General features: G+C 38.5%; 5 protein-coding genes, 1 long non-coding RNA gene and 2 pseudogenes across 8 annotated transcripts in view; 6 read left to right on the top strand and 2 right to left on the bottom strand.

Annotated features, from left to right (window-relative positions):
• Positions 1-8225: 8225 nt before the first annotated feature.
• Positions 8226-10685, top strand: LOC114827154 (uncharacterized). Its single transcript, XM_070826793.1, has 2 exons — positions 8226-9692; positions 9735-10685. The coding sequence occupies exons 1-2, from the start codon at positions 8226-8228 to the stop codon at positions 10683-10685; spliced, it is 2418 nt and encodes an 805-aa protein (XP_070682894.1).
• A 21622-nt stretch (positions 10686-32307) lies between these two features.
• Positions 32308-32777, top strand: LOC139198298 (uncharacterized mitochondrial protein AtMg00820-like). The gene is made up of 2 exons (XM_070826792.1): positions 32308-32640; positions 32757-32777. Exons 1-2 carry the CDS (start codon positions 32308-32310, stop codon positions 32775-32777), a joined length of 354 nt encoding a protein of 117 aa, XP_070682893.1.
• A 1335-nt stretch (positions 32778-34112) lies between these two features.
• On the bottom strand, positions 34113-47398 carry LOC103413412 (glutamate receptor 2.2-like; annotated as a pseudogene).
• A 5311-nt stretch (positions 47399-52709) lies between these two features.
• LOC139198228 (uncharacterized) lies at positions 52710-53938 on the bottom strand. The gene is made up of 3 exons (XR_011583540.1): positions 53816-53938; positions 53523-53592; positions 52710-53374 (listed from the first exon to the last, which is right to left on the bottom strand). It is a non-coding gene; the product is annotated as an uncharacterized lncRNA (long non-coding RNA).
• A 1351-nt stretch (positions 53939-55289) lies between these two features.
• LOC103423143 (glutamate receptor 2.8-like) lies at positions 55290-63100 on the top strand. 2 transcript variants are annotated; one of them, XM_070826637.1, is made up of 6 exons: positions 55542-55656; positions 55858-56031; positions 59807-61146; positions 61239-61551; positions 61650-62059; positions 62298-63100. In XM_070826637.1, exons 1-6 carry the CDS (start codon positions 55653-55655, stop codon positions 62886-62888), a joined length of 2832 nt encoding a protein of 943 aa, XP_070682738.1. In that variant the 5' UTR covers positions 55542-55652; the 3' UTR covers positions 62889-63100. The 2 variants fall into 2 exon arrangements, with proteins under 2 accessions (XP_028962555.2, XP_070682738.1); XM_029106722.2 differs by having other exon boundaries at positions 55290-56031.
• Positions 63101-71267: 8167 nt separating this feature from the next.
• On the top strand, positions 71268-84680 carry LOC103413415 (glutamate receptor 2.2-like). The gene is made up of 5 exons (XM_029106721.2): positions 71268-71736; positions 81111-82489; positions 82583-82895; positions 82991-83400; positions 83670-84680. The coding sequence occupies exons 1-5, from the start codon at positions 71361-71363 to the stop codon at positions 84273-84275; spliced, it is 3084 nt and encodes a 1027-aa protein (XP_028962554.2). The 5' UTR covers positions 71268-71360; the 3' UTR covers positions 84276-84680.
• Positions 84681-99903: 15223 nt separating this feature from the next.
• On the top strand, positions 99904-106841 carry LOC103413413 (glutamate receptor 2.7-like; annotated as a pseudogene).
• Positions 106842-119862: 13021 nt separating this feature from the next.
• LOC108174489 (glutamate receptor 2.8-like) overlaps positions 119863-122865 on the top strand; it is a 23047-nt gene continuing 20044 nt past the window's right edge. For both annotated transcript variants that reach the window (XM_029106718.2, XM_029106717.2), the window contains exons 1-5: positions 119863-120058; positions 120368-120458; positions 120651-120721; positions 120980-121078; positions 121216-121292. The gene's annotated coding sequence lies outside the window, so the exon portion shown is untranslated. The remainder of the gene's footprint in view (positions 120059-120367; positions 120459-120650; positions 120722-120979; positions 121079-121215; positions 121293-122865) is intronic.

Raw genomic sequence — 122865 nt, 5'->3', positions numbered from 1 at the left:
GTGCCCACATTTTTCGTGATTTCCTACGTGAGGAAGAAAAAAAAGTGAATAGTGTCGTGCTACAGTACAACGCTTTGCTACAGTGTGTGAACAATGGTCGTCTACAATGCCGTGAACAGTGATTGCTACAATGCCGTAACTAGTCTCTGCTACAGTGCCATGAACAGTGATTGGTACAGTGTTCTGGTAAGTTGTTTTCATTCCGCTGCGTATCTTTTGTGCCTTTATTGTTCGTGTTTTTGTTCAATGGCTCAATATAATCATAGTGTTGTTATGCATCTTGGTGGAACAAATAAATGGATAATTGATACTGAGACCACTGATCATGTGACTAGTGACCCTAGAGTGTTTAATGAGTTATGTGACTATGTTCGTGATCCGTATATTACTAGTGCAAATGGAGCACTTTCTCCTATGAAAGGTGAATGCACTATCTCTCTGACTCCAACCTTATCACTGGTCCATGCTTTACTTGTTCCTGATGTTAAGTGCAACCTTTTGTTGGAAGGAAAACTTCTTGATACCTTATATTGTTCTGCTCATTTCTACCCTACGTATTGTTATTTTCAAGACATTCAAACTCAGAAGATAATTGGTCATGGTAAAAGAATAGGAGGTTTGTACATCTTGACTATGGAGGATACTGTTGTTTCCAGTTCAAATAATCATTAAGTTTTAAGTGCTAAAATGGATGACAGACATCAAATTTGGTTGTGGCATCAACGATTGGGACATCCATCATTCAGTTATATGAAGCATCTATTTCCTTCTTTGTTTCGCACTTACAGTGATTCAGAGTTTAAGTGTGAAACATGTGTCAAGGCTAAGAGTCATCGTGCTTCCTTTCCCGTAAGTGATTCTAAAGCTACTTTGCCATTTGATTTGATACATTTTGATGTGTGGGATCCGGCCAAAGTTACTTTTAATGGATTCCGTTGGTTTGTTACTTTTATTGATGATTGTACTCGGTTAACTTGGGTGTTCTTGATGAAGAATAAGAGTGATGTTCCGTTACTTCTTCAAGAATTTTGTACAATGGTGTCTACTCAGTTTCAGACCAAAGTTAAGGTCTTCAGGTTTGATAACGGAGGAGAATATGTAAATCACACTTTGGCATGTTTTTTTTGTGATCATGGTATTATTCACCAGACGACTACTCTGTTTACACCCTAACAAAATGATGTGTCCAAACAGAAGAATCGTCAAATAATGGAGGTTGCTCACTCCTTGATGTTGGATAAATATGTTCCTAATCATTTGTGGGGTCATGCTGTTTTGGCTGTTGTGTATTTGATCAATCGTGTTCCAAGTAGGTTCTTGATTTTCAAACACCGTTTGATGTGCTACAAAAACATGTTTCTCTTGTTTCTGTATCAAAGCTTCCTCCGAAAGTGTTTGAGTGTATTGCGTATGTGCATGTCTACTCTCATTAGCGGAGTAAACTTGATGCATGTGCTCTCATGTGTGTCTTTATTGGGTATGCTAACAATAAAAAAGGCTATAAGTGTTATCATCCTCCGACTCAAAAAATTTATATTACCATGGATGTCACCTTCCATGAGGAAGTTTCGTATTTTGTGAAGCTCTTTTCCGACTCTCCACTTCAGGGGGAGAGGGGGAGTGAAGTGCATATTTGAAGAGATGGTATGGATGATGTGTTACAAGCAGAGTTGGGAACATAACCTATTATGTTGCGTGATACTAATCAATCAGCTACAGATAGTGATCGGTCACCTGTCATTCCTGAAACTATTTATACTGACGACAGATCAGATGTGCCCAGCGAATTGCCTGTTAGTATGTCTAACGAATTACCTTTTAATGATCGGTTGCCTGCTGATGATATGTCTAATGAGTTGCTTGATGATGGTTCGTCCAGTGATGATTCTTCTAACAGTTTGGTACAAGATGGTGGCATACATAAGGTAAATTCTGACGATTCTTCTACTTATCATTTGCCTCCACGAGATAATCATGGAAAACCTAAAGTACAATATGAGCCTGATATGCATGCCAAAGCCAAATATCCTATCAACAATTATGTGTCTACTCACCGTTTGTCCAAACCATATGCATCTTACATATGTCAGCTATCTAGTGTATCAATTCCAACAAAATTGTAAGATGCTTTGTCTGACCCTAAGTGGGTTAATGCCATGAAAATTGAGATGGAAGCTTTGGAAAAAAATTCTACTTGGGATTTGGTTCCTTTACCAAACGGGAAGAAAGTCGTTGGATGTAGATGGGTGTTTACTATTAAGCACAAAGTAGATGGTTCTATTGACCGGTATAAAGTCAGATTAGTTGCTAAGGATTATACTCAAACTTATGGGGTGGACTATCAGGAGACCTTTACTCCTGTTGCCAAACTTAATATTGTGCGCGTTCGTCTGTCCTTAGCAGCAAACCAGGATTGGCCTCTGTTGCAGTTTGATGTTAAGAATGTTTTCCTTCATGGTGATCTTAAGGAGGAAGTGTATATGGATCTCCCACCTGGTATTGGAACATCTCCCGGAAAAGGTGTTGTATGCAGGTTACGAAAGGTCTTGTATGGTTTGAAACAATCTCCTAGAGCGTGGTTTGGGAGGTTTACAAGTTCAATGAAGAAGTTTGGGTATATCCAGAGTCATTCAGATCATACTTTGTTTCTAAAGTGACAAAATGGTATGCTAACTACATTGATTATTTATGTTGATGACATGATAGTGACTAGTGATGATCAGAAGGAGATACAACGCCTTCAAATGTACCTAGCTACTGAGTTTGAGATGAAAGAATTGGGTGAATTGAAGTATTTTCTTGGAATCGAGGTTGCATGATCCAAGAATAATATTTTTCTGTCTCAACGGAAGTATGTTCTTGATTTGTTAGCTAAAACATGTATGTTAGATTGCAAACTTGTTGATACTCCGATTGAGCAGAATTATCGTATGGGTTATTTCCAGATCAAGTTCCTACTCATAAGGAACGGTATCAGAGGCTTGTTGGGAGATTAATTTATTTGTCTCACACTCGCCCTGACATTGCTTATGCAGTTAGTGTGGTAAGTCAGTTTATGCACTTACCTAGTGAAGCTCATATGGATGCAGTAACCTGTATTTTGAGGTACTTGAAGATGACTCCTGGCGGAGACATGTTTTTCTCCAAGAATGGTTATTTGAATGTCGAAGGGTATACAAATGCAGATTGGGCAGGTTCTATCACTGATCGGCGATCTACATCTGGATACTTTACGTTTGTGGGTGGTAATTTAGTTACTTGGAGAAGCAAGAAACAAAAAGTGGTGGCTAGGTCAAGTGCAGAAGCTGAGTTTCGTGGTATGTCTCATGGTGTATGTGAGTTGTTGTGGTTGAAAAAATTGTTAAGAGATCTTGGGTTTAAACCCAAAGGTGTTATGAAACTTCATTGTGATAATAAGGATGCTATTGAGATTGCTTATAATCCAGTGCAACATAATCGAACAAAACATATGGAGATTGATCGACATTTCATTAAGGAAAAATTGGATGCTGGAATTATTATGTTTCCGTTTGTGGGATCTGAAGATCAACTTGCTGATGCTCTTACTAAGGTTGTGTCTAATAGTGTGTTTTCCAACTCGCTTGACAAGTTGAGCATGCGTAACATTTTTGCACCAACTTGAGGGGGAGTGTTGTGAGTTATATATTAGTTGTTGATGTACAAAATCAGTGAGGACTTTGGTACAACAGAAAGTGTTAAGTTGTAACCTTCGCTAGATTGCTCCGGTCACTAGTGTGGATAAGTATGTAAATTGATAGAGACAGGGAAGCAAACACAAGATGTACGTGGTTCACCCAGATTGGCTACGTCTACAGAGTAAAGGAGTTCTCATTAATTGTGAAGGGTTTACACAAGTACATATGTTCAAGCTCTCATTTAATGAGTACTAGTGAATGATTTAGTACAAATGACATTAGAAAATATTGTGGGAGAATGATCTCCTTTTATAGAAGAGAGTTTCTAGCTTTGTTCTGACATTGACACGTGTCGTGTTGTGATTGGCTTTTGGTGTTGACACGTGTCGCGCTATGATTGGCTTCTGATGTCGACAGGTGTTGCACTGTGATTGGTCTCCTGGTTGGAGGGAAACTCTTCTGGGTCCTTGACGGTATAACGTTGACCGATGCTCAGTAGTTTCGGGATTCGTCAAGTATGGTACAAACAGTGCTCCCCTAAGTTCCCGAGTTAGGGAATCTCCTCGTTTGGGGACTTACAAGATCCAAGCTGATGAGTAATCACGAAACTTCTAAGTACCGAAGTGTGGTATCGTTTTCACTTGCCTTAACTGTCTCATAGGTAGATGTAGCATCTTCTCTGGAAGTACTTTTCCTCCATCCAAGGGTGGTATCTTTAACCGGTAGAGATGTACAAGGTAATGTATCAATTTCACTTGAAGCTTACTTGTAGTTTCAGGCTTGGTCAAGCGCGATACAAACCATGTAGTAGAAGTCCCCCAAGTCACCGAGCTAAGAGATTTACTGAAAGAGGTGACATACAAGGTAAGCAATCAGAGCTTCCAGCAATCAGTCCCAGATCAGAAGTTTGATTTCGACTTCCGGTTGATTGTTCTCATTTTCCCTATCTTGTAGGCAGCAAGAAGGATAAAGAGAAGAAAAAGGAGAAGAGATGATATGAGATATTTTTGCTTTTGAAGAATTAACTTTCCACAGGCTTATTCTTGAACTGGGCTGGAGGGTTTTCTGGTTTCCTCTAGAGTATAAGGTCGACTCAAGAATTTGAAGGTCAAAACAAGTCCATCAAATCAAGAGTGCGTTCAACCTTGATGATATGGGATAATTTTGCTGTTAACAAAGTAATAGATGAATCGGCACGTATTCTGTTGCGCTTGTCTCCACATGCTTCCTTGTATCCTTTTCACTTGCCCTATCTGTTCCCCAGGCAGATGTGGTATCTTTTCTGGAAGCATAAGATGTTGAAGATGAGTACTCAAGAGCAATGCCAGGTAAGTAATCAGGCAAGGAGTTCCAGGCAGTCAGTTCCTGACTGGAAGCTTGATTCCAAGTGCTAACTGATTGCCCTCTTTTTCCTTATCTTGCAGGTAAAAACAATGGCAAAGGAAAAGACAGGGAAAAAACATGATATGGGATACTCTTGCTTTTAACCCTGATGATATGAGATACTCTTGCTCTGGTGTGGCTTGTTTGCAAAGGTATTATCTGGGGGAAAAGAAGATGAGTATTTCGAGAGACTCTGCTGAGAGTGCCTTCTCGGATGTGAAGAAAAGTTGAGCTTTTTTTTTATTTGCAAGTCTGCCTGGCTGTGGAGGATGAATGTCGACATATATAGGAATTGTCCCAACAGCAAGTAATAACGCTGTTCCTTTACCCTTCTCGGTCATAGCAATGTAGTGGGAGCTGCAAGCTTCACGTGTTTTAACTTTGTCAGAGCACTTTGAAAAAGTGGTCTGTGGTATCTGGAAAGCTGATGTTGCGTGTGAAGATTGCAGACAATCTTTATCCAAGGAAATATGGCTCTCAAAGTTCGGAGAGCGGTGCCTCTTCGATTTTCGAACAACCAATCCTGTCGGGGATCTGGCTCTTGAGATTTTTGAGAATGGTGCCTCTTCGATTTTTGAGAAAGCAATCCTGTTGGAAGTCTGACTTTCGAGATTCGGAGAACGGTGGCTCTTCAATTTTTTGAGAAAGTAATCCAGTTAGAAGTCTGACTTTCGAGATTTGGAGAGCGGTGCCTCTTCGATTTTTGAGAAAGCAATCTTGTTGGGAGTCTGGCTTTCGAGATTCGGATAGCAGTGTCTCTTCGATTTTTGAGAAAGCAATCCTATTGGAAGTCTGGCTTTCGAGATTCGGAGAGCGGTGCCTCTTCGATTTTTGAGCAAGCAATCTTGTTGTAAGTGTTTTCTTGAATGTGAGTAAAGGTTGGGCATTTTTACCAGTCTGCCTTGCCACGGAGCACAGAGGTTGACACACATAAGGACTTTCCAATTATCAAGCAGTGGTGCTGTTCCTTTACCCTTGTGGGTAATGGTAAGGTAGCTGGACTTTCAAAATTTATGTGTCTAAACTTTGTCAGAGATCTTTGGCAAAGTTATCTGTGGTACCTGAAGAGCTGATGTTGCGTGTGGAGATTGTTGACATATTTTACTCAGGAAAATCCGTTTCTTGAAATTCGGAGAGTGGTGCCTCTTCGATTTTTGAACCAACGGCTCTGTTGCCCTTTCTTTTATAGAGGCACCAATTGTGTGCAAGAAGTACATTTAGAGAGTTAGTGCTTGTAGGAATTTTCCCCTTATTTTTGTACTTCAGAGATTTATTGGACCTCATTTCTCCGTTATCATTTCTGAAAATGTCTGGCCCATTCAACCGTCATTTTGACTTTTGGTGAAGAGGCAGCTATGTCTCCTCAAGACAATATATGGCGCCCATCCTTCTTATCCTCTACTAGTCCTTTTACCGTTGGGGACTCTGTGATGAAAAATGATATGACCGCTGCGGTGGTGGCCAGGAACCTTCTCACTCCCAAAGATAACAGACTAATTTCCAAATGGTCTGATGAGTTGGCTGTTAAGGATTCTCTAGCTTTCAGTGTTCAGTGTGCATGTTCTGTGTCTAATATGGCCCAACGCCTATTTGCTCGAACCCGCCAAGTTGAATCATTGGCGGCTGAAGTGATAAGTCTTAAACAGGAGATTAAAGGGCTCAAGCATGAGAATAAACAATTGCACAGGCTCACACATGACTATGCTACAAACATGAAGATGAAGCTTGACCAGCTGTAGAAATCTGATGGTTAGATTTTACTTGATCATCAGAGGTTTGTGGGTTCGTTCCAAAGGCATTTATTGCCTTCATCTTTTGGGGCTGTACCGCATAATGAAACTTCAAATGATTAACCTTCGGTGCCTCCTCCTTCTAGGGTTCTGCTCAGTACTGAGGCTCCGAATGATCACCCTCCAGTGCCTACTCTTTTTGGGGCTCTGCCGACTGCTGAGACTTCTCCTAAGCAACCTTTGTGAAGGCTCCCTCTTGTTTGTTTATTTTGATACATGTATATGTACATATTTGTAACTTATCGGAGATATCAATAAATAAGCTTTGCTTCATTTCAACGTATTGTGTTAAATACACCAAAGCCTTCTGTGGGAGGATAAAATCTGGATTTCGACTCATGGGCCAATCCAAGTCACCTAAGGATGATGTTATGCAAGGTAAATCGTAAGGAAAGCCCATGAGGAACAAGCAGGCGCACGTGTCCACGTAACCGCCTCCATTACGGAGGATCACCGAGGAAGTGGGAAAGGAAAGTATGACGTGGTGTTTGTTCCCGAAGCATGCAATCATATTACGGAGGACCACTAAGGAAGTGGGAAGGAGAGAGAGATCGTGGTACTTGTTCTCCAGGTATGCAATCTTATAAAGATGAAGTGGAGCCAAAGAACAAGGTACGTGAGGAGAACCCGAGATAATCCAAAGAATAGAAATCAATTGACTAACTTGAGCGTTGAAGGATCTTTTGTAGGTACCCGCTCGCCAAACTGCGGAGGAAGATTATTTTGGGACATCTCAAAGAAGGATTCGGCGAACGTGAGGATTGCGGTCAACAAATCTGTGGAGGTATTTCTTTTTGTAGGAAATCTCACTCCAACAGTTGGCGCCGTTTGTGGGATATCAAAATCAAACTACAAACATGACTGGATCCGCACAAGAAGTTCTGAATCCCTCTGAAGGCGTAGGGACTCGATCGGTACATGCTAGGTCTCAATCACAAAATAGTGAACCCAGTCTTGCCATGGAACAATTTAGAAGGTTAACAAGGGAATTGCGTGAAACAAAAAAGACAGCAGATGAGGCATTGAAGAAGGCTGAAGCGAGAAATGTCGTAGAAGATGTAACAGGCACCAAGAGACAACGTGCAGAAGAGGAGGATAAGGAAGGTAGCTTTAGTAGCGTGCCATCTAGTAACCGTGTTGAAGTGACAAAAAATCAGGGCGAAGGGGGTTACAGGGGAAAAGGATCAAAAAAGGTAAAAGATGTTGATTTGTGAAGGGATACAAGCCACAAACCCCAGTGGAGCTTGCCTTAGAAGCGGCCAGAGGAATTCACAAATCGTCGTTCACAGAGGACATCCTGAAAGCTAAAAAACCTGCCAAGTTCACCCAACCAAAGTTTAGGCTATTTGAAGGCACGACTGATCCTGTCGAACGCATTTACCACTTTCAATAGCAGATGGCACTTGAAGGAGACGATGAGGCCCTCATGTACAAGTTGTTCTCCTCAAGTCTTTCGCGATCATCTTTAACGTGGTTTAGACAACTGAAATCGAGATCTATCGAAAGTTTCACAGATCTCTGTGAAGCGTTCATATCTCAATATGTCTGTAATCGGAGGTCAAGAAAAGATGTTACGATCTTGTTCAGCACCAAACAAAATGTTGGCGAGAGCCTCAAGAGCTACATGACTAGGTTCACGGAAGAGATGTCTACCCTAGAAGAGTGTGACTCTCACACCGCCGCTTTGGCATTCCGAGAAGGGGTGTTACCTGGAACGAAGATGCGTAGGTCGTTAATCGAGACACCACCACTGGACATGAGGGAGGTGATGGCCCGAGCTGATGGAATCATCAGATTAGAGGAAAAGGAACTTATCCAATCAAAGCGGGCCACCGCGACTATTGCTGCATCTCTAGCGGACACTACCGCACTTACCTTAAAACCCACGGCTCAACCGAGGCAAGAAAGATCTAGACTTGATCGCCCAAACACTAAGCTGACAGTGAGCATGGGTAAAAATTTTTACGAGAACAAAGGAAAAGGAATCTTTCGTGCACAGATCCCAATTCGAACGCCACTAGAGAAGCAAGACAGGAACAAGATGTGCGCTCATCACAACGACTTTGGTCATACCACTAATGATTGTCAAAGCCTAAGAAACCAAGTGGAAGCTATACTGAAGAAGGGGATGTTGTCACAGTACCACATAGAATCAAGAGACGAACACAAGAACGATGGAAGACTTCAAGCAGTAACAGGAAACATTGGAACGGATAAGAGGTTGTTGGATATCAACATCATACATGGTGGGCCCGAACCCTCTGAGGGACGTGAAGTGCGCTATCGGTCACAAAGACGAGAGGCCGAGAAGTCCAGACACGTACACAACATAACATCAGCCCCTGAAACGTCTAAAGCGTTGGATAATTTCAGAGTCATCTCCTTTAGCCAAAAAGACCTCGAAGGAATTCAATTCCCTCACAATGATGCGTTGGTCGTAATGCTATGTGTTGCCAATTCAAGAGTGAAAAGGGTAATGATAGATGGGGGAAGCAGCACATACGTTCTATTTTGGAGCACATTTAGAAGAATGAAATTAGACGAGAAAGAGATAAGGCCAAACCCAACTCATATCTATGCATTTGAAGGAACTAAGGCCCGGCCCATTGGAGACGTGACCCTTCTTGTCACAGCAGCAGGTAAGACTCTTTTCATCACTTTTGTCATCATCGATGCACCAAGTGCATATAATGCCATTATGGGAAGGGATTGGATCCATCGAATGGATGGGGAAGCGTCAACCAGATGCCAAGTAATGAGGTGTTTGTCGACGGATGGTCAAACGACCATCGATATCAAAGGGGATCAGCTGGAGGCCAGAAAATGCTACAGCATGGCAACAGACATCAAGACAAACAAGGAAGTACAACAGAGCACGGACCTTCATGAGAATAAACCATTATAGCAATTAACGGAGGACCCACCACAACAGGATCAGGAAAACGGCGATCAAGAACCCCCAACTATAGAACCATTGAGGGAAGAGGTTTTGGATCCAACCGATCCTGAGAAACGAATATGGGTGGGCTCCCTCTTATCTGATGCGGAAGTCGAAGAGTTGATGAAATTTCTAAGGAGCAACGTTGATGTTTTTGCATGGTATCATAGGGACATGCTAGGAATTGATCCGGAAGTGGCATGCCATCAGTTAAATGTTGATCTGAGTTATCCTCCACACAGACAAAAGCAAAGGAGATTTGCGCCAGAACGATATCAGAGTATCAGTAAAGAAGTCGATAGGCTCATCGAAGTTGGGTTCATTCGTGATGTCTGGTGCCCAACTTGGGTTTCGAATGTCGTGGTGGTGGGCAAGAAAGAAAAAGGAAAATGGCGTGTGTGTGTGGATTATACCAACCTGAACAGAGCATGTCGGAAAGATTGTTTTCCTATTCCAAAGATTGACCAGACGGTGGATGCTACGGCTGGGTATGCACTATTGTCTTTCTTAGATGCTTATTCTGGTTATAACCAAATTCCTATGGCTGTTGAAGATCAAGAGAAGACTGCTTTTATCACTGAGCGTGGATTGTATTGTTACACCGTTATGCCTTTCGGACTTAAGAATGCCGGCTCGACTTATCAAAGGTTAGTGAACAAGATGTTTAAAAATCAAATCGGAAATACAATGGAGGTTTACATTGATGATATGGTCGTCAAAAGCCGAGAAAGGTGCCAACACATTGATCATCTACGCAACACCTTTGACATATTGAGAAGATATCACATGCGGCTAAACCTGGCAAAATGCGCATTCGGTGTATCATCTGGGCAGTTCTTAGGGCACATAGTGAACAAACGAGGTATCGAACCGAACCCAGCAAAGTTGAAGCCTTGTGTAACATGCCAGATTCGGTAACACCCAGAGACATTCAAGTGTTAACCGGGCGAATCGCTGCCCTTAGTCGTTTCATCTCACGATCATCCGATCGATGCAAACCTTTTTTTCAAGCCATACGAAACCAGAAAGGAGATGTGTAGGGGCATGAGCAAAGGGGAGCTTTCGAACAACTGAAGATATATATATATATATATATATATATGTGGAGAGAGAGAAAAGCATGCAAGAATCTAGACAGGACGTGATGTCCATATGGGTACATATATATATATATATATATATATATAGGCGAATATACATATAGAAAGGCATGCGAAAGCATGCAAAAATCTGGTCGGGACATGATGTCCACAAAAGTACATATAGGGAAACGTGCAAAAGTCTGGCAAGAATGTGAGGTCCTCAAAAGTATGCATATATATATATATGTATGTATGTATAAAGGTAAGACGGAACAGGACAATGAGTTATATAATAGATACGCATAAGTGTGACATGTCAGACTGCACAGTTAAATTTCGTCAGTCCTCTTTCGCCATGTCAGTCCACTTTCGTAATGTCAGTCCTCTTCCGTAATGTTAGTCCACGTTCGTAATGTCAGTCATCTTTCGTCATCCATTTTCGCCATGTCAGTCTACTTTCGTAATGTCAGTCCTCTTCCGTTAGTCCACGTTCGTAATGTCAGTCATCTTTTGTCATCCACTTTCGTAATGTCAGTCCTCTTCCGTAATGTCAGTCCACTGTTGTAATGTCAGTCTCTTCCATTGTGTCATTCCACTTTCCTAATGTCAGTCATTCGTAATGTCAGTCCTCAATCCACCTTCGTAAGGTCCTCGTAAATCCTTGTTCGTAAATCCTCGTTTGTAAATGTCAGTATGCTTTCGTGGAAGGTGTCAGCCCATATTTTATGTGAAAGTGTGACATGACTTTCGTAAAGTAAGCAAAGCAGCCTGTTTGGCTTTCGAGAGTCAAGAACACGAAACAATGACTTTGATAAACTTACTGAAGGTAGGTTTACCTGTAGAAAAAGCAACTCCCACAAATGTTGGTCTTAGTAAGAAATGCTAAAAGTTTAGCTAGGTTCAAAAAGCATAGTTTCAAGGCCACGTGTGATCGAAAAACTTAGTTTTCCCCTATTTTACATACGTAAAAAAGGGAAAAATGGGGCATTGTGGGAGGATAAAATCCGGGTTTCGACTCATGGGCCAATCCAAGTCACCTAAGGATGGTGTTATGCAAGGTAAACTGTAAGGAAAGCCCACGAGGAACAAGCAGGCGCTCGTGTCCAGGTAACCGCCTCCATTACGGAGGATCACCGAGGAAGTGGGAAAGGAAAGTATGACGTGGTGCTTGTTCCCGAAGCATGTAGTCATATTACGGAGGACCACTAAGGAAGTGGGAATGAGAGAGAGATCGTGGTACTTGTTCTCCAGGCATGCAATCCTATAAAGATGGAGTGGAGCCAAAGAACAAGGTACGTGAGGAGAACCCGAGAGAATCCAAAGAATAGAAATCAATCGACTAACTTGAGTGTCGGAGGATCTTTTGCAGGTACCCGCTCGCCAAACTGCGGAGGAAGATTATTTTGAGACATCTTGAAGAAAGATTCGGCGAACGTGAGGATTACGGTCAACAAATCTGTGGAGGTATTTCTTCTTGTAGGAAATCTCACTCCAACACCTTTTTCACTAAGTTCTTTGAATTTTTTCTTTTGTTGAAGCTTGTATGTTGAAGCTTTGTGAGTGAAGCATGTATGTTGAGGTAGTGCTCCCTTAATTTCCTGCGTGAGGAAAACTTCTCGGTTGGAGACTTGAAAAATCCAAGTCATTGAGTGGTCGTGAGACTTCCGAGTATCAAGGTGCAGTAGCATATTGTAGGAGTCCATCAAGTCTCCGGTCGAGGGAGTTGACGAAGGAGGTGTCATGCTAGTAGCCAAGTTTTCAAAGTAACAAAACTTCACCATTTTCCTTTCTAAGTGGTAGCCCAAAACTCCTCATTCATATATATTTGTTATGAAAGTTGTTAGGCCCACAGAAGATGAGGCCTAGGCAATTTTTTTTCTTCGAATTTTTGAAAAAAAAAAATATATATATATATATATTTTAAGCTTTGGTGTTGAAGCTTTGTTGGGAACCATAAATTGATTTTGCTTCACACTATCTTGATCAAGAGTGTGTGAAGCTTTTGTGGGTGACACTTTTGTAGGTGAAGCTTTTATGGGTTAAGCTTTTATGGGTTAAGCTTTGTAAGTAAAACTTTGGAGTTGAAGCTTTGTAGGTGAAGCTTTGGAGTTGAAGATTTTGTAGGTGAAGCTTTGGAGTTGAAGCTTTGTAGGTGAAGCTTCGGAGTTGAAGCTTTTGTAGGTGAAGCTTTGGAGTTGAAGCTTTTGTAGGTGAAGCTTTGGAGTTGAAGCTTTTGTAGGTGAAGTTTTGGAGTTAAAGCTTTGTAGGTGAAGCTTTGGAGTTGAAGTTTTGTAGATGAAGCTTTTGTATTGAAGCTTTGTAGGTGAAGCTTTTGTGTTGAAGCTTTGTAGGTGAAGCTTTGGAGTTGAAGCTTTTGTAGGTGAAGCTTTTGTGTTGAAGTTTTGTAGATGAAACTTTTGTGTTGAAGCTTTGTAGGTGAAGCTTTTGTTGGCACCATAAATTGGTTTTACTTCACACTGTCTTGATCAAGAGTGTGTGAAGCTTTTAAGAATTGTAGTTACCCTCTATTGATGAAGCTTTTGTTGGCACCATAAATTGGTATTGCTTCACACTGTCTTGATCAAGAGTGTGAAGCTTTTGAGAATTGTGGTTGAACTCCTTTGATGAGGCTTTTGTTGGCACCATAAATTGATTTTGCTTCACACTGTCTTGATCAAGAGTGTGTGAAGCTTTTAAGAATTGTAGTTACCCTCCATTGATGAAGCTTTTGTTGGCACTATAAATTAGTTTTGCTTCACACTGTCTTGATCAAAAGTGTGTGAAGCTTTTGAGAATTGTAGTTGCCCTCCATTGATGAAGCTTTTGTTGGCATTATAAATTGGTTTTGCTTCACACTGTCTTGATCAAGAGTATGTGAAGCTTTTGAGAATTGTGGTTGCCCTCCATTGATGAAGCTCTTGTTGGCACTATAAATTGGTTTTGCTTCACACTGTCTTGATCAAGAATGTGTGAAGCTTTTGAGAATTGTGGTTGCCCTCCATTGATGAAGCTCTTGTTGGCACCATAAATTGGTTTTGCTTCACACTGTCTTGATCAAGAGTGTGTGAAGCTTTTGAGAATTGTAGTTGCTCTCCATTGATGAAGCTCTTGTTGGCACCATAAATTGGTTTTGCTTCACACTGTCTTGATCAAGAGTGTGTGAAGCTTTTGAGAATTGTAGTTGCTCTCCATTGATGAAGCTCTTGTTGGCACCATAAATTTGTTTTTGCTTCACATTGTCTTGATCAAGAGTGTGTGAAACTTTTGAGAATTGTGGTTGAACTATTTTGATGAAGCTAATGTGTTCATCTCCTCTTTTTTTTTTCTTTTTTCTTTTTGAACGGGAGAGGGGGCGCTGTAAGTTTGAAATTTGAAAACTCCCTAGCTTGTGTGGAAGTTTAAAGACTTTCCATGTAGGGTTTTCTCATGGTTTGAATTTTGAATTTTGAATTTCTTTGGCCATGTTGAACCCTGGGAAAGAGAACACCTTCATAAAATTCCTAATAGGGGACAAGGTTCCGGGACAAGTGGTGGTGCACAAATGAGACGGGGAGGCAGTCTTAGAGAATCACAACCAACACCACCAATAGCCCCAAGTTTATATAAGTCATCCAACGCACGTCAAAAGAGTGTTTGGAGTTATTTCAAGGGAGGTAATGTGAAGGAGGGAATTGGGCGTCTAATTAGCAAGTTCTTTATCTATGAAAATGTCCCTGCTGCGAAGGCATCATCACATCATTTCAAAAATATGGTAGTGGGATGTCAACAGGCCGGTGTTGGAGTACAACCTCCCACTCCCTATGAGATAAGAAACAAATATTTGGATATGGAGTATAAAGACATTGGCGAGTATGTTAACAAGTTGAGGTCAAAGTGGGAAACTAATGGTTGCACAATCATGTGTGACGGATGGACCGGCCCGACCAGATTATCTATCATCAACTTCATGGTATACTCCAAGGGAAAGACAATTTTTTTGAAGTCTATTGATGCTTCTGACCATATAAAGAATTACAAGTATATTTACAAATTATTGAGGGATGTAATCATGGAGGTGGGAGAGCATAATGTTGTCCAAGTCGTGACCGACAACGGTTCTGCATTTGTCAAAGCTAGAAAAAAGTTAATGAAGCATCATAATGTGTTTTGGACATCATGTGCAGCACATTGTATTGATCTCATGTTTGAGGCAATGGGGAAGAGAGAGAATGTTGCTACTGTGGTCAAAAGAGCTAGAACGATCACAAATTATATTTACAATCACGGTTGGTTGTTGGCAAAGATGCGTGAATTTTGCAAAGGAGAAATTATTCGTCCAGCTACCACTCGATTCGCCACCAACTATATTGCATTAAACAGCCTACTCAAGAAGAAAGTAGGGTTGAAGCAACTATTCACTAGTGACGATTGGGCCAACCACAATTTCAGCCGCTCAAATATAGGTCGTATGGTGGAAAGTATAGTGCTTGATCATGCTTTTTGGACTCAAACAGAACATGTGTGTCAAGTGTTTGAACCTCTTTACAAAGTTTTACGGATCGTTGACACAGAAGTGTATCCTACTATGGGGGCAGTATATGAGTTGATGTGTGTAGTGAATGATGAATTGGAAAGAAAACATGGTGCAAGGTGGGTCATAAAAATAATTGAAGACCGATGGTATAAAACATTATACCACGATTTGCATGCAGCAGGTATAAATTATGTCATAATTTGCAATTCATTTCTTTAGTTGCATAAGTATTATTTCTCTTATTAGAGTATGTGTTTCTTTGAACAGCATATTATTTGAATCCCCGATACCAATATAGACCCGGTGTTGGAGATGATGGTGACCTTATACGTGTTGTACATAATGTATACTCTAAGTTAGACCCTGCATCACCAGCAGTTGGCCAATTTGGAAATGAGGTACACAATTACTTAAATTATAATAATTACTTTGTTGGATTAAACTAACACAATTTATTGTATTCAGCTAACATGGTTTAAAGATGCAAGAAGAACATTTGGAGAACCAACATCAGTTGCTGCTTGAACAAATATGTCTCCTAGTGAGTATAAACATATTTCATTATAAGTTTATAATAGAATTTGTTGGAGTTATTAGGCTTATCAACATTATTTTTCATTGTAGCTGAATGGTGGATCATGTATAGGACCGATGCACCAACTGTGAGAAAGTTAGCAATAAAAGTATTATCACAAACAGCTTCCTCATCTGCTTGTGAAAGAAATTGGAGCACATTTGCACTCATACACACAAAGCAAAGAAATAAGTTGGCTCATAGTAGCTTGGAAAAATTAGTTTATTGCTACTACAACATGAAGCTTCAAATTCGAGATAAGGAAGCAGAAATCGATCATGTCGACCGTGGTGACCCACTAGATGTGTTTGATATTGTTGGTGAAGATGATAATACGGAGGGTAACCAACTTTTTCAATGGATTAGACCTCTTCATTTAGATGATGATGAAGGCAACCCAGCTCCCAGAGTTGCTGAAGAAGCACGTAATGAAGGGATAAATGTAGAAAGAGTATTAGAGGAGGAGGTGAGATCTAGCAGCTCTGACTCTTTCAAAGAACTTTTACACCCAAGACCAAGAAACACTGGAATTCCACCTTCTTCCAATCCTACACAACCACAACATCGTGCTGATACTAATGATAGCTCTAGTACAAGATCAGGAGACTCACCTACCACCGGAGGTGGGAATGATGAAGGACATAGTGGAGCTGGAGGTAGTGGAGTTGGAGGTAGTGGTGGTGGATATGGAAACTATTATGGACCACCACCTCCCGGATATATGAGCCCCTTCACTGGTGAGGCAAACTTCACGCATGCAACACAGGATGATGACCATGGCAGTAGGCAGGCAGGACCAGGAATTGGTGCCATAGGGAAGGACTATACTCGCAGAGAAAGAGGCAAGGGGATTTTGTCAAGTCAAGAAGATGACTCGTTATCTAGAACTTCAGACTCTGTTGGATTGGGAAGTAGTAACTATGGTTATACTCATAACCAACCATTTCCCTATCCTTCATATCCCATTCCTGTTGGGATGGAATCGAGCGACTCATGGAAACAATCCCAGCCTCAATCTTCAAATGATTTTTCTTATGGACAACCTCAACCAATCTCGGATCCATATGGGTGGCATATTAACAATTACATGCAAAACTATTTTGGGGATTTATCATTTGATAACTACTCTTCACAATACACTCATTCTACACATAGAGATGATGAAGATAGTGAAAAATTTGAACCTCATAGGAACTCTATGTGGTACTAAAGTGTAAAATATTGTACTAATTCATTATATATAAATGATTATGGTGTGTTTAGACTTCTTTCATTAATTATTACATATTTTCTACACTCACAATATTTGTCAGATCGCTATATAATCAACTTGATAATGTTAAATCCATCATGCAATGCATTTCCTTCCAATTTTTTGTGATAAACTAATAGATAATTGACTAAATAAACATCCTACAAAGTTTCAATAAAAATTTCCAAGTTTTTCTTACAATTTCCGTGGTTTCCATGTAATTTTTATCGATATCGATATTTTACCGATATTTCCATCGATATTTCCGTGTTTTCGGACTACCGATATTTCCGATATTACCGATATTTTCTTCCTTGGTCTCAACAAAATACCACACAACAGGCATGAGGAACATTCGACTAAGCACAACATAAATCTCTATCCATATTGGTCAATGAGTCTAATCATAATGACAACAAACACAACCAACATCATTCCACAATCACATTAATCAATAACACATATTATACACTGAAATGCAGGGTTAGAGCGACATAGTTCGGTCAAAGCCTACATCTCTGAAGAACGGGATTTCGGACCACTCAACGAAATCTATTAACATCAGGTTTCAGACCACTCAACGGAACCAAAACACCAAGTGGGATTCCAGACCACTTAACAAAATCCAAACCATGATACGATTATGAACCACTCAACGGAATCGCGGAGTAGAAGGGATTCCGAACCTCTCAACAGAATCCGAGTGGATATGATTCTGGACCACTCAATGGAATCGCAGAGTATAATGCAAATCGAACCACTCAATGAAATCCAAGCTGGATACGATTCCGGACCACTCAACAGAATCGTGGATCATAAGGGATTCCGAACCATTCAACGGAACCCCAGCAAAAACCCAGTTCCGGATCACTTAACAGAACTGAGCAGAAGTCCAAGGAACATAGCAACGCTGGAAGAATAAGACATGAAACAAGTACTAAAATACAAAAGCTCAATGAAACAAGAAATGGAACAAAGCACAAGGTACACAATTAGAATGGCTCAACGAAACGAGAAATGAAATAATGATACGATATGTGAAACAAGTCTCGAAGCAACAAACCCCATAACAATGGGTTCATGGTCCACTACTAACCCTCACATTTCATCACATCAGGCAAAACATACAAATCAAACACACTCCACAACAAGTTCAATACACAAGTCAAATCACATAAAATAAACAAGCATAACCCAATGTGATGCCATTAGTACGTAAATCGAGGTGCACGTCAATCGAGGAAGACACATCATAATGCTATGCTCAATAAGCTCCATGGAATCTCAACAACACTCTAAAATCAGCAACATGGTAGAAGAATTTGGGCTAGTTGACTAAAAGCTAACCGTCGATCAAGGTTGAGAGTACCACAACCCTAGAAATCTAAACCGGAAGATCCGCCTATCAGATTTCTGATCCGTAACTTTCCAAAGTCCACATTATGCTTCTAAAACTTCATTACGATTCATCGGTTGGATCTCCGCCAATTGTTAAGATTAAGTGGCGGTCAACGTTTGATTTTACAAACTTATAAATTCAATTCGAGAAGATTCGTACATCGGATTCCCAATTTGTAAGTTTCTATTGTCTTAAAATATTTTGTGCTATAACACATTAAAGTTTGGTGACGATCAAATAGTCGGATCGTCATTCTCTACAATAGTCAGGTGGCGGACCCTAATGAAATGAGTTACAAACAATCAAATCACATCAAACAGATATGAAATCTGAAATTAGGATATCGAATTTGACTTAAAAAGGCATCGTGAGCTGATAGGAGCGTATTTATGCGACTTAGTTAGCTTGTTTCTTGGCATTTATGTTGTTAGTTCGTAGTTATTTTAGTATTTTAAGCTATTTTCGTGTGTTTGTAGGTCCAAAGGGTTAATGTGGCAAAGAAGTGCATTTTGGAGCATTTTTTGGCATGGAATGGATAGCATATGCTTGGAGCAAAAGGAATGGACAAAATTTGAAGTTTGTGCATCATCCTCTCCCTATAAATAACCATTTTAGCACACTTATTTCACCCAACACATACACCTACCACTACATCCACTCATTTCCTAAACATTCACCCACTACACCCATTACATCCACTCATTACCACAACATTCACCCACTACACCCATTACATCCACTCATTACCTAAACATTCATCCACTACATTCATTACATCCACTCATTACCACAACATTCACCCACTACACCCATTACATCCACTCATTATCACAACATTCATCCACTACACCTATTACATCCACTCATTACCACAACATTCACTCAATACACCTATTACATCCACTCATTACCACAACATCCATCCACTCATTACCACAACATAGACCACTACCACCTTAATTAGATGGTGGTCCTCTCCCTAGCCTATAAATACATCCACCCTTCACCATAACGAGGGAGATCCATCCAAAGACCTTACATTCATCCATATATTCCCACATCCAAAAAATACATACAATTCCATTCCCTTGCCGTGGCACTCATCCAACTAAAAATCAAACACAATTCTATACATTCCCTTCCCCTTGCCATGGCATTAAATTTTTGGCGCCGTTCCCGGGGATTAGCAATTTTGCTAATCCCTTGTTATTTCTTTTTGTTTATTTTCATGTGTTTTTGTTCCTAGTTGATGACTTTACTTGTTTTCTTGTTTTAGGTGTTTTATGTCTCGAAGTTCTCAACCTGTTCATAAGCACATCCTTGACTTTGACGACGATTTTGAAATTTTGAGACGAGCAAGGAATCAACAGAACCCCAACGACCTCAACCGGCTCAGATTTTTTAAGAAGTACAAGACATGGCAACAGACAATGGAACAATCAAGGAGCTTTCTGCTTCGGGATTAGACAATGCCGCACCACTTTGCATCCAATACCCCATGGCTACCTTAGGGAAGACGGACGAGTTCGAATTGAAATCAAGTTTGTTGCATCACATTCCTAAGTTCCACGGGATGTCCATGGAAGATCCTAATAAACACTTGAAGGAGTTTGAGGTTGTTTGTTCGAGTATGACTCCCGTGAATGTTGATGGGACCATTTTGAAGATGAAGGCCTTTCCCTTGTCTCTTAGAAAAGGCTAAAGATTGGTTGTATGAGCTAGCCCCTGGAATTGTCACATCATGTGAGAGTATGAAATGGGCTTTTTTGGAGAAGTTTTTCCTAACTTCTCGAGTCATTCTACTACGCAAAAGGATTAGTGGCATTCAGGAAAACCAAGGTGAATCCTTTCCCACTTACAATGAGCGTTTTAAAACCCTTGTTGCTTCATGTCCACAGCACCAGATGAAAGAGGAGCTTCTTCTTCAATATTTCTACGAAGGGCTCTACCAATTGAACGCCAAATGCTAGACACCTTAGCGAGAGGAGCTTTGGTGGACAAAACACCCATGGCTGCCAATACCTTAATTGCTAACCGAGCATTGAATGCTCAACAATATGAAGGCGTTGGTCAAAGGGACACCCCACGGCAGCAAGTGAATGAGGTAAGTTTCACATCCGACATTCAATCGCAATTAGCTAATCTTACTTCCATTGTGTCTCAGATGGCCGAAGGAATGAGGATGAAAGAACCAAGTGTATGTGGTGTGTGTTCTATCCAAGGACATGCCTCTGAAAAGTGCCCTCAATTGATTGAAAATGGTGGATGGGAAAACGCCAATGCAATTGGATTTCAAGGCCAAAACCAGCCAAGGAACAATCCATATTCTAATACGTACAATCCAAGTTGGAGAGACCATCCAAATTTCAGGTGGAAGGAGCCCCAATAACCCCAACAACAAGGAGGCTTTAGGCAGCAACCTCTGGGCTTCTATACCAAGCAATACGCACCAACACAAGCCCTACAACAACCTGCCCAAAACACCTCAGGTATATCTTTAGATAATGAGACACTTCTTAAGTTACTCACCAATTTATCTCAGGGGTAAGAAAATCAAGCCAAAACAATGCAAAACCAAGACAAAAGGGTGGACCAAATGGAGAAGCAAATTGGGCAGATTGCGGAGTTTGTAGGACAATTCAAATAGCAAGGTAAGTTGCCTAGTTCAACCATTGTCAACCCAAAGGGAGGATTCGAATCTACCAAAGCCATGAGTTTGCGAAGTGGAAAACAAGTTAGATCTGATCCCCAACCTTCCAAATCACGTTCTAATAAGGTTGAAGAGTTGATAATTGAAGAAAAGGAACAAAGCACCCCCACGAAAAGGGTGGAAACACCTTTGTCGCAGGCCCCAAATGCTCCTAAACCATCCAATTGGGCCAACAAAGGTAAGGAAGTTCCAATTTTGGTTAATACTAACCATATTCCACCCAATGTACCCTTTCCTAACAGATTTTTGCAAGCCAAGAATGAAGAGGAGGAAAAAGATGTTCTGGAGACGTTTAGAAATGTGCATGTCAATATCCCACTCCTTGATGCTATAAAGCAAATCCCGAAGTATGCCAAGTTTTTTAAGAAGCTTTGTACAACAAGGAAACGTATTCGGGAGAAAGAAGTGGTACATGTAAGCGAGAATGTCTCTGCAATGTTACAAAGAAAGTTGCCACCCAAATGCAAAGATCCGGGTAGTTTCACAATTCCTTGTGTAATTGGTAATACAAGGTTTGAACATGCTATGCTAGATCTAGGTGCATCAATTAATGTCATGCCATATTCTGTTTATGCATCTATGAATCAAGGAGAGCTTAAACATGATGGTGTTGTTATTCAACTAGCCAATAGATCTAATGCCTACCCGAAAGGAGTTTTGGAAGATGTGTTGGTGCAGATAGACCACTTAATTTTTCCTGCAGATTTCTATGTACTTGACAAGGAGGATGCAACCCACTCTCCACCATCATCAATCTTGCTTGGATGACCTTTCATGAAAACAGCTCAAACCAAGATTGATGTGGCTAAGGGAGCATTGACAATGGCATTTGGTGGTGATATGATTCACTTTAAAATTCCTGAATCTAATGTGAATCTTACTGATGTTCGTTCTTGTTTTGCTATTGATGTAATTAAAGATATAGGGCAAGAACCTTCAGCACCAACCAAGAAGGATGAATTTCCAACCACCAACGAAGAGGGAATTGGAGTGGAGCACAAAGAACACACCACTAACCTCCAAATGCATAATTTGGCCGAAAGCACATTTGGAAAATCTGTTGATAGTGCTGCCACTTCATTGTAACACATTGGTAAGCCACCTATTCCAATTTTGATTCCCATTTCAACTAATAGGTTGTTACCTTGTATGTTGCAGGTCCCCAATCGAATCCAAGCTGGTGGGAATGAATACATTGACTTTAGGATGCTCAACGCCCCAATCAGGAAGGATTACTATTCCCTTCTATTCAGAGAGCCAATGTATAAGTATTTTGAGGAGCATGTCGTGGAGGACATATCCCTGCATGCCGTAGGCTCCAATGGGGAGTGAATGTGTTCTTCGTTCGGCTGGAAGACGTTAAAGCAAGCGCTTCTTGGGAGGCAACCCATGTATTCAAATAAGGAAGATTTTTTAATTGCTCCACGATTGGTTTTGCGTTCCTAAAAACCTTCCCTTTTCTGCAGTTTTATTTTGCCATGTTTGTCATGTTTATTTGTTGCTTGTTTAATTGTTTTTTGGTGTGGGTTTATGTTTGAAACTTTGACAAGTAAACAAAGTATTTTTACATTAATTTTTGTGGAAGAGGAACATTAGGTAGAAAGGTAGAAAAGTACAAGAAAGTGCAAATAAACAGTAAGGAGTCTTCATTGGTCAGGAGGTGCCTCAACATTCGACGGAGCTCCAGAAAGACAAAGCACCAGAGATTGATTATCCGAAGCCTCAACACTTGGTGAAGCGCCAGAGGACGAAGGCAGAAGTTGCCGCTGGAGTATTGCAACAAACCTCTGATGATCACTCTGAATCCGAACTTCGGATTCCTACAGCTGGTCAAGCTTCTTCTTCATGCTTGTTGAGTAATTAGTTGCGAGCATGTGCAACTCTTTATTCTCGTACCTAAGCACTCTGACCTCTTGCCGAAGACTGGCCACCTCAACCATCAACGACTCAACCTGACGAGATTAGCAAGAAGGTGTTGGCCCATGTTTGAAACTAAGCCTGCACATCGGACGCTGTAGGCCAGAGAGTCCTGAACAGCCAGCTCGTCGGACCGCCTGGAAAGCATCCTAGTGTCTCTAGGAGTGAGAAGATTTTTGGCCACCACCGAAGCGATTGTATCGTTCATCATCATAGAATCCCCAACTGTAAGAGGATCATTGGGAGATACGAAGGACGGCTGCCAAATGTTGTTTGGAGAAGATATGTCACTATCTTCCTCGACATTCAAGTTAAGGTGACAATTAGAAGGGCAAGACATATTCGAATGTGTGAAGAAAAAAAAAGAGGTCGGACAAATCAAGATTTTAGAAGTACAAGAATGGAGCTTCTACAGGCATAAATTCAAGTGTGCTTTGGAATGTGATGCGTGCCTTTCTATAAAAATCAGCACTCGACGGAGCTTTAGAAATCAAAGAGGCGAGCTCATAAATCGAAGAGACGTTTGCTTTCTCAAAAGCTGGGCTGCTCAGAAACCAAGCGCCAATCTCAGAAATCGAAGAGGCACTTACTTTTTCAGACGTGTCATCACCTGTCACATGCACACTCAGCTTTGTGAAAATCACGGTCAATTTGTCGAAGCGTCGATCTAAGATATTGAAGAGGCGCCAGTCTTTTTCAGCCTCGTCAACACCTGTCACACACAAATTCAGCTTTGCGGAAATCACGGTCAATTTGTCGATGCGCCGATCTCAGATATCTAAGAGGCGCCAGTTTTTTTCAGCCTCGTCAGCACTTGTCACATGCACACTCACCTTTGCAGGAATTACGGGCAATTTGTCGAAGATTTCTGATGAAGAAGAAAACACGTGAAGCCATACTGTTTAATCATCCAACGATTGCCCACACGAATAAAAGAACAGTGTCGCTACCAGTTATGAAGAAATCCATATAAATGTCAACCTTCACAGCAAGTCAGACATACTCAACCTTTCTTCATCTTCGAAAATGCATTCCCAACGAAGCCTCTCGAGTCACTCAATGTTCCTCATCCCTTGGGGTACCTCTGCAAACAAGTTATCAAAAGCAAAAGTATTTCATATCATGAAGGTTGAAAGCAAGAGTATCTCATATCATGTTTTCTCCCTGTCCTTTTCCTTGTCCTTGTGACAAGGAGAAAGGGGGCAATCAGCCAGCACTTGGTGTCAATCTTCTGATCTAAGAACTGACTACCTGGAACTCCTTCCTGATTGCTTACCTAACATTGCTCTCGAGTGATCATCTTCAACTGCTGATGTACTTCTGAAGAAGATGCCACATCTGCTTGGAGAACAGATAAGGCAAGTGAAAATGATACCTTAAAGCATGTGGAGATAACGTGCTAATTCATCTTCAAGATCAAGTCTCATTTTCCTTGCTAAGAAGTTCCCCAGCCCAGTTCAAGAATAAATCTGTGGAAAGATACTTCTTCAAAAGCAAAAGTATCTCATATCATCATAGTCGCAGGCAAAGATATCTCATGGCATGTTTCCTTTACCCTTGCTCTTACCTGCGGGACAAGGAGAAAGAAAGCAATCGGTCAGCACTTGGACAGATTGAACAAAGAAACATACCATTACCTCTACCTCGTGCCTACCTGCCGTGCAGAAGAAACAAGCAGAGAAGAATGCAGCCTGCATACTCAATCAACCCAGCAGAAGGAGTCCGAGTTGAAACCAAGAGCTTGAGAAGCTTCAACAACATATGGACACATCAATTGCCAAAGAGCAAAGCCTCGCCGTATAAGGCCATCAAATCACCACCACCAATCAAGTCTCATTTTCCTTTCTAAGAAGTTCCCTAGCCCAATTCGAGATCAAAGCTGTGGAAAGTCAACAAGATCATCTCTTCATAACCAGATTTGCGTTCTTAAACTCTACTATATCTGGTTTTTACTTTGCCATACTTGTCATGTTTATTCGCTGTTTGTTTGTTTGCTTGTTTTTGTGTGAGTTTATGCCTAAAACATTGAGGACAATGTTTGATTTAAGTATGGGGGTAACCAAGTTGTTTTGCATGAAATTCGTGGGAGTTTACCACCCATTACTGCTAGTGTTGTTCCTTGCTGTTTTTAAGTGTTTTTATGTTGTTTTGGAGTGTTTTCGTGTGTTTTGACATAAAAATCCGAAAATCTCATAAAAATTTGAAAAATTGTTTTGAAAAACCCAAGAAGAGCTGTTTTTGTGTGTTTGTTTGTGTCTTAGGGTACCTTCTAACACAATGATGAGGATTTGGTTTTTAATTACATGAATGTTAAAGAGAATTATAAACATGGATGGAAGTTTGATTTACTCTTTGGTTTATGCTTGGTTATGGTTATAATTTATGAATTCACATGCAATCATAAAGGAAAAATCAGTTTTTGTAACATGCTTGAAGAAAGGAACTCAAAGTAACGCTATAACCTTGTGAGACTTGAGCCTAAAACGTTTATTTGGAGAGATAATAATCTATGCATTGTTGTTTTCTAAAGTCGTTGCATGATCTCATTATTCTTTACTTGGTTGCTACTTAGAAGGCGTTTCATCATTTAGTTCAAAATGCTAGAACTCATGCGTACTTTATTCAAAGCATGTTATTGATTTGCATAACACATATTCAAGATGAAGTTGTTTAGTGAGCCAAGAGCCAAAAAGCCTATCCCATTCATTATGAGTTTAAGTTTAACCCCGTTGAGCCTTGTGTAGCCTATGTTCTTTGTTACCCACACTATCCTCACCTAGCCTAGTTTTAGGACCATCCATACCTTTGTTCTTGAAGCATAGTAAAACATGACTTAAAATGAACTCCTTTTTTATCAATGTATTACATAAAGCAAGTGTGGGGGAAGTAATTCTTGTGTGTGTGTGTGTGCCAAAATCCGTAATAAGGCACGGATAAAAAAAAATAAAAAAATAAAAAAAGTTGTGAAAAGAGTGAAAAAGAGTTGAAAAATATATGAGAAAGAGCTCTAAAGTGTTGATTGTTGAAGAAATGGTCCAAAGCATTGAATTCGACCATAAGTGTTGCATGAATCTTCTCTTTGTGTTTAAAAGTTGATTTTTGCATTCTAAAGTGAATTCCAAGTGTCGATTTCATTACTTTGCTTGCTATCACTTGAAGAACGTTTGTTATCCCTATCCTTTCTTTGTTAGCTATTACCCCCAAGCCCCATTACAACCCTTAACTTCATATTGAGTGTTATGTGTTTTAATATGTGGAGTTTGGAATTGGTATGAGTATATGGTGTCACTGATTCTCGCATCTAAGTAGTAGCGTTCCATTCATGAGATCATATCTAAACATGTTGAATAACTCCAGAAAATTGCCTTCTTCATTATACATATATGTGAGTGTTCGTTTTCATGTTTACATCAATCTTCTCACATATAAGTAGTGTAGGGTGTGTAGTCAGAAAATGTGTATGAAAATAGAGAGTATCTTGTAAGGCATGTTACTACTTTCAAAACATCGTTTTAATTGGTTAAATGTGAACCATTTAAGTGGTAACTATAATTAAGTACTCAAATGTAAGGATGACCAAAATCTATGGGAATGATGATTTTTAACATGTCATGTTTCATTAAAAATCCCTGAGGCAATTGTTGAAAGGTCTAGGTTGTGTTTTGTTTTGTTTGTTTTGTTTTGCTCGAGGACTAGCAAAAGCTAAGTGTGGGGGAATTTGATAGAAGCGTATTTATGTGACTTAGTTAGCTTGTTTCTTGACATTTATGTTGTTAGTTCGTAGTTATTTTAGTATTTTAAGCTATTTTCGTGTGTTTTTAGGTCCAAAGGGTTAATGTGGCAAAGAAGTGCATTTTGGAGCATTTTTTGGCATGGAATTGATAGCATATGCTTGGAGCAAAAGGAATGGACGAAATTTGAAGTTTGTGCATCATCTTCTCCCTATAAATAACCATTTTAGCACACTCATTTCACCCAACACATTCACCTACCATTACATCCACTCATTTCCTAAACACTCACCCACTACACCCATTACATCCACTCATTACCACAACACTCACCCACTACACCCATTACATCCACTCATTACCTAAACATCCATCCACTACACTCATTACATCCACTCATTACCATAACATTCACCCACTACACCCATTACATCCACTCATTACCACAACATTCATCCACTACACCCATTACATCCACTCATTACCACAACATAAACAACTACCACCTTAATTAGATGGTGGTCCTCTCCCTATCCTATAAATACATCCACCCTTCACCAAAACGAGGGGGATCCATCCAAAGACCTTACATTCATCCATATATTCCCACATCCCAAAAACACATACAATTCCATTCCCTTACCGTGGCACTCATCCAACCAAAAATCAAACACAATTCTATACATTCCCTTCCCCTTGCCGTGGCATCCATCCAACCTAAATACATTCATAACCTTTCAATATATCCATACACATCCTTAGATACTTGTGCTGCAACAAGGTGGTGAAAAAGAAGGTACTTGGCGTTTCAAGCTTGAAACTTTGGAGCGTTTTAGGTGTACTTCATTCTTTCTTTCAATGTCTACTTTGTTATTTTCTTATTTTGTTGCATTTATGAGTAGCTAAACCCCTATTTAGTTAGGGGGAATTCAAATCCATAAACATACTTACAATATGAATTGATTACCTTCAGTTGTGATTTCATAAGTTGTGAATTCAATTTGTTTAACTGCTTGATTGGTAACTTATTCATGTATGTTTATTAAGAGTGCACACTTAGTTTGCATGCATGAATATGATGCTAGAGTATAAGGGAGTTTCACCTAATAGTTACAAACTTATATTCACAAGTAGTGGAGGTCGCTTATAAACGATTGCGTTAAATGAATTTTTGGCAGGAGTTTCATGCTCATTATAGTAACGAATGCCTCGTCAATACTTATAGTTTTCATGATGCTTAAAGATCTTTGATTGTATCTTTATTGTGTTGTTCACATAAAGGACTTTTGAAGAATGCTTTGAATTGTTGTATGCGCTTTCCCATCCAATTCAATAACTTAAGGAGAACTTGAAGGTTAATTTAAGCGAACCTAATTAATCTGGGGTGTTGAGTTTCATGATTTATCGAAAGAACAACTGAAAATTGGTTTATGTGCAAGTGTGTCATGTGTGGAGAAGAACCCTCTAGCTAGCCCATCATCCATAGTTTACCCAAATTCGTCCAAAATCTGTTTTAGTTTACAATCTGTTTGTTTTGTTTTCAAATTCGTCAAAATCAAATCCCCATTTACTTTAAAGTGTTTTATTAGTCAAAATATGTTTTGATTTGTGTTTTTAAGTGTCTTGAGTCAAGTTAGAACCTAATTTCGTTCAAAACCATCCCTAGAGTCAATTTAGAGTCTAATTCATTGTTTTAAGCTGTTTTGAGTCTTTTTAGTTTGTATTGCATCTTTTGAGTCTAGTTTGGTGTTTTAAACTTAATTTTACATTTTTAAGTCAGTTTCAAGTGTTTTAACAATCCCTCCTAATCCCCGGCCTAGAGCGATCCCTTCTTACATTCTTTACTACAATTGACAACAAGAGGGTTTAACTTGTGTGTTAAGTTAATTTTCGCATCAAATTAATGGAATCCAAACCACCAAGTGGGATTCCAGACCACTTAACGGAATCCAAACCATGATACGATTATGAACCACTCAACGGAATCGCGGAGTAGAAGGGATTCCGAAACTCTCAACAGAATTCGAGTGGATATGATTCTGGACCACTCAATGGAATCGCAGAGTATAATGCATATCGAACCACTCAATGAAATCCAAGCTGGATACGATTCCGGACCACTCAACGGAATCGTGGATCATAAGGGATTCCGAACCATTCAACGGAACCCCAGCGAAAACCTAGTTTCGGATCACTTAACAGAACTGAGCGGAAGTCCAAGGAATATAGCAACGCTGGAAGAATAAGACATGAAACAAGTACTCAAATACAAAAGCTCAATGAAACAAGAAATGGAACAAAGCACAAGGTACACAATTAGAATGGCTCAACGAAACGAGAAATGAAATAATGATACGATATGTGAAACAAGTCTCGAAGCAACAAACCCCATAACAATGGGTTCATGGTCCACTACTAACCTTCACATTTCATCACATCAGGCCAAACATACAAATCAACCACACTCCACAACAAGTTCAATACACAAGTCAAATCACATAAAATAAACAAGCATAACCCAATGTGATGCCATTAGTACGTAAATCGAGGTGCACGTCAATCGAGGAAGACACATCATCATGCTATGCTCAGTAAGCTCCATGGAATCTTAACAACACTCTAAGATCAGCAACATGCTAGAAGAACTTGGGCTAGTTAACTAAAAGCTAACCGTCGATCAAGGTTGAGAGTACCACAACCCTAGAAATCTAAATTGGAAGATCCGCCTATCAGATTTCTGATCCGTAACTTTCCAAAGTCCACATTATGCTTCTAAAACTTCATTACGATTCATCGGTTGGATCTCCGCCAATTGCTAAGATTAAGTAGCGGTCAACGTTTGATTTTACAAACTTAGAAATTCAATTCGGGAAGATCCGTACATCGGATTCCCGATCTGTAAGTTTCTATTGTCCTAAAATATTATGTGCTATAACACATTAAAGTTTGGTGACGATCAAACAGTCGGATCGTCGTTCTCTACAATAGTTAGGTGGCAGACCCTAATGAAACGAGGTACAAACAATCAAATCACATCAAACAGATATGAAATCTGAAATTAGGATATCGAATTTGACTTAAAAAGGCATCGTCGGCCCACTGGCCACAACGGCGGCCAGCCACCACGACTCACCGAAAAATTCACCTAACTCCAAAAATTACCAAATTTTGTATGAATGTAAAGCACAACAAGGGGAAGAACTTTAATACCTAGGCCGAAGTCCAATTCGGCTGGGAAACATCTGAAAACACCATTGATCCACTAGAAACCCTTGAAATGAGTGTGCTCGATTCGACCTCAAAACGAGCTCCAACACCTCCACCACTGCTTGGACTTTGTTCTTGAGGTTGAAGGGAGCATTTTGGTGGTGGTTGTTGATGGAGTTACCTTCGGATTTGAAGGATCGCCGCACCGAAGCCCGTCGCACCCACCGGTGCAATTCTCCACAATCCCAAACTCAATCTTCTCGAATTTGGTGTGGAAATGGTAGAGGAAGGGTCGAGATGATGATTGAGAGTGGTAGATCCACCCAATTTGTGGGAAAAAATGTTGAATTTCATTGGAGAAACTCACCAGTCATAACTGGGTCACGGGTCGAAGGGGGAACCGGTTAGGTTCCCCTCATTTCCCTACTTTTTGATTGGTCAGTCCCCCATCCATTCCCTCATTTCTCATTTCTCTCTTCCGTCCAATTCTCATTACCCACCATCCTGGCCACACACGTGGCACCATCGCACTGCTCCAACAAAATCTGGAGCCTTCCAGATTTGTGGTCAAATGACCATTTTTCCCTCAAATTCATTTATTAATAACTCTTTCGTTATACCCCCAAATTACAATCCGTTTGCGCTCACGAGTTCGTATCGACAAGTACTATCCAAATATATAAAGAAATCTATAAAATTATGAAAGGATCAAATATGTCCACGAAGGATCTCGTTTAATATAATAGAGGCAATTTCGTCATTTTAACATATCGAAAAAAAACTATACAACGTAATATAAACGCGTCGAAACTACAAATATGAATACGAAATACGAGATATGTAATTTTAAATAATGAACTCTGGGGACAGAATTTCACATCACATACTTCATCATATACTTACTCAAGCATATAAAGCATCTCACTCATTCAAACAACAATTTTTTTCTTGGTCATCAAGTTAATACAAGTCTGTGGCACAACAAGTTGGGGCACCCTTCCAATGCTGTTGTTTCAACAATATTGCACCAATCACATATACCATTCTCTGTTGATTAATCCAAGCATGTGTGTGTCTCTTGTCTAGAAGGCAAATTTACTAAGTTTTCATTTCCTTTTCCTGCAAATAAGACTGTCAACCATTAGTGGTTTTACATAGTGATGTGTAGGGACCATCACCAGTTGTATCAGTTGAAGGCTATAAATTTTAATGGATGTACCAGGTTTAACTGGATATTTCCTTTAATGAATAAAAGTGAGGTGTTTCAAACATTTGTGCATTTTCATGCTTTTCTGTCAACCCGGTTTTCTACAACTGTTAAAATCCTTCAAAATAATGGTGGTGGTGAATATTGTAGTACTAAATTTCAACAGTTTTTGCTAGAGAAAGGTATTTTACATCAAAGATCATGTCCCCATACACCTGAACAAAATGATATTGCTGAAAGAAAACACAGGCACATTGTTGAAACTTCATTAACTCTACTAAGTAGTGCACAATTGCCTTCTCAATTCTGGTTTCACGCATGTGCAAGCTCTGTGTACTTGATGAATAGAATGCCTTGTCACACGTTGTCTATGAAATCTCTATACACTTGTCTATTTGATAAGCCTCATGTTTTGATACATTTAAAAGTGTTTGGTTGTAGCTATTATCCATTGTTAAAGCCTTACAATACCAATAAACTTCAGTCCAAAACAGTTTAATGTGTCTTTTTAGGGTATGCATGTCAATACAAAGGTTATATTTGTTTCAAACCAATTTCAGGTAGGTTTTATGTCTCAAGACATGTTATTTTTTATGAAACTCATTTTCCTTATAAAGTCTTAGTTTCAAAATCTACATAATCTTTTACTTCTGCATCTGTCACATCACCATTTGTTTCACCACTAGTCACAAATAAAAAATGCCATTGTTTTCTCATGTCACACCTGCATCTCATGCATCTTTTATATACACTCAACCCACTAGAGCTTCAAAGTCTTTTTCTGAACCAACTGGTGCCTCAGAGTTTTTGGATTCACCAATTCGAGCCTTATAGTTATCTCATTCCATTTCCCATATCCCAGACCCTATATCTAGTGCCTCAGAGTCTTTGAGTTCATCACATAACAATATCTTCAGTTCTTTAGAACCTACAGAGTCTACAGTCCCTATGGATTCTGATTTTCAACTAGAAAATCTCATAGTTGTTCTTCCAGTACCATCTGTGAGTTTACATCCAATGCAAACAAGATCCAAAAGTGGCATTATCAAGAAGAAAACTTTTGCATCTTTTATTTCAATTTCTGAGAATTCAATTGGAGAACCTACATCATTCAAAGCTGCTAGTAGGGTTGCAGAATGGCAAGCAACTATGCAAGATGAAATTGATGCTTTACATACTCAACACATTTGGGATTCGGCTCCTCTTCCACCTGATAAGAACTTGATTGGTTGTAAGTGGGTTTATAGGATCAAGAAGCATCTAGATGGCTCTATAGCAAAGGTATAAAGCTAGGCTTGTTGCCAAAGGGTATAGTCAAGAGGAAGGAATTGATTACAGTGAAACATTCAGTCCAGTTGTAAAGCCAACTACTGTTAAACTTATCTTAGTCCTTGCAGCTCAATTCAATTGGTCCTTAAGGCAACTTGATGCTAAAAATGCCTTCTTGCATGGTGATTTGACTAAGGAAGTCTATATGTCACAGCCACTTGGTTTTGTCAGTTCTCACCATCCTTCTCACTTTGTCTGCAAGCTTAATAAGTCTTTGTATGGCCTTAAACAGGCTCCAAGAGACTAGAATGAAAAATTTACCAGTTTTCTACCAGGTTTAGGGTTTCAGGCATCACTTGCAGATCAATCTTTGTTTGTCAAACACACCTCTCTTGGAATTGTAGTTCTGTTGCTCTATGTTGTTGATATTATTCTTACTGGGAATATCTTCTAATATTGTTGCAATCATTTTGGAGTTGACCAAAGCATTTGACATGAAGGATTTGGGCCAGTTAAATTATTTTTTGGGATTACAGATTTCATATCATTACAATGGCTTATTTGTTTCTTAGCAAAAGTATATCAGAGATTTGTTAGCTAAAGTGGACATGAGCAACTCCAAACCCTGTGCTACACCTTGCCTTCCATATCACACACTGTTTAAGGAAGATGGAGCACCATATCACAGTCCAGATCAATATAGGAGCATAGCTGGCGCCTTGCAATATTTGACCTTCACAAGGCCTGATATTGCATTTGTAGTCAATCAGTGCTTATGCATCACCCTATGAACTCTCATGTTGTAGCTGTTAAGAGAATTCTTAGATATCTAAGTGGCACACTTCATTATGGTATTCATTTTCAACCTGGAAAACTATCTCTGCAAGCTTATAGTGATGCAGATTGGGCAGGATATCCCAATGGTTACATTGTTTATCTTAGCTCTTGTCTTATCTCTTGGGCTTCCAAGAAGCAACATACAGTCTCTCGTTCCTCCACTGAGGCTGAATATCGAGCTTTAGCTATAGCAGCTGCAGAATGTCATAGATCAGACAACTGCTATGTGATCTTCATGTGCCTCTTTATACTCCTCTATTGATGTTTTGTGATTATATCAGTGCAAAGGCTTTGTCATCCAATCCAGTGTTCCATTCTAGAATTAAACATATTGAAATAGATTATCATTTTGTTCGAGAGAGGGTGATTCGAGGTGATTTGGTTGTGCATCATGTGTCCTCCAAAGAACAATTTGCTAATATACTCACCAAAGGCTTGTCTATTTAGTTGTTTCAATAACATTGTTCCAATCTCATGCTCAGTTCCAACAAGCATGAGATTGAGGAGGGGTGTAAGGATGACAATGATCAAGCTTCAACCAAGGATCAAGATGCTGCCATGTGTTAGTAGATTAGGCAGTGTAGCTGTTAAGTTAGTTGTGTTTGTTGTGAAATAGGTTGCTTAGGGAGTAAGGAACATAACTAGTATAAAAGGAAAGATTACTCTTGTATTCATAACTGTGAAGAAATATATCAAAGCATTATCTCATTTCTACTCTCTCTCTCTCTCTCTCTCTCTCTCTAAACCTCTCTCTACTTCTTCGATCATACTGTCACCATTGATGACCTTGGAGCTTAGATCTCTGCATTTCTACATACGCATGACTAATAGTAGTACATGGAGATTGTTGCCCTTCGTAGAATCCGAAATCCTCATCTGTGTGGTTGAAGTAGTTGAATGGTCTGCCAGGCCAGTTGCTATTAGGTGAGGCCTTAACTTCATCTCGAACACCAGCACTTCCATCTCGTTGTTGATTGCTTTTAAAATTATAGGAGCTGAGATCCTTGTCATTGAAAATTTCAAACATGGCTCGAACCCTTCCCCATTTCGAAGCTCGTGAATGTTCAGCATGCCTTAAGATATGCCTATTATTGTAAAGAAATGAAACTGCAAATATGACGAGAGCAAGAATGGAAGCGGCCCCCGCGATGAGGAATAGACCCCAAAAGCTTTCAAGCCCAAGACTGTTGTTTGAGACATTTGGATTATCTTCACAATGGCTTTTTTGACCAAACCATTCGCTTTCAATTTCAATGATGTCATACCAAAGAAGTCATTTTCTTGCCTGCATGCGCGTGCTGTTTATTTATGTACAAAAGGAGAGAAAGATCTTACAAAACCAAAGCCATCCGTCTTGAAGATTGGACCAATCATCGTATATTTGGAACAATACTTTGCAACAAAAAGCTTCATGTTGGGGGTTTCATCAATAACAGCAGCAATACCACCCTTTCCACTCCCTTTAGAAAGAGCTTCATCAGATTCTTCCATGGAATTAACAGCCTTAAGCTTTGACTCTTCAAAACCGATTTCTTTCAGGAGTTCGTAAACAAAAGAACCATTCATGTAACCAACATGAACCCCTTTTTTTACAAGATCCTTTACGTCGGTGACCGTTGGTTGGAGCTGTTGGACTGTTAATAATGATGCTAAATTAGCTGTGTAACTTTGTGTGCGTACTAGCACAACAAATACCCATATAATCATCAAGAATCTGGCCAAGTTGCTCACAACTTTCTTCCCTGAAAAAAGTAACAAAATTAAGTGTCGACCTAGGCATAGGTTGATGGAAGAAATTTTAACGGTCGAAATCTTTGGAATTCATAAACTGAAACTAGGAAGTGGTGATGGAGAATTCCTATGTGAAAAAAACCATGGTGGAGAAGGAGAACCAGAAGCTTGTGCCAATTTGATGCGAGGGAGGGCCACGAAAATCTTCATTAATTCGATGTTCAAGCACCCAAATGACAAAACCAATGAAGATGAAGAAACAAAGAGTTGTAAGCCATAGTTCCCATGTCAAAGGTTTCAAGAAAACCCATGCCTTTTTACTCGTGTCTCTGGTTGGCACAACCATCACTACACCAGATTCTGTGTATGGCATTGTGAAGTCTACATACAAGGATCTACTGGCTCTAATTGTTGTATCTCCCACCACCGCATCAAAGTTCTGTCCAGCAAACGATAGATGATCAAATCGGGAAACAAATACCCAACAATGCAATCAGGTATAGTTGAGCTAAAGAAAGAATTTTAAATTAAGGAACAGTATATAATGCATGAAATCTTAACTGAAATTATAATGCCAACTGAATTTACCTTGAGATGTACTTGAGAGAGCAAATCGTTGTAACTGCCAGCGCTGGTCCCATCAGGGTTTTCATAGGGAATGAATTCATAAGGAAGATCATATGGCAATACACCCAATACAGCCTTGAAGACATCAATACTGAACCCAGTGATTTCCGTTGTGTCAGTGCGAGAATTCTTGGTTACCTGAACAAACTCAGTATAACCAGCCTTCTTAGGAACTCCAATTCTCAACTTCTTACCATTTGTTAGGATCTCACATCCCTTGGGAACAGAGAGAGAATCTCCCGGCCATATTGTTAAAAATACAACACCAGCCCAATAATTAAGGGCCAGCACATTTGGAATTATGAATGAAAGCATGATTTTGCTAGAAAGTTCTAGCAAGCATGTCGGTGGGCATGCATTATAAGCTAGATAATTCTAGCAAGTTGTAATATTATAATTCTAGCAAGTTGTAATATTATATGGCTATTAGCCATATGTCGGTGGGTGTGTGTGTGCATAAGTAGTTGCTAGAATAATCTAGCAAATGTCCAAGTCGGCAACCATTGCCTATAAATATGTATGCATGTGTGTATTGCTATGTAAACAAACAACCAACAAGAAAGTAGCCAAGTAGGCAACCAAGTGAGAGTGAGAAGTAAGAGTAGTCTTGTGAGGAGTGTGAGTGATCTAGAGTTTGTCTCTAGAAAGTAAGTGAGTGTCATTGCTTCTAAAGTGTCTTTGAGTGTTTTGAGTGTTGTAATATTTTGTGTGTGTAATACAAGTAATTTGTTTACTTGTGTTGTCTCTCCAACACTTGTGTTAGAGTTGTGTACTCTAAGTTTTTCCCCAACACATATAACCGGTCTAAGATTGTAATTCATGGAAGTTGAATTCATGTTTCCTGAATTTAATGTATCTACCATACCAGTTTCCGGTGTCCAAAATGCAATTCTTCTTACTCCATCACCATTTACATTGACTATCTTAAAAGTTGATGATTGAAGATGCCCATCAACAAGACTAAAGTCTCCAGCTATGCCTTTGAATCTAGTAGTTGATAAGACTCGGGCAAGTTTAAGGCCATGTTGAGAGACCTTGAAAGTGTCAAGATCTGTGGAGTTGAAGGAATCATTCATCATTTGGAAACCAAAACTTGTATTCATCCCAACTTCTTCAATAGCCAAGGCTAGTGCAAATGCTGCATCAGAAGCCCGAAGTGCAAAAGCTCACAATCAACATCAAGCACATTCATGGTTGGATTGTCTTGCTGGAATTGCCTTCTCCACCGCATTTTGAATTTGTTAAGCTCCACTGTTTTTGGAACATCTGTTTCCACACCTAATACACCTTGCATTGCATTTTGGAGGATAGGACGCATTGACCATAATCGATTTCCTACCCCATTCGTTATGATCCAAACGTAGCCTTCACTCATCATTCCAATCTCTTTTGCCTTGGAAAATAGACTAGAGGAGAGATTAGGCATCATGTGCACGATGAAGACCCTCTTTTGCATCCTCATTAACATGTCAATCTGTTCACCAATTTGATCATCAGTGGCTGATGGGGAAATCACACTACGATAAGGAACATGAGCATCCACCTCTTGTAGTGCATCAATTAAAGACCGTATAATTCCCTCCCCGTACGTATCGTGTACATAAATTGGCACAACTTGCCTCCATCCAAAATATTTGACAAGGTCTCTTATGACTTTGACTTGGTATGAGTCGGTTTGTGTAATTTGGAAGAAGTAAGAACTACGGAGTGATGAGAGAGAAGGGCTTGTTGCAGAAAATGATAAAATTGGGACATGAGCTTGGTCTCCAAGACTAACAACGAAGCTCGCCTGCATTGATGTTTCTGGCCCTAGGATTGCTTGCACTTCTACATTTTTAATAAGATCCAAAGCTGTGTTCCATTGGAAAAAAGAAATTTCAAAATTGTGATTGATTAATTTGATAAGATTTGTTTGTACCATACTTGACCAATCCCGAAACTACTGAGCACCGGTCAACGTTATACCGTCAAGGACCCAGAAGAGCTTCCCTTCAACCAGGAGGCCAATCACAATGCGACACGTGTCGACATCAGAAGCCAATCACAGCGCGACACGTGTCAACATCAGAAGCCAATCACAACACGACACGTGTCAATGTTAGAACAAAACTAGAAACTCTCTTCTATAAATAGGGATCATTCTCCCACAATAATCTCTAATGTCATTTTGTACTAAACTATTCACTAGAACTCACAAAATGAGAGCTTGAACCTATGTATTTGTGTAAACCCTTCACAATTAATGAGAACTCCTCTACTCCGTGGACGTAGCCGATCTGGGTCAACACAAACATTTGTTTTGTTCTACACCCACAACATTCCTGTCATAAACAAACAAGCAATTATATATATGTTTCCAAACATATTATAATAAATCAAACAACAAGCCAAAATCCCAAGTTTAACTAGAAATCCAACCCAAGCAACCTTTTTCCCTCTCTTCCTCTTCCGCCTCCTTTCATCTATCAAATTTCTGCAACCTTTGCTCTTCTCCAGTGGAGCTGAATTTTGGACACCCTATAGTTCTTGAGCAGATGAACAACTTTCAAGAAGGAATCGTTTCTGTTTGAGCGACGGAAATTAAAGTGTTGAGGCTCCAAACACGACAGTCGGATTCCCGCAAATTTAAAGACTGCTGTGATGTTTCGAAGATCTGGAAATATTTAACCGTTAGTTCATTCTGAATTTTTGATATGTCATGAACGAGATGATAAGGAACAACTTCGATGAAGAAAGTATGTTGATCTGAATAAGAGAAAATGGAGTTTCGAAGCTCACAATAAGTCTGACAGGTTGACAGAAAAATGATGAACAGTCATTCATCATACCTGAATTTCTGGATTTTTACTGCTCCGATGGATCTCAAATTTGGATATGTTGTATCTGACAAGGTGAGGAACAAATTCAATGAAGAAAGTATGTTGATCTGAACAAGAAACAATGGAGTTTAGAAGCTCACAACAAGTCTGACGGGTTAACAGAAAATTGATGAACAATTACTCATCATACCTGAATTTCTGGAGTTGTACTACTCCGATGCATCTCAAATTTGGATATGTTGTAGTTCACAAGATAAGGAACAACTTTCATGAAGACGACTTTGCGATCTGAGCTATAGAGAATGGTGTTATATTGCATCCACTCAGGCTGATTAGTGGAAACGAAAAGCAATTCCACCAAAGAAAAGATGAAAAAGAGAGAAAAGCTACTAATTGCACTTGATCTTGTCTAGTCAATAGCATGCAGCATCAAACACACAAAAGTTGGAAATATTTTTAGATAAGGCATATACGAATGTGTGACATCGAAACAAGGATTCGTTACTTTGACAAATTAGTAACAAGCGAGACACCTCATTCGGCAACTCTCTTCGCCTGAAGACTTGGGGGACTCCCACCATATGCTACTGCACCTTGATACTCGGCAGTCTCACAACCACTCAGTGACTTGGATTTTTCAAGTCTCCAACCGAGAAGTTTTCCTCACTCGGGAAATTAAGGGAACACTACCTCAAACTACATGCTTCACTCACAAAGCTTCAACAATACAAGTTTCAACAAAAGAAAAAATTCAAAGAACTTTCTGAAGAAGGCTTTGGTGTATTTAACACAATATGTTGAAATGAAGCAAAGCTTATTTATTAATATTTTCGATAAGCCACAAATATGTACATATACATGAGTCAAAATAAACAAACAAAAGGGAGCTTTCACAAAGGTTGCTTAGGGGAAGTCTCAGCAGTCGGTAGAGCCCCAGAAAGAGAAAGCACCGGAGGGTGGTTATCCGGAGCCTCAGTACTGGACAGAACCCCAGAAGGAGGAGGCATTGGAGGTTGATCATTTGGAGCTTCATTATGCGGTACAGCCCCAGAAGACGAAGGCAATAAATACCTTTGGAACAAACCCACAAACCTTTTATGATCAAGTAAAGCCTGACCATCAGATTCCTGCATCTGGTCAAGTTTCCTCTTCATGTTTGTAGCATAGTCATGCGCAAGCCTGTGCAACTGTTTATTCTCATCTTTGAGCCCTCTAATCTCCTGTTTGAGACTTATCACTTCAGCAACCAATGATTCAACTTGGCGGGTTCTAGCAAATAGGCGTTGGGCCATATTAGACACAGAAGCTGCACACTGAACACTAAGAGCCAGAGAATCCTTAACAGCCAACTCATCAGACCGTTTGGAAAGTAGTATGTTATCTCTGGGAGTGAGAAGGTTCCTGGCTACCACCGCAGCAGTCATATCATTCTTCATCACAGAATCCCCAACGGTAAGAGGACTAGTAGAGGATATGAATGATGGGCGCCATATGTTGTCTGGAGAAGGCGTGGCTGCCTCTTCTCCAAGGTTCAAGTCAAAACGACGATCGGAGGGGCCAGACATTTTCAAAGGTGTTGAAGAGAGAAGAGGTCAGACAAATCAAGATCTTAGAAGTGCAAGAAGAGAGCTTCTACTGGTGGGGATTCAGGTGTGTTGTGGAACTTAATGCCAGCCTCTATAAAAATCTGCACTCGACGGAGCTTCAGAAATAGAAGAGGCGTTTGCTTTCTCAAAAGCTGGGCTGCTCAGAGACCACGAGGGCCAATCTCAAAAATCGAAGAGGCGCTTCCTTTCTCAAAAGCTGGGCTACTTAGAGACCACGAGGGCCAATCTCAGAAATCAAAGAAGCACCTGCTTTTTTAGCCTCGTCAGCACCTATCACATGCACACTCAGCTTTGCAGAAATTACGGACAATCTGTCGAAGATTTCTGGTGAAGTAGAAAGCACGCGAATCTTGCTGTTTAATCACCACTCTCCACACGAACCATCAACTCCTCGGGTACCACATATAACTTTGCCAAAGATCTCTGACAAAGTTTAGGCGCGAGAATTTCGAAGTTCCAGCTACCTTACTATTACCCACAAGGATAAAGGAACAGCACCACTGCTTGACAACTGGAAAGTCCCTATGTGTGTCGACCTCTGTGTTCTGTGGCAAGACAGGCTGGCAAGAACGTCCAACCTTTACTCACATTCGAGAACAGACTCCCAACATAATTACTTTCTCAAAAATTGAAACGGCACCGCTTTCCGAATCTCGAGAGCTAGATCCCCGACAGGATTGCTTGTTTGAAAACCGAAGAGGCACAGCTCTCAGAACTTCGAGAGCCGGATTTCCTTAGATAAAGCTTGTCTGTAATCTTCACACGCAACATTAGCTTTCCAGATACCACATACCACTTTTTCAAAGTGCTCTGACAAAGTTAAAACACGTGAAGCTGGCAGCTCCCACTACATTGCTGTGACCAAGAAGGGTAAAGGAATAGCATTACTACTTGTTATTGGGAAATCCCTATATACATCGACCTCCCTCCTCAACAGACAGGCAAACCTGCAAAAATGCTCAACCCTTTCTCGCATTCGAGAATGCACCCTCAACATAACCTCTCGAAATACTCAGCTTTATTTCCCCCCGATAATACCTCAGCAAATAAGCCACACCAAGAACAAGAGTATCTCATATCATCAGGGTCGAAAGCAAGAGTATCCCATATCATGCTTTCTCCCTGTCCTTGTCTTCGTCCTTGTCCATACCTGTAGGACAAAGAGAAAGAGAGCAGTCAGTCGGAACCTGAAATCAAACCTCCAATCTGGAACTGACTGCCTGAGACCTTTGCCTGGTTGCTTACTTAGCATTGCTCTCGAGAACTCATCCTCAACTGCTGTCAAGGTCATGAATTCCACCAGCACATACCTCATGACAGTTGATCAGATATTGGCTCTTTACACTGAAGCTGCCAAGCGTGGATGAGTCACTATGAAGGAATGTTCTGAAGGACCATTTAAATGCAAATGTTACACACCACTTATGCCATGCAAAAGATTGAAGCAGAAGGTTCAACGGTGAGCTGAAACAGATCACTACAGCACGACACCTTTCCATACCACATTCACTATTCCGTCAACAGCAAAAGTATCCCATATCATCAAGGTCGAACGTACTCTAGATTTGATGGACTTGTTTTGACCCTCAAATTCTTGAGTCGACCTTATACTCTGAAGGGAACCAGAAAACCCTCCAGCACAGTTCAAGAATAAGCCTGTGGAAAGTTACTTCTTCAAAAGCAAAAGTATCTCATATCATCTCTTCTTCATTTGCTTCTCCTTATCCTGGCAGCTGAATGAGAGACAAGGAGAAGGAGAATAATCAACTGGAAGCCGAAGACGAACCTCCGATCCTGGGTTGCTTGCTTGGAAGTTTGACTGCATACCTTGTCTGTCACCTCTTTCGGCAGATCTCCTAGCTCGGCGACTTGGGGGACTCCTACTATAGGGTTTGTATCGCACTTGACCAAGCCCGAAACTACAAGTAAGCTTCAAGTGAAATTGATACATTACCTTGTGCATCTTCATCGGTTAAAGATACCACCCATGGATGGAGGAAAAGTACTTCCAGAGAAGATGTCACATCTACATATGAGACAGATAAGGCACGTGAAAATGATACCACACTTCGGTACTTAGAAGTTTCGTGATTACTCAATGGCTTGGATCTTGCAAGTCCCCAACCGAGGAGCTTCCCTCACTCGGGAACTTAGGGGAGCACTGTTTGTACCATACTTGACCAATCCCGAAACTACTGAGCACCGGTCAACGTTATACCGTCAAGGACCCAGAAGAGCTTCCCTTCAACCAGGAGGCCAATCACAATGCGACACGTGTCGACATCAGAAGCCAATCACAGCGCGACACGTGTCAACATCAGAAGCCAATCACAACACGATACGTGTCAATGTTAGAACAAAACTAGAAACTCTCTTCTATAAATAGGGATCATTCTCCCACAATAATCTCTAATGTCATTTTGTACTAAACTATTCACTAGAACTCACAAAATGAGAGCTTGAACCTATGTATTTGTGTAAACCCTTCACAATTAATGAGAACTCCTCTACTCCGTGGACGTAGCCGATCTGGGTGAACCACGTACATCTTGTGTTTGCTTCCCTGTCCCTATTCATTTACGTACTTATCTTCACTAGTGATCGAAGCAACCAAGCGAATGTCACAAACCTGACACTTTCTGTTGTACCAAAGTCCTCGCTGATTTTGTGCATCAACAAGATTAAACAACATTAGTTTTAATTGATTTTTTGCAGATGCGATCTTTGCAAAGTGATTTATAATATGAATATATCTAATCATAAGGACGGAGTTCTATGAATTGCCAACGAACAGTTTTGAATAGGATAATTTCCATAAATTGTTAATACTATTCAAACATTTAGGATCTGTTTGGTATTGGACTTGAATTCACTTTTTTATTTTTTTTAAACTCAAAAATAGCTTTTGAGTTTCAAGCCAAAAGTCCTTGTTTGGTAGGAGTGTGTTTAGATATTGAACTCAAAACCAACTTACCATAGCTTATACATTAAAAACACAAAATGTGAGTTTTTAGAGTTTTCAAATTAACCAACTCTCCACTTTCTATCTCCGATCCTAGCTCTCTTCCCTCTCTATCTTACCTCTCTCTTCTCTGTCTCCTTCGCTCTCCTATCTCTCTTCCTCCTCTCTCTTCCCTCTCTATCTTATCTCTCTTCTGTCTCCTTCTCTCTCCTATCTCTCTTCCTCCTCTGTCTCCCAACTCTTTTATGTCCTGCTCTCTCCCATCTCTCTCCCGATCTCTTTTCTCCTTCTTTCTCTCCCTCTTCTCTCTCCCACCCATTATCCTCTTTTTTTTTCCAGCTCCACCAGGGAGTTGTAATTTTGAATTGTCACGCTTAAATATCAATTTTAAAATTTTAAACCAAACGTGTTTTTATATCATATTAATAATTGTTCTCAAGCAATAGTCTTTAAAAAAAATTTAAAGGATAAATTCTTTTTAGTGGAATATCAAACAGACCCTTAATTTTCATGTCATTTGAATCTCTAGTTTCTAGTGCAAGCTTTCATAAATTATATATAACAACTGACAATCCAAAAAAATCAACAACGCACTCATATACAAGCTTCAAGATTTTGACTTAATACATGTTTTTAGACTAAAGGGAAATAATTTCTACATTTCTTTACTTCTTTGCACACCTTTATCTGTTTATGACTTTCAAATTAGATAAATAAAACGATAATCAAGGGACACTATAAATAAGATTGTGCAGAAGGAGAAAAAGTGTCGTGCAAAAATCATTTTCCCCGACTAAATTACATGACATGATCATATATGTATGGTTAGGATCCGAGGAGACACGCTTTTGACACACATTTGACACACGTTTTTTTTATGGGGCCCACTCCATAAATGATTTCAACGACCTAAACGGTCTATCTTTAGGTGTTTCATAAAAAAATCATATCTACTTCTTGTTTCAAGCAGTTTTTTGCTTCTTGTTAGGGGCTTCAAAAGTTGTTTTTAGCAGGTATTGGCCTAGTTCCCTGGATTGTATTGCTTTTCCCTTTTTTCTTCATATTATTAATAAAATCTAGTAGAGAGGAGACGGGTGAAGAGTTTCTGGGTGCAACAGTCCTTTCTCCTTGGGGAGAGGGTTGGTGCCTCGCACACAACTGTTGACGAAGAGCTAATCTCGTGCAATTCACCTGTACAATTTATTAAAAAAGAGAAAACCATATATACCAAAAACCACCCAAATCCGTAAATATAAGACCATTGGTTTAAATTTAGAGGTTCTTTGTAGAATTGTTGAAATATATTACGAAATGGGTCCTACAAAAATGAGTGTCAAAGTGAGTATCAAACGCAATCTAAGGACAAAAAAAAAATCGGAGCCATTGGTTTGTGTGAGGTAGGTCATCAGAATGAGTTAATGGGGACTGTCATATTCAATTTGAGTGGTCCGGATTGTCTGGTCCTTGAGTTCTGAATAGTGAAATCAACCGTGGTTAAAAATGGAGACAAGTTGTAAGGCCCACTCCACGTCGAATTTCAACAATCCGAACAGTCTATTTTGTAAGTCTCGATTCATAGATCATCTTTGTAAAAATTCAATTTAATCTAAAAACATTTTGTCTATTTAATTATCACGTTGAAATTTCATTTTTTCTTAGAAAACAAAGTGTTCGTCAATTTATTTGAACTCAATTAGATGACTCAAATATTTTCAATTTGGCTAATATTTTGCAAGGATAAGCAACTTGAAAAATAGACTGTTCAGATCGTTAAAGTTCGATGTGGGGTGGGCCCAACAACTAACCCCATTTTTATAAAAAAAAATGGGGATCTCATATATATGTATCATTTATGCAAGGGAATCCACATTTTTTTTCTTCAAAAAATGAGGATTGGTTGTAGGACTCACTGCACATCGAACTTCAACGATCCGAACCGTTTATTTTGTAAGTCTCGATTCATAGATCATCTTTATAAAAAAATCAATTCAATCTGAAACTATTTGCATATTTATCTAACACGATGAAATTTCATTGTTACTTATAGAACCATCTACCATTCAGGTTTTACCTCAAAGATCATGTCCACTAAAAATCACCGAAATCTAAAATCATATGATCGTTGGATTAAATTTAGTGGTTATTTGTAGAGTCGTATTCATTCATTTTCTTCACTACAAATAAATGCCTTAATAATTTTGGATCCATCTAAATTTTTTCAAGGATGATCTATGCCTGATACACTAAAATATGGACGGTTCTAATCGTTGAAATACATTAAGTAGTGAGCCCTACAAAATGGGTGTCAAACTGTGTGTCAAAAGCATGTCCCTGAATTCTAACTCATATATATTTGGTTCCTGTTCCTAATCAACCTAATTGTTAGACTGAAATCTTATTTGTTTAAATATTTTGATCGAGGTCCTTAACCTCATTTAAGAGATTTAACTCATGCATTTATGCATTTAAAGTCCCACAAATTATGAAAATTCAAATAATTTTTTTAAATATAATAAGTACTTAAAAATCAATTTTAGAGTAATAGTGTTCTTCACAAACATTATAGCAAAAACATAATGTACCCACATAATTATTAACATTTTTTAAAAAATAACTATTGATATATTTTAAAACATAAAATAAATACATATAATTAGCATGGGTACATTTAGCAAAATTAAAAATGGGTACAAATAATTAAAAAATATGGGTACAAATAAGAGTTTAAAAAATATGGGCACAAATTAAAACTAAAAAGAAAATTGGTACAAATTAAAAAAAAAAGTTGCAAATTAAAAATGGGTACAAACTAATAAAAAACAATATGATAAAAAATTTAGTCATGAATATAAATATAACAAATGTAACGTTTCTAACACTAAATGAATATATTTAGAAATAAAAAATATTTTCTTATTGAAATAATTAATGACATTTATTAAAATCTAAGGATCTTGATCAAAATTTGAAAAGGAATAAGATTTTAATCAATGAAGTAGGAAAAATAGAGATAAGAACCTAATTTTTCCATATATATGTATATATATATAATGTAAAGCACGTGTCTCCGAATTGTAACTTATATATATGTGCATATTGGATACTATATGTCAATTATATAAAGTTACAACTAGTAGTACTTGCTATAAATAGTAGAAAATCTCATGTTAGCTAGAGAGATAGAGAGAACCTGCAGCAGCTGCACCAACAATATTTTCCTTGGAGTTCCTAGTATTCAAGACGAGCTTGGTCCTGTAGTGAGCATTTGATGCATAGAAGTCCTCCAGAGCCATTTTGATGCAACTCAAATAAACCTTCCCGCTCGGCGTATCAAGGTCGACAACAACTCCCACATTCACCGGGATCCTTGTGTTCCGGCTGCAGCCACCGCCATATAGAAAAACCACGACAAGAGAAAGCAGAAAGATAAAAAAAGTCTCCAGCTGATGGCACTCATGTTAACTCGAATACGAGCTTTTCTAATTTGCGCTACTCTATTGTGAAGATGAAACAAATACATACATATATGTGTGTGTGTGTGTGTGTGTGTGTAATTATACATATATAAATAATACGTAAAAGAATAACAAGAAGAAAATTAAGAATGGTTGGGTACCTACTGAACTATGGTTTGTCATGTCGAGGTGATGTCTTATGTCGAGGTGATGTCTTATTTTTATATGCAGTAGGTAGATGTGAAATGAAAGCCCCTGGGGAGAAAGAGTCAAAACTCCAAAGACTCCGGACAGGACAAAATTAATTAGGCATTTCTTCCCTTAATGTAACTATTAAGGATCTAAAAGTATCTTTCGATGAATTAACAATGTACAACAACCTAGCTATCGAATTGGTATGCCATTAATGTATCTTATGATGTTATCTCAAATGCTTATGTCACATAATCTAATACAGTTACACAAGAAGATACACACAGGAAGTGAGACTGAAGGTAAGAAGATACTCACAGTCCCAAACGGATGACATCACCAACACGTAAATCCACGTAAACCTTCTTGTTCACCTGATTATTAGGCAAAAGAAAACCATTAGGAACAATCAAGAGCCTTTGTATAGACTATAGAGTATAACAAAACCCCAGCCAATCACCTGATTACTGTAGTTTATGAATAGTATCAATTTCTTCCTTAGTTTTAGACTATAGTAACCGCCCCCATTAAAGCCACCATTGTTGGGCTGGCTTCTCTTCTTTAAACTTCCAAATTCTTTTGAAGGGAAAAATTAGTATCTCCTCCCTCCACCATATTTCTCAATTAAACATTTGTGACATTTTATATTTTTTCTATATAGAAAATCAAAACATGTGTGAGATATTTGACGGTACCTCCCTTGTAGTCGAGGATCCTAAAAAATATGAGGGTAAAAATACTACACATATTTTTCTCAATTGCTAATTCGCAATAAAAAAAAATTATTAAACTAAACGTGTTCGAATCCATTAATAACAAAAATAGACGTGTCATTAGTGTATTGGGCCATTTGTCTTTTGTATATTGGTTGTGTTATAGCTTAGGGTTTTTTTTTTTTTTTTGGTCCAAAATAAAGCTTCATTCATGAAAGGGAGATTACAATCTATGCAAGATAGGCCTAAACCCAACCAAAACACAAAAACATAAAACCCTACATAAGAAAAGCAAGACATAAAATAAAAACAGGCCCAAGCAAAGAGAGAGCAACAACCCAATACATAACGGGAGGCCCACATACACTTAGGCCCGTAGGCAAAGTAAGAAAAGCCAACAAAAAAACCCTAACCCAATCAGCACAACGACAGCCACCACCGCAACAGCCGCCATGAAGGAATACATCGCCCCAAACTAAAGAAAGCACGCTGACCAAAAGCTAGATCTAAGAAGGTTGTGCAGAATCCATTCTCTAAGAACCAAAACCGCTACAAAACATGCAAGAAATGACACAACCCGTAACAGGAGGGGGAGGGTGAAGGGGGTGGGCAAAACACCCTTGTTTCAACGTGAATTGTTCCACGCTTGGGCCCAATTTTTCCAGCAAGCCGGAATGGCAACGAGTTGTGTGGTTTGGCTCTAGTGTCAAGACAGAGCCCAACACCTTAAGACCTAATTTCTGATTAAAGGTTGGAAAATATGAGGGGGAGCAAGGGGAAGGAAGGAAAGAGGGGTGCGATGGGGAAGGAAGGTGGGTTTGGCGATGAACTACCATTGAGTGAGGAGAAGGTCCAAGTTTTATTCAACGTAAAGTTTAAAAGTACGTGGGAGTTTTGTAAATTATCTTATTGCTAATCTCAGATTTTTCGAAATCAACTTGGAGGTGGCCATATTTTGGTTGTGCTACAATGGAGCTAGACTTTATTGTCTAAAGTATTGAGGAAGCTTAAACAGCTCCATGACTTGTATTTCTTGTGGGAGAGACATGGTCCTCCGATTCTAATAAATTGTGATTGAATAATTACTCGAGCAAATAATGAGGCCTATGATTTGCATGGAGAAAAAGTTTAAGATTAAAATTTGATGCATTGAGGGGATGGATAGAGGGGGATGGAGATTAAGCCTACGTGTTGAATAATTAGAGATGACAACCCAACCTATTTTATTGGAGATCCCATGACGTATAAGTTCGATGGGAAAAACAAGCCATTGATTAATTCATGCTAGTACCATTCGAATATTTATGCTCCTCCCTATGGTGATTGTAGATAATAGTGCATTATTGCAAGAGGTTGCGATGAGCTTAGGTTCTTAATTAATCCATAACTATGTTACTGTAGAATTGGGACTGCTTCCTGTGAGAGTTTTAGGCTTTTTATTTTTTGTGAACTTTTTTTTGGTAAGTTTTAGGCTTAACTTCCTCTGAAGCTACATTTTTTTTTTTTGGGAAACCTCGATGGTACGAGGGAAATTCTATTGACAGTAAAAAAAGAAGTTACACATATTCAGGGGCTCGGGAAACATAAACTTTATGCCTCATTAAACAGATATAACAAAAACAATACACGAAAAAGAAGGGGGGGGACATAAACCTTACTCTTCTACAAACGAAAACAAGAAAGATACCAAAAAAAAAAAAGAGGTAAAAAAGAGGGGCATGAAACCTAATTCCTCTAAAACCAAACCTAAAGGTCTAAACCTGCAAAACAAGTTGAGTAACACCACAAAGTTGGGGAAAAAAAGTGAGATAAACCTGGATACCCAAATGCACATTAATTTGAGAAGTGATAGCCATGCAAGTCAACATAGCCTAAAAACAATGCAGCACGAGCTACCAGATGAGGAGAATCATGCCAAGTTAAAGTTGGAGAAGACAAACCCATATTAGCAAAATTGTCCTCAACAAAATTTCCTTCCTAATATATGTGAGATGTGTAGAAAGTCATTTTGCGAATGCGGTCCAAACAAATAGACCATTGAGTATGAAGATGCCAAGATGGATCAAAATCAGACGATTGAAGAGCAGAAATAGCACTAGAGTTGTCACTTTCCAACCAAAGACGATGCCAACCCAACTGATAAGCAAAATCTACACCAATAATAATTGCAAATAATTCTGCAAAAAAAGAGTTGCGATGACCAATCCATTAGTAGAAACCACCAAGAAAATGACCATGACAAGCAGTAGGACTGGGATTTCCTTTAGATAAATCATCTGTATTAAGTTCAATCTAAGGAAACCAAGGAGGAGACCAAAGCACAGGAAGAATAGTAGGCACCTTGCGAGAGATAGTTCGGATCCCCAGCGAAGAGATGATTCGAGTATCAAAACCCTATGAGCAACCAAGAATAAACTTTCCACCATGAACTATCGCATAATTGATAGACATGCAGAGACGATGAAAATAGATTGGTCGACTGTCAAAAATAAACTTATTTTGAGCCTTCCAAATAGCCACAATAGTAGAAAGACCCGCAAAAATCTAGAGATTGTGCAATTGTTGGGGAAAGGGCTTACACATATAGATATCCCAAAAAACATCCAAAGAATCTGAAGGAGGCAAAGAGCTACCATATTGGCATGCTAACCACTTCCAAAGCTGCCTAGATATCTGACAGCCGAAGAAAAGATGACCAGTAGATTCTTCAGAATTACGACATAAACAACAAATGGATGCCAAAGAAACACCACGTTAAAGCTACCTGAACTATTAAAAAATAAAAAATTCTGACTTAAATTGTGGCTTGCATAAACTTGACTTTGCACTGCATTTGTTTATAATTAGTATCCGCCCCCACAATGTTGGGGAGTTCTTGAGTTTAAATCCCCCTCCCCAATAATCCAAAAGGAAAAATGTCTCATTTAATCATACAAAGTTTTGCATTTCATAGACTTGAGTCTTCGTAGCTAGAAGCTTAAATTATTGATTTGACACTATCAAGAAGTCATATATGACGTTCTAAGACAAAGTCGTAAGGCATATGCTTGAGCCTTTTGGGTCAAGAACGTATGCTACGTCCTCGAACTTTGAATCAAGTGGTGGATTAATTAGACTTAAGAAAAAAGTAAGTTTATACCTCCTTCAAAATCTATGAAAATTTCAAATGAATACTCCATTCCTTGTAGATGACTTTCTTTTTGGCATCATTTACAATGCATCTTTCATTTTTTTTTTAACATCGGCGGTACGAGGGGAAGTTTAACATCTTCCATACTCTCAACCATACACTTGTCCGATTAAGAAAGTCCATTCAACTATTTGAACCACACAGACAAGGATTTCGGATTGTGCGAAGGGCAACAAACTCCATCTACTACTTGTCATTCGTCTCCGGAGATAGTTCCAATATCTCAGCTTGCTATCCCTATTTAATCAAGAAAACAAATAATTTTAAGTGGTAAAGAAAAAGAAATAGAAAAGAGTGGTCTAGAATAACCTGTTTATATAAGTTGATTATTCAATTCTAATCTGAACCACATATCACGTAGAATAAAAATTTCTGAACTCTCTGTCCACCTTTACATTCATTTAATTCTTTATTATTAAAACAATTCAAATAAGTAGATATGAGCATAGCCACATTCAGTAGAGTTTCCCCTATGCACTCAATTTCAAATTTTCTTTCACAATTTAGATTAGTTTAAAGATAAAAACAATTCAAAGGCTATTCTTTATTATACGAAGTCAGTTTTGCATTAGATTATATATAGGTAGTTCCTGTCAATTAAATTTCTACATAGGTAATTTTAAATTGTAGTTGGCTGCTTTCAATGTAGCGTAGTCAAGACTTAAGAGGAGTATGCTTCAACTTTGAATTAAGTGGTGGAATCTAAGACTATTTCCCATTTAGGCATATTAAACTACAAATAATGCTTATGTCTTTACATGTAAGAACTCATTCATCTTAGTTTATTTGTAAATTACAATTTAACACATACAAAAAAAATAATTCAAACTATAATTTGTCAGCTGGAATTACCAAAAGACGACAACAATAGGAATGAGTATAAGAAGGAGAACAGAAATGAGTACGAAAAAATTTATTGCATGAATGCACACACTCCACATAATAGTCGAGACTCAAGCTACACGGTTTGTCCACAGAGAGAGTACCACAAAGTCAATAATAATTAGTTTAATTTCCCATATAACATTGTTAATTCAATTTACATATCTTAATTTTCATAGTATATGGTTACATATTTGTTCTGGCCGTAAAGATTGGGTCATGGCGACGACGACCGGCTGATCTTTTAGAATTTTCCAGGGACTTTTCATGTGTGATTTTTCCAGGTACTTTTCATGTGTACCTACTCTGCATATTCATATATTTATATATGCTTCAGCTTCACAAATAGCAGTGTCTTGCAACTTAAGAAAGCACTTGTTCAAATCAACATGGGTACCGTCCAGTGGCGAAGCCAGGAATTCTCGGTGGGGGGGGGGGGGGAGGGGCGAAATTTAAAAAATTTAGGGTCCCGAAAAATGTGAACATTCATTCGAGGTGTAAGTCCTGCATTTGCAAGATGATTATTTGAACCACCCGTAATATTCATAGGAGAATTTGCACTAACCGAAATATTCCAAAGAGGATTTGGACTACTCAAAATAGTCAAAGGAGGGTTTGAAAAACAATATTATTTGAAGGATGATTTAGCACCGTTTCTCATTGTATCGTCCTATTACTTAACTGTATAATTAGCAAAGTTTTAAAAGATGCTAAGCTCTAGTCAGATGATGGACATGACTTTACACTTCGGCAAGGACCTAGGCAAATTTGAATAAATTTATTATACACCGTATAAATAATTGTTTATTTATTATATAGTTTGTAATATCCAAAAAACATTGATTATAAAACATATAATATATAAAAATATTGACAAATTTGCTTCATTACTTCGTTGAATTTGATGGCAAGAGAAGAAAAAACAAATAATTACAAGTTTTTAATATTTTACAAATTATTTTTTGAAGCTCGTATAAATTATAGTGAATTTTAAGATAAATAACAATGTCAAACAAGTGGTTTAATAAATATTGAAAGATTGGTCAAATTAATTGGATAATAATTAAAAAATAAAATAAATTCCAATATAAGTCAGCAAAAGCAGGTTAGGTGGCGCAAATTGATTGGCCAATATTTAAAAATAAAAAAAAAATTGTAAAGGTCACGTGGGGTGGGATGGGAGAGAGAGAGTCTCTCTCTTCTTCCTTTCTCCTCTTCTTCGTTAGAACCAAACCAGAACATTTCCAATATCTAGAAGCTGCTAAATGCAGATCTTCATTCCTCATTTCTTTGGCCTAGGTTTTTTTTTTGGAAAAAAAAAGAGAGCCCGTGATCAGCCTGTGCTGTGATAGAACAGGGAAACCCAAAAGGCCAGAAAACCAGACAGAATTTCATCACTTTCGACGAGACCGGAGGGGCGGAATCGCCGCTCCTGTGCTTGATTTCCGGCGAGGGGAGGGGCAGCTGCCACTCCTCGCCCTCACGTAGCTTCGCCACTGGTACCGTCAAGAAACTTTGGTCTTTTTATGCTTTCTCCTCCTCTATCATGGATTTTCAATGTGGCGGCAGTTGCGGCGGTGGAAAACACAACTATCCAAGTGAATGTGGGTGTTGTTGTTGACCTCGATCAACCCAGTTAGTGCGGGAAGATGTATTTGAGTTGCATCAAAATTGACACGCTCCAATCCCGATATTCTCCGAACACCAGGATAGGCACGTGCTGATCGACACCTGAGGGTGACAAAAGCTATTTATTGAATGCAAATGCTGAGAACAAGAAATAAATAAGACTTGTAAATTTACGTGTTCAGAGCATACAACTAACTAGAGCACTAAAAGAGACAATATAAAATTGAATGAACAAGGAGATGGGTCCTACACCGAGAGTACTCGAAGATGCCAATGCGGAAGTGCCTTGACGCCGGGATCGTACGCCTCGAATCAAAATCCTGAGAAGGCGCAAAACAAACATGAGTGGACCAAGTTGATATATATATATATATATATATATATATATAATACTGAAACAGTTATCAACATATTAACCCTCAAAGTTGTATGAAAACTCATAGTATAATATGTAATAGGTTTTCCAAAAACCCTAACATGCCATAAAACCTTTCATAAAACATATGTCGTATATAGTGTGCTAACTAGTGGTATCATAATCACCCGAAGGCAGAACATAGAACTCTTCCTTTAGACCACTTCCTTCACAAGTATTAATCGCCCCCAGGCTCCTACATCACCCAACTTGAAGGTCAATATAAGTATCAATCGCCCGAAGGCTCCTACAGCACCCAACCTAAAGGTCAATATAAGTATCAATCGCCTAAAGGCCCCTACAGCACCCAACCCAAAGGTCAATAATAAGGACCACTAGGTACACACAAAACCACTGAAAATAATCTTTCCAAACATAGGTACATATATCTCAAAACCATCTTCATAGTATAAAGTCATCCATCATCTATACTATAAAGAAGTGTGTAAAAACATGTTCTAGATAGCATATTGTCATCCATCAGATACCTTACAAGAATATGGGTTCGATAGAAAATATGGTATTCCAAAATAAGCTCAGTATAGCATGATAATCAATTTCTCATAAAACTTTCACAAAACGTATTCAGTAAATCATGCTTTTCATGTATGCATTTATACTACAAAACATGCATTTTAGAAGGGGTCCACTCACAAATAAATCATACTTCACCGTCGAGAGCCACGTAAACTAGCGGAGACAGAATGCCACAATAAATTGCCCTTAAGCACATAAAGTGTACAATTAATAAAACTCTAATATAACAATTGAATTTGGGAAAACGGACGTCGGAAACAGATTCAGAACATCGAATTACCCTAAAAAGGTTCCCGAGTAAATTTCAAAAAAATCAATACGGAAATATTCCAAAGAATATTCCAAGAATATTCCTCGGATTAAGAAAGTCCATTCAGCTATTTGAACCACACAGACAAGGATTTCGGATTGTATGACGGGCAACAAACTCCATCTACTACTTGTCATTCGTCTCCGGAGATGGTTCCAATATCTCAGCTTGCTATCCCTAATTAATCAAGAAAACAAATAATATTAAGTGGTAAAGAAAAAGAAATAGAAAAGGGTGGCCTAGAATAACCTGTTTATATAAGTTGGTTATTCAATTCTAATTTGAACCACATATCACGTAGAATCAATATTTCTGAACTCTCTGTCCACCTTTACATTCATTTAATTCTTTATTATTAAAACAATTCAAATACGTAGATATGAGCATAGCCACATTCAGTAGAACGTATGTTCCCTTATGCATTCAATTTCAAATTTTCTTTCACAATTTAGATTAGTTTAAAGATAAAAACAATTAAAAGGCTATTCTTTATTAGACGAAGTCAGTTTTGCATTAGATTATATATAGGTAGTTCCGGTCAATTAAATTTCTATATCCGTAATTTTAAATTGTAGTTGGCTGCTTTCAATATAGCGTAGTCATGACGTAAGAGGAGTATGCTTCAACTTTGAATTAAGTGGTGGAATCTAAGACTATTTCCCATTTAGGAATATTAAACTACAAATAATGTTTATGTCTTTACATGTAAGAAGTCATTCATCTTAGTTTATTTGCAAATTACAGTTTAACACATACAAAAAAATAATTCAAACTATTATCTGTCTGCTTAATTACCAAAAGACGACAACAATAGGAATGAGTATAAGAAGGAGAACAGAAATGAGTACGAAAAAAATTATTGCATGAATGCACACACTCCGCATAATAGTCGAGACTCATGCTACACGGTTTGTCCACAGAGAGAGTACCACAAAATCAATAATAATTAGTTTAATTTCCCATATAATATTGTTAATTCAATGTACATATCTTAATTTTCATAGTATATGGTTACATATTTGTTCTGGCCGTATAGATTGGGTCATGGCGACGACGACCGGCTGATTCTTTGAGGATTTTCCAGGGACTTTTCATGTGTGATTTTCCAGGAACGTTTCATGTGTACGTACTCTGCATATTCATATATTTATATATGCTTCAGCTTCACAAATAGAAGTGTCTTGCAACTTAAGAAAGCACTTGTTCAAATAAACATGGGTACAGCCAAGAAACTTTGTATGGTCTTTTTATGCTTTCTCTTCCTCTTGTCATGGATTTTCAATGTGGCGGCGGTTGCGGCGGTGGAAAACACAACTATCCAAGTGAATGTGGGTGTTGTTGTTGACCTCGATCAACCCAGTCAGAGCGGGAAGATGTATTTGAGTTGCATCAAAATGGCCATCGAGGACTTCTATGCATCTCATGCTCACTTCAAGACCAGGCTTGTTTTGAACACTAGGGACTCCAAGCAATCTGTTGTTGGTGCAGCTGCTGCAGGTTCTCTCTCTCTCTCTCTCTCACATATGATGATGTCCTATTATAATGGATGATACATGCCTAGAGTGTGCTATGAATTTGTTTAAATAAGAGGCTTTTAGATCCAGGTCCAAAAACATAGAGTTTTTTAGGGATGAGTCCAATTATCTAATTATATGTTTTTATTTCTTTTATACTCATACTCATTTTATATTTTCTAAAAATACTAAAAATCAATCAAAATCTTCTAATATTATGCATTTTCCAACTCCAAAAAATCTAATCAATATCTTATAACAAAAAAACTAATATACTAACATAAATATATCTGCAAAACATTCTACCCTAACTCAAGTAACAAATATATGAATGTATATTATACATATAACTGAGATATAAAACCTAACTAAAAGGTAGAAAAAAAATAATGGCTAAATAGCCAAAATGGTCACTGAGATTTGCATAACTCATCACTTTGATCCCTAACATTTCAAATTGATAAAAGTGGTCCCTAAGATTGTCCACCATCCATCATTTTGGTCCTTCCGTTAAAAACTCCATTAAGTGTCCCAAAGCTCTTGGCTGGAAGTTTGGGCAATTTTCAAAGCTTCGTAACTCAATCGTTTCTTAACCAAATTCGACCCATAATATATCAAAATGAAGATAGGAAAGTATAGAATAAGATTATATCTATTTGGAAACCCAATGGTTGCCGGAGATAGCCGAAAAATAGCCTCAAAGTTGACTGGTCCGAAGGAAAACTGGAAAACTCGCCGGAAACTAGGTAAACTTTAAACGTTCATAACTTCTTCAATACTCAACGAAATCAAGTGATTCAAAAACAAAAATCATACTTCTCGACAATGCAAAGAGAATGGTACCTTTTCAACAGTTAACTCGCTGTGGTTTGGCCGAAAAACGGCTTGAAAGTGGCTATCTTGGTCTCGAGTTAGCCACTTTCGAGCCTTTTTCCTGCCAAACCACGGCTATTTAGCCATATAAAAAGGTACCATTCTTTTCACCTCATCGATAAGTATGATTTTTGTTTTTGAATCACTTGATTTCGTTGAGTATTGAAGAAGTTATGAACATTTAAAGTTTACCCAGTTTCCGGCGAGTTTTCTAGTTTTCCTTCGGACCAGTCAACTTTGAGGCTATTTTCTGGCCATCTCCGGCAACCATTGGGCTTCCAAATAGGTATAATCTTATACTAGACTTTCCTATCTTCATTTTGATATATTATGGGTCGAATTTGGTTAAGAAACGATTGATTTACGAAGCTTTGAAAATTGCCCAAACTTCTGGCCAAGAGCTCCAGGATACTTAACGGAGTTTTTAACGGAATGACCAAAATGATGGATGATGGACAATCTCAGGGACCACTTTTATCGATTTGAAATGTTAGGGATCAAAGTGATGAGTTATGCAAATCTCAGTTACCATTTTGGCTATTTAGCCAAAAATAATATACCTATAAACAAGACGCATTAATCTATGACATGATGTTTATAAAAAAGAACATGTCATATAGGTAGATAAAATACAATTAATCCGCGATATAGGTTGATTATAAAAATTAAAAATAAAATCTACAAATGGGGTTTAAAGCATGAGGAAGAAAAAAAAACAAATAAATAAATAAAAAGAAATAATTAAAGAGAAAATTACAAAGAAATTTAATTTTTATAATAATTCTTATCATTGAAGAGATAATTATTGATAATTAAAAATTTAAGAAATTGGACTTATTTTAATAAATTGGACTATTCTTATTGTTGACTAAAAAAATTGGATTTATATCAAGTTTCCCCTTTAAATAATCAGTGTAACAATTAAAGGTTCGTTTGGAAGTGCTTTTAAAATGGCTAAAACCATTTTGGTGAAAATATTTTTGAAACCAATGTTTAATAAAAATCTAAGTGGATCTTGGAAAAACACTTTAAGTGTTTTCTGTAAAAAGCACATATCTGATGTTTCTTTCGAAAAATTGGGAACCCAAACTCAATTTCATCAAGAGCACTTTCAGTCATTTTAAAAACATTTTCAAATGAACCCTAACAAATTATGTCAAAGGTGTGTCTGTAAGACCATCTCCAATGATAGGCTAAATGCTAAATTTTCCCATTTATTCCTCCTCCCCCAAACACCCTCCAACCCATGCTAAAACATTGGGCTAAAAGCCAAATGTCAAAGCTGGGCCAAATACCCCCCCAAATTCCCCCCACCCCATGCGAGTGGACTCGCGGGCAGTTGGGCCAGTCTCGGCCCGGTCACTCTCCAACGCGCCCACGCGATGGGCTTGCAAACATTGCCCAACAGGGGTGGGTCCCTCTGTCATAGGTTGTCAGCCACCCAAAAAAACCCCAACGACTCTATTTTTAAACCAAGGGCTGAGATCTAAGGGTCCGTTCGTTGATCCAACGGTCCAGATTCAAATTTAATTTTTTTAGAATATGTTATTTTAAAGTACATTGAATCCAACGTCTGAGATTGAATATAATCAAATCTAACGGTAAAAAAAAAGATCTAATGGCCCAAATTTAAATCCAACGGCTAAAATAATTAAAAAAATTTATTTAACTCAAAATTCACCCCAAAACTGTATAAATACCTATGTATTTGTTCAAATCTAACAGTGAAAGTTGAAAGTTTGGTGTTGAACGGTAGGTGAATTGAAAGTTAGCCCAGGGTTGAAGATTGGTGAAAGTTGAAAGCTTGCTTTGTGGGAAATTTAGTGATTTTTCAATATTTATCGGAATTTAAATATTTTTAGATTAAAATGTTCATAAAATTTATTTATGATAGTCTACATATTTATATTTTTTAAAATTTAATTTAAGAAAAAAAATAGCCTAAGTTCATTTTTTAATAATCCCGGGCAAAAATATTTGACTTTTAGCCCAATCATTTGAGATGGTCTAAGTGCAACGTGCAAACCCCTACAATTTTCGACCTCACATGTTTAATACAAGGGGATGTGAGCAAGAGGTGAAAACGGTACGATTTTTAGTTTTGTCATTTAATTATATTCTTCAAACCGTGTTAGGCAGCTGGTCCCGTCAAGCTTAATAAATTCTTCAATGACCAACCAAAATGTTGTCTCTTCGTGGATTCGAGGTATTAGCGACTATTGACATTGTTTCGTATAATCTAGTCATACATAACTATGCAATTCATAAAGATTTAACCATTTTAACTGGAAAAAGAATGTATAATATCTGTTGAGAGTTGACGGTGTGTGGAGAGTTTGTCCCACATTGGTGACGGACAAGTCTAGCTAAGCGCTTATATGATATTGGGTTATTTCTTATATAGCCAATTGGTTTTATGAGGGAACCCTAATTTCATCATGATATTCAGAGCAGGTTGTCCCTAAAAGCCCAAGGGGCCACAAGTGCTCACGCGTCACCCACATGTTGTTCATGTGGCTTAAAAATTGATTACACGTGCAGGGGTGTGTTGAGAGTTGATGGTGTGTGGAGAGTTTGTCCCACATTTGTGAGAGACAAGTCTAGCTAAGAGGGCTTATATGATCTTGGGCTATTCCCCATATTGCCAATTGATTTTAGGGAGTTTTAACAAAACACTCCCGGTACTATTCACTTTTAATGAAAAACCACATTTACACCTTTCTCTGTTACTATTCCATGTACCTAAAAAGGCCTTTTCATTAAAAATGAAGTTTTTTTAGACTTTTCGTTAGTTTTCCTTTGATTTTATGGTGGAACCCCAATTTCATCAATATCATTAAATTAGTCAATCACACTAATCAATTTTTTTTTTTCTTGGGACACAGCTCTAGACCTGATAAAGAATGTAGAAGTGCAAGCAATCCTGGGACCAGTGACATCAATGCAGGCTAGCTTTGTTGTTAATCTTGGAGACCAAGCTCATGTGCCCATTTTATCATTTTCTGCAACAAGCCCCCCTCTTACTTCACTCCAAAGCTCTTACTTCTTCCGAATCACACAAACCGACTCTCACCAAGTGAAAGCCATAAGTGCCATTGTTAAAAATTTCGGATGGAGACAAGTTGTGCCAATTTATGTAGACAATACGTACGGCGAGGGAGTCATACCCTTTTTAATTGATGCATTGCAAGAGGTTGATGCTCATGTCCCTTATCGGAGTGTCATTCCCGCATCACCTACAGATGTACAAATTGAAAAAGAGCTTCACAAGTTAATGACAATGCAAACTAGAGTCTTCATTGTGCACATGTTGCCCATACTTTGCACTAAGCTATTTGCCAAGGCAAAAGAGGTCGGAATGATGAGAAAAGGCTATGTTTGGATCATGACCAACGGGGTAGGAAATCGTTTATGGTCAATCCCTCCGGTAGATCTGAATTCAATGCAAGGGGTATTAGGTGTGGAAACTGAAGTTCCAAGAACAGAGGAGCTTAAAATTTTCAAAATGCGGTGGAAAAGACGATTCCAACAAGACAATCCAGCCATCATCGATGTTGATGTCGATGTATTTGGATTTCGGGCTTATGATGCAGTTTTTGCACTAGCCTTTGCAGTAGAAGAAGTTGGGTTTAATACAAACTCTGATTTTCAAAATAGGAATGATTCCGTTAACTCAACAGATCTTGATACGTTTGAGGTCTCCCAATATGGTCTAAAACTTTCCCAAGCCATATCTAATACTTCATTCAAAGGTATAGCTGGTGACTTCAGGCTTGACGAAGGGCAACTTCAGGCATCGAATTTTAAGATAGTTAATGTAAATGGTGATGGAGTAAGAACTATTGCATTTTGGACACCGGAAAATGGTATGGTAAAGACACTGAATTCTGCAAACACAAGCAAACTTTCAACTTCCAAGTGCAATCTTTCACCAATTATATGGCCTGGAGATTCTCTCTCTGTTCCCAAGGGATGGGAGATCCCAACAAATGACAAGAAGCTGAGAATTGGAGTTCCTGTAAAAATTGGTTTTAGTGAGTTTGTTAAGGTAACCAAGAACCCTAGCACTAACATAACGGAAGTCACTGGGTTCAGTATTGATGTCTTTGAGGCTGCAGTTGAAGTACTACCATATGCTCTTCCTTTCGAGTTCATTCCCTTTGAGAATTCTGATGGAACAATGGCTGGCACTTACAATGATTTGGTCTATCAAGTATATCTTGAGGTAAACTTATACGTCACAATAAAAATATCGAGAACTGATTTCATTTTGGACCCGCATTTATATTTTTCTCTGGTTACATCTTCTGTTGACAGAAATTTGATGCTGTGGTGGGAGATACCACGATTAGGGCAAACAGGTCTTTGTACGTGGACTTTACGATGCCCTACACAGAATCGGGGGTAGTAATGGTTGTTCCAATCAGAGACACCAGGAGCAAAAATGCATGGGTTTTCATGAAGCCTTTGACATGGGACTTGTGGCTTACGACTTTTTGTTTCTTCATCTTCATTGGTTTCGTCATTTGGGTACTTGAACATCAAATTAATGAAGACTTTCGCGGCCCTCCCTCACATCAAGTTGGCACAAGCTTTTGGTTCTCCTTCTCCACCATGGTGTTTTCACATAGTAATTATCGATCTCTTTACTAGCTAATTTCAAAATAAGAAATTTTAATGGCATTCACTTATTTTTGGTACACTTTTTTTTTTTAACCACTTTTACAGGGGAGAGAGTGGTTAGCAACTTGGCCAGATTCTTGATGATTATATGGGTGTTTGTTGTGCTAGTTTTGACACAAAGCTACACAGCTAATCTAGCATCGCTATTAACAGTTGAACAACTCCAACCAACTGTCACGAATATAGAGGATATACTAAGAAATGGGGACAATGTTGGATGCTTAAAGAATAGCTTTGTTTGCAAACTCTTGATGAAACAAATCGGTTTCCATGTGTCCAAGCTTAAGGGTATGAATTCCATGGAAGAATGCGATGAAGCTCTTTCAAAAGGGAGTGGAAAGGGTGGTATTGCAGCTGTTGTTGATGAAACCCCAAATATGAAGCTATTCATTGCGAAATATTGTTCCAAATATACCATGATTGGTCCGATCTTCAAAACTGATGGCTATGGCTTTGTAAGATTTCTCTCCTTTATACATAAGGAAATTATTTAGTACACCTTCTTTTCTCCTTAGGCATACCACTGTTTATTTTTGCACCTTGATTTATTCAACACAAATGTCATAATTAAACATGATGCATGAGGAGAAAATGTGGGCACGGAAATCATTTTCCTTGTACATATATGTAGACATCTACACACATGCATTTATAAAAACGTGACTTCTTTGAGGTAATCACTTTAATTGGCAGGTGCTTCCAAAGCGTTCTCCTCTTGTACCCGATATTTCACAAGCAGTCCTAAGCGTGATGGAAGGAGAGAAGATCATGAAAATTGAGAGCAAATGGTTCAGTCAAGAAAGCAATTGTGATGATAACTCCAGGACTCCAAGGATCTCAAGCAACACTCTTGGTCTTGAAAGCTTTTGGGGCCTATTCCTAATTGCCGGGGCGGCTTCAATTCTAGCTCTCATCATATTCATAGCTTGCTTCTTTTACAAGCATCGGCATGTCTTGGAGCAGCCTGATTCCAGAACTTCTTCGAGATGGAGAAGGGTTCGAGCCCTGATTGAAATTTTCAACGAAAAAGACCTCAACTCCCATACTTTTAAAAGCCGTCAACAACAAGAAGGAATTGCGGGGGTTGGAGAAGAAGTTAAGGCCTCACCTAATAGGAACTGGCCTGAAAGTCCATTCAGCTATGCAAACGACACTGATAAGGTTTTCGGATTCTACGAAGGGCAACAAACGCCATCTACTACTAGTCATGGGTCGCCGGAGCATACTATCAATGTTCAAGAAATGCATGGAGCTCATGTAACAGCTCACGTAGAAAACAATTAACAGATTCAGTGAAATAAAAGAAAGGATAGTTTAGCCTACACATAATTTGAAAAAAATAAATAAATAACACTAAAATAATAATATGAGTGCTATTATGGACACTCCAAAATAGTAAATCTACACTCTTGTAAAGAATTGTAGGAGAAAATAACACTAGAAAAAAGTATAAAAGAATGACTTTTGGGAGCGCCAATAAAAAGTCTCTTTTGTTTTCCATAATTCGTATAAAATAACAAGGCATTATGTGCAGATACATTATTTTTGGACTTATGCTCAAGAGAAGGAAAAAGAATGACAGTTGAACATGCGCTAACACGAGAGATTTTTCAGTGTGACCAGCACATGGTGAGATATGTGTATTAAAAAGTTAATAACTTAAAAAATAAAATTTCTCATCACTTACATAAAAACACATAGTGTACCACCCGTGTTCCCGTCACAATGAAAAATTTCTCGTACTAACACTTGCATAATTGAGAAAACTATCTTCATAAATATGATTGCATTAATGATTATACGCCGAATATATGATGGATTCTATAGCTAGCTATGATAGATTTTTCAATATGTCTGAAATACAAGCACATATGCTATATATCATTATATAAGTAGGGACACTTGATAAAAAAATTTCCTCCACTCGTATAATAACACATAGCGGTACGCCTAGCGTTCCTGACACATTAAAAAATCTCTTGCTAGTTAGGACTTCCAAATTCTAGACCATCGCAATTAATCTCTGTATAAATAATTTTCTTTGGACAATTAATTGAACATATGCAATCAGTCTTCACCTACCTTTATTTGTGGATAGAAAAACTCACAGGAAACGAAACAGCGAATGCTAATTTTCTGCATATAGTTTGAATCTTCTAGCTACACGCACAGTATTAATTTAGTGATCGTATTCGTCCCTCAATTTATCTTGAGACAACCACCCTAGCTCAATAATCTGCAAAGAAGTGCTCCTGTTACACACATGGACATCATGAGCAGCTTGGGCCAATGCCAGTTTGAGGGATCTAACATCTCGCTCACTTCCATTATTTGCACTGGGTTTGAAGGTTCTGATGGCTCAAGCACCACTGGCATGATAGGATCAGAGGTCGAGATAACCGGAAAGGAAATTACAGGAAATGAAAATACAAGAAAAGTAGAAGAAATTAAAATAAATTCATATCATTTCATTCGTAGTCATCTTTACATCAAAAAAAATGTTTAAATACATCTCAGGATAGTAGAGTTGATATGTAGATAAGCCTAATGGTATTACATATATAATGGGCCTAATAGATAACAATAACAATAACAATAGGTGATCCAATTGGTCCTAATAGAAGTCCAGTAGCTTAGAGTCGCATCAGTCTTACCTTTTAACATGAGGCTGTAAAACATACTCTGAAATCATAACAACAAAACATTAGGATCACGAATAATTATGCCGAGAGTAATTGAGGGAATAGTTGACTTGACAATCAAGTTAATGAAATCTCTAGGACTCTTGGTGCCTTAAGAAAATAAACATATTGGAGTCCTAATTACATGCAATCAATTATGAACCTTTATTAAGTAAATACAAGGAATAAGAGTCATGATGGGACTCTAATTGATTAGATATGATTTAGGTTGATATCATTTCCAATAATAGGGAGGAATTGGTTGAAACCCTAGCTATATAACCAAGGAGCAGTCCCTGCTTCCATACATCTGAAACTCACGAAAACTACAAGCCTATTTCGATAGCAAAGTTCATTGAGAGGTATTGGAAGTAGAAGACTACTTCTACCTTGTTCGCGAGGATCAATGGCTTCATCTTCATAACCATGTGTTCTGTATTATACAAATAAGTTTAATATAATTAGTCAATCTCTATTTTATATTGATTTGATTTATTCGTGATCCTAATGTCTTCTTGTTGTGATTTCAGAATATGTTTTGCAGAGGCTTGAGTTGGAAATTATATTATAGTATAAAATGCTGTAATTTATAATTTTAATAATTGAATGAAAAATAGTGTTAACCAATTTCTTAGAAAGGTTATGTTGTTTAGGTGATACTTGATAAGTGATGTATACTTATAGATGAAAAGTTACATTTCTTTAATAAGTAAAAGTTGGATTCTATATAAACCCATGAAACCATTGGTATTAGATATAGAAAATTAGAGTTAATTTTTACTCTTGAGAAATAGGGTTTCCCCACTTTGTTTCTCTCATGCTTCGTGTGTAAATTATGAGTCGTGTCTTGAGAGTACAGAATATATAAAATTCGCCAGAGTCCGAAGATTGAAGTGCTTTGACTTCGGATTATAAATTGTTGAATCCTGGGAGATGGATGCCTATCGAACTACAAGCACAAGAGTAGGGACGAAATTCTATCTTTAGGACATTGCATTTATGCAAGCCTCAATCTCCAAGTTTGTCAGTTTTTCTAACTTTATCTCTAGTTTATGAATTTTGTATACTATTAATATTGTGATTTTCTTTATGATTATTATCATTGGAATTATATTGCTATTTTTCATATTTTCTAATATTGCTCCAACAGCTTGTCCTCAAGCCTCCCAAGACTCAAACCGAGAAAGAAGCATAGAGCAGTCTGGGAAAGAAAACAGCCAATTTTTCAAACCGTGTACCATACACATCTCCAGTATTAGCTTCTGTATGGTCTTTAATCCTGAACCATGTTCTTCCAAAACATCTCCATTGTGGTCACCCAAAAGACAAAAGACAAAAGACAAATATCAGTACCAGATATATCCTGCCAAAATGAATTCATAAAATAGTTGGAGCACACTGATCTTGACAGCGTTGAGTAAGAGAACTATTGGCCTTGTGCATCACCAACCACCAACTCCTGTAGTAGATAGATTGCATTAAAGATGGCAAGAGATAGAGTAAGATGTACCAATTGCACCCAGTTCATAGCATTCAGCATCTCAGGTGACTGAGCATATCCACTAAATTTCTTGTCAATTTGGGTTTGCTTGATTGGCTCCATAAAAATCAACTCATGTTGTGCAGACTCCAACAGTTTGATCTCTTCCAAGTCTCAGCCTTGGAAGCTTTTGGGGCCTCTTTCTCATTCCTATCGGTTTTTCAATAGTAGCTCTGCTCATATTTGCTGCCATGTTTTTGTCTGGAGAACTCAAGGATATCTCGGTGCAACTACACCAGCTTGGTCCAGAAGCCTCATTGTGGAGTAGAACTCGTGTCATATTAGGAAAATACGACGAATGGGACTCTAAGTCATTTACTTCTGGAACATCCGGTAATCAATCATGATCCTGTTTAGGACCATTAGTAGAAGTAGACCCAGTAGAACTATTAAACCCAGATTGATTGAAACTATTATTGCCTTTGTATTGATTCCCAAAATATGGCCTTGTGAAATTGTTTCCAGAGGCATATCTGTTAGAATTATAGGACCCTTTGTTCTGAGAAGAGTAGGGCCTTTGATTTGAACTTCCTTGATAACTGCCAGATCCCATGTTTGAGCTGTCCCCTTGATATCTTCCATGACCTCCATTACTCCTTGAATTAGAGCTTTCACTATGTACATACATTGCAGACATAGAATTAGTTAAAGAAGAAATTCTGGATTCATTAGCCAATTCTGCACTTAACAACTGTGCTCCAAAATCCTTCACAGAAATTGATGTCTCTCTTGCCAAGATCACAGTTCTTATCATATCATACTCTTGTGGTAATCCTGTCAACGCAGCTATAATCAGATCATTATCTGTAACTTTTTCCCCTGCAGAAACAAGTTGATCTCAAATAGACTTCAATCGCATTAAGAACTTATCACCTGAATCTGCTCCTTTCTGTGCAGTGTAGAACTCCGTCTTTAACTGACTAATCCTTGCAACAGACACCAAAGCAAATCTATCTGGCAAGCATGTCCATGCTTCTTGAGGAGTTTTACAACCAATAATGTGTTCCATTGCATCATCAGATACAGTGGCCATTAACAGACTAAGCAATGCCATATCCTTTTTAACCCAGCTTTTATATGCATCAGTGATCTCCTTCGTAACACCCATTTCAGTATGTATAACAAATTTTGGTGGACAGGGATTCTCACCAGTAAAGAAATCAAACAGATCATATCCACGCAAAACAGATTGGAATTGATAGGACCATTTTACAAAATTATCATCCTGAAGCTTCACAGTCAACATTCCCAGAAGCCCTTCAATTTTCAGTGTTTTCTGACATAATTGCTTCACAAATCACGCAAGATTGATACTATGCCTTTCTAAGAACAGAATACTTTCAATAATCAAGAAATGAAATCTCCAAAACGATCAACCAATTAATCAACAAAGATACCCCACTCAATCTTTCAATCAACAACTATTTTCAACAATTCTGTACTACTGACATCGGCCCTTCGTAGCAAGAAACTCAAAAAAATACTTCAATCAATTTCACTGAATGTACACACTTGGCATCGGCCTTATCAAACATTCTTCATCACATACATCAAACATATCATATCACAGCAAGACATGGCATCGGCCTTCAATCAATTACTCATGAAAATCAGATCAAAATTCTACTCAGACAATATCGCAAACACCTTATATGCGAAAACAGGAACAAATATGTACACATAGAAATCCCAGCACTTGCAGAAAATTCCAGCGGAAGAATCATCCCATCGTTCCTCGGCGATGATACCATATTAACAGCACCAAGAAAGCAGAAGAAATGAAGGTTTGCAAGAAATGCAGAAGCACAGAAATGTAAAGAACGAAAGTATCGAAAAGAGAGAAGCAATGAGAGAGAAAGTAGATTGTATTCAGAAGGAATGAATTCGATACAATTACAATCTGCTAGCCTTGTATTTTTAGGCTATTGTTTCTTACTCATTACACTACTAACCACCCTAACTAACTTCCCGTTATCTCTCTAACTTCTTTTAACTTATTTGTGCTGACTTGGCAGCTGAGCTGTCCTCCTTTCCTTTCAGCCAACAGGTTTGACACATAAAATAATTTGCTCTGATACCATAAAAAAAGTTAAGGTTTTATCATAAAACCAATTAACAAATGAGAAGTGACCTAATTCCTTATAAGTCCTTAGAAGGTCTCTCCTATTATTAATAAGTAGATTCATTCTCAACAAGACCTCCCTTTCATAACCACGCTACGTATATATGTATTAACTTTTGACCTCTAATAGAGACGACGAGACTGACTTGTTTATCAGTTCTAGGACAATTTGACTGCACGTACATGATTGGTTAAAAAGATACAAATACTAACAGTATTTTAAAGTCTTCCAGTACACTGCAACTATGCTGCTATAGATCTTATTAATTAAATAAGCTTACAAGGCTGAAATTTCACAAGAATTATTGATAAATTTCTAGAAGAATATAAAGGCTTGTTTGATATCATATTTATAATTTTTTATAATTTTTCAAAACATTTCTTAATAATTTTTCTTGAAAACAATTTTCTTTAAAACTGGTATGCGATTTAAAAATTTTAAATCTTACAACTTAAATTGGACAAAAAGATCCATAAAAAGGGGGTTGAGAGAGAAAGATGAGAGAGGAGAAAAGAAAGTAAGAGATGATTGTAGGAAAGAGAAAGAAGTGAGAAGATCGGAGGATATAGAGAGGAAGAAGAGTGAGAGAAAGAACTGAGAAACTGAAGAGAGCGAATTGGAAGAGAGACGAAAAAGATAAAAAAAAAAAGAGAGAGAAGGGGGAGAGAGAAAGAAGAAAAGAGAGATGGATGTGAAGTGAGAGGGGAGGAGGGAGAGAAAGAAAAAGAGTGAGTTTAAGTTTAAAAACTTTAAAAAATCACTTTTTGTGTTTTTAGATAATAGACTATATGTTTGAATTAGTCTTGAGTTCAGTTTTTTAAAATAGTCTTATCAAACAAGTTTTTAAGGCCTAAAACTTGAAAATTATTTTTGAGTTTAAAAAGTTTGATTCAAGTAAAATACCAAACAAGCTCTAAAATGCTTGAAAACTATCATAGGACTTTAAACTTTTGTAAAGCTGGAGACAGATTCAGAAATTTTGATTCTGAAATGAAGCGAGCCCTACCCGGCCCCCGCCACCGCAAATGCCACATGAGAAATTTGGAGAGCTGAAATTCATCTTTGAAACCACCATGGATCTGATTGAATAGGTACATTGTTGTTTAGAAGCTTAGGGCCCGTTTGTTTGGCTTCTCTAAGTCTCACTGGACTGGATTGGAGTATAGTCCAGTGTTTGTTTGGAACACGGACTACTTTTAATGGTACTACGAGGGACTCGCCTCGACTAGCAACCTCCTTAGATGGTCTTACAGAGACCCCCCGAAAACAACAGGACTGCTAAGACCGGCTTTGTTCGTCAGCTTCACTTGTCTTCTTCGTTTGTCTGCTTCGCTCGCCAACTTTCCCAACGGGTCTCAAATCGTTGGGCTCCAGCTCGGAGAAGAGTCTGGGTTGGCTGGATCTGGGGCCTTGGAAGATGACGGTGGTTTGTTGTTTGATACAGGATCTGCTGCCATGGTTGTCCAGTAATTACCAAACTGCCTTCTCTCTCGCTCGTCGGATATTTGTCGACTTCCTCACCCGACTGATTAGTAATCGAATTGAAGGTGAGGTGGGTTTTTTACCCGACTTCCTCACTCGTCGGATACTTGTCGACTTCCTCACCCGACTTTCTGAGAATGTGTGAAAAGAATAGAATTGCTGATGAGAGAGAGAGAGAGAGAGAGAGAGAGAGAGAGAGATTGAGAGGGAGATGGACGGGAAAGTGGAGAGATTTGGGGAAGGAGACGAGAATTCTAGAAAAAGAAAATGAAAATAAAAGAAAAAAAAAGTATTAAAAAACATATAGATTAAATAGTATAATATTATAATTTGATAATTTATAAAAACATATTAAAAAAGATAGGGATTAAATAATATAATTTTAGAGTTTGTTAATTATTCTGCTTCTTAGTCCGATACTGCACAAAACGTTTCACTAAGTTAGTCCAGCTTAGTCTAGTCTAAGCCAGTCCAGCTTAATCCCTAAAACTAGTCCAGTCCGAGACAATCCGGTGCAACAAACGCACCCTTAAATTATTAATTTGACACTATCAGGAAGTCATATGTGACGTTCTAAGACAAAGTCGTAAGACATATGCTTGAGCCTTTTGGGTCAAGAATGTATGCTACATCCTTGAACTTTGAATCAAGTGGTGGATTAATTAGACTTAAGAAAAAAGTTTGTACCTCATTTAAAATCTTTGAAAATTTCAAAAGAATACTCCATTCCTTGAAGATGACTTTCTTTTTGGCGTCATTTGCAATGCATCTTCCTTTTTTCTAAACTTCGGCGGTACGAGGGGAAGTTTTACACATGACAAGATAATTGGTGGATGTATTCTAGATATCCCTTCTATAAACATACAATTAACTTTTTTTATTAGGAAAGTCCATTTAGCTATTTGAACCACACAGATAAGGATTTCGGATTGTATGAAGGGCAACAAACTCCATCTACTACTTGTCATTTGTCTCCGGAGAGATAGTTCCAATATCTCAGCTTGCTATCCCCAATTAATCAAGAAAACAAATAATATTAAGTGGTAAAGAAAAAGAAATAGAAAAGAGTGTCCTAGAATAACTTGTTTATACAAGTTGATTATTCAATTCTAATCTGAACCACATATCACATAAAATCAAAATTTCTGAACCTCACCTCCCACCCTTACATCCATTTAATTCTTTATTATTAAAACAATTCAAATATGTAGATATGAGCGTAGCCGTATTCAGTAGCGTAGATGCTCCCCCATGCTCTCAATTTCGAATTTTCTTTTGCAATTTAGATTAATTTAAAGATAAAAACAATTCGAAGGCTATTCTTTATTATATGAAGTCAGTTTTTCACTAGATTATATATAGGTCATCCGTAATTTTATATTCTAGTTGGCTGCTTTCAATGTAGCGTAGTCAAGACTCGGGAGGAGTATGCTTCAACTTTGAATTAAGTGGTGGAATCTAAGACTATGTCCCATTTAGGCATATTAAACTACAAATAATGTTTATGTCTTTACAAGTAAGAAAACATTCATCTTAATTTATTTGTAAATTACAGTTTAACACATAAAAAATAATAATTCAAACTATGATTTGTCTGCTTAATTACCAAAAGACGACAACAATAGGAATGAGTATAAGAAGGAGAACAGAAATGAGTACGAAAAAAATTATTGCATGAATGCACACACTCCGCATAATAGTCGAGACTCATGCTACACGGTTTGTCCACAGAGAGAGTACCGCAAAGTCAATAATAATTAGTTTAATTTCCCATATAATATTGTTAATTCAATGTACATATCTTAATTTTCATAGGATATGGTTACATATTTTGTTCTGGCCTTATAGATTGGGTCATGGCGACGACGACCGGCTGATTCTTTGAGGATTTTCCAGGGACTTTTCATGTGTGATTTTCCAGGTACTTTTCATGTGTACCTACTCTGCATATTCATATATTTATATATGCTTCATCCTCACAAATAGTGTCTTGCAACTTAAGAAAGCACTTGTTCAAATAAACATGGGTACCGTCAAGAAACCTTGTATGGTCTTTTTATGCTTTCTCTTCCTCTTGTCATGGATTTTCAATGTGGCGGCGGTTGCGGCGGTTGAAAACACAACTATCCAAGTGAATGTGGGTGTTGTTGTTGACCTCGATCAACCCAGTCAGAGCGGGAAGATGTATTTGAGTTGCATCAAAATGGCCATCGAGGACTTCTATGCATCTCATGCTCACTTCAAGACCAGGCTTGTTTTGAACACTAGGGACTCCAAGCAATCTGTTGTTGGTGCAGCTGCTGCAGGTTCTCTCTCTCTCTCACATATGATGATGTCCTATTATAATGGATGATACATGCCTAGAGTGTGCTATATATGAATTTGTTTAAATCAGAGGCTTTTAGATCCAGGTCCAAAAACATAGTGTTTTTTAGGGGTGAGTCCAATTATCTAATTATATGTTTTTATTTCTTTTATACTCATACTCATTTTATATTTTCTAAAAATATTAAAAATCAATTAAAATCTTCTAATATTATGTATTTTCCAACTCCAAAAAATCTAATCAATATCTTATAACAAAAAAACTAATATACTAACATAAATATATCTGCAAAACATTCTACCCTAACTCAAGGAACAAATATATGAATGTATATTATACCTATAACTGAGATATGAAATCTAACTAAAAGGTAGAAAGAAAAAATATACCTACAAACAAGACGGATTAATCTATGACATGATGTCTATAAAAAAGAACATGTCATATAGGTAGATAAAATACAATTAATCAGCAATATAGGTTGATTATAAAAATTAAAAATAAAATCTACAAATGGGGTTTAAAGCAGGAGGAAGAACAAAAAAATAACAAATAAATAAATAAAAAGAAATAATTAAAGAGATAATTACAAAGAAATTTGATTTTTATAATAATTCTTATCATTGAAGAGACAATTATTGATAATTAAAATTTTAAGAAATTGGACTATTCTTACTGTTGACTAAAAAAAATTGGACTTATATCAAGTTTCCCCTTTAAATAACCAGTGTAACAATTAAAGGTTCGTTTGGAAGTACTTTTAAAATGGCTGAAACCATTTTGGTGAGAATATTTTTGAAACCAATGTTTAATAAAAATCTAAGTGGATCTGAGAAAAACACTTTAAGTGTTTTCTGCAAGAAGCACATATCTGATATTTCTTTCCAAAAATTTGGAAACCTAAACTCAATTTCACCAAGAACACTTTCAATCATTTTAAAAACATTTTCAAATGAACCCTAACAAATTATGTTAAAGGTGTGTCTGTAAGTGCAACGTGCAAAACCATACAATTTTTAGATCCAGGTTCAAAAACATAGTTTTTTTTAGGGGTGAGTCCAATTATCTAATTATATGTTTTTATTTCTTTTATACTCATACTCATTTTATATTTTCTAAAAATATTAAAAATCAATTAAAATCTTCTAATATTATGCATTTTCCAACTCCAAAAAATCTAATCAATATCTTATAACAAAAAAACTAATATACAACAACAACAACAACAACAAAGCCTTTTCCCACTAAGTGGGGTCGGCTATATGAATCCTAGAACGCCATTGCGCTCGGTTTTGTGTCATGTCCTCCGTTAGATCCAAGTACTCTAAGTCTTTTCTTAGAGTCTCTTCCAAAGTTTTCCTAGGTCTTCCTCTACCCCTTCGGCCCTGAACCTCTGTCCCGTAGTCACATCTTCGAACCGGAGCGTCAGTCGGCCTTCTTTGCACATGTCCAAATCACCGGAGCTGATTTTCTCTCATCTTTCCTACAATTTCGGCTACTCCTACTTTACCTCGGATATCCTCATTCCCAATCTTATCCTTTCTCGTGTGCCCACACATCCCACGAAGCATCCTCATCTCCGCTACACCCATTTTGTGTACGTGTTGATGCTTCACCGCCCAACATTCTTTGCCATACAACATCGCTGGCCTTATTGCCGTCCTATAAAATTTTCCCTTGAGCTTCAGTGGCCTACGACGGTCACACAACACGCCGGATGCACTCTTACACTTCATCCATCCAGCTCGTATTCTATGGTTGAGATCTCCATCTAATTCTCCGTTCTCTTGCAAGATAGATCCTAGGTAGCAAAAACGGTCGCTTTTTGTGATCTTCGCTAGATTGCTCCGGTCATTAGTGTGGATAAGTATATAAATGGATAGAGATAGGAAAGCAAACACAAGATGTACGTGGTTCACCCAGATTGGCTACGTCCACGGAATAGAAGAGTTCTCATTAATTGTGAAGGGTTTACACAAGTACATAGGTTCAAGCTCTCCTTTAGTGAGTACAAGTGAATGATTTAGTACAAATGACATTAGGAAATATTGTGGGAGAATGATCTCGTAATCACGAAACTTCTAAGTATCGGAGTGTGGTGTCGTCTTGACTTGCCTTATCTGTCTCATAGGTAGATGTGGCATCTTCTCTAGAAGTACTCTTCCTCCATCCAGGGGTGGTATCTTTAACTGGTGGAGATGCACAAGGTAATGTATCAATTTCACTTGAAGCTTACTTGTAGTTTCAGGCTTGGTCAAGCGCGATACAAACCATGTAGTAGGAGTCCCCCAAGTCGCCGAGCTAGGGGGTCTGCTGAAAGAGGTGACAGACAAGGTAAGCAATCAGAGCTCCGACTGATTGTTCACCTTCTCCCCATCTTGCAGCAGCATGAAGGATAAAGAGAAGAAAAATGAGAAGAGATGATATGAGATACTTTTGCTTTTGAAGAAGTAACTTTCCACAGGCTTATTCTTGAACTGAGCTGGAGGGTTTTCTGGTTTCCTCCAGAGTATAAGGCCGACTGAAGAATTTGAGGGTCAAAACAAGTCCATCAAATCTAGAGTACGTTCCATCCTGCTGATATGGGATACTTTTGCTTTTGACAGAGTAATGGATGTATCGGCACGTGTGCTGTTACGCTTGTCTCCACATGCTTCCTTGTATCCTTCGCACTTGCCCTATCTGTTCCTCAAGCAGATGCGGAATCTTCCCTGGAAACATAAGATGTTGAAGATGAGTACTCGAGAGCAATGCCAGGTAAGTAATCAGGTAAGGGGTTCCAGCAGTCAGTTCCTGGCTGGAAGCTTGATTCCAAGTGCTGACTGATTGCTCTCTTTCTCCTTGTCTTGCAGGTAAAAACAAGGCCAAAGGAAAAGACAGGGAAAAAGCATGATATGGGATACTCTTGCTTTTAACCCTGATGATATGAGATATTCTTGCTCTAGTATAGCTTGTTTGCAGAGGTATTATCGGGGGAAAGAAAGCTGAATATTTTGAAAGGCTTCGTTGGGAGTGCCCTCTCAGATATGATGAAGGGTTGAGCATTTTTGTAGGTCTGCCTGTCCGTTGGGGATGGAGGTCGACATATATAGGAGTCTCCATAACAACAAGTAGTAATGCTATTCCTTTACCCTGCTTGGTCATAGCACGGTAGTGGGAGCTGCCAGTTTCACATGTTTTAACTCTGTCAGAGCACTTTGAAAAAGTGGTCTGTGGTATCTGGCTCTCGAGATTCGGAGAACGATGTCTCTTCGATTTTTGAGAAAGCAATCATGCTGGGGGTCTGGCTCTCGAGATTCGGAGAGCAGTGTCTCTTCGATTTTTGAGGAAGTAATCATGTTGGGAGTCTGGCTCTCGAGATTCGGAGGGCGGTGCCTCTTCGATTTTGGAGCAAGCAATCCTGTTGGGAGTTTTGTCTCGAATGTGAGTAAAGGTTGGGCATGTTTGCTAGTCTACCTTGCCACGAAGTACAAAGGTTGACACACAGGGACTTTCCAATTATCCAGCAATGGTACTGTTCCTTTACCCTCTCTTCGCTTTTGAGAAAGTAGTCATGTTGGGAGTCTGGCTCTCGAGATTCGGAGGATGGTGCCTCTTCGATTTTGGAGCAAGCAATCTTGTTGGGAGTGTTTTCTCGAATGTGAGTAAAGGTTGGGCATGTTTGCTAGTCTACCTTGCCACGAAGCACAGAGGTTGACACACAGGGACTTTCCAATTATCCAGCAGTGGTACTGTTCCTTTACCCTTGTGGGTAATAATATGGTAGCTAGACCTTCAAAATTTATGTGTCTAAACTTTGTTAGTGCTGTTTCTTTGCTATTCTTTTACCTTTCTTAGTCAGAGCGATGTAGTGGGAGCTGCAAGCTTCACGTGCTCAACTTTGGCAGAGAACTTTGGCAAAGTTATCTGTGATACCCATGAGCTATTGTTGCGTGTGGGAAGTGGGTGATTGAACAGTAAGATTCATGTGCTTTCTACTTCACCAGAAGTCTTCGACAGAATGCCCATAATTTCCGCAAAGCTGAGTGTGCGTGTGACAGGTGCTGACAAGACTAGAAAAGTAGGTGCCTCTTCGATTTCTGAGATCGGCCCTCGTGGTCTCTGAGCAGCCCATCTTTTGAGAAAGCGAGCGCATCTTCGATTGATTCGGAGAACGATGCCTCATCGATTTTTTAGAAAGCAATCATGCTGGGGGTCTGGCTCTCGAATATTCGGGGAGCAGTGTCTCTTCGATTTTTGAGAAAGTAATCATGTTGGGAGTCTGGCTCTCGAGATTCGGAGGGCGGTGCCTCTTCGATTTTGGAGCAAGCAATCTTGTTGGGAGTGTTTTCTCGAATGTGAGTAAAGGTTGGGCATGTTTGCTAGTTTACCTTGCCACGAAGCACAGAGGTTGACACACAGGGACTTTCCAATTATCCAGCAATGGTACTGTTCCTTTACCCTCTCTTCGATTTTTAAGAAAGTAGTCATGTTGGGAGTCTGGCTCTCGAGATTCGGAGGACGGTGCCTCTTCGATTTTGGAGCAAGCAATCTTATTGGGAGTGTTTTCTCGAATGTGAGTAAAGATTGGGCATGTTTGCTAGTCTACCTTGCCACGAAGCACAGAGGTTGACACACAGGGACTTTCCAATTATCCAGCAGTGGTACTGTTCCTTTACCCTTGTGGGTAATAATATGGTAGCTAGACCTTCAAAATTTATGGGTCTAAACTTTGTTAGTGCTGTTTCTTTGCTATTCTTTTACCCTTCTTAGTCAGAGCGATGTAGTGGGAGCTGCAAGCTTCACGTGCTCAACTTTGGCAGAGAACTTTGGCAAAGTTATCTGTGGTACCCATGAGCTATTGTTGCGTGTGGGAAGTGGGTGATTGAACAGTAAGATTCATGTGTTTTCTACTTCCCCAGAAGTCTTCGACAGAATGCCCATAATTTCCGCAAAGCTGAGTGTGCGTGTGACAGGTGCTGACAAGGCTGGAAAAGTAGGTGCCTCTTCGATTTCTGAGATCGGCCCTCGTGGTCTCTGGGGAGCCCAGCTTTTGAGAAAGCGAGCGCCTTTTCGATTTCTGAGATCGGCATTCGTGGTCTTTGAGCAGCCCAACTTTTGAGAAAGCAAACGCCTCTTCGATTTCTGAGATCAACCCTCGTGATCTCTAAGCAGCCCAGCTTTTGAGAAAGCAAACGCCTCTTCGATTTCTGAGCAGGCGCCTCTTCGATTTCTGAAGCTCTGTCGAGTGCAGATTTTTATAGGGGCTGGCATTAAGTTCCAAAGCACACTTGAATCTCCACCAGTAGAAGCTTCATTATTGCACTTCTAAGATCTTGATTTGTCTGACCTCTTCTCTCTTCAACACCTTTGAAAATGTCTGGCCCCTCCGACCGTCGTTTTGACTTGAACCTTGTTGAAGAGGCAGCCCCGCCTTCTCCAGACAACATATGGCGCCCATCCTTCGTCTCCCCTACTGGTCCTCTTACCGTTGGGGATTCCGTGATGAAGAATGATATGACCGCTGCGGTGGTGGCCAGGAACCTTCTCACTCCCAAAGATAACAGACTACTTTCCAAACGGTCTGATGAGTTAGCTGTTAAGGATTCGCTGGCTCTCAGTGTTCAGTGTGCAGGTTCTGTGTCTAATATGGCCCAACGCCTATTTGCTCGAACCCGCCAAGTTGAATCATTGGCGGCTGAAGTGATGAGTCTCAAACAGGAGATTAGAGGGCTCAAGCATGAGAATAAACAGTTGCACCGGCTCGCACATGACTATGCTACAAACATGAAGAGGAAGCTTGACCAGATGAAGGAAACTGATGGTCAGGTTTTACTTGATCATCAGAGATTTGTGGGTTTGTTCCAAAGGCATTTATTGCCTTCGTCTTCTGGGGCTGTACCGCGTAATGAAGCTCCGAATGATCAACCTCTGATGCCTCCTCCTTCTAGGGTTCTGTCCAGTACTGAGGCTCCAAATGATCCCCCTCCGGTGCCTTCTCTTTCTGGGGCTCTACCGACTGCTGAGACTTCTCCTAAGCAACCTTTGTGAAGGCTCCCTCTTGTGTGTTTATTTTGACTCATGTATATGTACATATTTGTAACTTATCGGGGATATCAATAAATAAGCTTTCCTTCATTTCAACGTATTGTGTTAAATACACCAAAGCCTTCTTCGCTAAGTTCTTTGAATTTTCTTTTGTTGAAGCTTGTATGTTGAAGCTTTCTGAGTGGAGCATGTAGGTTGGGGTAGTGTTCCCTTAATTTCCCGAGTGAGGAAAACTTCTCGGTTGGAGACTTGGAAAATCCAAGTCACTGAGTGGGATCGGCTATATGAATCTTAGAACGCCATTGTGCTCGATCCTGTGTCATGTCCTTCGTTAGATCCAAGTACTCTAAGTCTTTTCTTAGAGTCTCTTCCAAAGTTTTCCTAGGTCTTCCTCTACCCCTTCGGCCCTGAACCTCTGTCCCATAGTCGCATCTTCTAATCGGAGCGTCAGTAGGCCTTCTTTGCACATGTCCAAACCACCGTAACCGATTTTCTCTCATCTTTCCTTCAATTTCGGCTACTCCTACTTTAAACAAAAAAAAAAAAAAAAAAAAAAAAAAAAACTAATATACTAACATAAATATATCTGCAAAACATTCTACCCTAACTCAAGTAACAAATATATGAATGTATATTATACCTATAACTGAGATATGAAATCTAACTAAAAGGTAGAAAAAAAATAATATACCTACAAACAAGACGGATTAATCTATGACATGATGTTTATAAAAAAGAACATGTCATATAGGTAGATAAAATACAATTAATCAGCAATATAGGTTGATTATAAAAATTAAAAATAAAATCTACAAATGGGGTTTAAAGCAGGAGGAAGAACAAATAAATAACAAATAAATAAATAAAAAGAAATAATTAAAGAGATAATTACAAAGAAATTTGATTTTTATAATAATTCTTATCATTGAAGAGACAATTATTGATAATTAAAATTTTAAGAAATTTGACTATTCTTACTGTTGACTAAAAAAAATTGGACTTATATCAAGTTTCCTCTTTAAATAATCAGTGTAACAATTAAAGGTTTGTTTGGAAGTACTTTTAAAATGGTTGAAACCATTTTGGTGAAAATATTTTTGAAACCAATGTTTAATAAAAATCTAAGTGGATCTTGGAAAAACACTTTAAGTGCTTTCTGCAAGAAGCACATATCTGATATTTCTTTCCAAAAATTTGGAACCCAAACTCAATTTCACTAAGAACACTTTCAATCATTTTAAAAACATTTTCAAATGAACCCTAACAAATTATGTTAAAGATGTGTCTGTAAGTGCAACGTGCAAAACCCTACAATTTTCGACCTCACATGTTTAATACAAGGGGATGTGAGCAAGAGGGGAAAACGGTACGATTTTCAGTTTTGTCATTTAATTATATTTTTCAAACCGTGTTAGGCAGCTGGTCCCGTCAAGCCTTATAAATTCTTCAATGACCAACCAAAATGTTGTCTCTTCGTGGATTCGGGGTATTAGCGAATATTGACATCGTTTCGTATAATCTGATCATACATAACTATGCAATTCATAAAGATTTAACCATTTTAACTGGAAAAATAATGTATAATATCTGTTAAGAGTTGACGGTGTGTAGAGAGTTTGTCCCACATTGGTGACGGACAATTCTAGCTAAGCGCTTATATGATATTGGGTTATTTCTCATATAGCCAATTGATATTATGAGGAAACCCTAATTTCATCATGATATTCAAAGCAGGTTGTCCCTGAAAGCCTAAGGGGCCACACTTGCTCACGTGTCACCCACATTTTGTTCATATGTGGCTTGAAAATCGGTTACACATGCAGGGGCGTGTTGAGAGTTGTGTGGAGAGTTTGTCCCACATTGGTGAGAGACAAGTCTAGCTAAGGGGGCTTATATGATCTTGGGCTATTCCCCATACTGCCAATTGATTTTATGGTGAAACCCCAATTTCATCAATATCATTAAATTAGTCAATCACACTAATCAATTTTTTTTAGGGATACTTTGGATGTGGTCCCTAATTCTTAACATTCTTTGACTAAAACCTTAATGGTATTCAAAGTTTGATCAAAGTCCCTTGACTTTGTACACCTCATTATATTACAATTAATAATTATATTTTTATAGTTTTGACATTAATTGTTTGATATTCTATGAGATTTATAATCCTATAAATTTAAAATCCCTCATTATAATACTATTAGAAACCGTTACAATAAAAAAATTCAAACATTTTGCTTGAATAAATGGATAAAAACTATGTAAAAATAATAAATAATAAATGGCAAAAAAAAATGTATCCATAGTGTTAAAAAAAATTGGTACATTTCACATATAACAAAGTGGTACATTAATAAAGAAGAATGAGTACATTATAAATACATTAGGGTATAGATAAAAGATTAAAAAATTATGATTACAAATGAATTTAAAAACAAATATAGGCGCTAAAAGAAATTAATACATGGGTACAAAATAAAACTAAAAAGAAAATACTACAAATTTAAAAAAAAATGTTGCAAATTAAAAGTGGGTACAAACTAAAAATATAAATATATGATACAAAGTTTATCCATAAAACATAAATATACCATATGTAATTTTTCTATCATTGATTAAATATACAATGTCACGTGACGGTATACACATGAGTACAAACACAAATAAAACTTTAAAAAATATGGGCACAAAAAGAAACTAATATATGGGTACAAATTAAAAATAGATACAAACTAAAAATAAAAATATATGATAAAAAATTTAGCCATAAATATAAATATACTAATTGTAACATTTTTAACACTAAGAACATCTCCAACCCTGGGCTAAAAGCCAAATTACCCCCCAAATTACCCTCCCAAACACTCTCTAACCCATGCTAAAATTTTAGGCTAAATGCCAAATGCTATTTCTGGGCCAAATACCCCCCAGCTTTCCCCCCGAGCTAAATGCAAAATGTTTATCGGAATTTAAATTTTTTTAGATTAAAATGTTCATAAAATTAATTTACAATAATCTACATATTTATTTTTTTTTTAAATGATTTAAGAAAAAAATTTAGGCTAATTTCATTCTTTAATAATTCCGGGCTAAAATTTTAGGGTAGAAGGGTTGGAGCAGAAAAAATGTTTCTGGGCTAAAAATTTTGGCTTTTAGCTTAAAGGAATATATGTAATAATAAAATTATTTTATTATTCAAATAATTAATGATGCTATTAATACCCAAAGACCTTGATCAAAAATTGAAAATGAATAGGCTTTTAATCAATGGAGTAGTAAAAACAAGGATATGAACCTAATTTCTCATTTTTTTTTATTGGGACACAGCTCTAGACCTGATAAAGAATGTAGAAGTGCAAGCAATCCTGGGGCCAGTGACATCAATGCAGGCTAGCTTTGTTGTTAATCTTGGAGACCAAGCTCATGTGCCCATTTTATCATTTTCTGCAACAAGCCCCTCTCTTACTTCACTCCAAAGCTCTTACTTCTTCCGAATTACACAAACCGACTCTCAGCAAGTGAAAGCCATAAGTGCCATTGTTAAAAATTTCGGATGGAGACAAGTTGTGCCAATTTATGTAGACAATACGTACGGCGAGGGAGTCATACCCTTTTTAATTGATGCATTGCAAGAGGTTGATGCTCATGTCCCTTATCGGAGTGTCATTCCCGCATCACCTACAGATGTACAAATTGAAAAAGAGCTTCACAAGTTAATGACAATGCAAACTAGAGTCTTCATTGTGCACATGTTGCCCATACTTTGCACTAAGCTATTTGCCAAGGCAAAAGAGGTCGGAATGATGAGAAAAGGCTATGTTTGGATCATGACCAACGGGGTAGGAAATCGTTTATGGTCAATCCCTCCGGTAGTTCTGAATTCAATGCAAGGGGTATTAGGTGTGGAAACTGACGTTCCAAGAACAGAGGAGCTTGAAAATTTCAAAATGCGGTGGAAAAGACGATTCCAACAAGACAATCCAGCCATCATCGATGTTGATGTCGATGTATTTGGATTTCGGGCTTATGATGCAGTTTTTGCACTAGCCTTTGCAGTAGAAGAAGTTGGGTTTAATACAAACTCTGATTTTCAAAATAGGAATGATTCCGTTAACTCAACAGATCTTGATACGTTTGAGGTCTCCCAATATGGTCTAAAACTTTCACAAGCCATATCTAATACTTCATTCAAAGGTATAGCTGGTGACTTCAGGCTTGACGATGGGCAACTTCACGCATCGAATTTTAAGATAGTTAACGTAAATGGTGATGGAGTAAGAACTATTGCATTTTGGACACCAGAAAATGGTATGTTAAAGACACTGAATTCAGCAAACACAAGCACACTTTCAACTTCAACTTCCAAGTGCAATCTTACAAGCATACTTTCAACTTCCAAGTGCAATCTTTCACCGATTATATGGCCTGGAGATTCTTTCTCTGTTCCCAAGGGGTGGGAGATCCCAACAAATGACAAGAAGCTGAGAATTGGAGTTCCTGTAAAGCTTGGTTTTAGTGAGTTTGTTAAGGTAACCAAGAACCCTAGCACTAACACAACGCAAGTCACTGGGTTCAGTATTGATGTCTTTGAGGCTGCAGTTGAAGTACTACCATATGCACTTCCTTACGAGTTCATTCCCTTTGAGAATTCTGATGGAACAATGGCTGGCACGTACAATGATTTGGTCTATCAAGTATATCTTGAGGTAAACTTATATGTCAAAATAAAATATCGATTACTGATTTCATTTTGGACCCCGCAATTTATATTTTTCTCTGGTTACATCTTCTGTTGACAGAAATTTGATGCTGTGGTGGGAGATACCACGATTAGGGCAAACAGATCTTTGTACGTGGACTTTACGATGCCCTACACAGAATCGGGGGTAGTAATGGTTGTGCCAATCAGAGACACCAGGAGCAAAAATGCATGGGTTTTCTTGAAGCCCTTGACATGGGACTTGTGGCTTACGACTTTTTGTTTCTTCATCTTCATTGGTTTCGTCATCTGGGTACTTGAACATCAAATTAATGAAGACTTTCGCGGCCCTCCCTCACATCAAGTTGGCACAAGCTTTTGGTTCTCCTTCTCCACCATGGTGTTTTCACATAGTAATTATCGATCTCTTGGCTAGCTAATTTCAAAATAAGAAATCTTAATGGCATTCCCTTATTTTTGGTACACTTTTTTTAAACCACTTTTACAGGGGAGAGAGTGGTTAGCAACTTGGCCAGATTCTTGATGATTATATGGGTGTTTGTTGTGCTAGTTTTGACACAAAGCTACACAGCTAATCTAGCATCGCTATTAACAGTTGAACAACTCCAACCAACTGTCACGAATATAAAGGATATACTAAGAAAAGGGGAGAATGTTGGATGCATGGAGAATAGCTTTGTTTGCGAACTCTTGATGAAACAAGTCGGTTTCCATGAGTCCAAGCTTAAGGCTATCAAAACCATGGAAGAATGTGATGAAGCTCTTTCGAAAGGGAGCGGAAAGGGTGGTATTGCAGCTGTTGTTGCTGGAACCCCATATATGGAGCTTTTCATTGCGAAATATTGTTCCAAATATACCATGATTGGTCCAATCTACAAAACTGATGGCTTTGGTTTTGTAAGATTTCTTGCCTTTATACACACCTTTTTTGCTCCTTATGCACCAATGTTTATTTTTGCTCCTTGATTTATTCAACTCAACAACAATAACAAAGCCTTATCTCACTAAGTGCGGTCGGCTGTTGTTTATTCAACTCAAATGTCATAATTAAACATGATGCATGAGGAGAAAATGTGTACGGAAATGATTTTCCATATACATATATGTAGACATTTAAACGCATTTATAAAAACGTGACTTCTTTGAGATGATCACTTAATTGGCAGGTGTTTCCAAAGCGTTCTCCTCTTGTGCCCGATATTTCACAAGCAGTCCTAAGCGTGATGGAAGGAGAGAAGATCATGAAAATTGAGAGCAAATGGTTCAGTCAAGAAAGCAATTGTGAAGATAACTCCAGGACTCCAAGGATCTCAAGCAACAGCCTTGGTCTTGAAAGCTTTTGGGGCCTATTCCTAATTGCCGGGGTGGCTTCAATTCTAGCTCTCATCATATTCGTAGCTTGCTTCTTTTACAAGCATAGGCATGTCTTGGAGCAGCCTGATTCCAGAACTTCTTCTTCGAGATGGAGAAGGGTTCGAGCCATGATTGAAATTTTCAACGAAAAAGACCTCAACTCCCATACTTTTAAAAGCCGTCAACAACAAGAAGGAATTGCGGGGGTTGGAGAAGAAGTTAAGGCCTCACCTAATAGGAACTGGCCTGAAAGTCCATTCAGCTATGCAAACGACACTGATAAGGTTTTTGGATTCTACAAAGGGCAACAAACGCCATCTACTACTAGTCATGGGTCGCCGGAGCTTACTATCACTGTTCAAGAAATGCATGGAGCTCATGTAACAGCTCACGTAGAAAACAATCAACAGATTCAGTGAAATAAAAGAAGGGATAGTTTGGCCGTATAAATAATCTTGTAACTAAGGTTTAACAGTAAACTTTTCATGCTCGGACCAAGCATGTTGAACTTGATGACCACTATATCCGAGAGAAAGTTTTGTCTAAAGAGCTTTCAATCCATTTCATCTGCACACAGGATCAACTTGCTGATATTTGCACAAAGCCTCTGTCCAAGACTCGGTTTCATCTTCTCCGGCACAAACTTGCTCTTCACCACCCGCAGTTTAGTTTGAGGGGGGATATTAAGGCTAATATTGTAAAAGATAAAACTTAGAAGATATTTTTCTGTTATGGCTAATTTTCATGAGCTGTAAATTAGTTAGGTGAGCTGTCATTTTTCATAGGTTTATTGGTTGTATATATAACCATCTGTTGTAATCTTATTGATCAAGAAATATAATCATAAGTTTTCTATCAAATAATCTTGTAACTAAGGTTTAACAGTAAACCTTTTATCTGAAGAAGACATCTCACTTATTCGACAGAGCACCTTCAATTTGTAAATCTATAATTCAAAAAATATATATATACTAAAATAATCATATGGGTGTTATCGTGGACACTCCAAATAGTCAACCTACACTTTTCTCGTAAAAAAATTGTAAGAGAAAGTAACACTAGGAAGAAGTATAGAAGAATGACTTTTGAAAGTGCCAATAACATCTCTCTTTCGTTTTCCATAATTCAATATGCTCCTTTTGATACGCTCACTGCACCTAGCACTCAGAAAGAATTCCGGAAATTGCAATTTTATGCTTAGACCCTGGATATATTGAGAATTTGAAAGTTAATTAGGGCAACACTGAAAAGTTGTTGATTAGTCCTCAATAGTATGCAAGTGGTGAGTTGATTTGTTGGTTAGGAGTTAGGACTTAGGAGATGCATTATTTTTTGGACTTATGTTCAGGAGAAGGAAAAAAGAATGACAGTTGAACCTGTGCTAACACTTGCATTGTTGAGAAAACTAGAATCTTCATGACTATGATTGCATTAATGATTATACGCCGAGTATATGATGGATTGATTAGATTAATTGAACATATGCAATCAGATTAAGCAATGTTCAAAAGTTTTAAATTTATTGTGTATACTTTGGGTTCTGTAGTGTCAGACACCAAATGACGCTAAGTATACACAATAATAATTGAAATCTGTTTCATCTATTGTTATTTGTAGATCGAAAAACTCACAGGAAACCAAACGGCCAAATGCCAATTTTCTGCATCTAGTTTGAATTTTTCTAGCAACACGCAGAATATTAATTTAGCGATCATACATTCCTCCCACAAATTAACTTGAGACAACCACCATAACTCAATAATCTGCAAAGTGCACCCATTACACCCACGGACATCGTGAGCAGCATGGGCCAAAGCCAGTTTGAGGGATCTAACAGCTCGCTCACTTCCACTATTTGCATGGGTTTGAAGGTTCTGATGGCTCAAGCACTGCTTGTGCTATTGGCACTGGGTTTGAAGGTTCTAATGGCTCAACCACTTCCGCAGTTGGCATTGGGTATCGGCACAAGGGGCATAAGTGACTGGTCTCCTGAGTCATTAAAGCCCTCTGTTAGGACCCAAATTAAACAGTTGGATCTGTTCTAAGCCCAACGCCCCACTTAACACATGATTCTGCTGTTGGGTATTTATTTATTTCACGTAAATGAACAGTGAACGGCCCAAAAGGTCTGAAGACACTTTTGTCGTGGCAAAAATGGGCGGCAAGACCGCCCTGTGACGCCCTCTTTCACACTGAAGAAGGGTTTGTTCGGCTGTGTTGCAGAGGAAAAGTACATTTTCAATGGCAAAATCTATAAATCCAAGAGGATCAAAGCTTAAGTATTCAAGTGGGAGCTCATCTCTGACAAACATCACATCAACCATTTGGATGAAATGGAATGAACCGAATTGGAAAAGGCTTAACCTTAAGAGCAAGTTCATCCCTAAAAAATAAGTTGACCCAAAGTCTATTTAATCCACCAAAATGAATAGTAATTGACTTAATTGAACAGTAATTGATCAAGTGCATCTCCACTTCTTAAAAATGAGCTAGCCCAAAGTCTAGTCAACTAGTATTAAAATATTTTTTTATAAAATAATAAAAAAATTATTTTATTTTTAATTTCAGATAGAATTTTTAACCAATCTTATCAGGTCATGTGTCATTTTTCGAAAGTATAATTTTTGTAGAAGATGGTTAGGTATTTATATATAATAAAAAAATAGTTAAATTTTTTTTCTGTATTTTTAAACATTTTTTATAATTTTTTATTAAGTCAATTAATATGGACTTTGGGCCAGCCTCCAAAGGATGGGTGGACTTGCTCTAAAGGAAAAAAGGGTTCTATAAAAGGATGCAGAAGGATTAGAGAAAAAGACACTCAACTTAGCATACAACAAGACTTCTAAAAGTTCTGCAACCTACTTTTCACTTATTCCTTTGTAGTTCAAACATTCCTTTATATTTATAGCTATGCTACTCCCTTTGTAATATCGATTTCTTGTATTAAGGTCTTACCCTAACAATGCCAGTAACTTCAAGAACTTGCCCAACAGGCATTGTAACGTGCTTGAATAGGTTTAAACTTTGTATGATTGCTTGTCTTTATAATTCACTCTCAAGTTATCATCCTTTCACGCTATTTACTGTCCTTTTTAATAACATTCTATAAGCATCTGCAAACACTTTTCTTTCCATTCTCGCTTTATTTCATTCTACTTGCTTTCTGTCTTCCATTTTCTTACAAGGATTGCAAATTGGTTTGGATCATCTTTGATCAGTTTGTGGTCATTGTTTTGGCATTGAATACAAGAGAAATATAAAGTACTTGTGGCGCAAACAAATGTCCTATACAACATTTAAAAACTAAACAATTTGTTAATCTTGGCCAGTAGGGGCACGCCTAAAACAATCAATCTTGTAAGAAAACCTAAGAGCCTACTCAAGGCTTTGCTAAGGCTACGTCAAATTAACACGAGTCCATCACTCACGCAGGAGAGAGTTGTGTGCGGATATCTATAATACCCAAATTTTAAATATATGATTTGTGGAAAAAAAATTATTGATAAGGGGAAAAGACGAAAATGCCCTTTGGTTAACTAAACGTAATTTTACGAGAACGTATTTTATCCTCATATATTTTGTCATGTTTCTTGACATATTCAGATAGAGATCGATCCTACGAGCACGTAGGCAAAAACCGTTCGTGAAACGGAATTATAACAAAGAAGTTATTAACGATTGAAATGGAGGGCAAAATAGGCATTTTACCCTTAATTTGGAAGGCTCCAGAAAAGTTGGAGCAATGGGATGATGCCACATGTGTGGCTGTGAGGAAGAGAAGGTTGCGGGAGAGAAAAGGAGGGAAAGGGGGACCAATGGGAAAGGGGAACTGGGAGGGAAAAGGAGAGGAAGAAGTAACACCCAACAAAAACATCTTTCCCTTGGACCCGTTTCTTCACCCCAACCCGGTTCGGCCGGCATCCATTTCCGACGCCCTCGTGGTGTTCTCCGAGCAATCAAAAGCTCCCCACCACTACCCAATCATTCCCCTGCCACTTTCCCATCCAATTTCAACCAAACTTGAAGTGTTTGGCCATGATTTTGAGAGGGATTCCACCAACGGGTTCGAGTGAGCTCAGCGGTGATCCACCATTGTGAAACGTTTTCCACCAATTAACCATTAGACTCCTCTTGAGGCCTAGAACATAGACGAATCAGTTGTAGGGCCGACGGAGCACCAGAGGTGGTGAATCGACGAACACCCATTCTAGGGTTTCCGACGGGTGCGAGTGAATTGGAGCTTTTCCAGGCCAAATTGGACTTGGCCACAAGTATAAAATTTCCTCTAATCATTGAGATCTTCATTTTTGTGAAATTTGAGAATTTTTAGAAATAGTTAAAATTTTCTGATGAGTCGGAGCGGCCGACCGCCACCCACGGCGGCGCGTGGCCAAAGGGCTGTCAATACTATTTTTAGGCTAAATTAGATGTCCTAAATTCATTTTTGATATTCGTATGACGTAGGTTGATCGTTTGAACCTAAATTCACTACGATATGTTACTTGGTCAATATATGAATCGATGATCCGACCGTTGGATCGTCACAAAACTCTAATACATTATAGTACGTAATATTTGAAGATACTAGAAACTTACGGATCGGGAATCTGAGGTACAAATCTTCCCGAATTGGATTTGTAAGTTCGTAAAATAAAACGTCGACCGCCACTTGAATTCTTGATTGGCATAGAGTCGACCGTTGGATCGTGATGAAATTTTAGTATATTGTTCTGGAAGCATAATGTGAACTACGAATGGTTTGATCCCTTCGTAGGGTACGTAGGCAGTCTAACACAAAGATTAGATGCAACCATAAAATAACCCAAATTTAATATTGTGTTGGATTTCTTTTAAGGAAAGAAATTTATTACGGTTAATAGCGTAGAGGTTAACCATGATTTTATTTTGGCCTATCACCGGATTTAGCTTCAAAATAAGAATTTTGAGTCATTACAATATCCCTTCCAACACCCTCCATAAAAATAACGCATGTATTAGGGGATATCTTTTGTGAGGCTTCCAAACCATTAATTCCACTATCTCAAGACCCTGAATGAATGATTTAGAAGCAGGAATAAGCTTCAGTCCGTGTCTTTCCATCAATACCATCGTAACACGTTCAACGATCACTTGATCAGTTTCAAGATGATCACTACCGTACTATTACGCGACTGCATGGCCACTTCCCGTATGACCACAATTAATAACGGGGGCAAAGGGAGGTCCTCTCGCTCAAGCGCTTGAAATATGTGTGCGATAATATGCTCATTTTCTGGGATACGCATACACGCAGAAACCGTTCAAAAGACCCCTTCTACCATACGGTCCATACCCCTCGCTAGACTGTAAAATCTTAAGAATGGAGTAATATCATCATTATCTTAAGATTGGTTGCAACCGGTTGCCTTGGATAGCTGAAATTTGAACAGAAGCCGAGGTCTGAAACTACAATGTATGTCGTCCATGCGAGGTTCATAGTCGGGGACGGGCTGAGTACTTGCTTCCCTTTGAAAGTTGAAACACCTCACTAACAAAATAGCGCCTCTGAGTAGACATGGTTGACGATGGACCAATGTCTGCAAATAACCAAAAAACAGGGTGGAGATCAAGTACATATTAGAACCAAAATTGCATAGCCCAGCTACACACTTGCTAATCCATTTTTTCCTAAGCCTAGAAGGGTTAGGAAAACGGTGTTTTATCTCGATTTGATGGTAGTACAAATTATATATAAGTTAAAACTAATCAACGATATGGTCAAATGTACACTTAGAAGGTATCAAATACGAGCACAGAAGGAAGTGGTTAAAAGGAGAGTAAATTTGTTTTCTCTCTCTCGAACTCAGTTTTGCTGGTGACGTCAATTTTATCATTTGTTTGTTTTCATATTAGAAAAAAAAAACATCCTTCAGATTGAGATTACGAACGATCAAGCGGGGAGTAAAATAAATCATACGATCATTCGAGATATCAATTTGTAGAGGCCGTGAGAGAGAAACCTACAAGCTGGGAGAGGACAGCAGCTGTCGCCTTCTTATTCTCTGCAATGAAAGAGACGAAACAAAAAAAATCTGTTGTGTTCAAGGTTTGGATGTGGCCTACCCCAAAAAAGTTTTGTTGAATATACATGTAATGAAAGAGACTATGCTGTATATGCATGACCCTGGTAAGAATTAAAGTTTTGATGGACCATATTTGAATTCTGCATCTCCCGCCACCGCCAAGATGCCACAGCAGCCACAACAGATGGAATATCCTGAGTCAAGCCCTTGCCGCAGACTTCTCAAGAGACCAATCTTTTGGGTTGTTGAATTCGTTCAAAGTTTGTTGAATTTCAAGTGTAAATTTTGTTTCGTATTATCTGTTAATATCTGTTTGGTTTTGAAGAGCTTGTTCTTCATCCAAACTCTCATTGTAAAGTCCTATATATACTTGAATACAAGACTGCTCAAACCATTGAGCAATATTCTTTCATGGTATCATCCTCTCCTAGTCTCACGACAAATTATTCCCTCACCATGGCAAATTCTGATACACCCTCTCTTTCCGAGCTGTCACTTTTTGCCTCTAAAACTTGACCGCCACAATTACTCCCTCTGGAGGGCTCAGTTCATCCCCTTGCCACGCAGTCATAGTCTTCTTCACTTTGTCGATGGAACATCTCATTGTCCTCCTACATTTCTTCTCGACGCTGAAGGACAACTCACAGCTGATCGAACCCTGAATCCAACAGGATCAGATGGTCCTCTAGTGGCTGACGAGTTCACTGTCTCCATCTGTGATGCATGTGATTGTATAATGCATCAGTGCTTCTAAAGCATGAAGGCTTTGCATGTGATTGTAATATGCATCAGTGCTTCTAAAGCATGAAGGCTTTTCAAGACCGATACGCTCCTTCCTCACACAACCGTGTTATTCAACTGAACTTCTCAATCTCCCTCGAGGGGATCTCTGTATCGCTGATTTTTTGGACAGGATAAATACTTTGACTGACCAACTAGCTCTTTCTGGCTCACCCATGAAAACACAAGGGCTTCCATTCAAGCCGGCAAGACTCCTAAAAATCAGCAATATAGAGATCACCTTGACGGAGATTGAGAAGTTGACCTTGTTGAATGACACGGTTGTGAGAGGAAGGCTCTTCAAGGCTTCAGCAGCACTGATGCATTTAACAATCACATTCATCACAAGTGGTGGTAGTGAATTCATCAGCCACTAGAGGACCATTTGATCCTGAATCCAGGGTTCGAAGAGGGGATTGATCTCATCAGTGAGTTGTCATTTAGCGTTGAGAAGAAATACAGAAATGCAGGAGGACACTGAGATGTTCCATCAACAAATGGAAGAAGGTTACGACTGCGTAGCAAAGGGATTAGGGGATTAACTGGGCCCTCCAAACGGGGTAATTGTGGCGGTCAAGTTTAAGAGGCAAAATGTGGAGACACTGCAAAGAGAGGGTGCAGCAGAATTTTCCAAACGGGGTCATTGTGGTGGTCGAGTTTAAGAAGCAAAAAGTGAGAGACACTGCAAAGAGAGGGTGCAGCAGAATTTGCCATGGTGAGGGGATAATTTGTCGTGATGCTAGGTGAGGATGATACCATGAAACAATATTGCTCGATGGTTTGAGTAGTCTTGTATTCAAGTATATCTAGGAAATTAAAATGAGAGTTCGGATGAAGAACAAACTCTTCAAAACCAAACAGATGATACAAAACAAAATTTACATTCGAAATTCAACAAACGTTGAACGAATTCACCAGCCCAAAAGATTAGTCTGCGGAAAAGGCTTAATTGAGGATATTCCATCAGTCTTGTGGCTGCTGTGGCATCTTGGCTGTGGCAGGAGATGCAGAATTCAAATGTGGTTTATCAACGAGCACAACAATATCGTGATCACAGTTTCTATAAAATCTGTTTTTATTTGCTTTGTTCAGCCACTGATCGAATGCATTCCTTTCGCAATAAAATTCTTAGTTGAAGAATTCCATTAATGCCTCTGAGTTGATCGATTCAAATTCCAAATATAAAGTCCACTGATATGTAGTTGTACACACTAGCTAGCTAACTGGGAAAAAATACAAATTAAATTTCAACTTGACCAACATTCTTGTTTCTCTAGGTACGTACATCCAAACCCCTCATTATTCAATCGGTTCACATAAACTTGCTGAAAACCTAGCAATTTCAAGTTGTTCATATCCTTATTTCTCAAGTAATTGCTAGGTTTTCAGCAAGTTTATGTGAACCGATTGAATAAGGAGGGGTTTGGTAAAGAAGTATGCTTGTACCATTATTCATAACTTGCACGGAAAGGTACCAATAATAAAAAATATATATCATTCATACCAAACCATACAATGAACGGAAATGATCATTTGATTTAGTCAAAGCTAGACTTGGTGATAGAATATATGAAAAATGACAACACGTAATGTTTCAGACTGATTTCAGTCACCGAATCCGACTCCCATTGATGGGGAAAGTCAACTTTTATCCCTGCCAATATTTTCCTTGAAGAATCTAATATTCTTAGCTGTCAAACATGGACAACTTTGAGCGATATATAGGGGCTTGTAGCCAAGGCCGGCCTTGAGGGGGTGCGAGGAGTGCAACCGCACAGGGCCTCCGTTTTTTCGAGGCCCCTAAATTTAATATATAACCTTTGAAATATACTAGATATATACCATAAACGTGAGCATATTAAATAAAGCAGTCATAGCCGGTTTGGCAGGCGCTGCTTTTGCTATCTACCTGTGCACGAGTTCGAGTCCGTGCTTGCCTATATTTACAATTATTAAATACGAATGGATGCATTTATTTTTAATTATGAATTTAACCATTTATTTTTAATTAATAATATTTGAACGGTGATATGATAAGTATATATCCACCATACCATGCTTTTTCTATTAAAAAGTAAGGAGTTTCAAACCCAAAAACATAAGGGATGCATATAGATACACAAACCCAACACACCATGTTTCATTTTTATTTATTTTCTTGTGCGTTATATCAATTTATACACATAAAAAATAAAAAGTATAAAAGAAAATATAGCAACCAAAATTTTAGGCCATGTAAGGGCCCCCGTTTGGATCCTGCACAGAGTCTCTAAAATCTCAGGACCGGCCCTGCTTGTAGCTAAGGTACTGTGTAAGAGTCCCCCTCCTCTAATGAAAAACATTGACAACTCGCAGTTGACTCACTGAACGAGTGACAGAAAACTTAAATATATCATTCGGGCATAGCATCATCACAATTTCTATATAATCTGTGTTTATGCGCTGTTTCCAGCCACTGATGAAATGCATTCTTTTCACAGTTAAGCTCTTAGTTAATTGAAGAATTCCATTAATGTTTCTTGGAGTCGATCAATCCAAATTCTATATATAAAGTCCACTATTATGTAGTTGCGCAGAAGTTAGATAAAATTACAAATTAAAATTCAGGTTGATCATTCGTCTTTGTTTCTCTAGGTAGCTGACTCCCAAGCCCCTCTCAATTTTGTATTAACAAAAACATTCTGTAGACCTAGCAATTTCACATGTGCTTTTTTTTTTCCCTTTACTTCCAAGTTATTCATATCCTTGTTTCTCAAGTAATGCTATTGTAAAGAAGAATGTTTGTACCATTACTCATTAATTGTATGCATAGTTACAAAGAATTAAACATATATATCATATAAGACCATACAATTATCGCTTGAATTAGTCTAAGTTAGACCGACGATAGAAATAAGACAAATGATAAATCATAGCGTTCGTTTGGTGTCTAAAATTAGATTGGACTGTCCAAGTGGAAGGTAAAAAATGAATTACTCATAGAGGAAATTGATTCCTTTTAAACCCTCCAAAACGGTAAGATATCAACACCTTATAACTTTTCTTGTCTAATCCACAAATGAAAAATCTTGCACCTCTACCAGCAATTCTTTCTTCAATATAGCTTAACAGCCAATCAAATCCAATTCTAATCATCAAAGGAGCCAAAACTGTTCCACACTTCAAATTTTAGACACCGTGTCCCACCCCCATCTATTGGGAAATTCAAATTTTACATCTAATGAGCCAAACATTCACAACTTTAACAAGAGACTTTTAGCTTAGCTGATTTAAAAAATTCACCCATGCACTTGAAATCCTGTGTTCAAATTAATCTCTCTTTTGATACCACTTGTACTGAAAATGACTTGCCATTTGAATCATTGAATTGACAGCAGCAAAACTAAATACATATATAACATAAAATTTGTGGATTCTTCTTTTACTTCTATTTGTTATTCATAATTAATAATCTTTACCTTCTATCAAGTTCTACATAAACAAGATTCGGTTGTTACTTGATTCCATCAATTGCATATTAAGCTTGAAGAATGTCAAACATGACCATCAATGCTAGCTGCAACCCCATTTTCTCTCTCTTATTGTTCTTATTGCTTACGACTACTTTCCTGGCCACAGCAAAACGCACTAAGACTATCCCAGTTAATGTGGGTATGGTCGTTAATGTTGTGTTAGGATAGCACCAAACCAATTGGAACCAACTCAAGCTAACCCACAGGAAATATATCAAATGGAATGCAAGAACAAAATATAAAAGACACCAAGATTTTAACGAGGTTCCTCAACAGTCAGTGTAACTGGAGTACGTCCTCGGAGCAGTAGGAGCTCACCCAATAATCCACTATCAACCAAATGGGAGTTTACAAAGTGTTGGCAAACTCACAACCCAAAAACCCCAATACAACCAATAGCTCTCACATACCAAAGAAACAAATAAAGAAAGAAATATTGTTAATAATTTCTTCTCTATACAAAGCTCAAAGCTATTACAACAACAACTACCTTGGTAGATGATTACTAACCAAAGAGAGGAGCACTTTCTTCTTCTCTTCAAAGAGGGGTTGCTGCACTTCTAATTTTTCTTCTCTGCTGCTACCTTTATTTTTCTGCTACTCTTCCCAAATGGCAGCTGCTGCCCTAATTAAAACCTAGCCACTATCCCGTGGCTTTCACAAAGGGCCAAATAAAAAGGATTTTAGACAAGGTGTCTTTTTCTTTTCCCCAAAACAAGGAAGGGACACAATGATGTTGTCCACCTTTTCTTTTCTTTTATTTAATCAAAAAGTATTTGCAAGTTGGTCACTAATTTTGGCCACTATCCAACAATATCCACCTTGGCCAAATTCTAAAAACATCATGATAAGCCAACCAACACAATCAACAATAAAAATCACTCCCCAACACTAGCAAGAGAACAACTCATGTCGAGTCAAATGCTCCAAAACTCATATTGCTTAACGCCTTCTTTATATAGGCAAAATGTGAGCCAAGTTCAAACAGTGAACAAACTTGGCTACACCAACAACCTTAGTCAACATATCAGCAGGGTTATCTTTAGTTGGAATCTTCTGGAGAATGATCTCTCCTTCACCAACGACTTCGCGCACAAAGTGATAATGCACATCTATGTGCTTGGTCCTCGCATGATGAACCTGATACTTAGCCAAATAAATGGCACTCTGACTATCACAATGTACCTCCACCTGTGTCTGATCAACCCCCAAATCTCTAATTAGCCCATGTATCCAAATGGCCTCTTTTATAGCTTCAGCAACTACCATATATTTAGCCTCTGTAGTAGACAAGGCAACAGACGACTGCAAAATGGACCTCCAACAAACTGGCCCTTTAGCCATAGTAAACACATAGCATGTAGTAGACTTTCCTCCATCCAGATCACCTGCATAATCTAAATCAACATAACCAACTGCAAAATGACCAATACCAGAGTCATCTCTCTCAAAGCATAAACCAACGTCTCGAGTACCATAGAGATACCTCAATATCCACTTAGCTGATTGCCAATGCTCTTTCCCGACTCACCATGCCAACTGCATAAGCAATATCCGGTCTAGAGCATACCATTGCATACATCAAACTACCAACCAAATTTGCATATGGTATATTTTTCATTTGCAGCTTCTCTTTATCAGTTTTAGGACATTGTAGAGAACTCAATTTAAAATGAGAAGCCAAAGGGGTACTAACCGGTTTGGTTGAATCATGAACTCCAAACTTCCGAATCAACTTCTCAAGGTATTGTTTTTTATTCAAACTGACCAAACCCTTCTCTCTATCTCTAGTGATCTCCATGCCAAGGATCTTCTTCGCTTCACCAAGATCCTTCATCTCAAACTCATTCTTCATTTGCTTCTTCAATTTCTCAATCTCTTCGACATTCTTTAAGGCAATCAACATATCATCAACATATATCAACAAATAAATGAAAGATCCATCTTACAACTTCTTGAAGTACACACAATGATCATATTGACTTCTAGAATAATTTTGGCCTCTCATAAATTTATCAAACCTCAAATACCATTGTCTTGGAGATTGCTTTAAGCCATAAAGTGATTTCTTCAACTTGCAAAACAAATTCTCCTTCCCTTTCACTGTACACTCATCTGGTTGACACATATAGATCTCTTCATTCAAATCACCATGTAGGAAAGTCATCTTCACATCAAGTTGCACAAGCTCAAGATCATACTGTGCAACAAGAGCTAACATAATGCGAATTGAGAAGTGTTTCACAACCGGAGAAAAGATTTCATTGTAGTCAATGCCCTCTTTTTGTGCATACCCTTTAGCAACTAATCTTGCTTTGAATCTCACATTGATTTTCTCATCAGCATCTTCCTTCTTGGCATACACCCATTTGCAACCGATAGCTTTCTTGCCCTTAGGCAATTTAGCTAACTCCCAAGTCTTGTTCTTCAAGAGAGAATTCATCTCATCACCCATGGCATTGCACCACTTCTCCTTCTCACTTTCAATGGCTTTCTCGAAATTGGATGAAATATCATCAATGATAACAGGAAGAGCAAAAGCAACATAGTCACTATACCGAGCTGGCTTGGTAATTTGTCTCTTTCCTCTGTTCTTGGCAATAGACTCTTGAGGTGAAACTTGCTCTTCAACTTAAATAGAATCTTCAAGTTCAACTTCTTCAACATCTTCATGGTCTCCAACTTCTTCACTTGTAGTGGCTTCGACATCAGCGGAAATAGGATTTGAAGTACCAGAGGCAACTTTCTCAAGCTCCACATGTTGGACATCTTTCACATTCTTCTCAGAGTCTTTGTACATACTTTCTTCATCAAATGTCATATTTCTACTGATTACAAGTTTCTTCATCTCTGGGCACCACAATCGGTAACCTTTGACACCACTACTAAAACCAAGAAAGATAGCCTTTTTGGCTCTAGGATCAAGTTTATTTTCAGTCACATGAAAATAAGTAGGTGAACCAAAAATACGAATATAGTCATAATCAGAATAAGGTTTTCCAGTCCATACCTCCATTGGTGTCTTACCCTGAACAGCAGTTGAGGGTAACCGGTTGATGATGTGACATGCATAATTAACTGCCTCTGCCCAAAATGACTTGCTTAAACCCGACTGAGACAACATACATCTAACCTTCTCAAGCAAGGTTCGATTCAATCTTTCTGCAACTCCATTTTGCTGTGGAGTTCCCCAAACACTGAAATGCCTCACAATCCCTTCCTCTTTGCAAACTTTAAAGAAAGGGTCGGATGTGTATTCACCACCATTATCCGATCTCAAAATCTTAATCTTTTTCCCAGTCTGGTTCTCAACCATTTTCTTCCAACTCAAGAAAATGCTTAATACCTTACTCTTGTGCTTCACAGTGTAGACCCAAGACCTTCTTGAATAATCATCAATGAAGGTCACGAACCAATGTCTACCACTAAAAAAGGGAGTCTTTGCAGGACCCCAAACATCCGAATGCACATAATCAAGAATGCTCTTCGTCTGATGTACTACAGTACTAAACTTCACTCTAGTTTGCTTCCTCAAGACACAATGCTCGCAGAAATCAAGTTTACAAGTCGTGGCACCTTTTAGAATACCTTTTTTCACAAGCCCTTGTAGAGCTTTCTCACCGGCATGGCCTAATCTCATATGCCATAGTCTAGTAGTATCTGAATCAGATGTGCCCATATTTTTTGAGACTACAGACACTTCACCTGTCACAGTGCTTCCTTGCAATAGATACAAATGACCACATCGAGGAGCTTTCATCACGACAAGTGCACCATAAGTAACTTTCAATGTCTACCCATCTGAATGAAACTTGAAGCCTTTGGATTCTAAAGTGCCCAAAGAAATAAGATTTTTCTTCAAATTCGATACATAACGAACACCTGTCAACTCTTTAACCATGCCATCATGCAACTTCAAATGAACTGTACCAATCCCTTTTGTTGTACAAGGATTGTCATCTCGCATGAAAACAACACCACCATCAAACTCTTTCAAGCTTGAAAACCAATCCTTATGAGGAGTCATATGATGAGTACAACCCGTATCCAACACCCACTTAGTAGCACAATCAAATGATGAGGAAGTGGTTAAAACAAAATCAGAAAAATCTATTTCAACCTCAACAACATTAGCTTCAGAACTTTCTTTGTCTTTGGTCTTCAACCTAGGACAATATTTCTTCAAATGGCCCTTATTATGACAAAATGCACATTCATCCATTTCCAAGGTTTTCTACCTTTAGAGTTTCCTCTAGGTCGAGAGTGTGATTTTTTCCTACTAGAAGATGATCGCCTCTCCGATGATCTACCTCTAACAAATAAAGCTTCAGAGGTACTATTATGATTTTTATCTCTATGTCTCATTTCATAATTCATCAAGGCATTTGACACATCTTCAAATTTCACAGTTTCTTTACCATGCATAATAGTGGTAGCAAAATGTTCATAAGAATCCGGCAAGGAATTCAACAATATTAAGGTTTTATCTTCATCCTTAATATCCTCATCTAAATTTAACAAGTCGGCAATCAACTTATTAAAAGCATCAAGGTGTCTAATCATTTTTGTACCTTCTTTGTATTGGAAGCGGTAGAGCTTTTTCTTCAAGTGTAGCCGGTTCTCTGCACTCTTCGTCATATACTTGTCTTCCAATTTTTCCACAACACACTTGCTACTGTCTCCCACATCACAAAATACTTCTGAGTTTTTGCAAGGCACAACCGAATTGAAGAGCAAGCCCACAAATTTAATTTCCCCCATTCCGGCTTCGACATAGCTTCCGGCTTCTCTCCGAAAGCAGCAAGTAGATCTTGTTGAGCCAACACATCTTTGACCTCACATTGCCACATCCCGAAGTTGTTTGTGCCATCAAATTTTTCCACTTTGAACTTTGCATTTTGCACCGTAGTTCTTGCAAACCCGGAGTTGCTTCCAAAAGGATTCTCATCTTGTCCGTCTGACATCTTTGGCAACTAGACAGTACCCAAGAGCAACCAGTGCTCTGATACCAATTGTTGTGCTAGGATAGCACCAAACCAATTGGAACCAACTCAAGCTAACCCACAGGAAATATATCAAATGGAATGCAAGATCAAAATATAAAAGACACCAAGATTTTAACGAGGTTCCTCAACAGTCAGTGTAACTGGAGTATGTCCTCGGAGCAATAGGAGCTCACCCAATAATCCACTCTCAACCAAATGGGAGTTTACAAAGTGTTGGCAAGCTCACAACCCAAAAACCCCAATACAACCAATAGCTCTCACACACCAAAGAAACAAATAGAGAAAGAAATATTGTGAATAATTTCTTCTCTATACAAAGCTCAAAGCTATTACAACAACAACTACCTTGGTGGATGATTACTAACCAAAGAGAGGAGCACTTTCTTCTTCTCTTCAAAGAGGGGCTGCTGCACTTCTAATTTGTCTTCTCTGCTGCTGCCTTTATTTTTCTGCTACTCTTCCCAAATGGCAGCTGCTGTCCTAATTAAAACCTAGCCACTATCCTGTGGCTTTCACAAAGGGCCAAATAAAAAGGACTTTAGACAATGTGCCTTTTTCTTTTCTCCAAAACAAAGAAGGGTTGTCCACCTTTTCTTTTCTTTTATTTAATCAAAAAGTATTTGCAAGTTGGCCACTAATTTTGGCTACTATCCAACAGTTAACTCTGATACCAAATCTGGGAAGATGCTACTGAGCTGCATTAGCATGGCCGTCTCTGACTTCTATGCCTCTCAATCTGCCTACAAGACAAGGCTTGTTTTGCACAAAAGGAAATCGCCTTTCGATGTTGTTGTCACAGCTTCTGCTGGTAATTTTCATCTTGTCTTTTTTCTTGTGAGTTGGTATTCTTGTTCTGTATCATATTTTGTTCCACTAATCAAATCTTCTTATCTTCTTCGGCTGTCAATGATTAGAAACTTAGAATCCTGTTGGATTGAATTTCATTTTCTTAGAAATCTGATTTATTAATTTTTTCAATAGTACTTATTTATCCGAACTTTTGGATACCAATTGATGTGATATTTTCTTTTTTGTTGTGTACTTGTGAATTCAAGCATAAACAAATTAAATATTGTTACGTCAGTTGGTATATGAAAAGTCCGCATAACAATTAAGTTGGTGATTTACTTTTTTGTATACTGACTCTGATAGAGCTCTTAAAGTTCGAAACTACATCATATTTTAATTCAATTCTCCATTGTCATTTTCATTTTCAAATTAACAGCTTTAGACCTTATAAAGAATGCTAGAGTGCAAGCCATCATAGGACCTGAATCATCAAGGCAGACCAACTTCGTAATCAGCCTTGGAGACAAAGCCCAAGTACCCATAATTTCATATTCAGCAACAAGTCCAACTCTTACTTCAATTCGGAGTGAATATTTTTTCAGAGCAACACTAAATGACTCATCCCAAGTGAAAGCCATAAGTGCCATCATTAAAACTTTTGGTCGGAGAGAAGTAGTGCCCATCTATGTTGACAGCGAACTGCAACCATCATTAAAACTTGTCCAAGCATTACTAGCTACAAGTTTCAAAGGCCTTTTAGGAGATTTCAGTCTTCTTAACGGCGAACTGCAACCATCAACTTTTCAGATAGTTAATGTCTTTGGAAATGGGGAAATTTTGGTTGGATATTGGACACCTCAAAATGGACTTCAGAGAAATTTCAATTCCACAAAGAAAAGCAAATATCCTACACCTAATGTTGTTGGTCTCCGATCAATTATATGGCCTGGAGACACCACATCTGCTCCAAAGGGTTGGCAGATTCCTACAAGTGAACAGAAACGGCTGAAAATTATAGTCCCGGGAAACACAGCGTTTTCTGAATTTTTAATTGTGACACAATACCCTAGGACTAAGAAAACCACTATCAATGGTGGATACTGCATAGACGTCTTTGAAGCTGTAATAAAAGTGTTACCATATGATGTACCTTACGATCTTCATCCCTATGCAACGTCTAATGGTGAGGCTGCTGGCAGTTATGATGACTTGGTCGATCAAGTATATCTTGGGGTAAGACATATTCTAAACAAAATCACATTTCTTTACTAACAGTGGCATTTTTTATTGATAGAACTATGATGCTGTTGGGGAAAAATTTTGGAGTACACAACTCTAACACAAGTGTTGGAGAGACAACATAAGTAAACAAATTACTTGTATTACACTCACAAAGTATTACAACACAAACTCTTAAGGACACACTTGAGAAGCTATGACACTCACTCACTTTCTAGAGACAAACTCTAGACCACTCACACTCCTCACAAGTTATTCTTGCTTCTCACTCTCACTTGGTTGCCTTCTTCTTCTTGGCTACAAACTTACAACACCACACCCATATTTGTAGGGCATGTTTGCCGACTTATACATTCACTAGAATTTTCTAGTGCATTGATCATGCACACTTTTCCATCTCTTTTGCTAAACCGACTTACCTAGTCGGTGAGATTGAGTTCTTCCAATTTCAGCCAATATGTTTCTAGATTCTACCACAAACAAAAACATTTTATATTTTCTTAAGCATAAGGCGGTGGACTTGACTATACCACCAATTGTTGCACTTTGCTAGAGTTTTCTAGCATATCACTTCACCGACAATAGCTTGCTAGAATTGTCTATCATATTCAAGCATGCACCAGCCACCTTAATATTACTTGCTAGAATCTTCTAGAATCCAAACACCAATTGGGCTGGTGTTGATCTTCAACACTCCCCCTCAACACCAGCTCATTCTTTCCTCCATGCCGAATTGACGACGAAGCTTTTTCTTGCACACCCATTTGCATGATATGGGTTTCACATCTCTTTGCTTTGGTGCTAGATTCCAAGCTTGATTTAGCTCCGCTGCAGTGACCTCTTCTCCCAACTTTGAACCACTCAGGTTCAGCTGCTTCTTCTTCTATGGCTGCGTTGACATATTTAGGATTTTGCTTCCGGATTCTTGTTGACCTCCTTAGTTGTGATTGTGGAGTTGATACTTCCACTTCACTAGGTCTATCTTCTTCTGGTTGTTGATATACGTCAGCTTGCCAAGGATTTTGGGGCACTACTTGCTCAACACCATCACCATCAAGTGAATCTTCAGACTCATCTGGTTTCGACTGGATTCGAACAATTTTCTCCCCCATCTTCTGTTGCAGCTTATCTTCAATCTCTCTCGAATCAGGCAATGCCTATTTTTCTGAAGACCACCAAGAAGATGTTTCATCAAACACCACATCTCATGATGTGTAACACCTTCCAGTCGTAGGATCACAACATTTCCACCCTTTTCTTTGGCTGTCGTATCCCACAAAGATACATCGAACTACCTTCTTGTCAAACTTGCTACGTAGGTGACTTGGAACAAATACGTAGCACACACAGCCAAATACTCGAAAGTAACTAACTGTAGGTTTCATATCCCACAGTTTTTCAAAGGGTGAGACAAATTCTAACCTTGGTTGAAGAAGCCTGTTGATCATATGACTTGCAGTTTTCATAGCTTCGGCCCAAAACCTTCCTGGTACATTCTTGGCATGGAGCATACTTCGACATATTTCTACAAGATACCGGTTCTTTCTTTCTGCTACGCCATTCTATTGTGGCGTGTTGGCACAAGTGAACTGGTGACGTATTCTACATTCTCGTAGATACTGGGAAAACTCATTCGAGGTATATTCTCCTCCATTATTCGTGCGTATGCAACAGATCTTCTTTCCCACTTCTCCTTCAATTGTCTCCTTAAACTCTTTAAATTTTGAAAATGTTTCAGATTTTTCTTTCATAAAGAAAACCCACACATACCTGGAGAAGTCACCAATGAACGTCACCTTGTATCGCATCCCACTTATCGATGGTTGCTTGACAGGCCCGAACACATCGGAATGAACCAACTCCAACGGCTCTTTCGCTTTAAACTTCGACTCTTCGTATGGTAGTTGATGTACTTTACCATACTGGCATCCTGCACAAACTGTGTCTGTTCTCACGTCAAGTTGAGGTAGCCCTTTAAGCATTGACTTCTTCATCATCACATTTATCTTGTGATAGCTAACGTGACCCAATCTCATGTGCCATAAATCTTTTGTCTCGTTCTTCCTTATCTTGTCTACGTATGCAGTTTCTGCTGACATTACATAGACTAACTGCAGTCGCCGTCCCTCCATTGTTGGCGTCCCTAAGATCTTGAGGTGTCGATACACCTTCACATCTCGTGGACCAAACAAGACATAATTTCCCAATGACGTCAGATGCAGCACTGAAAGCAGATTTTTCTTCATACCTGGAACATGGTAGACATCTTGAAGCGGCACATGGTTAGTGTTGTATCGGGGCTCAATTACTGTCTTACCGATGAGAGCAATCGGTAGCCTTGAGTCGTTAGCCGTCACCATTATGCCGCATCCTTTGTACTTAGTCAGACTTTGTAACTTTTTCTCATCACCTGTCATATGGTTTGAGCAGCCTGAATCCACGATCCAATCATTCTGGTAGTCAATCGACTCCAGACTTGCTGCTGTGAGAGCTGACTCTTGCTTCTCCATAGCAACGGATGCTCCAGCGTCCCATTCTTCCTCCAGGGCTAGAGACGCAATGATGTCCCAATCATCTTCATTTTTCTTTTTTGAGTTGGCGACGTTACTTTCTGCAAGCCTTTTAAACCAGCACTCATTCGCCATGTGACCCTTCTTACCACAATTGTAACACTTGCCCTCAAACCTTTTATTATTCTGGGATTGACCATGGTTGCCGTGAAACTTCGGAGCTCCCCCTAGTCAAGAACTCCCTCCTCATTGATGACCTTTTTCCTTGTCACCATTTCTTTTAGATCCACCACCAACATGTTGCTTAAAGTTGCCTTTACTTTTGGTGTAGAGTGCTTCCTCCTCACCTCTTAACGAGACCCCTCCCATTTGCTTTGTCAAAGCTTCTTGATCGGCAAGCAAATTGTCAAACTCAACAGATGATGGTTGGGTCGTCCATCCTTGTACAGCGGCAACGAAGCCTCGATATTCGGGTCTCAATCCATGGATAATTATTCTTTTTATCCTGGATTCTACAATGGCAGCACTGGGATCTAATTTAGAAATTTCACGGCAAATAGACTTTACCTTGTGGAAATACTGGGCAATCGTCATGTCCCTTTGGGCCACCGATAGCAACTCGTTCTCAAGAAGCTGCAGTCTTGTATCATTCCTTTTTTAAAAGAGTGTGGCGAAGGTGTCCCACGATTCTTTTGGTGTCTTGGCCTTCCGTATGTGCTCCAACATGTCATCTTCAACTGTGGTTTTTAAGGCAAACATGGCCTTACCTGCCTTGATCTTCCACTTCTTCAAAATGACGTTGGTGTCTTCTTCCGGTTGTGTAACTTCATGACCACCGACAACATCCCAAAGATCTTGGACTTGTAGGTAAGACTTCATACACGTCGCCCATGTGTTGTAATTTTTGTTGTTTAACTTCTTGATTCCTCCAACAACTTGAAGATCTCCCATAGTGTCGGTAGAACTTTGATAAGCCGAACAAGATTAACGAATAATCTTGCGAAGTACTAAACTTCTCATGATTCTCAAAAACTTCACTAGAGACGGTCCCCGATCGTAACGCTCTGATACCAATTGTTGAGAAAAAAACTTAGAGTACACAACTCTAACACAAGTGTTGGAGAGACAACACAAGTAAACAAATTATTTGTATTACACTCACAAAGTATTACAACACAAACTCTTAAGGACACACTTGAGAAGCTATGACACTCACTCACTTTCTAGAGACAAACTCTAGACCACTCACACTTCTCACAAGACTATTCTTGCTTCTCACTCTCACTTGGTTGCCTTCTTCTTCTTGGCTACAAACTTACAACACCACACCCATATTTATAGGGCATGTTTGCCGACTTATACATTCACTAGAATTTTCTAGTGCATTGATCATGCACACTTTTCCATCTCTTTTGCTAAACCGACTTACCTAGTCGGTGAGATTGAGTTCTTCCAATTTCAGCCAACACGTTTCTAGATTCTTCCACAAACAAAAGCATTTTATATTTTCTTAAGCATAAGGCGGTGGACTTGAATATACCACCAATTGCTGCACTTTGCTAGAGTTTTCTAGCATATCACTTCACTGACAATAGCTTGCTAGAATTGTCTAGCATATTCAAGCATGCACCGGCCACCTTAATATTACTTGCTAGAATCTTCTAGAATCCAAACACCAATTGGGCTGGTGTTGATCTTCAACAGATGCTGCAGTAGGATCTATAACCATCAAAGGAAACATGTCCTTATATGTTGATTTTACATTGCCATTCACAGAATCTGGGGTGTCCATGATTGTGCCAATCATAGATAACAACAGTAAGAATGCATGGGTGTTCTTGAAGCCCTTGACATGGGACCTTTGGATAACAAGCGCTTGTTCTTTTGTATTCATTGGTTTTGTTGTCGGGTCCTTGAGCATCGGATTAATGAAGACTTTTGTGGCCCTCGCAATCACCAAATTGGCACAATCTTTTGGTACTCCTTCTCAACCATGGTTTTTGCACACCGTAAGTTCTTGGTAGTGGTGGTACTCTATATCTTAGTGCAAAGCTAACCGAAACAATTTTTTTTCTCTTCAGAGTAGCTCAACATTTTCCATTCCTTCCATTATAAATATGCCTGAAAAAGTAAATCCCAAATTGTACAGTGTGTTGTTTTATACTTATAATGCCACAATGTACTACTAACTATATTGTTCGTTCCTTTTGCACCAGGGGAGCGATTAGTGAGCAACTTGGCTAGATTAGTGGTGATCATATGGTGCTTTGTTGTCCTCATTGTGGTTCAAAGTTACACTGCAAGTTTAACATCTCTTTTAACAGTTCAACAACTCCAACCAACTGTTACTGATGTAAACTTCCTCTTAAACAATGGCACAATGTTGGCTATCAAACAGGTTTTTTTGTTTACAAGATTTTGAGAGAGATGGGATTTCGGGATGAAAATCTTAAGACCTATAACTCCGCAGAAGAGTTGAACCAGCTTTTTCGCAATGGTAGCAGAAATAATGGTATTTCTGCAGCTTTCAATGAACAACCCTACATGAAAGTTTTTCATGCAACATACTGCTCAAAATATATTTCAATGGACCCAACATTTAAAGCCGATGGTTTTGCCTTTGTAAGTTAACCTGCTTATCTCTGGATTTTGTCTCTATGATGTTCTCCCATATATATATATATATATATATATATATATTCAAACATTTTTTTCCTTTGATTTTGTAATTTGCAGGTGTTACCAAAAGGTTCACCTCTTAGTCATGATGTTTCGAGGGCAATCTTAAATGTGACCGAGGGAGACCAGATGAAAGTGATTGAGCGCAAGTGGTTCAAGAAACAAGCAAGTTGTGCAGACCCCAATAGTCTGATATCTTCCAATAGTCTCAGCCTTGAAAGCTTTTGGGGCCTCTTTCTCATTTCTGTCGGTGTTTCAATAATGGCTCTGCTCATATTTGCTGCCATGTTATTGTCTGGAGAACTCGAGGATATCTCGGTGCAACTAAACCAGCTTGGTCCAGAAGCCTCATTGTGGAGTAGAATTCGAGTCATATTAGGAAAATACGACGAATGGGACTCTTAGCGTCTACTTTTCGTAATAATGGATTGGAACGTCCAGTAATCAATCATGCATGATCCTGTGATTCAATCAGCGATTTGAAGATTCGGATCCTAGGTATTAATTTTGCACCTTCTTTAAGAAGAGAGAATAACATGTGATCACCTACAAGAGTGGGTCGTCAAAAACACAAATAGATTTTCTTCTAATGAGGAAAGGGGATCGTATAACTTGTAAGGATTGCAAAGTTATACCGGGAGAGAGCTTGGCTAATCAACATTGCTTGTTAGTGATGGATGTACATATCAAAAGAGTGAGAAAAAAGAACAAGACTTGGAAGTGCCCAAAGACTAGATGGTGGAATCTAAAAGGAGAAAAACAAGCCATTTTCAAAGAGAAAGTAATCACCCAGTGTGGGTGGGATAGAGAGGGGGAAGCTAGCCAAAGGTGGGATTCTATGGCTAGTTGTATCCGAAAAGTAGCAAAAGAGGTATTAGGAGAGTCCAAGGGCTTTGCTCCACACCAAAAGGAATCTTGGTGGTGGAATGAGGAGGTACAAACAAAGGTGAAGGCTAAGAAGGAATGTTGTAAAGCCTTATACAAGGACAGGACCGATGAAAATGGTGAAAGGTATAGAAGAGCGAAGCAAGAGGCGAAGAAAGCTGTGAGAGAAGCTAAGTTAGCGGCTTATGACGACATGTATAAGCGACTAAATACCAAAGAAGGAGAGTTGGATATCTATAAACTAGCTAGAGCAAGGGAAAAGAAGACAAGGGACCTAAACCAAGTGAGGTGCATCAAGGATGAGGATGGAAGGGTTCTTGCTAGAGAGAACGCGGTCAAAGACAGATGGAGAGGTTATTTTCATAATCTTTTCAATGAAGGACATGAAATGAGTACTTCTTTAGGGGAGTTGAGTAACTCAGAAGAGTGTAGAAACTACTCATTTTATCGTCGAATCAGGAAGGAAGAAGTGGTTGTAGCTTTGAAGAAGATGAAGCATAGAAAAGCAGTGGGCCCAGACGATATACCGATCGAAGTGTGGAAAGTCTTGGGAAAGATAGGTATAGCATGGCTCACTGACCTTTTCAATAGGATTTTGAAAACGAAGAAGATGCCAAATGAGTGGCGAAAGAGCACTTTGGTGCCTATCTACAAGAATAAGGGCGACGTACAAAATTGCATGAACTATAGGGGTATTAAGCTAATGAGTCATACAATGAAGCTCTGGGAGAGAGTCATTGAGCATAGGTTGAGGCAAGAGACACGGGTTTCGTACAACCAATTCGGGTTCATGCTAGGGCGCTCAACCATGGAGGCAATCTATCTCTTACGAAGATTGATGGAAAGATATAGAGATGGGAAAAAGGATTTACACATGGTCTTTATAGATTTGGAAAAAGCGTATGATAGGGTCTCAAGAGACATTCTTTGGAGGATTTTAGAGAAGAAAGGAGTACGAGTAGCATATATCCAAGCTATAAAGGATATGTATGAAGGAGCAAAGACTGCCGTAAGAACTTATGAAGGACAAACCGAAAGCTTCCCCATAACTGTAGGATTACATCAAGGCTCATCCTTAAGTCCTTACCTTTTTACGTTGGTAATGGATGAGTTAACATGACATATTCAAGATGATATTCCTTGGTGTATGCTTTTCGCTGACGATATAGTGTTGATAGATGAAACTCAGGAAGGGGTAAATGCGAACCTTAACCTTTGGAGAGAAGTGTTGGAATCTAAAGGTCTTCGCCTAAGCCGATCAAAGACAGAATATATGGAGTGTAAGTTCAGTGCAAATGGAGGCCAAAATGAGTTAGGGGTGAGGATCGGAGATCAGGAAATACCAAAGAGCGATCGTTTTCGCTACTTAGGATCTATCTTGCAAAAGAACGGAGAATTAGATGGAGATCTCAACCATAGAATACAAGCTGGATGGATGAAGTGGAAGAGTGCATCCGGCGTGTTGTGTGACCGCCGTATGCCATTGAAGCTCAAGGGAAAATTTTATAGGACGGCAATAAGGCCGGCGATGCTGTATGGCATAGAATGTTGGGCGGTGAAGCATCAACATGTACACAAAATGGGTGTAGCAGAGATGAGGATGCTTCGTTGGATGTGTGGGCACACGAGAAAGGATAAGATTAGGAATGAGGATATCCGAAGTAAAGTAGGAGTAGCCGAAATTGTAGGAAAATTGAGAGAAAATCGGTTACGGTGGTTTGGACATGTGCAAAGAAGGCCTACTGACGCTCCGGTTAGAAGATGCGACTACGGGACAGAGGTTCAGGGCCTAAAAGGTAGAGGAAGACCTAGGAAAACTTTGGAAGAGACTCTAAGAAAAGACTTAGAGTATTTGGATCTAACGGAGGACATGACACAGGACCGAACACAATGGCGTTCTAAGATTCATATAGCCGACCCCACTCAGTGAAGAAGGCTTTGGTGTATTTAACACAATACGTTGGAAATGAAGCAAAGCTTATTTATTGATATCTCCGATAAGTTACAAATATGTACATATACATGAGTCAAAATAAACAAACAAGAGGGAGCCTTCACAAAGGTTGCTTAGGAGAAGTCTCAGCAGTCGGTAGAGCCCCAGAAAGAGAAGGCATCGGAGGGGGATCATTCGAAGCCTCAGTACTGGACAGAACCCTAGAAGGAGGAGGCATCAGAGGTTGATCATTTGGAGCTTCATTATGCGGTACAGCCCCAGAAGATGAAGGCAATAAATGCCTTTAGAACAAACCTACAAACCGCTGATGATCAAGTAAAACATGACCATCAGATTCCTTCATCTGGTCAAGCTTCCTCTTCATGTTTGTAGCATAGTTATGTGCGAGCCGGTGCAACTGTTTATTCTCATGCTTGAGCCCTCTAATCTCCTGTTTGAGACTCATCACTTCAGCCGCCAATGATTCAACTTGGCGGGTTCGAGCAAATAGGCGTTGGGCCATATTAGACACAGAACCTGCACACTGAATACTCAGAGCCAGAGAATCCTTAACAGCCAATTCATCAGACCGTTTGGAAAGTAGTCTGTTATCTTTGGGAGTGAGAAGGTTCCTAGCCACCACCGCAGCGGTCATATCATTCTTCATCACGGAATCCCCAATGGTAAGAGGTAGGGGATAAGAAGGATGAGCGCTATATGTTGTCTGGAGAAGGCGTGGCTGCCTCTTCAACAAGGTTCAAGTCAAAACGACGGTCGGAGGGGCTAGACATTTTCAAAGGTGTTAAAGAGAGAAGAGGTCGGACAAATCAAGATCTTAGAAGTGCAAGAAGGGAGCTTCTACTGGTGAAGATTCAAGTGTACTATGAAACTTAATGCCAGCTTCTATAAAAATATGCACTCGACGGAGCTTCAGAAATCGAAGAGGCGTCTGCCCCGAAATTGAAGAGGTGTTTGCTTTCTCAAAAGCTGGGCTGCTCAGAGACCACGATGGACGATCTCAGAAATCGAATAGGCGTTTGCTTTCTCAAAAGCTGAGCTGCTTAAAGACCACGAAGACCGATCTCAGAATTGAAGAGGCTTGCTTTCTAAAAAACTGGGCTGCTCAGAGACCACGAGGGCCTATCTTAGAAATCGAAGAGGCACCTGCTTTTTTCAGCCTTGTCAGCACCTGTCACATGCACACTCAGCTTTGTTGAAATTACGGGCATTCTGTTGAAGATTTCTGGTGAAGTAGAAAGCACGTGAATCTTACTGTTCAATCATCCACTTTTCACACGCACCATCAGCTCAGGGGTACCACAGATAACTTTGCCAAAGATCTCTGACAAAGTTTAGACACGTGAAGTTTGCAGCTCCCACTACATCGCTATGACCAAGTAGGGTAAAAGAATAGCAAAGAAACAACACTAACAAAGTTTAGACATATAAATTTTGAATGTCTAGTTATCATATTATTACCCACAAGGGTAAAGGAACAGCACTACTGCTGGATAATTGGAAAGTCCCTGTGTGTCAACCTCTGTGCTCCGTGGCAAGGTAGACTAGCAAACATGCCCTACCTTTACTCACATTCGAGAAAACACTCCCAACAAGATTGCTTGCTCCAAAATCGAAGAGCTACCGTTCTCCAAATCTCGAGAGCCAAGACTCCTAACATGATTAATTTCTCAAAAATCGAAGAGACACCGCTCTCCGAATCTCGAGAGCCAGACTCCCAGCATGATTGCTCTCTCAAAAATTGAAGAGGCACCGTTCTCCGAATCTCGAGAGCCAGATCCCCGACAGGATTGCTTGTTTGAAAACCGAAGAGGCACCGCTTTCTCAACTTCGAGAGCCAGATCTCCTTGGATAAAGCTTGTCTGTAATCTTCACACGCAACATTAGCTTTCCAGATACCACATACCACTTTTTCAAAGTGCTCTAACACACGTGAAGCTGGCAGCTCCCACTACCGTGCTATGACCAAGCAGGGTAAAGGAATATCATTACTACTTGTTGTTAGGGAGACTCCTATATATGTCGACCTCCATCCTCAACGAACAGGCAGACCTGCAAAAATGCTCAACCCTTCCTCATATCTGAGAGGGTACTCCCAACGAAACCTCTCGAAATACTCAGCCTTATTTCCCCCCGATAATACCTCTGCAAACAAGCTACACCAGAGCAAGAATATCTCATATCATCAGGGTTAAAAGCAAGAGTATCCCATATCATGCTTTTTCCCTGTCTTTTCCTTTGGCCTTGTTCTTACCAGCAAGACAAGGAGAAAGAGAGCAATGAGTCAGCACTTGGAATCAAGCTTCCAGTCAGGAACTGACTGCCTGGAACCCCTTACCTGATTACTTACCTGGCATTGCTCTCGAGTACTCATCTTCAACATTTTATGCTTCTAGAGAAGATACCACATCTGCCTGAGGAATCGATAGGGAAAGTGAGAATGATACAAGGAAGCATGTGGAGACAAGCGTAACAGAACGCGTGCCGATACATCCACTACTCTAGATTTGATGGACTTATTTTGACCCTCAAATTCTTCAGTCGACCTTATACTCTGGAGGAAACCAGAAAACCCTCCAGCCCAGTTCAAGAATAAGCCTGTGGAAAGTTACTTTTTCAAAAGCAAAAGTATCTCATATCATCTATTCTCCTTTTCTTCTCTTTATCCTTCATGCTGCCTGCAAGATAGGGAGAATGAGAACAATCAGCCGGAACTCGAAATCAAACTTCTGATCTGGGACTGATTGCTTGGAGCTCTGATTGCTTACCTTGTCTGTCACCTCTTTCAGCAGATCCCCTAGCTCGGCGACTTGGGGGACTCCTACTACATGGTTTGTATCGCGCTTGACCAAGCCTGAAACTACAAGTAAGCTTCAAGTGAAATTGATACATTACCTTATGCATCTCCACCAGTTAAAGATACCACCCCTGGATGGAGGAAGAGTACTTCCAGAGAAGATGCCACATCTACCTATGAGACAGATAAGGCAAGTCAAGACGATACCACACTTCGGTACTTAGAAGTTTCGTGATTACGAGATCATTCTCCCACAATATTTCCTAATGTCATTTGTACTAAATCATTCATTTGTACTCACTAAAGGAGAGTTTGAACCTATGTACTTGTGTAAACCCTTCACAATTAATGAGAACTCATCTACTCCGTGGACGTAGCCAATATGGGTGAACCACGTACATCTTATGTTTGCTTTCCTGTCTCTATCCTTTTACATACTTATCCACACTAAGACCATCTCCAACCCTGGGCTAAAAGCCAAATTACCCCCCCAAATTACCCCCCAAACACTCTCCAATCCATGCTAAAATTTTAGGCTAAATGCCAAATGCTATTTCTGGGCCAAATACCCCCCAGCTTTCCCCCCGGGCTAAATGCGAAATGTTTATCGGAATTTAAATTTTTTTAGATTAAAATGTTCATAAAATTAATTTACAATAATCTACATAATTTTTTTTTTTTAAATTGATTTAAGAAAAAAATTTAGGCTAATTTCATTCTTTAATAATTCCGGGCTAAAATTTTAGGGTAGAAGGGTTGGAGCAGAAAAGATGTTTCTGGGCTAAAAGCTAAATTTTCCAGGCTAAAAAATTTGGCTTTTAGCCCAAGGGTTGGAGATGGTCTAATGACCAGAGCAATAACTTAATACTTTCTGTTGTACCAAAGTCCTCACTGATTTTGTGCATCAACAATCCTTAAGTCTTTACCCTTTTGCGTTGGTAATGGATGAGTTAACAGGACATATTCAAGATGATATTCCTTGGTGTATGCTTCTCGCAAATGATATAGTGTTGATAGATGAAACTCAAGAGGGGTAAATGCGAAGCTTAACCTTTGGAGAAGTGTTGGAATCTAAAGGTCTTCGCCTAAGCCGATCAAAGACATAATATATGGAGTGCAAGCTCAGTGCAAATGGAGGCCAAAATGAGTTAGGGGCGAGGATCGGAGATCAGGTAATACCAAAGAGCGACCATTTTCGCTACCTAGGATCTATCTTGCAAAAGAACGGAGAATTAGATGGAGACCTCAACCATAGAATACAAGCTGGATGGATGAAGTGGAAGAGTGCATCCGGCGTGTTGTGTGACCGTCGTAGGCCACTGAAGTTCAAGGGAAAATTTTATAGGACGGCAATAAGGTCGACGATGATGTATGGCACAGAATGTTGGGCGGTGAAGCATCAACACGTACACAAAGTGGGTTTGGACATGTGCAAAACCGAGCGCAATGGCGTTCTAGGATTCATATAGCCGACCCCACTTAGTGGGAAAAGGCTTTGTTGTTGTTGTTGTTTGTCAAGTTGATCTAATCAAATTTAAATTATGATGTGCTCCAAGGCTATGTTTGGATCACTACGTATGGGATCGCTAATCGTTTAAAGTTGATGAGCTCATCGGTCAAAATTTCTATGCAAGGTGTATCAGGTGTACAAATTTATGTTCCAAGAAAAACATAGATATGCAAGTGGTGGATTGCCCTGGTGTTTAGGGTCTTCCTCTTCAACTCGTTGCGTTCCGAGTCACTTTGAGTAATTTAGAGTAGAAATATCGCTTGAAAAAGAAAATAAGACATCATGCTTATTGGCATATTGGCATCAAATAGGTTTTTAACCCAAGTTTTTAATAACGGATAGAACGTCTTACCTTTTATATTTCTTTCTCTCTTGCATAATCATGTCAACTCCATGTTTATGAAAAAATAAAAATCCTAGCCCCATCATAAGAACCGCCGCCACCATCCACCACCAGGCATTAGGGGTGAGTCCGCAAATATCTTAGACGTGAACTTTATGAATCAAAGCTAATTGTGTAGCTCCAAAAAGGAGGAAGAGCCTTCAGGTATAGAATTGGATGATTCGTACGTAATAACACCTTAGCGATTTACCAGCGACGCATCAAGTTGATCTATATATCAAATACATGTTGAGCACATCACTATTTCAACAATATTCAACATATTTAGTTATGAATTGATGTCATTGGCAGCCTTGACCTCCTACCCAACTATTTCTCGGAAACTAGGTTTTGCCTTGTCCTACAATATATCTCCTGGAATCTCATTTTAGATGAAATCATCGTTTCTTACTATATTTCTGAATGCTTGGCCTAGTCATATCTACATAACTACTTTCGGAAAATTATTCACTTCATTCTCACGTACGGGTGGATTTTTTTGCCAAATTCCCATGCCAACCGAATTGTCAACCGTGCCATACCGATTTTGTACCAATCGGTAATGGTACGGTATTGTACCGTATCAAAATTTCATGATACAGTATTGGTAATAGATATCATTGCCACGGTATTACCGTACAGTACCAAAAATATAATTATATAATATATAATATATAATTTATAAATTATATAATATATAAATATATAACACATATTTATAATATTCAAATAATTTGAAAATAAAACTCTACTTATATTAGCATTGTTGTTGGTGACTTTGATCTCTTGAATTGGTGGAAATCAAACACAAAAGAGTTCTCAATTCTTTCACAAATAGCCAAGGATATATTTGCAATCCTCACTTCTACCAATGTTATAGTGAAAATGCATTTAGCCTAGTAAGGATGGTTGTGGACCCTTTTAGAGCATATTTAACTCCTAAAATGATAGAGGCACTAGTGTGTACTAGTAATTGGCTTAGGGCAGATAAAGTAAACTTCTATAAAGAACCAACGGAATATATGATTCGATTTTACAAGGAAATAGAAAAAGTGGAAACAAGTAAGATATGCTTTAATTCTTTTAGTAAATTTGTTATTAAATGGTTTTTAACTTTAATTATTCCTGCTACTAATATGTTTTCTTTGTTTGTAATGTAGGCTTGGCACAAGCTCAAACTTCTACAAGTTCAATACCTCATCCAAAAGCTTCGACATCTCAAGTTTGAAGAATTGATCAATGAATTTTACTTTTTGAAGTTTAGTTCCAATTTTCATTTGGTTTGAGACTTTTAACTTCTATTTGGATTGTTAACTTCTATTTGTTTTGGTTCGTAACTTATATTTGGATTGTAAACTTAATCTTCATCATGAATCTTGCTGCATCATTTGAATTATTGGGTGTGTGAATGATGAATTATAGATAAATTTAGGCTACAATGTATGAGATAAAGGTGCAAGGCTACAATGTATGAGATAAAGGTGCAATGCTACAATATATGAGATAAAGGTGCAAGGCTACAATGTATGGAAGATGAATGCCCTACCAAAAATTTAGAATTTCTTGTGGAGAGTTGTGCGGGAGGCGGTGGCCACCATGGCAAGATTATTCTCTCATCGGTCGTCTCCCTTACCTGTGTGTCCAATTTGTAACAACTAGGAGGAATCGGTGATGCATTTGTTATTTCTTTGTCCTGTGTTAAGCCCGTTTGGTTTGGTGGTCCACTTGGCTTTCGGGTTAATGGTCGGGGTATTTCTTCCTTTGGAATCTGGCTCCGAGGTATGATTGATGTGGCTTATCGCCTGTCAGATAGATCGAGATTCCTTTCTGTTATTGCTTTTTCTTGCTGGCATATTTGGAAGACTCGATGTATGTATGTTTTCAATGCTAAAGTCATTGTTCCTTCTCAGGTGGTGCATGTTATTTCTTTCACTTCAGCTACCTTCTGGGAGGCTACTCTTCCAAGCCCTTCTATTCCTTGGCCTTTCCCTGACTCATCCAGGCCTCCTACACAATGGTGCCCCCCAAATGACCCATATATCAAGTTGAACGTTGATGCGAGCTGGAACCGAGCGGACGGTCGAGCTTGTTTAGCTGTGGTGTTGAGAGACCACAGGGGATAATTTGTGGTTGCCCGCAAGCTCTCTATTGTGGATCTGAATGTGGTGGTTGCAGAGGCGATGACGGTGCTTCGGGGTTGTGAGTTGGCAGCTGAATTGGGCTTTCGTTGGGTCATGGTGGAATCGGATTCCTCTGAGGTAATCTCTTCACTGCTTGGGGATATTTCTAATGGCAGCTGGGAAGTTTAATCTTGGAAAGAATTTCAAGTATGGGAACTTCTTTCTAGGGCTGTTGCTGGTCTTGGATTCCAAGATCGGCCAACCAGACGGTAGACCTTTTGGCGTCGAGGAAGAACATGAAGATGTGCAGCAAAACTTGGGTTAGACGACCCCCATCTTCATTGATACACATTCTCAACAAGGATGGACTTTCGTGCCCTCCTTAATAGTTTTTTGTTGTGGGGGTGTTTTGGGGTGACGCCTTGCTTCTGTGGCAACGTCTTATTGCTTATTCCCCTTACACCGCCCTTTCTGGTTTATGTTGCTTTGTTTGCCCCTATGGTTGGCTTTCCATGTACGTTTGGCTTTCGCCCTGGCAATATATGTTTCCAGTTCACCAAAAGAAAAAAAAAAGAAGGTACAAAAAAAAAGTTTTGCCCTTGAATTAGGCTAAAAAATAAAAGCAGATTTTGTCAAAAAAGTGGCAATTACCATTGACTTACCATGTCAACCGAACTATTTGGTAATACCGAACTTTGGTATACCAAAAGTTTGGTATGGTAATGGTAATAAATTTTGTCAAACCAAAAGTTTCGTATGGTAATTGGTACGGTAATTGTACCGAACCCACTTCTATTCCCACATGTTCTTAGACTTGTTTCTTCCTTCTTCATTTTTATTTGAATACCTTAACTTTTGCTTATACCTATGTTTTTTTTTTTTTAACAAACGATATTATTTACACTAAGGGGAGGGGAGTGGGCTAAGCCTCACAATTGGCTAGCAATAATGTGTTCAAATTCATCTTTGGCGAAAATCGAACTTAAGACCTTTCACTTACAAATGAAGATGAATACCACTAGACCGTACTACTACAAAAGTGGCTTATTGTGTTGGAGACTAGTGGCGGTTTTATACAATGTACTGTCAGATAAGACATTTTCGACAGCCTGTTTAAATGTCGGATAACAAAGCAGTATTGTTGCTTATAACCGACAAGACTTGCTTTTTGTTTTTTAAATATTTTCAAACTTGCTTCGGATAGCTTAATGTCGGCATTACTGTCGCTTATAACCGACATGACTTGTTTTTTGTTTTTCAATATTTTCAAAATTGGCAGTACTGTCGCTTATAACCGACAGGACTTGTTTTTTGTTTTTTTTTAATATTTCAAACTTGTGTCGGATAGCGTAATGTCGGTTTTATCTGACGAAATTGGCGTGAAATATTTGGGCATGAATTTTCCCGCTAGTTTTGCACGCGGAATTGGGCAGAGTGATGTCAATGGGCCCAAGGTGGTGTCGGTTTTAACCGACAGAATTAATATATGATGTCGGTTTTGTCCAACTCTAGTTTTCTACCCTAAATAAAAGCCTTCTCTTCCCCTATTTCCTTCATGCGCCGCTTCTCTCTCCTTGTTTCTTTCTCCATCACCTACCTTCGAAACAACACTATTCTCCCTTCACCCTACCTTCGAAGCATCCCCGTGGTTCTTTTTCCACTACTCCTCAAAACTTTCAATCTATTTTTTCTCTATTTATTTTCCAAAAAAAAAAAAAAAAAAAAAAACCATCTTTGCAGAAAATGTTTAAATTTTCTCTGGAATTCTTGCTCATCCCTAAAATTTTCTTTTTGGGTTTGGTCCTCAAGTCGCGAATTTAAAAAGGTTTTGTCTTTCAAAGGAGGTGGAGATTGGTTATACAGCAGCAACATGTGGTGTTGTAGTGGAGCAGCTGCTCGACAAGAATCCTTACAACTCTGACATCTTTTCCGATCTCGAAAATTACGTCAACGAGCAAGTATGTATCTCTCTCTTTATTGATGGAAATCGATACTTGGGTTTGATTAATTTTGATTGAATGACTGGTAATTTGGTTGTTTTAGGTTTCTTCACAAATCGAAACTTGGGTTTAATGCCAATCTCTGCCTTTTTTGCCTCTATCAGGTAAATTTGAGAGTTGAGTTGAGTTTTTTTCTTTTAGATTAGATTTTGATTTAGAGTCAATGCATGAGTGATTTTTTTTTTCTATTGTGTTTTGTTTTGATTTGAAAATTATTGCAAAAGTGAAAAAAAAATTATTTGAAAATCCATAGTTTTCTGCAAATTTGCTTAATTGGTCTTTAATTTTCTTAGTTGGTTTTCAATTTATATTCTATGATTTACTGAAAATTTGAACTTTGTTAATTATTTATTTTATTTAATAAAAAACTGGAATAGGCTTTTTATATATATATTTTTATTATTAATGGTTAGTGGCGTCGGTTATGAGCGAGAAAAATCTGCTTTTTTTATTATCCGACTGGAGTTTCAATGTCACTTTTATCCGACACTAATGTCTTCTTTTTTTTTTTAAACACTTTCCTTTTTCTTGACAAATTAAGGGAACTAACCGACAGCAAAAGCCTTTTCATGACGCTAGCAATGCTGTCGGTTCTTTTATCCGTCATTACATGAGTTTCTTTCGGATTTTTCTTTAATATCCAACATTAATAGGTTTTTCTTGTCGCTTTTTAAAATGCCACTGCTAGGTACTTTTGTAGTAGCTATACCTTTTAAATATACTACATTACTTCTTTTTAAGACAAGATATTGCTACGCAGTAATAAGGAGAGGGAGGAATTCCAAACTCAAGTACAGTGATTGCAAGGCTAAGGTCCTATCCATCAGGATTTTGCAATTTACTTGGAAATTGATAGACAAGTGTTTTTTTTTTTTTTTTGCTTGAAATTTTTTTAACCATCAAATTAACATTTTGACAACGAATCAAAGAGAACATTAATTGGCATTTGTTTTTTACATTAAGGCATCAAGATACACACACACACACACACATACATATATTTATATTTATTTATTTTTAATAAGAGTATCTTATCCATAAAGTGATAGGATATTAAAAAGTGGAACTGTATACTGTAAATTATTTAGCAATTTTCACTTCTATCATTTACAAAGATTGAAATTTTCAAGAGACATTCATGGTTTATAAAATGACGATAGTCTAGAGTAATGACCCCGGCAAGACCAAGACCACAATAATGCAGAATTCTATCACATTTTTCATAATTTGCTTTTTGCAGCCACTATCCCATTTCAGAATGAATTGTTTGTTATATAATTCCAAATTTCCATGAATGATTTCAAGAGTTAATTTTAATTCTAAATTTAAAATCAACTGGCTTTTATTTGTAAGTTTTTTTTCAGTACAAGAGATATTCTACACTAATTTACAATAAGGAGAGGGGAGTATTTAAACCAGAACAAAGTGGAGTTGAAGAGAAAGACGGACCACTAGAGCAATCTATCACTTAAATTCTAAGTCGATCACCCAAACCCCTTATTATTCAATTCACATGAACTTTCTGTAAACCTAGCAATGTCAATTTATCTTGTTCTATTGTAAAAGAAATTATTGTATAATTATTCATTGAATTATGTTAGCATTAGTGACACAACCCGACCTGGAAAGGTCGAAGCATGCTGGTTGTCACCGTGAGGTGACGTCAGGCCCGGCCCAGGCCCAGTGCAACCGGGACGGGTGTCCGGGGCCCAAAATTAAAGGGGGCACCAAAAAAGAAAAACCCACATAATTAGTATAAAAAAAAAAAAAAAAAAAATTCCAGCCGATGTTTGACAAAAGAGTTGAACGACCCATCCCCCAATTAACCCTACCCATTTGCCATTGCAATCTCTCCCTCATGGAAACTGGGCCGCGGACCTCATCACAGTCATTGAAGCCGGCACGACTTCTGCGACGATGACCTCCATCACCTCCGTGGAGTTGATTTCGTAGTCTTTCGTTACCTTCAGTAATCAGGTATGCTTCACTTTGCAAACCCTCAAATCGACTTTTCGAATTTATTTCCCTAATTTTCTGTTCCCGTTTTTAATTGTATTGTCATTCTAGGGTTTCTGGGAATTTGGGTGTGCTGTACAGAGTATAGGGGTGTATTTATCAATTGCTGTTACATGTTTGCTATTATAACTTAATTAGGGTTGAGAACTATAATTTTGAGAATAAGTTTGCAAATTGGCTTCCTGTTGCGTCGAGAGGGCATGAGATTATGGTGTATTTATCAAAGAAACTTTATATTAAGTTATTAACTAGAGCTTACTTCAATTTTAGGCGGATTATGTTCAAGAATACAGCAGCTATGTGGGATTTATGAGGGATGGAGCACAGTGGTTTGTGGAGAACACAGACATTAAACTTGTTGGTGAGATATATATATTCGCACTTATGTTATTTTTTATGACATGTAGTTTCTAACAGTCTGCGTGTATGATTAGGGTAATATAATCTTATACTGAGCTCTTCTCAGTGAGATATAACTGATTATTTTGCTGTTTATGGTATCATTTCTGTTCTTTCTTTTGAAGCTGACGTGTTCGTCTTTTGTTAAATATAGGAATTGATTACTTATCCGCTGCTGCATATGATGATTTGATTCCATCCCACCTTGTTTTTCTAGAAGGCAGGGTAAGAAAATCTTTATTTGACAAGAAATGAAAGGGTTTTTTCTTTAGTTCATGATTATTTTAGCTGGATGAGTTCCAGTTGGTAGATTGTTGAACAGTGGTAAATGCAGAACCAAAAATAAAGGCAACCAAGTTTTCGTGTTTTTTCAAGACTCAACCTAACACTGCTTTGCAAGTGGTTTCACCTTTCCTTTTGCCACATGCTTTGGTTTTGAAGCGACCATACATCAACTCATGATTAATCCCCTATTTGTTGCAGGAAATGATGACCCCCTCCAAGGAGAAATAGCATGGAATAGGACGCCACGAGAGCTTGGTATTTCAGCTTATGCTCTTCAACAACTTGGTGGTTCACATGGTATGCAGTTGAGATTAATTTAGTGGGATATGTTATTTTACATGATTGGATGAATATCTGGTTGGATTTGGGATGTATTGGATGTGTATTTAATGCGTTATGTGATTGGTTTTCTTTTTCTTTTTTCTTTCTTGCAGCTGCTACACCAAAACAAATTAGAGAATTAATGAAGGTTGATGGGCTTACTAATGATGAAGTCAAAAGCCATTTGCAGGTTTGAATATGTGATTATCCATCTGTTTTTAATCGTAATTTGGCTGATGTGAATAAAATTTTATACATACATGACAGAAATTGGAAGCCATTTTGCATGCTATTAGTGGTGAATCTTTTTACACATACATGTGATTATCCTCGTTAAATATATTTTTTTTAAACATGTATTTTCGTATTAAAAAAAGGGCACATTTTGAGCTTTTGCACTGGGCACCAAAAAACTCAGGACCGGCCCTGGGTGACGTAACCATAAGGGTAACTGATGCAAAAAGTGAATAAAATTAAAACTAATTAGAACTAAACAGTGAAAGAGTGCGCAATTTATTCAGAGCGTAATAGACAGTGAGACTACGAAAGAGTAGTCAAAGCAACCAAAGTACACTTATTACATAATAGTGATAAGCTCGTACGTCTAATAAAAGGAAATGTCAGAACTATCGTGATTCCTCGAGTGCCACAGAGAGTACAGCTATCTAGGTCCTGGAGGGGCGAAAAATAAAGTTGAGTGGGTCAGCAAAACAATGCTTATAAGAAAACATTTATCTTTGAATATACTAACCCATCGCCGTAAAACAAGTATAGTTTCCTCAAAACATACTACGTAAGTATGAAATCCAATATATCAGCCATATAACCAGAAATATGCCAAGTAAATGATGTATCATATGCCACAATAATAATCATGTGATAATCAATATAACTAAGTGCTCATCCATCTAAGCTGACACACAAGTTCGAACAGATGGTTTCTGACACGAACAGAACTGGGTGTAATCAATATGCTCTAGTACTACGATCACGTGAAGACTGGTGCAAAAGCACATCACATACAAGTCGGATCGCCTAATGCAATCTACCCAACAAGACTGGCACCTAAACTTGGATCCAAGGTGAGCGAACGGTGCGGATGTGAACATACACATGAAGGACTGGCCCTGGCCCTGGCCCTGGGGCGAGTACTAACACCGGGTGCAGCAAGATGAACATGTACACAAGTACGTATGAATGCCACGACAGTAATATCATAACCATATAACAACATTTATCACAATTTATATCACAATAATGATACTAGGCAAGATAAGCGTAAAAGTGAAATAAATACGCATTTATGGAAACTATAAATATATATAGGTATAAAACAACTGCCCATTCACAAGTACGTCGCTGGGTCGTAGCCCCCGAGCCTAGCTTGGCCTCGAAAATCCTCGGAATAAGTTTCCCCTATATGTGAAATAACTAAATAACATTAATTAAAGCACACAACGGAAACCTAAATAAAACGTCCATAGTTTGCTCAAACCTAGGGTATAAATATATGAAATTGATCTACTCGACGATACGAACACACACGTGTCAACCACGCGCCGGCCGGAGGCCAGACGCGCCCCCACACGCCGTCTAAAGGTTTAGTCCACGCGCGCCCACACGCCCCCGCGAGTACACTGTACTCGCCTTCTTCGCGAAAATCTGTAGTTTTGCAAATTTTTGGCCCAACTTCCAGAGCCAATAACGAGCTCGATTCTCAACCAAATTCACTTCTACAAAATCCAAATTAAAGCTAGAAATGT

This window comes from Malus domestica, chromosome 08 (genome assembly GCF_042453785.1).
Source record: "Malus domestica chromosome 08, GDT2T_hap1".
NCBI lineage: Eukaryota > Viridiplantae > Streptophyta > Magnoliopsida > Rosales > Rosaceae > Malus > Malus domestica.
Note: the sequence above shows the minus strand (reverse complement) of the source record. Positions and strands in the feature narration are given on the sequence as shown.

Coding starts and splice junctions, on each gene's coding strand:
- LOC103413415 (XM_029106721.2), top strand. CDS start 71,361: ATGTGTACCTACTCTGCATATTCATATATTTATATATGCTTCATCCTC. Junction 71,737..81,110: donor TGTTGGTGCAGCTGCTGCAG/GTTCTCTCTCTC, acceptor ATTGGGACACAG/CTCTAGACCTGATAAAGAAT. Junction 83,401..83,669: donor AAACTGATGGCTTTGGTTTT/GTAAGATTTCTT, acceptor CTTAATTGGCAG/GTGTTTCCAAAGCGTTCTCC.
- LOC103423143 (XM_029106722.2), top strand. CDS start 55,653: ATGTGTACGTACTCTGCATATTCATATATTTATATATGCTTCAGCTTC. Junction 61,147..61,238: donor TCTATCAAGTATATCTTGAG/GTAAACTTATAC, acceptor TTCTGTTGACAG/AAATTTGATGCTGTGGTGGG. Junction 61,552..61,649: donor CACCATGGTGTTTTCACATA/GTAATTATCGAT, acceptor CCACTTTTACAG/GGGAGAGAGTGGTTAGCAAC.
- LOC139198298 (XM_070826792.1), top strand. CDS start 32,308: ATGGATTCTGATTTTCAACTAGAAAATCTCATAGTTGTTCTTCCAGTA. Junction 32,641..32,756: donor TAGATGGCTCTATAGCAAAG/GTATAAAGCTAG, acceptor TAGTCCTTGCAG/CTCAATTCAATTGGTCCTTA.
- LOC114827154 (XM_070826793.1), top strand. CDS start 8,226: ATGGCACTTGAAGGAGACGATGAGGCCCTCATGTACAAGTTGTTCTCC. Junction 9,693..9,734: donor ACATCAAGACAAACAAGGAA/GTACAACAGAGC, acceptor AAACCATTATAG/CAATTAACGGAGGACCCACC.